Below are 143,899 nucleotides of genomic sequence, written 5' to 3'. Positions count from 1 at the left end.
ACGACGGACTGCATGCTGTGTGAGCTTTAGCCATGAAAAAATTAAATAAAATCAAGCCAAAACGATGCGCCGATTTGCAGCCTCACGGGCAAAAAAACGTGAGAAGAAGAAGACCAAAAATCTATTAACGAAGGGAATTCGACCCAACCATTGAACCAAAGTCTTTGTTCAGTTTCAACACAAATCGAATTGCGGAAGAATTGAGATAAGTACAATCATTTGCTTTATTTACATACATCAAATAATATCAATTTTACTTATTTACATTGTTTGCATGAGCACTATGGTAAATTTTCCTATTTCACCTTCAATTCAAGAGCAACTCCAGTCTCTACAACAACAAATTGTAGAAGAGAGAGAGATTCGAATTGAATTGGAGCGACAGCTCACGAGTCGAAGGCGTAAGCGTGACTCTTTGCCATCTTATAATGACGAAGACGACATCATCCAAAGAGCTGTCAATACTACACTTCAAGTACAAAATTCACGGAAAGATTCTAAAATCAGTCGTAAATCTTTTTCATTTCAGAATTATGATGGCAAGAAAGATGCTCGAGTCCTTTTGGCATGGCTTAGTCAATTGGATGACTACTTTTCGTCGGAGAAGAAATCTTCCGAGAAGGACAAGATCAAATGTGCGGCTAATCACATGGTGGATAGCGCAGCTTTATGGTGGAGCGTCATCAAGCAAGGACGTGACAAACTGGATGCATGGAAAAGGTTTCAAAGGAGGCCAGTGAAAAAGTATCTTACCTTCACAATTTAAATCTAAAGCTAGGCATCAATGGGATACATTGCATCAACTTGAAAAAGAAAGCATGTCTCGGTATGTGGAGAAGTTTTGGAATACATTACTACAGGTACAGGTTGTGGACAAAGTCAATGAGAAGGACCAAAAGAGGAAATTCATTTCGGGCCTTAAGTCTACAATTAGGGCCGATGTCAATATGTTTAGACCTCATTCACTTTCTACAGCTATATCTTTGGCAACAAATTCCGAACACAAAAATGGTTTTCCGAGAGAGGCCAAGTCATTTGAGAGTAACCACTCTAAACCTTTTTCTAAACCTTTTCATGCTTCAAGAAATTTTCATAAGCCAGGGTTTGACAAAGGCAAGGATATGGTCAAAGGCGAATCAAATTCAAAGAAAGTCACCGGCCAAAGGTCCTCCAATCAAATGTTTTCGATGTCATAAAGAAGGACATATAGCACCAAATTGTCCAGATCGTGCAAAGAATTCGACACTTGCGGCACGAGTCAATATGCTTGAAGGGGACGACAATGAAGATGAATCGCTCAAGCAAGAGGGTAACTCTGACCCCGTCTATTCAGAAGCAGAAGGTAAGCCTCAAGCTCATTCGCTACTCAAAATAAAAGGAAAAATTAATGAGCATGAAGTTATTGTTTTGCATGATGATGGTAGCACTCATGACTTTATTTCTGAAAAGGCAATTAGAGCTTTAAACCTTCAACCTCCACCTACACATTATAGAGTTAAAGCTGCATTTACTGGAACCAAGTATAATTGCATGCAAGAGGTGAAAGGTTTAACTTTAAGCATCAATTCCTTAACAGAAAAAAGGGATTTCTTAATTGCACCTTAATATTGCGTATGCCTTGGAGACATATGTACAACCCTATTATAGACTATGATACACATAGCATTTGTGTAAGGAAGGACAATGAAAATATTTTCCTCCAATGTCTAGTCAAAGGAGAGACGAGCCCTTTATTGAGTCATACTCAAGCAAAGCGAGCTCTTAGGAAAAGGGAGAAGACTTATATGCTTTGGGTTAACCAGCTTAGCACTGAGTTTAACACATCCAAAAGTCCAAAACTTGATCCTTATATCTCCAAATTCAGGGATTGTTTTATGGAAGATTTACCTCCAGGATTACCTAAGTCTAGGCCTGAAGACCATAGTATTGACTTATTGCTAGGCAACTCTCCACCTTGTAAAGCTCCTTATAGAGTCAACAATTTAGAGCAAAAAGAAATCCAAAAACAAATCGAGGATTTGTTAGAAAGAGGCCTTATTAGACCTAGTAGTTCACCCTTTGGAGCTCCAGTCCTTCTTGTTAAGAAGAAGAATGGAACTTTTCGAATGTGTGTTGACTACCGAGCATGACTACCGAGCATTGAACAAAATCATTGTCAAGAACAGATACCCTATCCCTAGGGTAGATGACTTACTTGATAAGCTTAGAGGTTCAAAGGTCTATAGCAAGATTGACTTAAAGTCTGGTTATCATCAAGTACGCATGACTGAGTCAGACATATTCAAGACTGCATTTAGAACCCAGACTGGCCATTATGAATTTTTGGTTATGCCATTTGGTTTGACCAATGCTCCAGCTACATTCAGTCGTATGATGAATCGCATTTTCCTAAAGTTTCAAAGCTTTGTTGTGGTGTTCTTTGATGATATTCTTGTTTTCAGCGAGAATCGTCAAGAGCATGAGTAACACTTGGAGCAAGTGTTTAACCTTTTGAGAGAAAATGAATTGTATGTCAATCCTGAAAAGAGTTCTTTCTTTCAAAAAGAGATTGAATACTTAGGACATATACTGTCAGCTGAAGGAATCCGTGTGGATCCTAAGAAGATTGAGTGTATAGCCTCTTGGCCTACACCTCGAGACATTCATGACCTTAGATCTTTTCTAGGTCTATGTAGTTACTATAGGAAGTTTGTCAAGAATTTCGCTTATATTCCACATCCTTTGACGGAACTTCTCAAGAAAACTACATTTTTCCATTGGACCGAAAGTCAAGATAAATCTTTTCTAGTACTCAAGGATGCATTATCTCATGCACCAGTTCTTACACTACCTGATTTTCAAAGACCATTCTTTGTGGTAGTAACTGATGCTAGTGGCAAAGGTTTGGTGCTGTGCTTATGCAAGACAACCATCCTATTGCCTATGAAAGTCGAAAGCTAAAACTTGCTGAAACAAATTATAGTACATATAACAAGGAATTAGCAGCAGTTGTGCATGCCTTGAAGATTTGGAAGCATTACCTAATGTGTTTAGAATTTCTTATCAAGACTGATCAACAAAGCATTAGGCATTTGCTTTCGCAACCCCTTATTTCAGATAGGCACATCAAATGCGCATCTTTCATACAAAGTTTTCAACCCATGATTCAATACGAACCTAGAAAAGAAAATGTTACTGCCGATGCTTTAAGTAGAAGACCACATATCAATAACATTTCCACTATTGAAAGTGAACCATTTGTACTTATGAAAGAAACTTAGGAAGTAGATCCAGATTTTTCTGAGATATGGATCAAATTACGTGAAAACAATTGGACATCTCAAGGAAATTATTCTCAAAATGATGGCTATCTTTTCTTTGAGAAAAGATTATGTGTTACTCAACCGTATAGACAACTTGTCTTGGAAGAGATGCACCAACCACCATTCATGGGACATAGAGGAGTTTCCGCAACATTTCAAGTAGTTTCTCGAGAATTCTTTTGGCCTCATTTGAAAAATGATGTAGCAAAATTTGTAGCTAAGTGTAACATTTGTCAAGCAATTAAAAGCTACAAAGGCAAAGCTTTGGGATTGCTTATGCCTTTACCCATTCCAGACCGACCATGGGAACAAGTGTCTATGGACTTCATTACAGGCTTTCCTACTACTTCCAGTCATCATGACATGATTTGGATAATAGTGGACAGGTTTAGTAAGCAAGCCTATTTCATTCCATGTAAAAAGACACTGACTTCTCAGCAAGCTGTGACCATATTTGTAAAGCAAATCTTTGTTCATCATGGTCTACCCAAAGTGATAGTTTCTGATAGAGATTCCAAATTTTGTAGTCACTTTTGGATTGCTCTTTTCTCAAACTTAGGCACTAAGTTAGATTTTTCTACGGCTTTTCATCCTGAATCAAATGGACAGACCGAAGTCACGAATAGCACTATCTTGGATATGCTTAGAGCCTATGTTTCCCAGCAACCTAGTTCATGGGATAAGTACATACATCTACTCCAATTTGCTTATAATAATACTCCTCATTCTGCTACTGATCGAGCACCATTTTTAAGATTATCTATGGTAGAGCTTTGCCTATTCCGGCTACTAGACTCTCCCATAAGATTGAAGCTGCTGACCAATATACTCGAGACTTTGATCGCATTTTATCTGAAGTGCGTGATTGTATTGCAAGAGCTCAAGAGAAGTATACATTTCAAGCAAATAGGAAGCGTAAAGATTTTTCATTCCAAGAAGGTGATTATGTACTTTTGAGAATTGAGAAGAGACGATTGAAGAGTGTGGAAAAATTCCCTGCAGTTAAACTTGCACCTAGATACTATGGACCATTTAAAATTATTGAAAAGATTAACGATGTGGCCTATAGACTAGAGTTGCCATCTAATTGGAATATCCACAACTCTTTCCATATTCATCTCTTGAAACCCTTTCGAGGAACACTTCCTTCTTACCCAATTTATGAAGAACCACCTCTTGTTGAAGGAGAGGAAGAAGTCTTAGTTCCTGATGCTATTATTGATCAAGAGAAGACGACAACAACAAGAACTGGGAACCAATACATCAAATATCTTTTGACATTCAAAAACCATCCTCAAGAAGATGCAAAATGGATGCCCGAGAAATTTTTCCGAGCTTATCCTGAGATCCTTCGTTCTTTTCAAACCCAACAAACCTGCAATTGAGGGCAATTGCAAACTCAAGCAAGAGGGATGTCATGAGAATATATTTTAAGTCCTCTTTAAGAATATCATTTTCCCCTCTTGAGTAATTTGGGGACGCCTAGGTTACTCTTGCGTCATGCCGGCTAAGTTAATATCGTGGGTGACACCACTATAAATATTAATACGTGCGGTATATGACGTATGCTTGGGGCCGCCTATGATTATTTCAGTTAGGTTTGTATGGCAGGGTGATTCCTGGGGTACTTACGCCTGGTAGTCATGAGTTTGGTTTGTGCCTGTTTAATATTTGTGGGATTACTTTAATTATTAATTGGGCTTATATTTTCAGGTGATGAAGATTACGAGGATTGATGAATAATGTCGAGGAGAATGTTTCTTATGCGCATCATATTTATTTAACCTTAGTAGTTGATTTGTCCATTTTGATACATTGAAAAAAATACATTTATAATGTTGAATTTATTAAAGCCTAAAGGCTTTACCCTAGCCCCAATTTTTGGGACACTCTATTTTTGTTGTGGAAGAGTGTCGTGCTCTCTAAAAGCACACTTTGTATATTTTTGGGGGCTATGGCCTATTTTTGGTTGAAAACTAATAAAAATACTATTGTGTGGGGAAGGCCACGCACAAGGGGGAGAAGATTGCACCCAGCATGTTTGTCTTGGAGCTAAGTATTATGTTTGCTATGCTTTTGTTCAATTTATTTGATTTTGTTGAAACCTGCAAAGCATGTGTTTTCATGGTTGAATTTATGTGTTGAATTTGTCAAGTGTTCCACAAGCTATCCTAGAGAACGATTCCGTTTTCACGGTCCATGAATCTTATCATGGTATTAGAGCTAGTCCATTGCTCTTCACTCAACTCCATACCTTTTCATTGTAATCTTAGCTTAACTCCCTCATCTCACATCTCACTAATCCTAGTTCATTAGCTCCTTATCACCTCATTATTAAACCTTATCCACACTACCCACTTCTGGCCCAAGTTTGTGGAGCTTGGCATTGTCAATCCACTCCATAAATTGCAAAGCCCTCCTAACCACATCCTCTCCTATTCTAGGCAAAGCCCTCCTAACCACATCCTCTCCTATTCTAGGCAAACCTCTAGTAGCAAGGGCACCACTAATTTCTCTCGAAATAGCATAGATTTCACCCTATAGTAGCCACCAACACTAGTAAATCAATGCATTCTCCATGTCCTTACAATAAGGAGAAGCCCTCTTAGGTGTGCTCTAGACATAGTCTAAGGTGTCCACAATTCAAATATGGAAGCATTTAGTTTATAACTTCCAGGAAGAGCAAAAAACCAGTCTTGTTTATCTGCAAAAATCAACGTTTTTCAATGGTATTGAGCTGGATTTTTGAGCTTGGGGAACTCAACCCTCAAGGGTAAGCTAGTCAATTAAAAACCCCCATCAAAATTCATTTTAGTAAGCTCAATTATGGCATCCACTTTTCTCTTTCACTAAGCTTTGATTTGGCCACTTTTCTCTTTCACTAAGCTCTACTTTGGCCTGCTAATCACTATCATTAAGGCTTAATTAATAAAAATTGAAGTAATTGAGATTCAAAATTGGAATCTTTGGGTAGTTTTTTGATTTGGGACATCCTCATTTTCACTTAACTCTCACTTAGTCTCTCTCATTGTGCACATTTTTGTTTTTTTAACATATCATTAGGCTTATGGGGTTAAGCTAACACAATGGCTTAATCACTACCTTTAATCTAGCTCTAATCTCTGGTTTTTATGAGTATTTTCAAGTTCTTTTGAAGCTCAAGTTCATCATTTACATTGCCTATCTAGTTTTCCTTTGCATTAGACTTAATTTTAATAAACACTTCCCGAGCACTAAAAATCAAGGCTCGAGGTTAGACCCCGTTCTCATCATGGAGCATATAGAAGTTATCCCAAGGTTCAATGGAAATGGGTTATTTACATGGAAAATGAAAACCATGTATATGCTTATGTACAGTGGCCTATGGAGTCTCATCGAGGATGAGGACAAAGAGAAAGAATCAATCTCCTCTCCGACAGACCTAAAGAGCCAAAACTAAAAAGCATTGGGATCATTGCTCAAAATCTTGGTGATGAGGTCATTCACCACCTTGCCACCACCTTGATGGTATCAAAGATGCCAAAGATGCCAAAGAGGCTTGGTAGGATCTCAATAGAGTTTTTGGCACTAAATCTAAAAGCTCCAATGCAGTCCTACAAACTGGATAACAAGCTTGTAGAACTGCATTTCTCCTAATGCCGTTCTATAAGCACCAAGATCAATATCCTAATGCCGTTCTATAAGCACCAAGATCAATATCCTAATGCAGTTCTACAAGCTCGACAGTGAGACCATGGCACATCACATCAACAAGTTCAAAGGTATAAAACAACAATTCATTGCAATTAATGAGACTATTGATGAAGATGAGACAATAGAGTGTTTCTAAAGAGTGTTGATAAAAGAACCTTATGAAGCCCTAGGTGCCACTCTTAAAAATGTGCCAAGCACTAAACTTCAAGAAGTGCAGTATCATTGCTTCTTGAACATGAATCAAGGGTAAAGGATAAATAATCATCTAAGGAAAGGTACACTCTACACAAAGGGCGGGAGATTTCAACGTAAAAAATCTTCACCTCCTAGAATTCCAAGATGCTATCACTATGTGAAACTTGGTCACACTCAAGAAGAATGCAATACAAAAATAAACCAAAGCTCACTTGCAACAATTGTGGTAAAATTGGACATCTAGAGGAGAAGTTTTATATCAAAAGAAATCAAGCTAACTTCATCGACACATTAAAGAGCCTCCTTCAGACAAACTCTTCTAAATGGATGCTTTACCTCTAATCTCTACAAAAAGTGCTAAATCAATTGTAAGTTAAAGTAATTTTGTAAACTAGCCTCTGAGACCAATGATGTACTCATGCTGCAAATAAATCTAGCCAAAGTAGCTATCCTTCATGCCAAAGTTGCACTCGTGCCAAAGATGCACATTTGTATTTCAAATCATAAGCACACAGGGAGAAATAGGAAGAGTAGAAGCATCTAAAACACAAAAACGAACCCTCCGAGGGGTGTTGAGAAAGAGTGTGATGCTAGAGCTTTGGGGTGAGCCACATCTATCAACCAAAATCATCCCATATGCTCAAAGTAAGCAATCTTGTACTCGCCTTATATAAAAGGAGGTATTTTTCAAATCAATCAATCAAATCAAGTTTTCTACTTATTGTGTTCAAGTGTACTATACTTGTACTCACACTTAGCTTACACTCTCTCTCTCTCTCTCTCTCTCTCTCTCTCTGAGGCTTCTACACCTTCACACCCACCACCATAGCTCACTCTCACTCCATAGTCATTAAGAGCTCGCTTTATGAATCTTATCAATAATCCCTAAGTAATCTATATAATCTATGTTCAAGAACATGATCGAAGAGTAAGAGTAGAACATAGTAATCTTATCAATAATCCCTAAGTAATCTATATAATCTATGTTCAAGAACATGATCGAAGAGTAAGAGTAGAACATAGTATTAGCTCGTGTATAGCTCTGAGCCAGAGGAGTACCATCATCATTGTAACGTTCTCCCATGATTTGGAAGTCAAGCTATAATAAGAGAGGACTCTCCCTTGCCCGAAGAACCATATAAAGAGCATCGGTCCTCCCGAGTTGGGAAGAACTGGTCAATACATAAGTGGATCATGAACGAGGGTCACAATTTAGTTCCCCAGAGGAGTAAATGCTGGAAGGATTCTGCAACACAATCTAGATCCTCTATGAAATGAGGTACCATGGATCTCTAAACAACAAACATATAAAGAGCATCGGTCCTCCCGAGTTGGGAAGAACTGGTCAATACATAAGTGGATCATGAACGAGGGTCACGATTCAGGTCCCCAAAGGAGTAAATGCTGGAAGGATTCTGCAACACAATCTAGATCCTCTATGAAATGAGGTACCGTGGATCTCTAAACAACAAACATCTGTTGAGCCATTTGAAAAAAGATGAAACCAATAAGTTTCCATTCCTTTTTCTAGTTTGGCCAGCTAAATCAATCATATTAATTTAACCTAGGATTTGATGCCAATTGTGAGACCCCTACTCCTCACAATAGACACTCAAAATACCTACAATGGAAGATTAACGTAAGGGTAGAGTGACTCACTCAGGGCCTCACTGACACTATCCTAATGTGATCTATTCGAGTACCTCCTCTCATAAAATTGTTCTAGAAAATAGACTTTTCACTAAGAAGTGCATACAATTCCTCCAACATGGATAGAAGTTATATTGATACCTTAGAGAGACTACCAACATCCTATCCCTCGATCTCATGAAGCAAACATTTCTACTCGAATTTTCGCTTCAAAATCCCAGTTTTGCCCAAATTTACTAAGTTTTCCAAATATTTTTTAAAGGGTTTTTTTTCGAAAAGCATCCATTTATTCGGGTCCACCTTGCCACACCTGCTTTCTTGTGGTGAATCTAATTTCTACTTTGACTAGATCCATAGGCATAGCCTAGACCCCATCCCATCCCCTAAGTCTCTAGTATGCCACCCTACCATTATACTTATGGAGCTAGCATGAACTCACATATCTATAATTGATATTCTTGATTCATTACTTATACACCTAATTGAAAACAGTTTACGCACATATTATTCTTTGATAGAAAGGCAAGCTCTCCTCCCTTTGAAGTCCAGTCAATATTATATAATAATTAAAAGAATCTATCTCCATTCGCTAGGTTTACAATGGGAACCATCTTATACCCCAATCACAAAATTATGGCTTGATCCTTTCATGGCCTTTGTGTACTGCTTGGTATACTCCTCAAGAGAGAGGGCCTCTCTATCTAAAGTAGGTAGTTTCCTTTTATATTGCAGTGGTGAAGTAATCCTGCATGCAAGCACCCAATGAAATTCTTGTGCTCACATATTATGAAAATCCAATCCAATACCTTTTCTTTCAACTTACTTTTCAAACAAGCTGAACTCAGTTCTAAGCCAATTGAAAATCACAAAAAAATAACTCCTAGGAAATGCAAAAGCATACCATTTAGAGGCTTTAGCTAGGTTTAAGCCAAGTTTTGTCTCAAGGTTGGTAGACAAGGATGAAGAGGATGGGGAGGTGTTAGAACAACATTAAGCACTCCTTAGAGAATTCCTCAAAAGCAAAGAAGATTCTTTTAAAAAGCCAAAAAAGTAAAAAAAGCCAATACATGTTAGAACAAGAGACCCCCTCTAGCTTCAAGGATGAAGAACACTATTCACATTGCATCAAGGCCTTGAGAGAGCTACAGAGGAGGTCTGATTGGAAGGATGTAATAAAGAAGTGAGACCTTAATGTCTTGAAAGTAGATCCTGAAATTTCTAAACCTTAACAAGAGATAATCCCATGGACTGTCTCAGTCGACATCTAAGTCTAAATGGAGAAGACAAAATAAGTTATACATGAGGGAAGAATCCCAAAGAGTTAGTTTCAAAGATGGTGACCAAGAAGAGGATTGGAGACAAGTCCCTCCACATTTCAGGAACTGCAAGATTAAAAATCGTAAGGTGTCTACACCAACACCAAAAAGAGAGAAACAAAAGAAGATAAGGGTGTCTTACGATGGACTGAAGATGCCAAACAAATTGACCTATCACAACCAAGGGAAGAAAAATTTGGATCTCTACTGACTTGACCTTGAGGAGGATATCGAATCAACCGAGTTACTCAAGGAATACCGAGACATGTTTGCTTGGAGTTACTCGGATCTCAAGGGAGTACCTCCTAAAGTCTGCCAATATACGATTCCACTCATAGACTGGTAAATTTCAAGAGTCCCTCCTGAAGCTTGCTAACATATGATTCCATTGGTGGGATGGTGCAAGGCCAATAAATAAAATCCTTACACCTACAATGAAACCTATTCCAAAACCATCAAGGAAGAAGTCGACAGACTTATTTTAGCAGGTTTCATATATGAAACTAAGCAAATTATATCGCCAGTGGTCATAGTACCAAAAATGAATAGCAAGATCTGTTTATGCATGAACTCAAAAAAGATAAATGTAGCCCTAGAAAGACGTTATCAATACCCATTGCCTTATACTAAACATGTGCTTGAAAGGGTAGCAGGAAAAAAAGATTACAACTTCTTAGATGGATTTTTAGGATACAACAAACCATCCATCAATCCATAAAACTGCATCCGTATGTATGTAGATCACTAGACCTCTATATGCCATGGTTGTATGTTTCATATGGATAGAGTAAAATGAAAGGAAGTGTTCCACAAGCTAAAGCAAGCTCTGATCTCATCTCCAATTTTGAGAGCACCAAGATGGGATATTGTCTTCCATATGCATATTGACGCATCAGTTTATGCCATTAGATTCCCTTTTGTTGTCATTCTATTTTTTATAGCACAATCCTTTTTTATATGCCTTGGTTTACCATACAATAATAACATTCTATGCTATTTTCACTATGATTTCTTTGTTCTTCACCTCAGCCTCTCTGGATCCCCCTCAACCTCTAGAGTGGCCTTGTGATTGAAGGTCTTGTTTTTATTATCCATGATTCTTTTTACACCTCACCCTCTAAATGAAGCTTTGCCTCTACCTTTTCATGTGTCTAAGTAGAAGCCCTGCTCCTGCATATTCATGGAAGATGATTTCCTCCCAACATTCATCTCCGCGCTAATCAAAAGGATTATAAGGTTATGAAAGTTAGGGAAACTTCTTCGAGTTTCAATAAAAGTTTGAAACTAAATCTTTTCCAAGCCCATTCAATATGATAGACACCAAGTCATCATCATCTTGGTGCTCCAATAGAGCCAAGGACATCAAGAAGCCCTTTAATTTTCAAGGAATAATCATTAATACATAGCTTTCTCTTTCTCACATATGTAGCTCCTACTTCAACTGCATCTTTATAGCCTTAGTACTTGTGCTATATAGCTTAAGCAAGGTACATGCATCTTTAGGTGTCACTATATCATGTATGTGATCGATCATTGAGTCTAAAACACTAATAGAGAGCCAGTACTATATCGACCTTGTTGGCCCTATCATGCTATTCTTTAAAAGCATATTCTTATTGTGGAGTTGGATTTTCTTTGAAAGCTTCTGCTACTTATCACCTGTAATGAACTCCCAACATCATTTTTTCAACCATGAGGAAATTTGTCATTCTAAACTTCCATGCTTGAAACACTCGAAATGGGGTTTGAAATGACATATTCAATTTCTTAGATATCAATAAATACTACGGGCTTGGCACACAATATACTCACTGCACTCTTTCTTCATCGAAGAGGGATCCCCAAGATATGACAATGTCCCTTCCTCTATGACTGTTGTTGTCCCCTTGACTAGCAGCTACTTATAGAGATTTTCTTGGAAGTCAAAGGGAAAGAGATGAGATTACCCTTACCCATACACTACCTTCTTTGCTTGCCTCTTGTTCTTTTTATGCAGCTGGCATTGTAATACCATGAGCTCCTTGCAAGCTTTCTTCTAAGTAGTGAATTCGGAGAAGCTGTGGCCAACATGGTCATCAAGAGCTTCAAGCGCATGCTCGTAATCCCTATGCTTGTAAGAAAAGAGTAGAGGGAAGAAGGCAGAGACCATTAGAACCTAGAAGGGGGCATTTCCTTCCTAAATCCTACGCAAAACGGCATGCCCACATACACTCATAAAGGTTACAAGAGGGCAGAGAGAGTGGAGAAGCACTCAGTAATTGTGCCTACTAAACTATTTCCTAGGAGTTTTCATTATCTTGTTCTACCCAAGTACGCACATCCAAAAAAGGACTGCGAATCAAAACCTCCCTGTTTTGGCCAATTAAGACTTTAAAAAACCATGACCACTTTACTCTTAGAAAGATGCAAATCCACTTATGTAGATAGGGCTCAGAATGATGGTGTTGGTAGCAGGGAAAAAGTATTTAAAATGAAGGTCAATATTTAACTGCCGAATAGTCACATAGGGAGAAAGTAGGGGTCGTGAAACTCAAACCCTTAAAAGGACTTGACAAATAATCAAGACTTATGGTAGTTCTTTCTCTAATTTTTTTTTCTTTCTTTAGGTCTTGTTTATGTAGGTTGTAGAGCTTTTCATAATTTTCTTTGTATGATTCAATGGCTCAAAATTGATATTTTTGACCAACGATCTCTTGCTCGAGTGGTTAACCCAACTCCCAAACTACCCTTCCCAAACGTAAGGAGACCTTGGCACCCGTGCGTGCACATGTGTGTGTGTGTGTGTGTGAGTGTGTAAGTGTGTGTGTGTGTGTGTGTGTACTCATGCTGCAAATAGCAGTGTTTCTAAAGAGTGTTGATAAAGAACCTTATCAAGCACTAGGTGCCACTCTTAAAAATGTGCCAAGCACTAAACTTCAAGGAGTGCAGTCATCATTGCTTGAACATGAATCAAGGGTAAAGGATAAATAATCATCTTCTTCTACACAGAGGGTGGGAGATTTCAAGGTAAAAAATCTTCATCTCCTAGAATTCTAAGATGCTATCACTATGTGAAACTTGGTCACACTCAAGAAGAATGCAATACAAAAATAAACCAAAGCTCACTTGCAACAATTGTGGTAAAATTGGAAATCTAGAGGAGAAGCTTTATATAAAAAGAAATCAAGCTAACTTCATTGACATTAAAGAGCCTCCTCCAGACAAACTCTTCTAAATGGATGCTTTACCTCTAATCTCTACAAAAAGTGCTAAATCACTTGTAAGCTAAAGTAACTTTGTAAACCAGCCTCTGAGACCGATGATGAGAAAGTAGGGGCCTTGAAACTCAAACCCTTAAAAGACTTAACAAATAATCAAGACTTATGGTAGTTCTTTCTCTAAATTTTCTTTTCTTTCTTTAGGCCTTGTTTATGTAGGTTGTAGAGCTTTTCATAATTTTCTTTGTGCGATTCAATGGCTCAAACTTGATATTTTTGACCAACGATCTCTTGCTCGAGTGGTTAGCCCAACTCCTCTTCCCAAACGTTAGGAAACCTTCGCACCCATGTGCGCATGTGTGTGTGTGTGTGTGTGTGTGGCTGGCTGTGGTGGAAGGACCCATACTTTTGGAAAAAAAAACTTGATATTTTCGTTGTATAATTAATAGTGTCTCAAACTTGATATTTATTTTGGTTGTATAATTAATAGGCCACTAGCTCAAACTTGATATTTTGGTCGTAAATTAATAGCTCACTATTGTGGCCTATTAATTAAGAAATATGGTTTAAGCTTTGTAAAAATTTAAGACTAAAGGTTAAAAGGCATCAACTGAAAATAAATAAATGAAACATTAAACTATAAAATAAATAAATGAAAAATAAAACTACAAAATGAAAATAAATAAAAGTAGATTGCATAAAGACACAAAGGTGCTATTTGATTACAACCAACTAAAGTAAAAGCTTTTTTCAGATTATTTTCACATGGGTGAAATAGAGAAAGCATCAAGTGATGTATGCATCCTCAACGACTCTTATAGGGTAGTATTCAACGTAGCACTCTAAACTTTATATAATTATCCATGTAAACATACAACCTCTCGAACATATTGATGGGGGTGAAACATGCCTTGTTTTTAAGATCAGCTTGATAGTGCATGGATTTGCATGCTTCTCTACAATCACATTGTGTGCATAGAAGTGGAAGTGAGGTTTGTGTAGATCTTTCATGCAGTAGCCTAGCATGCCCTCGAAAGTATGCATGTGAACCTCCTTAAAGACCTCATGTTGACTTCATAATCGGCAACATCCACAGAAGACCCGCTTCCGCAACACAAACACATGAACATATATATATATATATATATATATATATAGAGAGAGAGAGAGAGAGAGAGAGAGAGAGAGAGAGAGAGAGAGAGAGAGAGAGAGAGAGAGAGAGAGAGAGAGAGAGAGAGAGAGAGAGAGAGAGAGAGAGAGAGAGAGAGAGAGAGAGAGATAGTTTGATGTGCGAGCCCTCAAAGTAGTGTTCAAGAAACATTTTTGAGTGAACCTGATATGAATCCTTCTCATCATGGTTTGAAGAGGAAAAGACAATTTTGAACAAGCATTTTCTTCATAATTTCATCCATTTACTTCTATTTTTTGAAAAATCAAAGGTGACATGTTTCCTTCTCCTCCCAAAATGAGGTGGACTTTTCAAAAGTTGAGTAAGCTCTAAGATAAATTGAACCTGTTTTTTCCCAAACCTTGCCTCAAAGAGATCCGCCTTGCAAGAGGAGGACAAAGATTGCATGCAAAAGCATGATATTCAAAAATTTCCTAGTAAATAAAAAACTTGGTGTCAAACCTTCCATTTCCTACTTTTAGGGTCTACTATTCTTGAGTAATTGATTAATAGATAGCCAAAAGAGAATTTTAGCTACCTACTTTTGGTTGGCAGGTTTCAAATGGTGTTAGATAATATAATATATAGCAAAATCTTGGGTACATATTGGCCATGTGTACAAATCATTGCGATACATATTGGAAGCCATAGTAAAAAATAACCACCCTCTAGTTTCCAAGCCAATTTTCAAACATCAACCATATTTCTTGATACAGTTCAACCTTCTTTGAGGTGGTTGTTACAATGCCCAAAAAAGAATTGTGGATGAAACTGCCTAAGGTTTTTGACTCTACCCCTTTAAAGCCCACTGCTGCTCGAAAATATCACCTCTTTAAATATCCCGATTAAGTCTCTTTTTGTAGTCTCTCTTGAATGTTGTGGATTGGTAATGGTGTTAGAAATATATGCCCAACTTGTCCCTTAGCCATAAATCAAATGTGCATAGGATAAAATCCTAAGCTAGAGTCAAAGTGTGTAGCATCACTCCACATGTCCATTCACATGTCAAGGGGCATCCCTAGCCTCAAGGGGTCGTGGAGAAATCAATGGAGAAGAATATATGTGCATATCATTAGTGATGACATCAGTGCACCTCCTCAAAGGCTATATAAGCCTACGTAACTAGTTCATTTTAATGTAATGCAATCAAGTTGTTTTTCATATTATGAATGGCTCATTAACATTTCATGATTCTAACATGGTATCAAAGCTATTCGGTCCATTAGGCTTTAGTTAAGCTGTTAATCCCATTTTGGATTAACAAACATGATCCTAAATTGATGACATTAATAAGTGTCATGAAACGGCACTATAAAAGTTGTACATTATGAGATATTGGCCACCCAAGGCCTAGTAAGTGAGTTTTGGTGGGCGCCCAAGTGTGAGAAAGGGCCAAATAAATATAAGGCATTTTCTCATAATGAAAAGACACAATCCCCTTTGTGCTATAGAGAGCTCCTTGTGTCTTGAGAGCTATAGAGAGCTCTCCCTTGTGTCTTGAGAGAGATTGAAGGAGAGAGAGCATTCTAGCATTGTGCCTCTTTCATGCTTGTGTGAGAGAGAGAGAGTGATTGCCTTATGCGACGGTGTGAGTGACTCTATGGTGACAGCGTGGAGGTGGAACTTGGAGTTTAGAGCTTAACAAGTGAGCTTGGAGGCCTCAAGGGACTCAAGTTTGAAGCATTCGTAAGTACCCTATGATAATTGTGATCTATTGCTCATCCTTTAGGTGAATGTGTAGAGTTCCCTCTTGGAGGTGTGGTAGCCCCCATAACATTTTTGGTGCCACTACTAGTAGGGAAACACCTTTGTTTCTTCCATCCTCTTGGAGTTTTAGCTCCCATTGCATAGGATTCATTATTGCCTTTGCATTCTGGTAGTGCATCGTGTGGAAAACGAGTAGATAAGATGTGTAAGGTAGGAAGAAATTGTGAGAAATTGGTTGTGATGTTGTGTATGTTTGTGGTGGAGTGGTTTTAGGATAAAGCTTCACTGTTTGTTCTTGTTAATTTTGATATTCGCATCATTGAAAACACCAACGTGAATGAGCAGGTTAGTGTGTGGTTTTCTTTCTTTTTCAAAAAATTCATAAAAATCAAAAACATAAGGGACCATTGACTGTGTCAAGAACTTGCATTTCATTCCTTAGGAGTGGCACAATCGATTTGGTATCAATTGGATAAGTATTACACACCCAAAATCACAAACTTTTGATGCAGGAAGTTCCACGTGAAAGTGCAAAAAAGTCGTTCACGCCGTGAACCATTTCCTGCAGTTCACATCGCTCACAAAATCAGTGCTGCAATTAACGCTGAAAATCACGGGATTGCCTTGCCAAAAATAGAAAACCTTATCCTGACACCCCTAACATCGCGAAGTCTGCCGAAATTTTTGAGCACATGAAAGTTTAGTAAAGTGTTCATGATGTGAAACGTTCTGAAGCTGTTCACGACGTGAAACATTCTTTGCAGATTCATGGGTTGGCCAAATCCAACAATTAGACAGACCAAGGCCACAAGGGTCTATTAAGGAGGGCAACCTATCTCAAAAAGAAGGGATCTAACCCGAAAGGTAAAATTTTTTGAGCACGTGAAAGTGCAGGATAACGTTCACACCATGAACCATTTCTTGCAGTTTCACGCCATGAACCATTCTCTATAGTTTCACAGCTTCTGAACAGAGCAATAGAATCGAAAGAAAAATCAAATTGGGTTGAAAAAGTGCAGGATAACGTTCACGCCATGAACCATTCTCTGTAGTTTCACAACTTCTAAAACAGAGCGATAGAATCGAAAGAAAAATCAAATTGGGTTGAAAAATAGCTTAACAAATTGTACATACATGGACTTAAGATCTGGAAAACTCATCGGAGACGATCTTACGCCGTCTGACGATAGTGCGTTGAATCACCCAGGATCTTCCTATCAAACAAGTGTGGGATATCAGGACATTCCGCAAGCATACACCCAAGTGTTTTAAGAAACCTGACCATCGCTGAAACTAGTAGCGAAGAGTCCATGGAAGAAGGGTTGAGATACGCTGGGTTTGGGGAAGAGGAGAAACCACCCTCCCCAACCAGGTCCAATGGTATCATTGATATCGCCCGGGGATTTTTCGGTCTCCAAACCAATCATGAAGAAGCGCAATTTGCAGGCATGGGTCCTTCAACCAGCGCTGGACTCGGTCCACGACAAGAAGTGCCATTCCAAACGTCGAATTCTAGGTTGTCAAATACCGGCACACCCTGAGTAAGACGAGACATAGAAAGTATGGCTAGGATGGGTCAAATATTCTTCCCCACCACCGAGGAAGTAGAGTTAGACCTCAAACGGAGTGAGGTGGAACGACAACTACGAGAATTGAGCTTAAGGAAACAAGAGCTCGATACTCGAAGGACGAGAGCTGAGCAAAAGGAAACGGGAAGTTTTAACCCACTCCAATCACGAGGGAAGGAACCAAAAATAGTTATGGGTAGAAGTGAGGGAGAGATTCCAAACTTGGAACCCATAAACGAGGAATCCATAACGGAGGAAGAGTTTACAACCATAGAAGAAGAGGGTAACTTAGCAAGCATGGCAAGTGAAGTAGAGGAACGACTCTACACACCAAAAAGGATATTGAGCAGATGATCAATAACCCTACGTTCCTACAAGACATGGAACTCCTAATCTGCAAAGGCTTACGGAGGCGACTAATGGGGAGTCCCTCCAAGGTACAGCGAGCTGGACCATCCCATAGACCCGAATTACCGAGAAGAGCCAATACAGGAAGGGGACAAGGTCTAGGAAGGGGGGAGCAATTCCTCAAAGGCCTAGGATAAATCCAACCATGGACCTTAATGTAGCCACAAGGGCAGACCTGCTAAATATGATGGCAGAGATGGGGGCCGGGGGATGGTCAGAGAACTAGGCACTGCTCTAGAATCCCGACCTTCCCAGATGAAACCCCATATCATTTCAAAACTTGTCCAAAAGTTCTCTTGGGACGGAGATCCTATCCAACATGTAGAGAGTTTTGAATCCACATGTGAAACATGCGGGCCGGTCAGTGATGTGACAATGATACATGCCTTCTCATTGACCTTAGAAGGAAAAGCTCATCAGTGGTTCTGAACCCTTAAGCCTGAGGATAAGGTTAACTTCATAACTTCACAAGGGAAGAATGTTTTTGTGCCCAGTTTTGCCCGAAGTGGTGATAGATGGAGCCCTGTGGCATAATTACATAATATCAAACAAAAGGAAGATGAGTCGATGAGAGACTATGTTTCTCATTTGAAAATCTTAACTTTGAGGTGCAAACTTCGGAGGTTAACTGATGATCAATTGTTGCCTTGTTTTGGAGGGGGATTAGAGACCATAAAATGCATGATTACCTGTCGACCTGCTACTCTTGATGCATGCTGCAAAATGGCAATCGAATATGAAGATAATATGTTAGAATTGCCACAACCAGAAGATGTTAAAACATCTTCAGCAAAACGACTTCGCGTGTCTCGAGCCACTAAGAAATCGGAACTCGAAGCAAGCAGGTCGGAAACATGACGGTGGATGAGCTCAGTAATGCCATATTAGAGAAATTGAAAGTCAAGGAAGGAAGAGAAACATTTGGGCATGGGCATAATCACCTTTACCCTCGTTAGGGAATTGGTGTGGTGCTCTATGTGCAGATTAAATCACACCACCACCGAGTGTCCACAGTTAAGAGCAAGGCCATTACTCAATCGTGCTCACTGTGTAAAATTAGGAAATCATGACACTTCAATGTGTAGATATCCAAGGTTTCAAAATGTTGCATAGCTACCAGCACTTAGAGCCCCATTGGCTTTACCGGTGTGCCACCTATACAGATCACCGCTATTGCTGGACAACCCAACTCTTCCTACTTACCTAGGGGGATGTTCCGGGTACAAGACGCTTCACCTTTGGTGCCACTAGTTCTACCACCATAACCACCATAGGCTAAGATCAATCAAGTATTGATCGAAGAGCCGATAGAAGATAGATGTTGACATGGTGTGGGAAATAGAACTTAGCAGGGAGTACTACGAGGAAATGACTGAGGTTATGGCTGGAATACTATGTCATGCAGAATAACACGCTAGTACCTGTGTTTCAAACCACGGTACAATTGAAGGGCAAGGACATGAACTCAAATATGAGAAGAGGACCACTACAATGCTTTGGCTGCGGAGGGCTGCATCGAGTCCCCGAGTGCCCAAACAAGAATATGGGTCATACCCATCAACCATAACAAGTGGCGGCTTCGCCCAATGACATGCCAGTGCTCACTTGTACTAAATGTGGAATTGATCATTTGATCAAGGATTGTCCATACTGAGCAAGTGGCTCTACTTCTACTGCCAATCTCAGGCCACCATCCGGACCATTAGTGTACAATCTGGAAAGATCACACCGCTCAATGTCCTAACAAGAGCTCAAGCTCAACTCGGAGACAAGGGAAGAAATCGAGTGGATGTGACTATTTCAAAACTGGCCGCTGCTGTGCAGGAGAAGAGTGAAAAAAGTAGGTAAGGGTGACACAAGGGTCACAATCCAAGATGGATCCAAAGAAGATACAATTGATACTGGATCCACCCAATCGAAGGAAGAGGGGTGTCAAGGGATCAATCATAGAGGATTAGACCATGAAAAGCAAGGAGAGCAACCAACAACACCTAAGGGAGTCGGTGAATATCCTAATGCCGCGATGAGGAAATAAGAAAGCTTAAAGAGGCCAAGGCCTTAGTCGAAGAGTACCAACAACTTCATGAAGCCAAAGTTGAGAGCCAACCGGGTGTTGTCATATATATATAGGCAGTGATGTGTGTGAACACACTTAGGACCGCCGGGGCACTTTTTCCCTCTTTAGGAGGTTTTTTCCCCCGGCTTGTATATACACCCATCATTCTAGGGCTAACTTATCTTTTGTACATTGACACAATCTAATATACTTTGTGTTGTGTGCATTCTTGCTTCTTCTTCTCCAAGCTTTGTGTGCTTTCCTGCAACCCTAATTCCAACAATTGGTATTAGAGCAGGCATCGGCTCCCAGGGCTACATCGCTAGCACCCTCTGACTCACGTTCTTCGATTGAGGTGAGCTTTCATGAGCGCCTGCAGGTCCCTATACTCTGCAGATTCACCCGTAGGGCTTTGTGTTCTCAAAAATTGCATCTGAGGTCGTTTTGGGCTCCGTTTTTGCATTACAAGTTCTGCACAGGTGTTTTCGTCATTTTGTGCAGAAATTTTGACAGTGCAATTTTCTGCAAAACAGGCATACGTATTCTATTGTGGACCGTGATACATAGCACGAGTTGTTTTCTGTTCAGTCTTTGCTTCATTAGAGGTAGCTTTTGCATCAGTTTCAGTCAGTGGCCACCCATGGCTGATAAACAGCAATGATGTATTTTGCATGTTGTCTGCTGATGACAAACTGGATGGAGACAGCAACTACCCACTTTGGGCATACATGATGCAGCATGTTTTGGTTGCAAAAGGAGTGTGGAACATTGTGCAGGGTATGGATGTACGTCCAGGTTCTGTGGATGTAGGATCTGTTGAGGATGTTGCAGGTTCTAGCAACTCTACTGTTGCTGTTGTTTTACCCACTGCTGAACAAGCTCGTTGGGATGGTAAAGATGCGCAGGCTCATGCCCTGATTGCACTTTCCGTCAAACGTAACATCACTCCATATATTCGTTCAGCTAAAACAGCAAAACAGGCCTGGGATATTCTAGCTAGTTTGTATGCAGGTCGTAACGAGGCAAAAATCTCTTACCTATGTAAAGAGCTAGAATCGAAGATTATGCAGGAAGATGATGACATGAATGTTTTTCTTATTGAGATTAAAGATCTCAAGGAACAGTTGATTTCTGCAGGTGAGATTATTCCTGATCATTCTCTTGTGCAGACTGTTCTTGATGCTTTACCTGAGTCATATCAGACTTTTGCTTCCACGTGGAGACTTGTTACTGAGGACAGACCTGATGTTGTCAAGTATGATACTTTAGTCAACAAGCTCTTGCAAGAAGCGTAGTCCAGGAAAAACAGGGCTAGGCAGCGTGCAGTTGATCAGGCATTTGTTGCTGCCCAGCAAGAGAAGAAGTGGTAAGGCAGCCCTTCCACTGTTTCTTCTCCTATTAGTAGGTCTGCAACTTCTTCTCCTTCCACAAGTAGCAACAATAGGTCTGAGAAGGCTCTTGATAAAGACAAGAAAAAAATGAGATGCAACTATTGTAAGGCAACTGATCATGTCATTAAGAATTGCCCTAAGCTAAAGGCTAAAGAGGCAAAGAAGAAAGAGTCAAATGCAGCGACAATACCGGATGCTTCTACAAATGCAGATTTTGCAAATATGTTGTGCAGGATACTGAATGGGCGTTTAGCGTGTATTGCCAGTATGACCCATCTGTACATGATGCATGTTTGGCAGTTTCTGTTGACTCTGATGTATGGTATTTTGACAGTGGTGCTACAAAGCACATTACCTCGCATCGTGATATGTTCACTTGTCTTGAGGCTATCCCTAATGGGAATACTGTCACATGTGCCAATAATGCTTCTTACCCAGTGAAGGGCATTGGTAAAATTATGCTTACTGCTGAAAATGGCAGCGCTTTCACACTTTCAGATGTTTTGTATGTGCCAAGGATAAAGAAGAATCTATTGTCTGTCTGTGCGCTTGCTAGACTTGGACTTGTATCAAATTTGTGGATGACAAATGTACTGTTCATGATTTGACTTCTGGTGATACGATTATTGCATGTGGCACCTTGTTTCGTGGGCTATATAGGCTCAATTCTTATGACAAGTGTGTGGAAGATTCAGCAAATGCAGTTTTTGATGAAAAGGCAGTTTCAGATGCAAAACTATGGCATGCTCGTTTTGGTCATCTGAACTTTGCTAGTTTGCTGCGTTTGCAGAAATTTGTGCTTCATTGCCCCCTCTTGAGGCACCATTGAAACATTTTTGTGAAGGCTGTATTTTGGGCAAAATGCAGCGTTCTGCGTTTCCAAAGGATGGTTCTGTGCGGGCCACTCGCAAATTGCAACTTGTACATAGTGATGTATGTGGGCCTATGCAAACTCTGTCATTTAGTAAACACTTGTACTTTGTGACTTTCATTGATGATTACTCAAGGCATGCATGGGTATATCCACTGAAGGCAAAGTCCGAAGTGTTTTTGTGCTTCAAACAGTTTTTACTTATGGTTGAAAATGTATCCAATTGTACTGTGCAGGCACCCTTCGTTCTGATCGAGGGGGGGAGTACATGTCTAAAGAGTTTGATGCATTTCTGGCTAGTCGTGGGATAAAACACCAATAATGTACAGTGCCATATACCCCTCAGCAAAATGGTGTTGCTGAGAGGAAAAATAGGTCACTTATGGAGATGACACGATGTATGGTCAAGAGCCAAGCTTTGCCACATGCATTTTGGCTTGAGGCTGTCATGTGTGCTGTATATGTACTCAACAGGTGTCCCACTAAGGCCTTGCAGTCTATTACTCCATATGAAGCTTGGCATGGCAGGAAGCCTTCTATTGGTCACTTGCGTGTCTTTGGTTGCTTGGCCTATGCTTTAGTGCCTGTGCAACAACGTAGAAAATTGGATGATAAGGCTGTCAAATGCATTTTTGTTGGTTACAGTGCTGAGAGCAAGGGTTACAGATTGTATCATCCACAGTCAAAGCGTATCTTGATTAGTCGAGATGTTGTTTTTGTGGAAGATGCTATGCAGCCTTTGTTATCATGTACCAAAGAGACAGGTGTGAGCTCACGGGATGTATTTGATACGTTGTTGCCTCTATTTACATGTGGGAATTCAAATGTAAGTTCTAATGAGGCAAATATTCAGTCTATGCAAATTTCAAACGACATCATAGATCAGCCTATTTCTGATGCAGATTTACAGGATGTGATTTATGAGGATAGGGCTGAAAATGAGCACGCTAGAGGTATGCCTAAATGGCTGGTGCAAACCTTGCGTGATAGTAAAATTGATGCACCTATTTCTAGTCGTACTCATTTAGATTTTCAGCATGCCTCTTATGCATCAGATTGTTATGCTTTGGCTGTGTCTAGTATGTGTGAAGAGGAAGAACCTCTTTCATTTGATGAGGCACAGAAATCAAAAAATTGGTTGGCTGCAATGCAAAGTGAATATGATGCTATAATGAAGAATGGTACATGGTCTTTATGTGATTTTCCTATTGGTAAAAAGGTCATTGGATGTAAGTGGGTCTTTAAGTTGAAACGAAAGCCAGATGGCAGTGTTGATCGCTATAAGGCTAGACTTGTTGAAAAGGGTTATGCTCAAGAAAAAGGCATTGATTTTGATGAGACCTTTGCTCCCACTTGTCGTATGACTACCATTCGTAGCATTTGTGCATTGGCAGCTCATAATGGATGGAACGTACATCAGTTGGACATAAAGACTGCGTTCTTGAATGGAGATTTGCATGAGGAGGTGTATGTATCGTAGCCTCGTGGTTTTGTTCAAAGAGGGCAGGAAAACAAAGTGTGCAGGTTGAGAAAGGCTTTATATGGTTTAAAGCAAGCTCCACGAGCTTGGTATGAAAAGATACATACATATTTGACTGCACATGGTTTTCAGAATAGTCCAACAGAAAGCACTTTGTATGTTAAACATGTGGATGATGTACATCTAATCATTGCTCTCTATGTCGATGACATGCTGATCATAGGACCAAATGAGAGTCATATTGCTGATTTTAAGGCTGATTTGAATGCCTCTTTTGAGATGTCAGATTTGGGGCATTTGCATCATTATTTGGGGATACAATTTAAGCAATGTGATGGAGGTATTTGCTTTGTGTCGTCAGACAAAGTATATTGAGACATTGTTGCGGAGATTTGACCTTGAAGACTGCAAGCCTATTGCTAATCCAATGGAAACAGGTTTGAAGTTGAGTCTTCATGATGTTGGAGATCACTTTGATGTCACACTCTACCAGACAGCTGTTTGTTGCCTCATTTATGTATGCATTACGAGGCCAGACATTCAGTTTGCAGTCTCACAGATGAGCAGATTTATGCATAGCCCAGGGTCTCAGCATTATTGGAAGGCAGTTAAACGTATTTTTCGCTACTTGAGTGGTACCATACATCTTGGGTTGTTTTATCCCAAGGGGGGATCGTTTTGCCGCCAGATTTACATGCTTTTTCGGACTGAGATTGGGCTGGTTGCTATGACACAAGAGTGTCCACAAGTGGTTTTTGTTTCATGCTCGGTAGCTCATGCATATCTTGGTTGAGCAAGAAGCAACCTACTGTGGCCACTTCTAGTTGTGAAGATGAGTACAGGGCAGCTTTCACAGCTACGGTTGAGTGTGTGTGGCTCAGACTGCTTATGGGGCTGACTTGGGTGTTGAACAGGAGTCTGCCACCTCTATCTACACTGACAGTCAGAGCACATTGGCAGTTACGAGAAACCCAGTTTTTCATGCTCGCACAAAGCACATTGAGGTGCATTATCACTATGTCAGGGAGAGACTCTCAGCGGGAGAGATCAACTTGGCCTATGTGCCAACACAAGACAACCTCGCCGATCTTTTCACAAAGGCGCTTCCTCGTGAGAAGTTCGAAGCTTTCCGCAAAGCTTTGGGCTTGCTCCCCTTTGTGGATTGATCTACTTCAGGCATGTCACTTCCCTATACATGAGTGCCAGCTCTCGTTCACACCATCACTCCCAGGGGAGATTTGTTGTCATATATATAGGCAGTGATGTGTGTGAACACACTTAGGACCGTCGGGGCACTTTTTCCCTCTTTAGGAGGTTTTTTTCCCCGGCTTGTATATACGCTCATCATTCTAGGGCTAACTTATCTTTTGTACATTGACACAATCTAATACACTTTGTGTTGTGTGCATTCTTGCTTCTTCTTCTCCAAGCTTTGTGTGCTTTCCTGTAACCCTAATTCCAACACCGGGTAAGGGATAAAGTTTATCCACGAAACGAGCCAACCCGGGATAGGAAATTGGACGTGCCAACCCCAATTCCGGAAGGAACAGAAGAGGAGTCCCAAGCCAACACACTATCCAGAATGTTTGAGGAAAATGGGTTGGGAGAGTCCATCCATTCCTTCCCTATGGAAGAATACGAGACTACATGGGAAGAACCCTCTATCTCCAAAGAACCTAGAGACATAGGAAGTCTCGTAGCTGTGCTATCCATGCCTATCCAAATGCCATTAGGGAAACTGTTATGTAATTCACCAACCCTATGGACAGACGTAAAAGAATGGGTAGAGGGCAGACTAAAGCCAGTCGATACTACAGATGAGTCTCTGCCACCTCCAACAGAAAGAACCTTGAGGCATACAAGAAGAAACCGAGTCGTTGAGATACCAGTTAACCAACTGGGATGATACTACGAAAGTGACAACACAAACGCTGCCATACCGATTCATCATAATGGGTACCAGAGGCACTGGCTATCCTGGGTGGGACAGGGGTTAGCATCATTACAAAATGTTGCTAGAAAAACTGGGAGAAACCCGATCTAAAAAAAGCAGATCTGATCGTTAAAATGGCTAATGGAACATCTTTGAGGCCCATTGGGCTTTTGGAGAATGCTAAATTGAGGCTCTTTACGTTTCCCTATCATCATACATTCGTGGGGTCATGGACTTCCTACGCCAACTTGATACATATGACATAATATTGGGGAGACCCTTCATGAGGGAATCCAAATTGGTGCATGATTGGGCCTTGAATTATGTCTATGTACATAGGGATTCACAAATCTTAAAGATTGATCTGAGAACATGGAAAGCACACCCCTCCAGTTATTTGGTAATGATTCGGTCTCACAACGGAACGAACCACCTTTATTTGGTAATGATTTGTCCTCTAAGAGATGAAGGGGGTACCGCCTGAGGTGGTACAACATACGATCCCAATCATGGAAGGTTTGAGACCGACCAGGCAGAAAACATACCAGATGAATCCTAAGTATGCGGCAATTGTAAAGGAGGAAATTGACAAGCTCATTGTTGTGGACTTCATCTATGAAATCGAACATACGAATTGGTTTTCACCAATCGTGATAGTGCCAAAAAAGAATGGGAAGCTTAGGGTATGTGTTGATCTTAAAAAGGTTAATGCAGCCATTAGGAAAGACCATTATCTGTTGCCTTATACTACAGAACACGTTTTGGAAAGAGTGGCTAGGAGAGAAGTTTACAGCTTCTTGGATGGATTCTCTGGCTACAATCAGCTGTCCATAGCACCAGAGGACTAGCACAAGAGAGCTTTCAACACAATGTGGGGGAGATTTGCATATACAAGGTTATGCCGTTCGGCCTCACAAACACCCCAGCAACCTTTCAATGATTGATGTGCACAGCCTTCAAGGACTACTTACAAAAGTGGTTGGAGGTATTCATTAACGATCTATGTGCACACTCTCAATGGGTAGACCATCTCGCTTGCTTGAGGAAAGTGTTCGAGCGGTGTCGAAATATTGTATATCACTAAACCCTTTGAAGTGTTAGTTTTGGGTCAAGCATGGCATGATATTGGGACACATTGTCTCAAAGAATGGTATATCCACGGACGATAGCAAGGTCAAGCTGATATTGGAGCTACCACCACCTACCAACTACAAGGGGGTGCAAAGATTTATGGTTCATGTGTGGTATCATCGCCGCTTCATAATTTTTTATGCTAAAATAGCCAGACCCTTGTACAAGATCCTCATTGTCTGAGTGGACCGAAGAGTGTCATGAAGCATATGATCGACTGAAGCAAGCGTTGTTGGCAAGCGTGCCAATTCTACGACCCCCCAATTGGGATCTCATATTTCACGTGTACATTGATACGTCAAATTTTGCTATTGGTTGCGTACTAGCCCAGCTTGGTGAGTTCAAATTGCACTATCCAGTTTGCTTCGCTAGTTGTCACAGGTGAATGATGCAGAGGTGAATTATACGAGAATGATTGGCCATGGTTTACGCCATCAAGAAATATCGACATTACCTCTTGGCCAACAAATTCGTATTTTTCGTGGACCATCAAGCCTTACTATACCTAGTAAATAAACCTTGCACTACGGGGAGAATCACACGGTGGTTACTATTGTTGTTGGAATTCGACTTTACAGTCACGGTAAGGAAGGGAACACAACATGTGTTGGCCGACCACATGTCGAGAATTCCAAATGGGGAACTAGCAACTGGTGTTGATGATGATGATCTTCCTTATGCTTGTTTATCTAAGTTGGATATGGTACCCGATTGGAGTGAAGAAATATCAAAGTATCTAGCTGATGGTTTTCCGCTAGGAAATACCTTTACAAAGATAAAATGTGGCGGCTTATCAAGCTAGTTGCACCTTATCAACTGATTGTGGCGGGCAAACTATATAAGCTAGGAAAAGATAATGTGCTCAGAAGATGCATTAGAGAGGATAAGCTCGTCACCATATTGGAAGAAGCTCATTCAGCAGGGATAGCAGGCAAGCATTTTGCTGGAGAAATCACAGATCGAAAAGTGCTTCAAGCAGGACTATGGTGGCCTACGTTATTCGGAGACGCCATAGAATTTGTCAAAAGATGCAAAGAATGTCAACATTTTGCTATTCCACAGCAAAAGGACAAGATGCCACTCACCCCTACTATTGTAAGACAACCATTTGAGAAATGGGGGATAGATTTTGTGGGACCGATTAGTCCAGCGGCACCACACCCATCCCAAGCCCCGATACGTGATTGTGGCCATAGACTATTTCACGAAATGGGTAGAAGCCAGAGTCTCAAAGAGAGCTGATGCGCGAACAACTGTGCAAAATTTTTATATGAGCAAATCATCTCGAGGTTCGGCTTCCCATTAGAATTGGTGAGTGATCGCGGCTCACATTTTATCAATGAGGTGATTGATCATTTACTTGTGGGATTCTTAGTGATCCATCGAAATTCATCACCTTATTATCCATAGACCAATGGTCAAGCAGAGAGTACAAACAAGATTTTGTGTACTATCTTGACGAAAACCTTGGAAGCAAGCTGAACAGACTGGGAATATAAGCTAACAACAGTCCTATGGGTTTTGGAGTTTTATGCTGTGAAGCCAATCACGCAGCACCACGTGGCATTCTTCATTAAGATAGCCGCCTTGTCCGATGGTTGCGTTATAAAATCGATTTTCTTTCCTTTTTCGTCATTTCGCATCGTGTGCGTGGAGTGATCGTTTGCATTCACTTCCAAGTGTATCTTCTGATGAGCTCGCTGTCTCTCTTCAATGATTCTCGACTATTCCTTAAAGGTGGGAGCTTGATCCTCATTTTATATTTTCTTTTTTGGTTGTTTATTTTTGTTTTCGTTTTGTGTTCATCAAATCACAAATACACATTAAGTGGTAACACAAATGATCTGGCCTTTCACGATTGATCCAATAAAAAATTCTTTACAAAAGATTGGTGTCTCCTCATACACCAAACAAACGTAATCAAATGATTAAAAATATTGTCTGAACTTTCACGGCACACCACTTTCACTCACGGTCTGAGCCTTTCACGGCGGCCAGCGCCTTTCACGGCGGAAACTTTCCTTGCACTTTCATGCCTGAGCCTTTCATGAAAACTTTCCCTATACTTTCACACCCAAGCCTTTCATGGACAAAGCCTTCATAGACTAAGCCTTTCACGCCCAAAGCTGTTCACGGACTAACACTTTCACGCCAGAGCCTTTCATGGCCAAAGCCTTTCACGAAAAGTTTCCCTGCACTTTTATGCTTGAGCCTTTCACGGCCAGAGCCGTTCACAGACTAACACTTTCACACGGCTAGAGCTTTTCACGGAAACTTTCCCTACACTTTCACGCCTAAGCCTTTCACGGCCAGAGCCTTTCATAGAAACTTTCCCTGCACTTTCACGCCTAAGCCTTTCACGGCCTGAGCCTTTCACAGCTTAAGCCTTTCACATACTAATGCTTTCAAGGCCAAAGCCTTTCATGGCCTGAGACTTTCACGGACTAACACTTTCACGGTCTGCACTTTCACGGAAACTGTGCCTGCACTTTCACGGCCTCCCCTTTTCACGGTCTCCACATTCACGTATTCACTCCTATTTTTCCATGAACTGATTATTAACACACCAATGGATTGCTTATACACTAATGCACTTTTCAATAATACTGACTTATTCCCTAGAAAAAAAGAAGAGATCAACCCCACCAATCATTCGATTATCATATGTGCTTGATATAGATGTCAGTCGCCTTGGAGTCCCGAAGCCCACGAGAACCCATCTACAACTCAAGCAAGCAGTGCCACGGGATCCCCAGTTAGCCAGAGACGGGGGACACAAAAACCAAAGTTGAACTTCTTGGGTCCTTATGCCCAACCTTTCCATGGGACCATCATCCGGAAGGAAACCATTACAGCCCATGGAAAGGTAGCCCTCCAGTACCACTGCCCGGAGTGTCTATAGATACTGGAAGAGGCTGAAGTAAAGGCAAAATTAGACAAAGTCGATCTCGGAAGAATGGCATAGATACTCCCCCGGACTATCGACACAGAACTCTGTGCAGAGTACCTGAAAACCTATGACAAAGGGACCAAAAGAGGGAGAATCACCAAGGCAGACGGCACTACAGAAGAACTCCTCATCACAGAGGACCTAATAAGAGAAGCCCTGCAACTTGTAGCTGCAACTAGGGCCCACATACACAACATTGACAAGATGCCTTTGAAGGACATGCTGAAGAAGGCTTCATACAATTCGAATGGTGTGCAGAGTAGTACAAGAATATCCAAGATGAGGCTACAGAGAAGGCTTGCAGAGGACAATATCTTTAATGATGCAGATAAAGCCTATAGATAGATGCAACAGAGTGGGTCTCAACAGAATAGAAAAAGTACATGAAGAGAAAGAAGAAGATTGGGCATTCTATCTACATAAGGAGATGGAGAACTATTTGAAGGCCCACCAATCTAAAATATCTAACCTATACCTTCTCACACAGGTGCTCAATCATGTAGCCAAAAGACCTCTCAAGGAGCCTAAACCGGAAGAACATATGCAATTGGCATTGGTATGTTCTGGTAGCAATTGGCATTGCTACCAGAACAACCCACTTTAACAAAAATTGAAGATGTACACAATGGGCAAGCCATCTTGATGGAGACCAAGGATATAATAAAGCAAATGAAGAAAGATCGCAAGAAGAGACAGATAGAAGGATGAGGGGGTGCTCATCAATGTTGCTGCGGAGTCACAAAGACTAGAGGAAGAAGTGGCCACAGAAATCCGTACTTACCAAGAGGCTCTGAAGGAAAATATTCTCAGCTAGACCACACAAGAACCCCAGCACAACAGATTACTCCTCCAACAAGCCCTGCCCAACTTATACTTATTGACTTATCTCCTCTCAAGGACTCAAGTCTGGCCAGACACACCAATAGAGACAGCTCCAAAACCAGCAACACTCATACAAGCTGAGGAAAGACAAGGTGAAGAAGCAGCCGTTGCCCAAGTACAAGAACCAAAGGAACCCTTGGAAGCAAGTAAAAGACAAAGAACACCAGAGCCATCAAGTCTAAGCAAGAGGAGGAGATTGGAAGAAAGACTACCACAGCTGGCCTCCCTGCCTGCAAAACATTGATTATCAACAATTTGACGAGCTGCTCAACCCACCATCGACTGGGTTGGAGACAGAAGCAAGCACCACTGCAATGTGGGGGCAGGAATAAAAAGTTTGGTGATGCCATCTCCTAACAACACATATGCTCCACGACCGAAACACTGCACTCTGGAAGCAAGTCAAAGATAAATGAGCACAAGTTCAAAAGTTAAAGGCAAACTTGCAGCAGCTGAGACAACCCACAAAGAGGTCATTATGAAGAGTTTGAAAGCTACAAAAGAGTAGGAGAAAAGGTACACCTCACTGGAGAATACTAACCTTGTATTAAGCCAAACAATAGTACAAAAGATCAAAGAGAATGCTGATCTCAATGCCAAACTAGAACAAGCAAAAGAACAACTCCAGAAAGAAGTCAACTACAAAAAAGAACTCATGACACTCCATGTATAGCAAGTACAGGACTTCCAAGCCAATGCCAGTGCCAAAGAAGTAGCATTGCAAGACCAAATCATGCAACTAACAGCACATCTCAAAGCAGAGGAGGCAAGGACAATCCATCTACAACAAGAAAGGGAACAAACCAACAAAACTCATGCCCGAGAGCTCTCAATGAAACAATAAGTGCAAGCCAGGCTGAAGCACACAGAATTGAGTTGGCACACAAGGAAATAGTGACACAGCTTACGAAACAACTTCAAGACATTGAGAGGTTGGCAGCACAAAGATTACAACAGATCACCGACGCTCAGGCAAGGGAAGCAACCGCTCAGCATGCCCAAGAAAATGCCACCCAAAGATTTGAAGAACTGGATGTTGCAAGGATGGTCAAAGAAACATCAATATCAAATCTCATTAGCAACACAGAGTCCTGCATGCAAGAATTGGAGCGTCAGCTCGCAATCCAAGAAAGAAGTCAGTGGCCAAAACCCAATGATGATCTTTGTCTACTCCTTGAGTGGGCCTTCGAGTTGCCAGTAACTCCTCGGGCCCCTCCTCAAATTCTTTCTTTGTTTTTGTCTACATTAACCCTCTCTCTACTTCAATATGACATAAATCTATCTGAGGATATAGGCCTAGGAGAACTAACCTTAATCAAACAAAATACAGAAAGAGACGTTGATCCCACCATAATCATGGGAATTTTGCGGGGTGAGTCACGGCTGGTTAGAAGTATTACACTCACCAACATCTAAACCTCTTGGAGTCCACTCTCTATCACCCTTTTGGCATTCTAAAACTCTACACTAATATCTACAAGCATTTAGAAGCCATGCTGACAACTGTACAACATAATTTTGATGCTACCAATATAGAGTATCCCACTATAAACGAAGAAGAAATTCCAGACTTACGAGAATTTATTAAGTCTCATAAGCCTAGTCACCCACCACCTAACACAGGACAGGGTCAAGAAGAAACTTCTTCTTCATTTTCAAAATCCACTTACCTTGTCTACGCTAATGTCGCTAGTAGACTACTTAACCCATATCCTAACTCGCAACCTACTAACATCTCTCAGGCCTGAATGCATTTTCTTCTCTTTTTATCCTCCTAAGATAGATTTTCCTACTAACACTCTCACCCCCGAGGAGGTACTGGCACCTACCCCATCTCCAACAAGGCACTCTCAAGAGGTAAGACAAACCGTCCCGCAAGACAATCTTGAACCATTTACTGATGATACAATCTTGGATTCTTTGTCAGCCTGCAGAGTACGAGGGGCTCATACGAACAGGCAATCCTCTTTTGAAGCCCAAATCAATGTTCAAGGTACTCATGCAGATTATTCCCTTTGAGCCCACACGCTGGATCATGCCCAGAAGCATATTCAGAACTCACTCCAATGAAGTAGCATAATGTACCATACTCTCTTTGCGCCCCACGACCTGACTTAAAAGAACTTCTTCCATTGGCGGGAGAGGGCACCTTATGGGCAAATGTGGTCAAGCACACAAAGCTCGCCAATCCGCAATTAGTTGATTTGCTAGAGATAAGGATAGTAACACTTATGATTAGCTACTGTTTCCACAGGTGGCGAAAAGCAAACCCCGTGCACACAAGAGGTGACTACGCCACAATAGTCATTACCCTGGAAGATTTCGAATTTCAACCCGATTGGAGAAAAGAGTACTTGGCGATTCCAGAATACAGCCAAGTGTACAAGAGCGCGCCACCAACATTGCAGGTTGATCCATTGTACATGTTGTACATGCCAATTAAAAGAAGATAGACACCGTTGGAGTTTCAAGAAGCCAAAAGGAGTGACTCGCATGTGTGCTACAACTTCCCAATCTTTATCCTAGCAACATTTTTCCACATTCAGGAATAAAGACAGTAGATATTAACATGGATCAGGGCATGGAGCAGCATTCCCGACCCCGCTATGTAGCTAGTGTCAGATTTTTGAAGTTAGTGGTGGTGCTCATAGACCAACCAAAGGATCATTATGATGGCTATGAGGCAAAACACTTGAGGTTCGACATACCAAGGCCCATCAAATAGGGGGATCATGCTTTATTACTACTAGCTTCAATGTCTTCCAGGATACATGCACATCACTTTCGAAGACATGGTGAATACTGGATTTTGGAGATTCCATTCGGCTTTCCGACGTACACTTAAGAAGCTCCAATCCAGGAGAAACTTTTACCGACATGAGTTCGGTGACTAGGTCTTCCAATCTCAATAACAGGTTCTGCGGACAGAACCTACATCAAGAAAAGGGGGGTATGTTATTTCTATTTTGGATTAACAAACATGATCCTCAATTGAGGACATTAATAAGTGTCATGAAACGGCACTATAAAAGTTGTACATTATGAGATATTGGCCACCCAAGGCCTAGTAAGTGAGTTTTGGATGCCCAAGTGTGAATAAGGACCAAATGTATATAATACATTTTCTCATAATGAAAAGACACAATCCCCTTTGTGCTATAGAGAGCTCTCCCTTGTGTCTTGAGAGAGATTGAAGGAGTGAGAGCATTCTAGCATTGTGTCTCTTTCATGCTTGTGTGTGTGTGTGTGTGTGTGAGAGAGAGAGAGAGAGAGACAGAGAGAGTGAGAGTGATTGCCTTATGCGACGGTGTGAGTGACTTTACGGTGATAACGTGGAGGTGGAGCTTGGAGTTTGGAGCTTAACAAGTGAGCTTGGAGGCCTCAAGGGACTCAAGTTCGAAGCATTGGTAAGTACCCTACGACGGTTGTAATCTATTGCTCATCTTTTAGGTGAATGTGTAGAGTTTCCTATTGGAGGTGTGGTAGCCCATAACATAAGCATAATTAGTATCTAATGAATAGATTAAATTCATATCCTACATTCTAGGCTATATTCTAGGAAGAACACTCCTAACTTGGAGGGCTTCCACCACCTGTTGTAGGGCAAATTTCATCAAGCTTTCTCCACGAAAGTTGCAGAGCTACTCAAGGTGCTGAAGCCCACCACTTCAATTTCTCAGATTCACACACATACAGCTCGGCATTGTGTTTACCCCCAAAACAAGTGCGTTTTTCACAAGCAGGCGATGCAGAGGCGTGTTCTCCTTCTGTGCTTCACATTGATTCAATTTCTCTTAGCCAAAGTAGTGACCCTAGATGCTCTACAAACCCATGAAGCAGCTCCTTCAATGGTGGTTTACATGAGGAGAATGAGCTGATTTTCTCAGCACCTATCAAGCTACTAAAAACTATCAAGCACTTTAAAAGTACTTCGTATGGTAATTATCTTCTTAATCTTGGTACTTAGTCATATTCAAACAACATAGCCATAATATGTGAAGCTTATCTAATTACTAAAGATTAACTTCTATTTAATTAAGTCCTAATCCTTTCATAATTACCAAGCCATCTTCATCACTAGCTCCACTCTCTACACATAATTAATCACTTGGCTAATCTCTTGACAAAACCACTCAAAATTAAGTGATTGATTAGTGAGAAGGGAAGGAAAATATATGTAAACCTTTGTTCTTACCTGCCATACTCCTCACATAAGCTCAAATTGCAATATTTATGAAGGGTTTTTAGACATTTTCTTGAGAATATCTCTCAGTAATAAGACCACCCTAATCATGGCATCAAAATCTCCTGACAAATTTTACGGCACTGGATTCCATACATGCCAAACCAAGGTTAAAGGTTATCTAATGAAGAAGAATGTATAGAGTCTTGTTAGACCTAAGTAGAAGGGAAGGATGAAGCATCTACTATTACTACTAGAGCCACCACTGCTACATTGCAAGCCAAGGATGAGCACGCTTTAAGCATCATTATCACTGCATTAGAAGATAATTATATACACTATATAGATAATGCCGAAAATGCTGCTCAAGCTTGGGAAATACTTGAAAGGATCTTTGGTGCTAAGGCTTAACATTCAAAAACTAACCTTAAGATGCAACTCTATGAGCTAAAAATTGAAGATAGTGAAAATGTAGCCTCGTTCATTAATAGGCTAAAGAGTCTCATGAGTTAACTTGTGTATACCAAATCTATTGTTCTTGAAGAAGATGCTACTGCTATCTTGTTGAAGAGCATGCCTCCTGACTACAACCAAATTGTAACTGTACTTTAAGAGAAGGAGCCCATTCCTTCTTTGGAAAGTGTGAAACTTTTGCAAAAAGAAGAAACGAAGCTGGCCAAAGACTTCCAAGAACGTGCCTATGTTGTCTCCTCCAAGTTGTGGAAGGACCAATCACCAAACCAAAGATTACTACACCAACAACCCTTGTGTGCATTGTGGAAAGACCAACCATCCACCACACAAGTGCTGTCTCAGGGACAAGAAGAAAGTTAAAGAGAAGGCCAACCTTGTTGCAAAAGAAACTTTGTAGAAGTTTGTGGTTTTGTTGGTCCTGGAGATGAAAATGATTCCTATGCTTTATAAAGGACTTGTCATTGTTTACTCTGATATGCAGATAATTGGCCATAATGCTCAAAAGTGCAACAATCAATTTGGTGTTGGATGACCCTCATCTCTCACCAGAAGATAATTTATTCTGGCACCATTATGCTGCAAACTTAGCTTTAAAAAATGGACCAATGCTCACAAATGAAGTATACAAATAAGCCTTAAAATTCAAGGTACAATTTACCTTCAGTATTGAAATAAAACTTACACTAATTCAAAATAATATTATACAATTGTGAAATTCAAAATCAGTGCATTTCCAATTATGACAATATTAAAAGCTGTAGCCCCTGCAACAACAGCTAACATACAAGATTATCTCTGAAGCAAAACACAGTTTATACGGATTGGAGCCAGGACTTGATCTTCATGACAAGACCTAAGAGTATAAAGTGGGAAACTAGCTGATGTATTGATGAACTAGAACCCTCTCTCTTACATCCCTCAATGATCACAGTCATCTATGAAAACAACATCCTGTTATGTCACTGGTTTCTCTAGATGACCCTAGAAGTGCTACTCCCTGCCAACAACTAAAAATGCCTCTCATGAAAAAGATGACCATTATATGCCCATGGAATCCTATAAATATATACATTCTTCTAGCAAGAGTAGAGATTCTGAATATTGTAGCTGAAGTAAACAATTTCACAATTCTCTGTGGACTTAAGAACCATTACTTCCTGCACCTTAGAAACTCATCAAAGAGGCCAGAAGTCAGGAATACATGGCTTTCCCAAGACAGTTTTTTATGCTCGAGATAGCACCCCTTTCGAACTGCCAAAAATAAACAAATTTAGCACCACTCACAAACATGATCCTAAATGAGCCGTCCACATTATCAGAACCGTGGTGGCCAGATACCTTGGAATGCTTCCCATCCTTCGTTCATCATATTCCGTAGCTTTGCGTAGGGCTCTCGCAAACGCTTTGAAACAGGCCTCAATGATGTGATGTGAATTTTTCCCAGATAGCTGTAAAGAGAATACTTGATATATAGTGCATCCTTAAACAACATGTACATCATCTTATGTACAGTGAAGTGCAAAGGAAATTGAAGGCACCAAGTGCACAGGGTGATACCTTTTGTATATGGAGTGTCATGCCTGACGTGTTCACTAATGATTGGAAGAAATGCTCCACAAGCTATTTATATTTTTAAGAAAAACGAGTCAGTCGAAAAGCAACAAGACTCTAAGGGCCTCCAGAGACATAACACTTGCCCAACAAAAAGGAAGATCTCCCCTGCCAGTTGGGGGATCTTCCCCGTCCAATGTGGGCAAGGGAGATGTCTGTCAAGACCCAAAGTTGCCACTAAAATGTTGCTATGTATTTGCAAAAAGTAAGTTAATCATATCCTCCAGAGGCCGTTGTATTTCACCAGTACCTCTTCTGAATTCTGAAGAGCATACTGAATGGCCTTACTTGTGTGTCATATGTGCCGACTCGTTCTGTTGGAATATCCATATTATATGCAAGAAATGGGCGCCCAGACAAATCCTGAGGGGGTCACACAGCCAGTCCAAAATTCAGTAACATCAATACTATGGAGTATATACGTAATCTGAGTCACATACTCTACATGTAGCTTTTTGCATAAACGATTTCAATACATCAAACATGACAAAATGTCCTGCCCTTCCTCTTTTCCACTCGAAAGGGCTACTGTAACAAATACCATACCAAGGTAGTCTCCAAGGCAATACAAGTATTACCAGAACAACATGCACTAGAGCCTCATCAAGTGGTGCAGTGAAGTCCCCAAATCTTGAGATGCCTTTTCTGTCCCCGAGTGCTTGCAAGAGTGCCTGGGATTTCACTGCTATAGTTAGATTATGGCTTGAACTTGATTTATGTTAAAAAATAAAAGTTTCCAGAAATAATCACTAAAATGATGTGTGTTTCTATGCATGTACATCTGAGAAAACACATGTAAAGGATTAGAGCATACAGTTCCAAGAGCCAAAGCGATGTCTTCATTAGTGTGATGATCGTCAATATGCAGATCACCTTTTGCCATTACATTCACATCAAAAAGCCCATGTGATGCAAGTTGCTGTAAAACGTTTTACAAAAAGAGAAAAGTCAAACTGCCAAATCTCTCTCTCTCTCTCTCTCTCTCTCTCTCTCTCTCTCTACCCCCCCTATTACAGCAAAGGTGATGGTCTTCCACACTAGCCCTGGTTACTAGCACAGAGAATCCTTTATGATTGATGGAGAGCTGGTGGAGATTGTAAAAGCATACACATACTTGGGAGTTATGTACCTATTGGTCTTGTGAGAGTGATAACAGAGAGAGAATCAAACTGGAATACTTAGGTAAACACAAACACACAACTATCTACTCCAATCTAGTTAAATCCAGAGAACCCACTCCAATCTCAATTATACAAGGGACATACAATGATTGCCTCGGAAATACAAAAATGGTCAACAAGCGGAGAGATGCGCCCAAGTATTTCAATCACTGACAATCTTCTGCTTTCAGATGCACACTTGGCCTATGCTCTGGCTGCTCAACTACTGATAAAAAGACTGAATGCATCATGATTGACGACGGGAGGGGGTCTATTTATTGGGCCCCTTGGGGCCCTAGGCAGGGGTCGGCCTGCTTTGCTACCCAACTACTGCCCAACCTGCAGATGCTCTGCCTGGCCTTCCCTCTGCCCTGCCATATGGCTGCCTGGCTATCATGTGTGTCCGGCTGATGTGAACCAGTCAGCACCCAATTCGACCACACAGAGGTGGGTCGCATTCTTCCTCATCTTCCCCATTTACACTAGTTTAGAAGCAACTTCCACAATATGTTGAGCCACTCCTTTTGGATCCTCACATGAACCCATTTTCCTTCCTTAGAGTTGCTATCCCAACAATGCTTATCAAAGTCATGAACTTGCTCTGCCCAATCTTTCCATACCTTGGAAAATGAATTCTGTGACATGCCACAAAGGAGGATCACGTGTTTTGTTGGACCTCAGCAGGCCTGCTTTGACACGCGCATGGTGTTGATGTCGTCTACTGCCGTTCTCTGGCTTCTAGATTTAAACTAGGTATTATATACGTTTGCAATTTGTCCCAATCTCATCCTCCCCCAACTTGTTCACCCCGTAAGGTACAATACTCACACGTTGGAACGCTCGGGTTATCCAATAAAGAAAACATCTACAAAGTCTGTCCTGATGCTCTCTAAAGCCATGGGACCGCAAAAACACCCTTCAATATACTCGAGCGTTATCCATAACAAAAGACAAAGTATGACCCTTCCAATTGACATGGACACCATGGTTATAAAATCAACTGATGTCCTAAATCTGTCCACATTTCGCCCTAGGTTCACACGATACACATGATCACTAGATTGTGTCTCCACTCCCAGCGTCTATACAGGGAGTGATATGAGGGTCAAAAGGATGTGCACAATCTTCCCTGGTCGCCAGTATTGACATGCTTTAACAGAGTTTTTTTTTTTTTCGTACACACCCGGGGCCCACTCAAGTGGGTGGAGCCGATTTCCCCTTCCAACAATTAGCCAATTATCATGGTCGGGCAAGGGCCACGTACCATCGGGCAAGAGCCACGAATTAGGCATCCCCCATGACCACCGCGATGAGTCGAGCGCTGGAACAGAGTTATTACGTTAGCGCAACAGTTGGGGATATCTGAGGAGGATAAATTGAAACAGTTTATTATGGGGTTGGATACTAACATTAGGTTTACCGTGTGTAATTTTGAGCCACAATCATAACAAGGCTCTTACTCTTGCTCAAAATTAGGAAATGATGTTGAACGGAGGTAAGCCCATGCAGATCCAGGCTCGCTCCAAACCCCAACAACAATCATCCACCACCTAGCAGTCATCATCCCAATCGAGAAAGGGAGCTCACAATAGCAAGGATACAAAGAAAGATTCTCAAAGCACCTCAGAAGGCAAGAAAGATAGAGAATTCAAGCCCAAGAAAACACTTGAGGAAAAGGCCAAGGAGGACATTACTAGTGGAAATCTCCAACCAGAAGAGCAACACTGTACAAGGGGAAGAACCAATGTTTCCATTGGCATGTGAACATGGGCTAACCAAGGGCACTTTTTCCCTTTGGGTTTTCCCCCTTGGAGATTTGGTGTGAAAGGACACCATCTATTTAGTTGTATTATGATATTATGGAGTTGACCTACAAGCTCCACACATTCCAATGCAATCCTATTCTTTGCATCTCTCACCATCATCTTGAGTGTATTGTGTACTTGCTTCATTGTGTGTGTGAGTGTGCTAATGTGCCAACCCTAACTATGTTGCTTCAGCTCCCCTCCTAGGCCAACAATGGAATCAGAGCTTTGCCTCCGGCTTCCACTGACGCACGCAACGCCTCCGTCCATTCCGGCACCCTCTATGGCCTTTCGTTCGGCTCGTCCCTTCTTCCGGCCTTTCTTCCCGCCGTCCTGCCTAGTGATTTCTACCCACAGCTCGCCACTCACCGCCCATTTTAGCCCCCCCATCCAGGCGGTGCTAGTGCAGAGGGCCACCACCTCCACCCAACCCACGGGCGGCGCTCAAAGCACAGTGGGCGGAGCTCCGCCCACTCTATGCCTTACGTGGCACGAGCCAGTTTTTCTCAAGTTTTTGGGGCTCTTCGTCTGACAAATTTACCATCTGTTGTCTTCCGCCGTCGTCGCCGTTCCACCAATTTCACACTCATCATTCCGGTCGCCTACCTGCTTGCCTGTCACCAACGCTGTTTTGTTCCCCTGCCTGCTCGCCCGTCGTCGACACTGTTATATTCATCACCCATTGTCTGTCCGTATGCACACCACCGGCATTGCAATGTGCTCCAACGCTTGCGCTAACCTATCAGGTGCCCAGCTTCTCAACAATGCTTAGCTTTGATAGTTTGCCTCACGCCCCTCTCCACATCTCTACAAACACAGATCTAGTGCAAGTGGAGGGCTTGACTTAGAGATATTTGTTTTTGGCTTCTACTCTTGGGGCTTTCGTGAATTGCATACTTCATTGCAAAATTCCAAGTGCAGGCAACAATACAATGCAAGATTTGAGGTGCAAGGTTCAATGAAAATTGGGGATTTTTTTAAATTTATGCTTAATTGCATAATTCAAGGCAAACAAGACAATTTCATGCACACAATTGTAGAAATTAAAGCTACAGGCTTTGCAGGAATTTGGGGGTTTTCAGAAGTTAGTGCTTAATTGCACAATTGAAGTTGCAAGGAACACACATATTTGGGGCTTTCGCATTTGTGTGCAATTGGCACATCATACACAGTGGTGCACAAAAATTTGGGGCTTTCCATTCTACAGGCCTTCATTGGATGTTTATGCATTGATTGTGTAGAGATTTGGATTGCTTTGGTTGTCAGGACACTCCAAACATTTATTGCAACCTTGTATTAGAGGCAAAAAGTTTGCTCAGAGACCTGTGATTGTCTGGCATAGCACTCTGGTGCATTGGGTTTTTGCCTCCAGGTGCCTTTTACAATATATGTGGTTGCAAGTGTTTGCATATCTCTTGGCAAAGAGATTTCAGAATTATGGTTGGGAATACAATTGATATATTCAGGCTTTTGTCCCAAGAGGACAAACTGGATGGCAGTAACTACTCCCTATGGAGTTTCATGGTCTTTGGATTGCTTTGGTTGTCAGGACACTCCAAACATTTATTGCAACCTTGTATTAGAGGCAAAAAGTTTGCTCAAAGACCTGTGATTGTCTGGCATAACACTCTGGTGCATTGGGTTTTTGCCTCCAAGTGCCTTTCACAATATATGTGGTTGCAAGTGTTTGCATATCTCTTGGCAGAGAGATTTCAGAATTATGGTTGGGAATACAATCGATATATTCAGGCTTTTGTCCCAAGAGGACAAACTGGATGGCAATAACTACTCCCTATGGAGTTTCATGGTCTGAAACCTTCTTGTGACCAAAGGTTTATGGGTTATGTATCAGGTGAAGATGTATGCCCTACAGATATAGCACCTAACACACCTTGCTGTGGTGCTCAGCAAGTTGCAGTACCTACTCCTCCCTCACAGGAGAAGAAGAGATGGGATACTCGTGATGCCCAAGCGATGGCTTTGATTGCTTTGTCAGTAAAGCAATCAATCATACTGCATATCAGGTCTTGCAGGACCTCATGGCGAGCTTGGGATGTATTGGAGACCGTGTATCAGGCTAAGAATGAGGCCAGAGCACACTGGAGTACTCGTGCGCTCCCTGAGCCCCCCCCCACCCCCCCCCCACCCCCCCCCCCGCCCCGGAGAGATTATGGTGGCTATGGATATGGGAGTGCCGACCTCTCATGCGCCTCTAGTGGGATCCAGGAGAGTGCACTTGGCATGATCCAGAGAATCGGGAGGATATTCTAGATGCCCCCTTCTTTGCATATACTGCGCGGCTAGGCCACAAGATCCAGATGCCCGAGATAGATGGCACATCGGCAATAACAGCACATTGGTAATCTCAAGGCCTCTCATAGCGTTTACTTTCAGATTTTTGGAAGCGACTATGGGACAGCTTTTGGCCAAGAAAGATCACCCTCTTTCTTTGGTTGATGGCATATAGGAGTTCAGCAGTTGGTACTTGGCTTGCAGTTGGTGGTCAACGAGTGGCTTGCCCGTGGTGTGGCCACCCCCAAGAGACTCAGAGACATTGTCTTTGGGATTGCCCGAAGACTCAGCAGATTTGGTAGAGGATTCTCCGCATCTTTGCTATGGACAGGGCATCAACCCGGATCATCACATGGGGCACTGTCGCTTGGGCCACAAAGGTTGGAGTGGTCAGGGCTTATGAAGACAATGTGGGAGGGCTAGGCCTTCAAATCTCTCACCATCGTATTGTAGTAGTACCAATCACAGCTCCACCTACAGGCGACTGGAAGCCTGGCACATTTGGCGTGCTAGATGCAGCGAGGCCATCGAGAGTACCCACACTCGGCCAGCGAAGACCATCGGGAGCATATGGCTAGATATCATTCACCCCCTCCGCAGTGAGTGGGGGAAGTTACAGGGAGGTTCAAAATGCATGCGGAAGCGGTGGAAAGCTTTCTTGCGACTTTGGAGGCCTCGCCCTTTCCTCACTAATAGAGGAGGTGACCCCATTTGGCATTACAGACCACATGTGTGGTTGTTCCCCCCCCCCTCCCCCCCCCCCTCCTCCCCCTGTATGAGACAGCCTTCTTCTCACAGAGCAGCTAGCCGGAGGAGAAGCGTCTCTTCCCCTCATGATCATTTGATTCCCGGCCTTAAATGAGGCGAGTTTGTATGTAGCCCTTTGTGGTTGTTTTTACTTTAACTAATTGAAGGATCTTTTTCCCCGGAAAAAAAAATATGGGGACGAAATTGGATTTTTCTTCCTCGTATCATACACAGATGGATGGCCAAAGTAAGATAGCAAATTCAGCCGTATTGGATTTGTTAAAGTGCTATGTGGTAGAACAGAAAACAGAGTGGGAGAAGTATCTTCCACTAGTAGAGTTTGCCTTCAACAATACAGTCCATAGTTAAAGTTGATTAAGTTTAATTTTATTAATTAAGTTTTAACCTTTTGATTAATCCCTTAATTGAAGATCAGATCCACAAGAAAGGCACCGTTTGAGGTTGTTTATGGCAAAGTTGTACTACCACCACTTCTAAGGACTAAGAATGAGATCTTCAACATATGAGTATTGCATAGATTTGGATACGACTTTTACACAAGTGCGGACAACCATAGAGAGGTCAAGGGCTAAGCAGAACAAGGCTGGAGATAAGCATAGAAGGGAGGAAAGTGATTCGGTATTGTTGAAGTTTGAGAAAGCAAGACTTCGCAAGAAGAAGGGCAAAGAGAAGGTTTATCCTAAGTTGTCCAACAGGTACTATGGACCTTTCCAAATATTGGAAAACATCAACGATGTGGCTTTCAGACAAGCATTGCCTGATCATTGGAGGATTCACAATGCTTTTCATGTGAGTCTTCTAAGAACTTATAAGGGTCTAGAACCTTTGGAACTAGTGAATGAGGATCCACTAGAAGCTGAAGAGCTAGAGGAATGTCTTTCATAAGGAAAGAAGGGAATCACATGGCAAGGTTACTAGAAAGTACCTTGTCAAGTTTAAGAATTATTCGGCTATGGGTAGGTGGATAAGAACTTTTTGCGGAGTATCCAGAGGTTTTACAGGCATATCAGGAAGCTTTTCAATTGATCGACAACTAATTAGTTGTAGAGGGGATGTCACCGGCCTTTGTATTTTGACATCCAAGGAACTAGGAACAAAGGAGAATGCTCAAGGTTTATATATATATACTGTCATAAGGCCACGTGAATTTGAACTTACAAATAATTTTAAAAGAAAGAAGAGAATCACCAAAAACAAATAAAATTTTAAATTTTTTTTTAAAAAAAAAAGCTTAATAGAGACACCTGAGAAAAAATAAAAATAATAATAGTAATAATAACTTGCAAAAATAGACAAATACATAACTAAATCGCACACGCCCACATACACACAAACAAATTCTTTATTGAACCACAACAAAAGAATTTCTAACAATTTAATAACTAACTAGCAAAAACAAACTTTAAATGACTAATTCACTAAAACAAAACAAGTAAAGACAAGAATACAAAAAGTGCGAACTTTACCTCAAAGATTGTCTTGTCCAATCATTGAAGGAGTTCAGCTATTAGGGTTAGGGTTTGGAAGGTACTTTAGCAAGAGGCGTGAGAGACAGAGAGAGGAACACGACTTCTCATGTATTGAGTAATGATAAAAGTGAAGTACAATAGCCACATAAAGATGTGACCTAAAAGGTGTGTTCACATGGTCCGGCCATAAAGTGTGCCAGGTGGACCAAATCACTTATAAACTATTATAAGTGAAACTAAGCTAAAACTGGGGGAAAAAACCTCCACTAACTGAAGTAAAAAGTGCCCCAGTAACCTACTGATGATCACTAGCATTCCCCTGGGTGCATACACAGCATAAAACCCAACAAACCCCCCTGGAGTGATATGTGATCACTGTACATCATCCACCAAAAGGAAACAAATTCAAAGCAGTGCGGAATGCTTCGAATTTCGGACGTGGTAATGCCTTGGTGAAGATGTCTACCACATTCTGATCTGTAGGGTAGTAGATCAGATTGATATCACCTGCCTGGAGTCTCTCCCGAACAAAATGATAGTCAATCTCAATGTGTTTCATGCGAGCATGAAACACAGGATTCCTGGCCACGGCAATGGCACTCTGACTATTAGTATAGATAGGTGTAGGCTCCTCCACTGAAATATCCATATCAGTCATTAGACGACGCAACCAGACACACTCAATGGTAGTAGTGTAGGCTGCTCTGTACTTTGCCTCACAAGACGAAGTGGCCACTGTGGTCTGTTTCTTGCTTAGCTAAGAAATACATGAAGAGCCAAGAAAGAAACAATTTCCACTAGTGGAATGTCTGGTATCAAAATCACCAGCCCAATCTGAATCACTGTAAGCATATAACTGCATGTCACCCCCCTTAGGATAAAGCAATCCAAGAGACAAGGTACCCTGCGAATACCGGAATACACGCTTCACAGCTTGCCAATGTGACAATCGCGGGCTGTGCATGAATCTGCTCAACTGAGATACGGCATACTGAATATCTGGCCGTGTAGTACACAAGTAAATAAGGCACCCAACAGCCTGAGCATATGTAGTGGCATCAAATAAAATATTGTCATCTTGTAGTGACAGTTTCATCCCAGGCTCCATAGGAGTGCTGATAGGCTTGCAATCCTGAAATTTAAACTTCTCTAGAAGTTTAGCAACATACCGAGATTGCAACAACCCAATGCCTCTGTTATCCTGCACAAACTATATGCCCAAATAGTAGTGTACGAGCCCCAAATCAGACATGTCAAATGTCTTTTGCAATATCTCTTTAAAAGCTGCAATTTTGTCATCATTTGATCCCATGAGCAAAAGATCATCTACATAAAGACTGATGACCAGCAGATCTTTCTCTTCTTTCTTTACATACAAAGTGACTTCTGATGGACTGTTCACAAAGCCTTGAGTTAGTAGGAAAGCATCTATCTTTGCATACCAAGCTCGTGGAGCTTGTTTCAAACCATACAAGGCCTTTTTCAGCCTGCATACTTTTCCTTCATGACCATGTTCTGCAAAACCTATGGGCTGATATACATAAACTCCCTCCTCGAGGTCCCCATGTAGGAAAGCAGTCTTAATGTCCAACTGGTGAACAACCCAACCACGATGTGCAGCCAATGCAATGACACACCTAAGTGTCGACATACGGGATGTAGGATCAAATGTCTCCTCATAATCAATGCCCTTCTTCTGTGCATAGCCCTTTGCAACTAGACGGGCTTTGTACCTGTCAATGGATCCATCTGCATGTCTTTTCAACTTATAGACCCACTTAGTACCAATGGCTTTCTTGCCTTTGGGCAGATCAACCAAATCCCATGTTTGATTCTTTTTAATAGAATCAAGCTCATCCTGCATGGCTTTGTTCCAATGCACATTGTCTCGTGCATCCACAAATGAATCAGGCTCATCATCATCCTGTAAACTGGCTGCCATAACCATATTCGAATCCATGATGTGTGCATGCTCATTTGTCCGTGTCTCCTTACGAGTACGGTCAGCAAGAGGACCCTCTAGATGGCTGTCCTGTAATGTCCTCAAATACCATCTAGGTATGTGTCTGACCTGTGGAGCCTGCTGCCCCATATTTGGCTCAACTTCTGGCTCAATTGCCTGCTGAATTTCTGCACCATCTTCATGATTAGCTGGCTGTCCTGCACCCTCATGGGTTGGATCACCAACTGTGGAATGAAACTCCATAGGTAGTAGACCTTCAAACACATCATTTTCAGCCTGATTTGCATCATAACCAGCCATGGATATTTCTGATTTTTCATGAATTCGTCTGCATGGGACCACAAAGATCACTGTGTATAAGCTGCAACTTTGCAGTTGCTCATAGAGCCTGATCACGTGGGAAGGAAAACTGATGCATTTTTCCCAAAATACATCAATATGTGATCTGGAGGCTTCTCCATAAGAGGTAGGTATGTCAACATGTTATGTCGCTGCATAAGCATAAGACTACCAAAATTTACATGCCCCATGCGAGCATGCCTTAACTCCACATCAACCATAGCTGGAGTAAGAGTGAATGCATTATAAGCAGACTCATCCACTGGCTGAAATGCATCCAACTGATAGAGTCCATGACATAATGTACCAGTAAGCATCAAAGTCAAAGCATTAGCTTTGTCTCTGACCATGCATTTGTCATCATCAAAGTGGACTTGCATACCACACTGTGCTAAAGAAGAAATGGACAACAAATTCTTCTTTATCCCTGGTACATATAAGGCATCTGTAAGGCGAAGAATAAAGCCATCAATGGCTGTGAGCTGAATCTCCCCAATGCCACGAACTGGATATGAAGCATTATTGGCACACTGAACAGTTTTGCCAACAGGGGCAGGGCCTACATGACAAAACAAATCCCTGCGAGATGTGATATGCTTTGAAGCACCACTATCAATCGGTCACACTGAGTGCCTGTGAAGACCAAGAGGCATCATAACTGCATGTGTAAAAACAGTAATCCCTGTCTTCAACAAAAGAAGCAGTCTCCGGAGGAGCTTTAGAGGCATCATTTACAGATGTGATATGCAGCGGAAGTCTTTGTATTGGTTGATCCTGTCACACAATATGCTCACACCGTCTTCTGTATCCTGAGTTTCGTGAGTTTAGCAATCCATTTCATTTACTTCAAACTTTAAAGAGATGAGAGAGAGAGATATGAGAACTGTACACCAGATTGGGTCCCGAATTACCCACTGAAGGGCCCCCTATCCCGATAACGAGATAGTATTTGCTTTATTACTTTAGAGAGAATGACTTTGGACTGTAGATAAGCCAAACGCAAGATCTCGGAGGATCGGAGAGCGGCTGATCTGTACACTGCTGTAGAAACACCTCAATGACTTGATCTCGAGCCTATGCACTCCTCCCAAGGGCATGAGGAAGGGCTGCACACCTGAGGCTCAAAGAAGAAGAAGGTGGACTGTTCTACACACTGCTAGAATGCTGAAAACACATATGAATGCTGAGTTACCTTCACCAGATGACTGCTGAATGTGTTGATGATGCATAGAAGGCTGGACACTGATGCAAACAACAGTTTCAGGGCTGGAAACTGCTGTAGACTGCTGATTCAGGGCTGGATACTGCTGTGGACAGAAACGCAGGCCTGTAGGAGTGTTGATGGACTGAAGCGCAGCAGTTTTGGGGCTGCTGGACAGAAGCTGCAGGGTACTAAGGCTGCTGGACAGAAAACGCAGAGGTCTTCTGCTGCTGGACAGAAAAACGCAGGTGTCTGGGGGCTGCAAACTGGCGTTGAACTGAAGATGAACTGTGGACTGAATCAGGGCCTGAACTGAGTGCTGAATTCAGGGTTGAATGAGACTGAAGGCAAGCACCTAGGGCTGGGCTGAAGCTATGGATCTCAAGGGCTGGAGAAGAAAGCTTATGGGCACTAGGGCTGGATTAGTCTTGGGCTGAAAGCAAGAAAGAGGAGAGCTCTTAGCACAATGAAGACTGAATGAGCAAAAGAGGCTCTAGGCAAGCCTATTTATACTAACTGGAGGTTGGTCATTTAATAAAGTTAATATTTATAAATGCCCAATAATGCAAATAATGATAAATAAATACTAATAAATATGGGAAAAATACCAGATAAATCCCAGTAAATTCCCTAAGGCTTTGGGGATGTTCTAAATGATGCACAGGCATATGTATGCATATTATGCAAGATGCAGAGTGCTTTCTGATGCAAACCCCAAGGCTTCTACTGACTCTACATGCATGAATGATTCTCTCCAAGTGGGTTAAGGGACTTGACTGACTGACTGACCCACTAAGGCTGAGGAATGACCTACGTAGCTCGTGCTTGACTTATCCTGGACTCAGGATGTACAATGGGGTCACGGCGTACGACAAATATCATCCTATTGGGTTCTAAAACTGTACAACTGCTGCACTTCTGATGATGAGCCATCTTGTCACCATGCACTGAGTGCAGAGTGCATGTGACATTCCCTCCTGATTAGCTTGGCGGCAGGTTCATGGCTTCCAAGTAGTCCGCCAATAACTGGGGGTACTCCTGGAAGAACTCCTCGTCGAGCCATACGGCTTCGTGGGTGCCTCGATCTCGGAACTTCGTATAGAACTGACGAATCCGTCGACCGGAACCATGCTTCCATCGATGAAGAAGGATCTGCTCAGGCTCAATAACTTCTGCCTCGTCTACCACGTCTGGCTGCTGTTCATCTGAAACATCAAACACTTCTGGACCAACATATGGTTTTAGCCAAGAAACATGGAAAACATCATGCATTGTCCAACTGGCAGGCAACTTTAACTTCATGGAGATGTCACTTAACTTTTTGACTATTGGAAAAGGGCCAAAACTACGGAATGAAAGCTTGGGACAATGTTTGCCCACTTGTTTCAATCTTTGTTTCATGATGCACTGAGAGACCCAATCCCCTTCCTTGAAGTGGATATCTCGTCTAAACTTACATGCCTGTCTGTGAACTGAATGATGGCCAGGCTCAAAATTGAGGGCCAAACTGGGTTGAGTACCAAACTCTACGGAATCGACATACTGATCTTCTAAGTCTTTTCCAGAGATGTTGAGAATGGTAGACTCCTGACTGGTCGGGATGCTGGTCTTTCTACTAAGAACATCTGCTACTGGGTTATGTTGACCAGGGATGTACTTAATCATTCCTCCAACTTGTTGGAAGAGCTGACCCTGTCTAGTGTGCTGAGCACTCCACTGGGCACTTGGCATCGTCGGGAGCCACTTAAGTGCTTGGTGGTCTGTGGTGGTGACTGTGAAAATGTGTCCATAAGGAACATGTTTCAAATGTTTGAGAACTGACTGCTGTTCTAGCTTGCCCTTGAAAGTCTTGGAAAGACAAGAGGGAAACTTGCTAGGAGGTTCTGCTAACTGTGGGATGCTGGGTAGGAGATCATCCTTCAAAATGTCTGAATGAGAAAGGAGATCTGCTAACTGAGGGATCGAAGATGATGAGACAGCGGTTATTGATGAGATAGAAGCTGTTTGAGCATAAATTAATGCTCCTTCTGCTCCCTTGCACATAGCTCGTCGGGCCTGGAGATGAGAAATCATCGGAACGCCAAGAATGCTCCTATCTCCCCGAATCATGACAGGCTCAGGAAAACCTTTACAATAGTAAAAGTGTCCTGCCCCCAATTGGGAATAGGCTCATACTGACGGAACCACTGAATTCCTAAGATCATGTCACACCCTAACAGAGGGGAGACGATGAAATCTCGTTGAAATGAGGCCTTCTGAACTTCAAAGGCAAACTGCTGTGCCTTCTGGGAAATGTGGGTGCGAAGACCAGGTGTAAACCCGTCCACATCCAGATGATATGGGACTAAAGTGCAGTTCAATTTATTAGCCAACTGGGGAGAGATGGCGTCTTCAGAACTGCCCATATCGAAAAGGACTACAAACTGTCGGCCCTGGGCAGAGCCATAAGCTCGGATAAGGCTCTTCTGAGCAGCATCGCTCTCACCCTCCTGCTTAGCATCAAATACCACGGATGGTATAGGATGCATGGAAGGTAAAAGTTGAACTGCATTTGAGGTAGTAGGCGGGGCTGGAGGAGCTGGGGAGGCTGTGGCAACTGTGGCAGAAGGAGCTTTGGCAGCTTGTGCCGCTTGCCATTTGTGGCAATCCTTCTTACCATGCCCTATAATATGACAGAAAAAACATCTATTTTCTGACTGGTACTTCTTTTGCTCCTCTGGAGGAAGATAACCTCCAGTAATGCCTGCTTTAGCCTTTTCATCAGGGGTTTTCTTAGGTTCTTTATCCTTCTTACCCCCTGAACTGGAGCTATTACTGCTGTCCTTCTTAGCATCTTTAGAAGATGCGTTACCTTTCCCTGTCTGTGCAGCTGATTGCTGCTGCTGGGGTTTGGTACTGGACTGAGATGTCTGCTTGGGCTTGCCCCCGTTGAGCTTCATTTCTTCATTCTGAGCGAGAGTCAAAGCCCGGTCATATGTACTTGGTTCAAAGTTACGAACTGTGAACCGAATGTTGGAGTCCAATCCACGAATGAATTGCTCCATCTTGGCCTGCTCAGATAACCCTAACTGCTGTGCTAAAGTAATAACCTTACCGGAAAACTGAAGCACTGGGGAACCGTTCTGCCTGAGTCCATAGAACTCGTCTTTCAGATCGGTCATGTACTGGGGCGGGAGAAATCTGGTCTTCAGGTCATGGACAAAGATGTCCCAGTCAAAGGCTGTGACACCTGTGGCCTGGTCAGTATGAATACTAGACCAATGCTGCCACCAAGTGACTGCCTCACCAGTGAGATGGGGAGCCGCTAAGTGGACTTTGTCTTGAGGGTCTGTGATCCTAGCTAATGGAAAATGAGCATTAAACTGATGAATAAATTGATTAACTGAAGAATGATCACACTTACCATCATACTTGCTGAAATTCGGTTGACTGCGAATGATGGTGGTTGAAGCTGCTGCGGGATGCTGGCTGGTGACACCTATGACTGGGGAGACTGAGGAGAGCTGCTGATACCTCAAGTGTATGGCCTCCTTTTCCCGTTGGTGTTCGAGTAACATACGTTCTCGATCAAGCTCACGTTGGTGTTCCCGAGCGGCGAGTTCAGCCTGACGCCGGTCTTCGTCAATCCTGCGTTGGGCTTCCTCATAGTCCCGTCTTTCTTCTTTTTCTCTTCTCCTTCGGGCCTCGTTCTCTCTCCTTTGTTGTTCCATCTGAAAGAAGAGGGAGATGTAGTCGGGTGCTGCTGGAGGTGTAGGAGGACGTGCTGCTGCAGCCTCCAAGAGTTGGAGACGCTCCATGAGTAGCTGGTTCTGAGCTCTAAGAAGAGCTATGGTGTCTGCTGTAGGCGGAAGAACAAGGTCTCCTTCGGGGGAGACGTCTTCCGGCTGATGAGTACTCTCTCCTGTAGACATGATGCTGAAGTCGGTGGTCGTGCCGGAACGCAATCTAACCATCCGAGGATGCCCCCACGCTAGGATACGGTGTGTGTGGACTATCTGAATCTGATACCAATGTGATATGCAGCGGATGTCTTTGTATTGGTTGATCCTGTCACACAATATGCTCACACCGTCTTCTGTATCCTGAGTTTCGTGAGTTTAGCAATCCATTTCATTTACTTCAAACTTTAAAGAGATGAGAGAGAGAGATATGAGAACTGTACACCAGATTGGGTCCCGAATTACCCACTGAAGGGCCCCCTATCCCGATAACGAGATAGTATTTGCTTTATTACTTTAGAGAGAATGACTTTGGACTGTAGATAAGCCAAACGCAAGATCTCGGAGGATCGGAGAGCGGCTGATCTGTACACTGCTGTAGAAACACCTCAATGACTTGATCTCGAGCCTATGCACTCCTCCCAAGGGCATGAGGAAGGGCTGCACACCTGAGGCTCAAAGAAGAAGAAGGTGGACTGTTCTACACACTGTTAGAATGCTGAAAACACATATGAATGCTGAGTTACCTTCACCAGATGACTGCTGAATGTGTTGATGATGCATAGAAGGCTGGACACTGATGCAAACAACAGTTTCAGGGCTGGAAATTGCTGTAGACTGCTGATTCAGGGCTGGATACTGCTGTGGACAGAAACGCAGGCCTGTAGGAGTGTTGATGGACTGAAACGCAGCAGTTTTGGGGCTGCTGGACAGAAAACGCAGAGGTCTTCTGCTGCTGGACAGAAAAACGCAGGTGTCTGGGGGCTGCAAACTGGCGTTGAACTGAAGATGAACTGTGGACTGAATCAGGGCCTGAACTGAGTGCTGAATTCAGGGCTGAATGAGACTGACGGCAAGCACCTAGGGCTGGGCTGAAGCTATGGATCTCAAGGGTTGGAGAAGAAAGCTTATGGGCACTAGGGCTGGATTAGTCTTGGGCTGAAAGCAAGAAAGAGGAGAGCTCTTAGCACAATGAAGACTGAATGAGCAAAAGAGGCTCTAGGCAAGCCTATTTATACTAACTGGAGGTTGGTCATTTAATAAAGTTAATATTTATAAATGCCCAATAATGCAAATAATGATAAATAAATACTAATAAATCTGGGAAAAATACCAGATAAATCCCAGTAAATTCCCTAAGGCTTTGGGGATGTTCTAAATGATGCACAGGCATATGTATGCATATTATGCAAGATGCAGAGTGCTTTCTGATGCAAACCCTAAGGCTTCTACTAACTCTACATGCATGAATGATTCTCTCCAAGTGGGTTAAGGGACTTGACTGACTGACTGACCCACTAAGGCTGAGGAATGACCTACGTAGCTCGTGCCTGACTTATCCTGGACTCAAGATGTACAATGGGGTCACGGCGTACGACAAATATCATCCTATTGGGTTCTAAAACTGTACAACTGCTGCACTTCTGATGATGAGCCATCTTGTCACCATGCACTGAGTGCAGAGTGCATGTGACAACAGACATCCCAAATTCCTTTGCCTTCTCTTTGGCAATCCTCTTCCTACACTCTGTGATGTAGTGACCTGGCTTCTTACAGTAATGGCATTTGTCCTTCTTCTTGGGCTGTCCATCACCTTTCTTGGTATCCTGAGATGAACCACCATCACCTGAATTCTGATTTGAACTCTTTGGCTGAGATTTGCCTTTCCCTTTTTGACCTGTCGTAAATGCTTATTCAGCACTTGTGTTCATATTCATGTTCTTCCTGATTTGCTCTTCTTGTAGCAAGAGAGCAACAAGTTCCCGATACTTAAGGGGCTCAACAGCATTCCTCATGCTGAGGTTCAAAGAGGTATGAAAAGCCAAGTAGGATCTTGGCAAAGAGTTTAAGATGGTGGATACAAGCTGTGTCTCAAGAATAATCTCATCCACATTGATGAGTTGCTCTCTCAAATCCTGCAGCTTGTTCAAGTGGCTAGACATATCATCTCCTTCATGCATTTTCTGATTTTCCAGCTCTCTTTTCAAAAATGAGATCCGTGCCTCATTACGAGCAGCATACATCTGCTCCAAAGTCACCCATGCATTCCGTGAAGAGCCAGCCGAACGAATATGAGGTATTATAGACCTCTGTAGTACTGACAATGCAATAAGTGATAAGGCTTGTGCATCTCTGGCATCCCATGTCTTCTGAGCATTTGTTCTTTGACCAAGCAGAGACTGACCTGGTGCCTGTGCCTGTTGTCCTTTTCCACGAGCACCCCCTTGGGGAGGAGTCTCTGGAGCCAATGGACCTGGACGTGGTTCATCACCACTAACAGAATCCCAAAGACCTTTTGCCATGAGCACATTTCTCAGCATAAAACTCCACAAGGAGTAATTCATGCCATCCAACTTGTCTTCCTTAGACAAGTACGTGAACACATCATTCTGCTGTTGATTTGCCATTATGCTAATGCACAATGTTGTACCCCTGTATCAAAAAACCCAAAAGCAATAACCCTGAAAGCAACTGTACTCCACTGAATATGCCTGCACTCTCAATCCTCTGAATGTGCAACGAAATGCACCACTGACTGAGTAGAGCAATGAAAATGGCTCACACAGTGCCAAAATGCCCAAAATTTTTTGCACCCAAAGCCTTGCAAAAAGCCTATAGAGATTTCTTTGCAAGGAAACCTCCCTGTATCTGCCAAAAAACTCACATAGAAAATGCCAAAATTTCAAAACTTGTAAAGCTTACCACAAATGTGATTTTGCAGGTACAGGCGGTTGTAGGCTGTACAGAGTAAGTGTACGGTACAGTGCAGGTATAGGTCGACTGCAGGCTGTACGGAACAACTGTACGAAAACAGGCCAACTGTACGGCGACTGTACGGAGCAGGTACACGCATCAGATACTGTACGGAAACAGCAGTCAACAGGTCAACTGTAGGTATGCGCAGCAGGTACTGGACTACTATACGGAGCAGGTACGGTCGACTGTACGGCTGCAGTACAGAGTAGAGTACTGTACGGAATTGGGCAAACCTGCTCTGCTGCTGCTGGCGTCTGACTGTACGAGCTGCTGCAGAGTTCTGAACAGAACTAGTCGCCTGCAGGTGCTGTACGGAGCTAGGTGTGCAGCTGACGGCGAATGGTACCGATAGCTAACAGCTGGGTGCGATGAACTGTACGGACAGTTGCAGGTGCTGCTAGTCGCCTGCAGGTACTGTACGGAACTGCAGGTTCTAGGCGACTGTGTACTGATAGCTACAGGGTACGGATGGCTGGGTGAACCTGCTCTGATACCAAATGAAGGAGTTCAGCTATTAGGGTTAGGGTTTGGAAGGTACTTCAGCAAGAGGCGTGAGAGACAGAGAGAGGAACACGACTTCTCATGTATTGAGTAGTGATAAAAGTGAAGTACAATAGCCACATAAAGATGTGACCTAAAAGGTGTGTTCACATGGTCCAGCCATAAAGTGTGCCAGGTGGACCAAATCACTTATAAACTATTATAAGTGAAACTAAGCTAAAACTGGGGGAAAAAACCTCCACTAACTGAAGTAAAAAGTGCCCCAGTAACCTACTGATGATCACTAGCACTCCCCTGGGTGCATACACAGCATAAAACCCAACAATCATGAAGTATAAGATCATCAACTTCATCATGCATAGCATGGACTAGGTGCTACGACATCCCTACTCATGTCATCAGCGCCCCAGAGTAGGTGCAAGTTTACATATATAAAAATTTGTCCCAACCAAGAGGACATAATTTTTATACAGAGACCAACGAGCTAAGTTTCTATCACTTCTCTAGAGGTGAAGGGCATACTCAGCCATGATGAAGGCTAGCCCTTACAACTCAACTAGCAAAAACAAATCACTTTCCTATTAAAGCAATGATTAAGTAAGACTACAAGCAATGATAAATAACAAATAAGAGCTAAAATGATCTATTCCAAAAGCAAAAATCTCAAAGATATATCTACTTCGATTAAAAAAGCAACAAACTTTGCTTAAAACCTTTTTAAAGCAATAATCCTTTTGCACAAGCAAATTAATGAGTTGGCAAACTTGAGTAATAAAAGAAAACTTGTTTGAACAAATACGAGAGAATCTGAATAACTGAGAAGAGACAATACCATATTTAGTTATTTTGGAAATATTAGAAGTGAAGTGAGGCATTCTTATGATATTTAAGTTGGAATACTCAGGTTGTAAACGTTTATCATATATATCTACATCTAAACCAACACAAGATTGAGAAATCTTAAGATCCAAAAAAGAGCAATGGTCATTATTTGCGGTGCAGTTAAGTTCACAAAACTCTTTGGGATAAATTTCTCCACGTAGAGAGGGAGGGTTTAAATCCATAAAGTCTTGGAAATCAAGAATATTGGAAACAAAAAGATCATCAACAAAACATCTCACTTGACAAAGATTGTGGAGAAAGACATGACACGTATCAACGGAAACTAGGCGTTCCATAAATTCAAATTCATATGTAAAAAGATAAAAGTTGACAAGAAAAACGGCACAATTAGTACTCATAGGAATACCAATGGTTTGTTTAAATAAGGAATTGCCTAAGGTTATATAGAGATTATCTAGGAGAAAATCTAACCAAGACATAATATCATCTTGGTCTACAATCTTAGTGTATCTATTTTTATTCTTGACTATGTCTTGGTTTTTGTTTTTCAACCAACAAAAATCAAAATGAAGAGCTAATTTTTCTATCAACAAAGCTTTGTATCTCTTGTAACTCTAGTTTGTAATGAAAGACTTGACAAATCACAGATTTAATTCTACTACACAAGTCGTTTAAGTCCAATTTAGTATAAAGAGGAGTGAAATCAAAAGTTTGAAGGCACAAAGGAGAAGACTTCTCAATGAGACTACGAGAAGAGTAAGGATTTAACAACGGAAATCACTCCCACTGAATCTTTTAAGATCCAACTACAATCTATAGGTATATCCTTCTTTCTAATCAAATTTCTCCAAAGCTCATGGACACTCGACAAAATGGCTTTAAAGCAATTACTCAACCATTTTGAGACCGAAGTTAAAGAGGTATTACTAGAGGCAGCTATAAATTTAGGCTTCTTGGAATGATTATGAAAGGTTTATATTCCACTACAGAAAATTGAGTATTCTAGAACTCGAGAGTTGTTGTCTAAGTTGTATCCAAAAGGAGCAACTTTGAGATTGAACAACACTAAATCTTTTTGTACAAGAGTCATGAGACTAGCTATCTCATGGAGGCACTGTTTATCAGTGAAGAAAATCAAAACTGAGTACATGGATAGGAATATTGTTAGTCTACCATAGTCAGACACTAACATGAGTAGTTGGACTATAGTAGGAATTGGTGTAAAAAACCAAGAAATTGGTGTCAAAACCAAAAACTGTTTTTGTTTATTTGATTTATGCTTGTGAGCATATTTGTGTATGTGTGCCAAGGGTCAAGGACACCTGATTAAACCCAAGAACGAGCATGTGTGCACGTGTTTGTGTCTTCTGACATATAACGGGTGAATGTTGATCTTGACACGAAAAGAATCATGCTCTCGAAAACTCTTGCCTGAGGGTGACTCTAGAGATGCAAGGGGTGGGAGTATTTGCCAGAGAGGTCAAACCCAAGGTCACTCTATGTGAAGGGTGAAAACCGTGAGGCAAGATGCTCCCCAAAGCCAAACACAAGAGAAGAGGGGGGAAAAAAGTGGCGTGGCGCTGATGACGTGGTGATGGTGATGTGGCACTGACACGTGGTAGGAAAGTAGCGCAAGGTCACCTTATAGGCTTGGAATGATGCAACTAGCTTTTGGAAAGCAAAAGATTAAAAGCTTTGTAAAAACTAAAAAGAGAAGAGCTTTTATTATTAAAAAGATGCTTTTTCGACTTTAAGTGAGCTTTAAAGCGCTTTTCTCAAGTGCTTTTGGACAAGAACTATAAATTCAGCTATTCTCTCATTGTTGAGACATGTAAAAAAGACAAGAGAGCTCTCTAGCTCTAAGAACTTGTACTCAAGACTCCTCCAAGGAGTTTTATCTAATATAGCTCTTGCGAGGAGGGAAGGGGGGGAGAGGGGGGGTTCAGCCCAAGCTATTTCGACCCCTAGTGTGGTGTCTTCTCTCTCTCCTCTCTCTCTCTCTCTCTCTCTCTCTCTCTCTCTCTCTCTCTCTCTCGTTTATTTTCAGATTTTCTCAAGGTTTTAGGCATGAAATTGTTATTTTCTTGAAGATAAGCTAAGTACCCGTGCCACAACCCTTAAGGCGGCCTGTTTCATTTACAATGATTCAGACTGGGCTAGTGACTGTGATACACGGCAATCCAACAGTAGGAATTGTTTCTTTTTGGGGCATTCATGCATATCATGGTTGAGCAACAAGTAACCCACTATTGGCACATCTATCTATGAGGCTGAGTACAGTGCAGTCTTTACAGCCACAGTAGATTGTGTATGGCTGAGGAGATTGATGGCTGATCTTCATGAGTGTCAACAGACACCCACTGCCATACTCACTGACAATCAGAGTGCTATAGCTGTGGCACGAAACCCAGTGTTTCATGCACACACTAAGCACATTGAGCTTCATTATCACTATGTCAAAGAGACAATACATGTAGGGGAGATCACATTATCTTACTGCTCTACACAAGACAATGTTGCAAATCTGTTCATGAAGGCGTTGCCTTGAAAGAAGTTTGAAGCTTTCCGCAAAGCTTTGGGCTTACTCTCCTAGAGAGAGTGATTTGCTACCCACCTTGTACAGGTTCACATTACCACTACAGGGGAGATTTATTGGCATATACGGTATGAGTAGTGCCAGATGTGAACATGCGCTAACCAAGGGCACTTTTTCCCTTTGGGTTTTTCCCGTTGGAGATGTGATGTGAAAGGACACCATCTACTTCAATTGTATTATGATATTATGGAGTTGACTTACAAGCTCCACACATTCCAATGCAATCCTATTATTTGCATCTCTCATCATCATCTTGAGTGTATTGTGTACTCGCTTCACTGTGTCTGTGAGTGTGCTGTTGTGCCAACGGTAACTGTGTTGCCTCGGCTCTCCTCCTGGGCCAACAATTTCTTTTGCCACACCGTGGGGCATGGCAAGAAGGAATGTACCAAGTGGCAGGCTGCACAAGCCTCCAAGACCTTTGCCTTCACAGTCGCCACCACTACAACTGCATCTACACCTCCAACATCGGCCACTAACGCCGTCCAACTCTTACCCACCTTAAACTCAGTACCCACATTAGTATTTGACAATAAGCAGAAGGATGAGATTGAGGGGCAAAAGAAAGCCCTCATTCGTGCTTATGGCACCGCCAAGAGACAACAATTCATTGTCCTCTTCAATATGGGCATCTCTAAGGTAGCCATTTCTCCTCACTTGGCTAAAAACATGAGTTGTACACTTGTACCCCATCATCCGGACGTAAATGGGTTCATACCCGGTCTACGCACTCACATTTCCCATAAGGCTCAACAGTTTGAATTCAAGGTTCAAAAGGCCACATTTCAGCGAGACTTCATTGTCTCACCTCTTTTGGGGTGTGATATGATTCTCGGCATTTAGTGGTTTAGGGATTATGCATCCATTCCTAATTGGAGACAGGACACTTTCACAGTTCTTGTTGGTGTTCCTAAGCTTGTCTTGATTCATGGGGATAGGAGCATTCCCGGCATTCCACTCATCTCACATATCTAGGCCCAAAGAGCCATCAGAAAAGAAGCCGAATTTTCTTTGATTTATGTCTGTAGCCAACAGTCTGTCGTTCAACTAGCAACCCCTTTGATGCAAAAGCCGGATCGTCTCCTTGCACAGTTTCAAGATATCATGCTAAAGAATGATCCCCCGCCTCAACTCCCACCAAGTCGCCTTGAGGATCGTTCCATTGAGTTGGTCCTCTAGGACAAACCTGCCTAGTAAGTTTCCGTATCGCCTTTTAAGGCATTGGAGGGCGAACTGTTCCAGAGTTACTCCAAGATGGATTTATATGGCCCTCATCCTCGCCCTTTGCTACACCTATTTTATTTGTGCAAAAGAAAGACAAGTCCGCACGTTTGTGCGTGGACTACAGGGCACTCAATAAGCTCACAGTGAAAAACAAGTTCCCAATGCCCATGATTGAGTATATTCTTGAGCAATTCAATGGTGCGGAGTTCTTTTCAAATATAGGTCCCAAGAGTGGCTATCATCAGGTTCGGATCTTTTAGGCTATTACTTCAAAAATAGCCTTTAGGACTGAACGTATCCACTACGAGTTTGTTCAAACCCACCAATGCACAAGATGATGCCTTGGGCTTTTGTGGAGCTCATAGAAAAGTGTGTTCAGCTTTTAAGATGATATACTCATCTTTTCAACTATTATTGCAGAGCAACATGAGCGGGATGTTGAAAAGGTCTTGCAACTATTGCAAGACAATGAGCTCTATATCAATGCAAAAAAGAGCGAATTTGGAGTAAAAGAAATCCACTATCTAGGATATGTCATCAGTGCAGACGGGATTAGCCTCGACCCTGAAAAGACAAGGGCGATTCTCGAACGGGATGTTCCCAAAAATGCTCAGGAGATCCGCTCTTTTGTAGGTCTTTGTCAAGCATACATTTCCCACATGGACAAATTTTTCGCCCTTGTAGCACCTCTTACAGATTTGCTCAAGGGCGTGAAGACATGTCGGCAGGAAGTGTCCATTGCGGCCAAAGCACCCGAGGCATTCCATGCAATGAAGAAAGTTGCCTTCGAGTCTCCGATTCTTAAGTTGGCTTCATGGGATGATCCTTTTGAGGTGATTATCGATGCTAGCAATTTAGCCATAGGAGCTGTCCTCTAGCAGGAAGGGCGCCCAATGGCTTATTATGGACGGAAATTAAATGACGCAAAGAAGAATTATTCAGTGCATTGGAGTGACAGACATGTTAGCACATTCATCCCCAAATTCTGCTCTTTTATGGTGCCCATTTGGTCCCCTTTTGCATGGCCCTTGCTTGTGGGCTGGCCACCCCTTTTTTACTATTTTTCTAGGATTTTTCCCAGCCTTTCTAGCATTTTCCAGTCGGCCATGTCCAGTAGCTCTAGTCGGCCTATTTATCAGCTCTAGTCGGCCAGCATTCCCTCACTATAAATAGTGGGTGCTGGCCTCTCTTGATTCATTCAGTCTTGTACATATTTTGCTCCCTCACTTATGAGACTATCTGTGTCTCTTGCTTGGGACTGTTTTGCTTCAGTATATTCAGCATAGTTTGCTCCATATCTATCTCTCTCTTGCACTCTCTGTTCAGCACATTCTAGTGCCATTCTGCTTCCGCTCTGTGCACTCTTTCATGGTATCATCGCTCCCGGTCTAGCAACCTCTTTGCTGCCTGTCATGTGCATCAGCAATGCCATGGACTTTCCCAAGACTAAATCCAGAAGGGGCAAGCAGATAAAGACTATGAACCAGTAGAAGATGGACATGGAGCAGGACTTGGAGCAAAGCATGGGTCAGAGGGGCTGTCGGCTGCAGGACAGAGGGTGCTGGCTGCCAGAAGAGAGCTGTCGGCTGACGTCAGCAAGGTGTAGGCAGCATGCGCATCAAGATCAAGGAGGAACCCCCAGTCGGCTGAATTAATAGAGCATTTAATGCATTAATACTGGCCGACCAGCAGTCGGCCAGCTCCCACCTTGTCCAAGACCCTATAAAAGCCACCAAGTGCTCAATGTCTTATTCATTCCACCCACTAGGGGTGTGAGTCACTAGGGGTCCCATAGGGGGCAGATTTTAGGGTTTATTACCTTTTTATGAAGGCAGCCCATGGCTGTACAGATTTGTACCTTTTTGTACCATAGTATATACTGAAATTCCAGCACTTCTCACTCTCTCTCTCTACTCTCTCTCTACCTGCGTTTTTGCATCAGATGGTGCGTTTTTGCATCAGATGGTTTCCAAGAGTGTTTAGGGCTGAAAGAAGACTACGCAGAGCTTCCGCGTGTTACATTGGTATCAGAGCATCAGGCTCAGCAAAGCTAAACACAGATTCAGTCCCATATGATGGTGTACAGGTCCAAGGTACAGGAAAGTACACGGATTCGAAGCCCAAGGCGGGAACACAAATCGGGAAGAACTCCCAGGAGGTTTGTTGGTGGTGTTCCACAGTGCCAGATGGGGATGGCAGTTCCGTGAGCCAGATGGGTTCTAAGGGAACGGTCCCAAGGGAGGTTGATCCTCCAAGGGTGATGTGAGAGTGCCAGACTCAGTTCCAGGAACGAAGACCAAGACGGTGTTCAGAGTCAGGGCAGGAATGGATTGTGGACTAGAGGAAGACCAGATGCATAGATCTTCATCAGAGACAGAGTGGTTTGGAGAACAGAACGGATTTTCAGAGAAAAAAAGGTTTGCCAGGGATGGATGATGACAGAGGGACTTCGGAACAGGATTGGGATGATGACAGTCATCCAAGAGCAGGTTGGATTCCCGTCATCAAGTTTAGCAGAGAGGGATGTCATGTGCATCAGCAATGCCATGGACTTTCCCAAGACTAAATCCAGAAGGGGCAAGCAGATAAAGACTATGAACCAGTAGAAGATGGACATGGAGCAGGACTTGGAGCAAAGCATGGGTCAGAGGGGCTGTCGGCTGCAGGACAGAGGGTGCTGGCTGCCAGAAGAGAGCTGTCGGCTGACGTCAGCAAGGTGTAGGCAGCATGCGCATCAAGATCAAGGAGGAACCCCCAGTCGGCTGAATTAATAGAGCATTTAATGCATTAATACTGGCCGACCAGCAGTCGGCCAGCTCCCACCTTGTCCAAGACCCTATAAAAGCCACCAAGTGCTCAATGTCTTATTCATTCCACCCACTAGGGGTGTGAGTCACTAGGGGTCCCATAGGGGGCAGATTTTAGGGTTTATTACCTTTTTATGAAGGCAGCCCATGGCTGTACAGATTTGTACCTTTTTGTACCATAGTATATACTGAAATTCCAGCACTTCTCACTCTCTCTCTCTACTCTCTCTCTACCTGCGTTTTTGCATCAGATGGTGCGTTTTTGCATCAGATGGTTTCCAAGAGTGTTTAGGGCTGAAAGAAGACTACGCAGAGCTTCCGCGTGTTACATTGGTATCAGAGCATCAGGCTCAGCAAAGCTAAACACAGATTCAGTCCCATATGATGGTGTACAGGTCCAAGGTACAGGAAAGTACACGGATTCGAAGCCCAAGGCGGGAACACAAATCGGGAAGAACTCCCAGGAGGTTTGTTGGTGGTGTTCCACAGTGCCAGATGGGGATGGCAGTTCCGTGAGCCAGATGGGTTCTAAGGGAACGGTCCCAAGGGAGGTTGATCCTCCAAGGGTGATGTGAGAGTGCCAGACTCAGTTCCAGGAACGAAGACCAAGACGGTGTTCAGAGTCAGGGCAGGAATGGATTGTGGACTAGAGGAAGACCAGATGCATAGATCTTCATCAGAGACAGAGTGGTTTGGAGAACAGAACGGATTTTCAGAGAAAAAAAGGTTTGCCAGGGATGGATGATGACAGAGGGACTTCGGAACAGGATTGGGATGATGACAGTCATCCAAGAGCAGGTTGGATTCCCGTCATCAAGTTTAGCAGAGAGGGATGTCATGTGCATCAGCAATGCCATGGACTTTCCCAAGACTAAATCCAGAAGGGGCAAGCAGATAAAGACTATGAACCAGTAGAAGATGGACATGGAGCAGGACTTGGAGCAAAGCATGGGTCAGAGGGGCTGTCGGCTGCAGGACAGAGGGTGCTGGCTGCCAGAAGAGAGCTGTCGGCTGACGTCAGCAAGGTGTAGGCAGCATGCGCATCAAGATCAAGGAGGAACCCCCAGTCGGCTGAATTAATAGAGCATTTAATGCATTAATACTGGCCGACCAGCAGTCGGCCAGCTCCCACCTTGTCCAAGACCCTATAAAAGCCACCAAGTGCTCAATGTCTTATTCATTCCACCCACTAGGGGTGTGAGTCACTAGGGGTCCCATAGGGGGCAGATTTTAGGGTTTATTACCTTTTTATGAAGGCAGCCCATGGCTGTACAGATTTGTACCTTTTTGTACCATAGTATATACTGAAATTCCAGCACTTCTCACTCTCTCTCTCTACTCTCTCTCTACCTGCGTTTTTGCATCAGATGGTGCGTTTTTGCATCAGAAGGTTTCCAAGAGTGTTTAGGGCTGAAAGAAGACTACCCAGAGCTTCCCAGATTCAGCCCTGTTTTCAGCACCTTCTCCTCTGCGTTTTTCTTCCAGATCCATAGCCTTTGCTGCTGCGTTTTCTGGACAGCACCCTGCTGGTCGCTTTCCCTTCAGATGGCTTCATCAACTCAGCCATCAGGTACTTCTTGACGAGCGTTTTCTTTCCCACTTAGAGATTGGACAATAGGCGGCCTGTTTTCTACAGGACATCAGCCTTTCTTTGCTGCGTTTTCCTCTCCAGTGGCCCTTTCCCTTTGCAGAGGGGGCTTGTGGTGTTGCAGGCTTTGGTGGCACTCTTGGTACCTATGGAGGAGTGGTCTCTACAAGTTGACCACTCTGCTTCTTCTGGTGCTTCTTCTGCTCTTTGGCATGCTGGTTTGGCCATTTGAGCTATCAGCTTCTGCAGCGAGCCTCGAAGGATGGGCTGGTTGAGGGATTACCGACCATCAAGGCTCCATCGTCTGCTTGTTCCTCTTGTTTACATGGGAAGCAACACCGAGCCGCCTTTCCGAAAGGAGGCGACACACAGATCTTCGACATCACTTGCTCTCATTCATGCAGACTTATGTGGTCCTCTGAGTACCGCGTCTTTGAGTAAGGCGTTGTACATGCTCGTGAGGATGGTGGATGATTTTACCAGATATACTTGGGTTTTCTTTCTGAAGACCAAGGATGAGACTTTTCATCACTTCTGTGATTGGAAAGCTGAGGTGGAAAAAGAGACCGGTCACTCGGTCAAGGCTCTCAGGACCGATGGAGGGGGTGAGTTCACATCCCAGGAGTTTCAGTATTGCAAGACACATGGCATTCGGAGACAGCTTACTACATCATGTACTCCATTACAGAATGGAGTTGCCGAGAGAAAGAATAGGACCATTATGGAAATGGCCCGTGCTATGCTTGAGCATTCTTCATTACCTCGACGTTTCTGGGCTGAGGCGGCTTCCACTTCTGCTGTCTACATTCAGAATAGGTCACCTACTGCTGCTCTTCCCGACAAAACTCCATATGAGGCTTTCCATGGTGAGAAGCCCTCCGTTGTTCATTTCCGGATATTTGGGTGTACGGCGTATGTTCATGTGCCTAAGGAGCACCGCTCCAAGTTGGACTCGAAGTCTCAGCGCATGACTTTTCTCGGATACAGTCCTACATCTTCAGAGGGGGGCGGTGAGCTTCTTCTTCCTGCACCTCCTCCTCCTCCTCCTGCTCCCGCTGTTTCTGTTACACCTCCAACTCAGGATTCTTAGTCAGATGATGATGACCCTGCTCCTCCTCCGATGAGTTCGAGCAGATCTGTACCTGGTTGGTATTATCAGACAGTTCGTGACTCTGGGTTACGTGAGCTTCCTTCTGCTCCTCCGCCTGGTTATCTTCGGCGTTCTTCCAGAGTTACAGGGAAACAAATTCATGAGGGCAACATGTTTGTTAATTATGCTCTTATGTCTACAATTATTAATGGTCCTTCTGATCCCACTTCTGTAGACGAGGCTCTTTCACATGAGCCTTGGCGTCATGCCATGCAGGCAGAGCTGGATGCTATCGAACGGAATGGCACTTGGATTTTGGTGCCTCGGCCTCTGCAGCGTAAGGTGATTGGTGTGCGTTGGATTTTCAAATCAAAGTTCCAAGCTGATGGCAGCTTGGACAAGCACAAGGCGAGGTTGGTTGCCAAGGTTATGCTCAACGCCCTGGTGTCGACTTCGATGAGACCTTCGCTCCGACGGCCCGGATGACTACCATTCACATCGTTCTTGCACTTGCAGGACATCATAGATGGCCCGTTTTCCAGATGGATGTCAAGTCAGCTTTCCTGAATGGAGAGCTTACACAGGAGGTTTATATTGATCAGCCGCCAGGATTTGTTGTTCTGGGCAAACAGGATCATGTGTACCGGCTAAAGAAGGCTTTATATGGTCTAAAGCAGGCTCCGCGGGCTTGGTACCAGCGGATTGATGAGTTCTTTTAGAAGCTGGGCCTGCGCCGTTCTCATGCAGATTCGAACCTTTGTATCCTCCTTGAGAGGGGGTTGATTGTTATCATTGTGGTCTATGTTGATGACCTTATCATTACAGGTTCTTATTTTGTGCGGATCCGTTCTGTTATGGATGCTTTGGAGACAGAGTTTGAGATGACGGATCTTGGCCTCTTGCATTATTTTCTTGGCTTTGAGATTTGGCAGACCTCGAAGGGCATTTTCTTCTCTCAGCAGAAGTACACTCGGGAGATTCTCGACAAATTTCAGATGACTGGGTGCAAACCAGTATCTTCTCCTATGGATATTGGTGAGAAGCTTTCTTCACTTGATGCTTCTCCAGGGACTGATCAGGGACAATATCGGGTTCTCGTCGGTTGTTTGGTATGGTTGACCTACTCCCAATTGGACATATGCTTCGCAGTCAGTTTATTGAGTTCCTTCTCATCCAAACCCCGTCAGCAGCATTGGTGGTGTGCTCTCAGAGTTCTTCGGTACTTGCGTGGCACTCTGGATTTTGGCATCTTTTATGGCCAAGGATGCACTCTTGTTGGATGGTCTGACTCAGACTGGGCTGGAGATCCAGATACACGGTGTTCGACCACTGGTTGTGTTTTTTCACTTGGGTCTGGAGCCATTTCTTGGAGCAGTAAAAAGCAGCCTACTGTGGCGCTTTCCTCTACCAAGGCGGAGTACCGTGCAGTTTGTTATGCTGCATGTGAGGCAATATGGTTGCGGAGATTATTGAAGGAGCTCAGCTGTCCTCCTACCGGATCTACTCTTCTTTGGTGTGACAATCAAAGTTGCATCGCCATCGCCAAGAACCCTGTGTTTCATGCTCGTACGAAACACATTAAGATTCAGTATCACTATGTTCGTGAACGGGTTCTTGCTGGAGATTTGCGTTTGGAGTATTGTCCTTCCGCGGAGAATGCTGCAGATTTGTTCACCAAGCCGGTTTCTCAGGCTTCCTTGGCTCCTCATCTTCGGATTCTCGGAGTTTGTTCAGCATCTGGTGCTGAGAGGGGGTGTTAGCACATTCATCCCCAGATTTTGCTCTTTTATGGTGCCCATTTGGTCCCCTTTTGCATGGCCCTTGCTTGTGGGCTGGCCACCCCTTTTTTACTATTTTTCTAGGATTTTTCCCAGCCTTTCTAGCATTTTCCAGTCGGCCGTGTCCAGTAGCTCCAGTCGGCCTGTTTATCAGCTCCAGTCGGCCAGCATTCCCTCACTATAAATAGTGGGTGCTGGCCTCTCTTGATTCATTCAATCTTGTACATATTTTGCTCCCTCACTCTTGCTTGGGACTGTTTTGCTTCAGTATATTCAGCATAGTTTGCTCCATATCTCTCTCTCTCTTGTACTCTCTGTTCAGCACATTCTAGTGCCACTCTGCTTCCGCTTTGTGCACTCTTTCAAGACAAACTAGATGGAGTCAGATCTTCCAGCAGTTTGGAGATATGATTGAAGGCACAGTATGAGGATTCTTTGGACATGCACATTGCGCCTCTCTTTTGACATTTGGGATTTGCTTATGCGCATTGCATCTATCTTTGTAGCTCCTGCACATTGTCTCTCTTTGTATTGTTTGAAGTTTCACAAGTTGATTGCGGAATTTGGATTCTGAATCTATTTCTATTTTTCTTGAGTACTCAAGTCTCATGATAAATGGCTATGTATAATGTGTCATGTTTGTCATGTTTTAAATGAAAGATTAATAGCTTTTAATGTGTGTGTGTGTGTGTGTGTCTAGTATGGGTGGAGGTGCCAGACATCTCACTTTCCTGTGAACCAGCTCTGCCTTATGTTGCCCAGAACTTGGGGAAGGTGGTTTGTCCATCAAGAGCTTCCGAAATGCACATTGTTTCTACGTTCTATGGAACACTAATGTGCCAACGGCACCAAGTGTCACCATCGATGGTGACATGAATGGCATGGTTCCACAACATGTTCATTTTACCCTCAAATGGGGGAGGTTTGCTGGTTCTTGTTTCTCTTGTGGGAAATTCGGTCATATGCAATCTCAATGTCCTACAATATCGTTTCCAGCACTGGCCAATGTTGTCTCTCCTTCGGAAAAACCTGTTGTTGCTATCGTCAACAATGTTCAACCACCAAAAGTGGTGAAGCCCTCTAAAGTGCAACCTATCAATGGTCAGGACAAGGGTAAAGCCAAGGTGAATAATGCACCATCAGTGTCTAAGGATGAAGATAAGGAAGCTCAAGAGTTGAATGCCTGGCAAAAACCTAAAATGGTCATTAAACCTCGACCAATAGTCCAAAGGAATTGGACTGAAAATGTTTCTAAAAATGGGTCAGACACTCCTCCCTCTTTCCCGGATGTGGTTAGAGGAGTTGCTGGTGTAGGCAAAATGTGGACAGCTGTATTGCATGGGCAATCAATTCACATGTATGATGGTATTGATGTTGATGCTCCTGCCAATCAGTTTTCTCTAAATGAGATGCAAAATGATGCCCCTTGCAGAATCGTCCCACCCTCGTGAAGAGGGATTGGTAGATGTTCAGATGGTCACCTGATTTTCACGCTTGTTTTCATCAACATCTCTATTGTAAATATGTATATACCGATCAAGTGTGTTTCCTATAATGTGCCTGGCCTCTGTGACACCAATAAATGGAGGCTTCTTTCGGATTATGTGAATAAAGCCAAACCGCATATCGTTTGTCTTCAAGAGCACAACCAGAATACTTTTGTTGGTAGACAAGGTTTCTTTGCAGGCTACCATATATTCTATGCTGGACAAGGTTCGTTTTCAGGTGTTGTTATGCTATTGAGACAAGAGCTTCAGCCAATTATGGCCTTCAATGATCTCACTAGTAGATGGTTCGTCATACAATGTATGCTAAATGATGAGATTTACAAATTTGCATCCTTATATGCCTCGCAAAACTCTATGGAACGGGCAATCGTGTGGAAGTCACTGGCCGCTTATCCGTGGATTGCAAATGCCTGTTTGAGTGGGAACTATTGGGTTTTATGCTGTGTATGCACCCAAAGGAGTGCTAGTGATCATCAGTAGATCACTGGGGCACTTTTTACTTCAGTTAGTGGAGGTTTTTTCCCCCAGTTTAGCTTAGTTTCACTTATATTCAGTATATAGGTGTTTTGGTCCACCCGGCACATTTTATGGCCGGACATGTGAACACATCTCTTTAGGTCACTATTATGCGGCTATTGTACTTCACTTTTTTCATCAAGCATAATACACTGAAGTCGTGCTCTCTCTCTCTTGGCCTCCACGCCTGTTTGCAGCTTCTCCAAACCCTAACCCTAACACCCCTTGTGCCTTTATTTGGTATCAGAGCATTGAAGGCTTGCCATTGCTGTACACAGTCGCTTTCATAAACTGCCCGTACACAGTTCGCCGCCGTCAGCAGAAACGTACATTCCGTACAGCCCGTACAGTCAGCGCCGACTGCATCTTGTCAGCGCCGACTACATCTTGTCCAAGTCGATTGCGCCTGTCAGCGCCCGTACCTGCTACGTACGTCTGTACCTGCAGCGCACGTGTACCAGCTTCGAACTGCAGTGGTCGACTGCGCCTGTCAGCGCCCGTACCTGCTACGTACGTCTGTACCTGCAACGCACGTGTACCAGCTTCGAACTGCAGTGGTCGACTGTATTAAGTCGACTGATACTGTACCCGTGGTACCTGCCTGCAGTGTACCTGCAGAGCAGTGAACCGGACTGTACCTGCCTGCAATGTACCTTCACAGTACCTGCAAAGTATATGCCAGCAGTCGCCTTCAGCCCTCTAAAGTACAACTCGACTGTACCTGCACAGTACAGTCAACTGTACTTGCTCTTTTGGTGGACTGTACCTGCATAAGTACCACATTCTGCTCAATCAATATGTGGTAAGCATTAAATATTCTGTTTTTGGGCAATACTATTTTCTCTATGAAATTCTACAGGCACAACAGGCAGATTTTCTAGCAAAGAACTATACAGGTTTTTTGCACAGTTTGGGTGTAGTAAATTTGGTTTGGCATTGTGTACGCCATTCGCTGCTCTACTCAGTCATTGGTGCATTGAGCTGCACATTCAATTGAGAGTGCAGGCATACTTGGGTGAACTGTATCCAGTGGAGTACAGTTGTTTTCAGGGTTCTTGGTATTGGGTTTTTTGATACACAGGTACAACATTGTGCATAGGCATAATAGCAAATCAACAGCAGAGTGATGTATTCACGTATTTGTCTAAGGAAGACAAATTGGACGGCACGAACTACTCCTTGTGGAGTTTTATGCTGAAAAATGTGCTTGTGGCAAAAGGTCTTTGGGATTTTGTTAGTGGTGATGAACCACGTCGAGGTCCATTGGCTCCAGAGACTCCTCCCCAAGGGGGTGCTCGTGGACGAGGACAACAGGTACAGGCTCCAAGGCAACCATTGCCTGTTCAAAGAACAAATGCTCAAAAGACATGGGATGTCAGGGATGCACAAGCTTTGTCACTCATTGCATTGTCAGTACAGAGGTCTATTATACCTCATATTCGTTTAGCTGGCTCTTCACAGAATGCATGGGTGACTTTGGAGCAGATGTATGCTGCTCGTAATGAGGCTAGGATCTCATTTTTGAAAAGAGAGTTGGAAAATCAAAAAATGAATGAAGGAGATGATATGTCTAGCCACTTAAACAAGCTGCAGGATTTGAGAGAGCAACTCATCAATGTGGATGAGATTATTCCTGAGACACAGCTTGTGTCCACCATCTTGCACTCTTTGCCAAGATCTTACTTGGCTTTTCATACCTCTTTGAACCTCAGCATGAGGAATGCTGTTGAACCCCTAAAGTATCAGGAACTTGTTGCTCTCTTGCTACAAGAAGAGCAAATGAGGAAGAATATGAATATGAACACAAATGTTGAACAAGCATTTACTACAGGTCAAAAGGGGAAAGGAAAAACTCAGCCAAAGAGTTCAAATCAAAATTCAGGTGATGGTGGTTCTTCACAGGATACCAAGAAAGGTGATGGACAGCCCAAGAAGAAGGGCAAATGTGATTACTGTAAGAAGCCAGGTCACTACATCACTGAATGTAGGAAGAGGATTGCCAAAGAGAAGGCAAAGGAAGCTGGGAAGTCTGTTAATGATGCTTCTAAAGCTCCTCCAGAGACTGCTTCTTTTGTTGAGGACAGGGATTACTATTTTTATACATGCAGCTATGATGCCTCTTGGTCTTCACAGGCACTCAGTATGACAGAGCATGCATGTACTTGGTATTTTGATAGTGGTGCCTCAAAGCATATCACATCTCGCAGGGATTTGTTTAGTCATGTTGGCCCTGCCCCTGTTGGCAAAACTGTTCAGTGTGCCAACAATGCTTCATATCCAGTTCGTGGCATTGGGGAGATTCAGCTCACAGCCATTGATGGCTCCATTCTCCGCCTTACAGATGCCTTATATGTACCAGGGATAAAGAAGAATTTGTTGTCCATTTCTTCTTTAGCACAGTGTGGTATGCAAGTCCACTTTGATGATGATAAATGCATGGTCAGAGACAAAGCTAATGCCTTGACCTTGATGCTTACTGGTACATTATGTCATGGACTTTATCAGTTGGATGCATTTCAGCCAGTGGATCAGTCTGCTTATAATGCATTCACTCTTACTCCAGCTATGGTTGATGCGGAGTTATGGCATGCTCGTATGGGGCATGTAAATTTTGGTAGTCTTATGCTTATGCAGCGACATAACATGTTTTCAGATCTACCTCTCATGGAGAAGCCTCCAGATCACATTTGTGAAGGATGTATTTTGGGAAAAATGCATAGGTTTTCCTTCCCATGTGATCAGGCTCTACGAGCAACTGCAAAGTTGCAGCTTATACACACTGATCTTTGTGGTCCCATGCAGACGAAGTCATTAGGTGGTTGCTTCTATTTTGCAACATTTATTGATGACTTCTCTCGTATATGCTGGGTCTATCCTTTGACACAGAAATCACAGGTATATGATGCATTTTTGGCCTTTGTAGCACTTGCTGAGACAGAGTCAGGATGCAAGGTCAAGACTCTCCGTTCTGACCGAGGGGGGGAATATATGTCACACATGCTGAATTCCTTTCTTGGGAGTAGAGGTATAAAACATCAGTATACTACTCCTTACACTCCACAGCAGAATGGGGTTGCAGAAAGGAAGAATCGGTCACTCATGGAGATGGCCAGATGTATGCTAAAGGCAAAGAGGCTACCACATATCTTTTGGGTGGAAGCTGTCATGTGTGCTTGTCATATTTTAAATCGATGTCCCACAAAGGCATTGGTTTCCATTACTCCTTTTGAGGCTTGGCATGGCCACAAGCCTTCTGTATCACATTTTCGTATCTTTGGGTGTCTTGCATATGCACACATACCCAAAGAGTTGAGGAGGAAGTTGGATGATAAAGCCACAAAATGCATTTCTGTTGGGTATAGCCGTGAGAGCAAGGGCTACCGGTTATATGACCCACTATCCAGGAAGATATTCACTAGTCGGGATGGTTTTTGATGAAAAATCAGAAATATCCATGGCTGGTTATGATGCAAATCAGGCTAAAAATGATGTGTTTGAAGGTCTACTACCTATGGAGTTTCATTCCAGAGTTGGTGAACCAACTCATGAGGGTACAGGACAGCCAGCAAATGATGAAGGTGGTGCAGAAATTCAGCAGCAAATTGAGCCAGAAGCTGAACCAAATATGGGGCAGCAGGCACCACAGGTTAGACACATACCTAGATGGTATTTGAGGACATTACAGGACAGCCATCTAGAGGGTCCTCTTGCTGGTCGTACTTGTAGGGAGACACGGACCAATGAGCATGCACACATCATGGATTTGAATCTGGTTATGGCAGCCAGTTTACAGGATGATGATGAGCCTGATTCATTTCTGGATGCACGAGATAATGTGCATTGGAACAAAGCCATGCAGGATGAGCTTGATTCTATTAAAAGGAATCAAACATGGGATTTGGTTGATCTGCCCAAAGGCAAGAAAGCAATTGGTACTAAGTGGGTCTATAAGTTGAAAAGACATGCAGATGGATCCATTGACAGGTACAAAGCCCGTCTAGTTGCAAAGGGCTATGCACAGAAGAAGGGCATTGATTATGAGGAGACATTTGCTCCTACATCCCGTATGTCGACACTTAGGTGTGTCATTGCATTGGCTGCACATCGTGGTTGGGTTGTTCACCAGTTGGATATAAAGACTGCATTCCTACATGGGGACCTCGAGGAGGAAGTTAATGTATATTAGCCCATGGGTTTTGCAGAACATGGTCATGAGGGGAAAGTATGCAGGCTGAAAAAGGCCTTGTATGGTTTGAAACAAGCTCCACGAGCTTGGTATGCAAAAATAGATGCTTTCCTACTCACTCAGGGATTTGTGAACAGTCCATCAGAAGCCACTCTGTACGTAAAGAAAGAAGAGACAGATCTGCTGGTCATCAGTCTTTATGTGGATGATCTCTTGCTCATGGGATCAAATGATGACAAAATTGCAGCTTTTAAAGAGATACTGCAACAGACATTTGACATGTCTGACTTGGGGCTTGTACACTACTATTTGGGCATACAGTTTGTGCAAGATAACAGAGGCATTGGGTTGTTGCAATCACGGTATGTTGCTAAACTTCTGGAGAAGTTTAAATTTCAGGATTGCAAGCCTATTAGTACTCCTATGGAGCCTGGGATGAAACTGTCACTACAAGATGACAGTATTTCCTTTGATGCCACTACATATGCTCAGGCTATTGGGTGCCTTATTTACTTGTGTAATACAAGGCCAAATATTCAGTATGCAGTCTCTCAGTTGAGCAGATTCATGCACAGCCCGCGGTTGTCACATTGGCAAGCTGTGAAGCGTGTATTCCGTTATTTGCAGGGTACCTTGTCTCTTGGATTGCTTTATCCTAAGGGGGGTGACATGCAGTTATACGCTTACAGTGATTCAGATTGGGCTGGTGATTTTGATACCAGACATTCCACTAGTGGAAATTGTTTCTTTCTTGGCTCTTCATGCATTTCTTGGCTAAGCAAGAAACAGACCACAGTGGCCACTTCGTCTTGTGAGGCAGAGTACAGAGCAGCCTACACTACTACTGTTGAGTGTGTTTGGCTGCGTCGTCTCATGACTGATATGGATATTTCAGTGGAGGAGCCTACACCTATCTATACTGATAGTCAGAGTGCCATTGCTGTGGCCAGGAATCCTGTGTTTCATGCCCACACGAAACACATTGAGATTCACTATCATTTTGTTCGGGAGAGACTCCAGGCAGGAGATATCAGTCTGATCTACTGTCCTACAGATCAGAATGTGGCAGACATCTTCACCAAGGCATTACCACGTCCGAAATTTGAAGCATTCCGTAGTGCTTTGAATTTGTTTCCTTTTGGTGGATGATGTACAGTGATCACATATCACTCCAGGGGGGTTTGTTGGGTTTTATGCTGTGTATGCACCCAGAGGAGTGCTAGTGATCATCAGTAGATTACTGGGGCACTTTTTACTTCAGTTAGTGGAGGTTTTTTCCCCCAGTTTAGCTTAGTTTCACTTATATTCAGTTTATAGGTGTTTTGGTCCACCCGGCACATTTTATGGCCGGACATGTGAACACATCTCTTTAGGTCACTATTATGTGGCTATTGTACTTCACTTTTTTCATCAAGCATTATACACTGAAGTCGTGCTCTCTCTCTCTTCGCCTCCACGCCTATTTGCAGCTTCTCCAAACCCTAACCCTAACACCCCTTGTGCCTTCAGGAACTTCAATAATTCTCCGACCTCTTTTCACCATATGCACATGAATGCTATTGAAAGATGTGATTGGGCAAATGCAATGGCCTTCATGAATGCCAGTGACTTGTGGAAGTACCTAATGCCTCGGGCTCTTCGCTTTACATATAAGCATAATGCATTGGATTACTAGGCTAGACTAGACCGATGGTATATGCTTAATGCCACTCAATTTGATGCTTTCACTTGTAACATGTCCATTGATTTCTCTCTCCGTCTATTAGATCACTATCCATTGTGTATGAATATGTATTTTGGAATGAATGTTAATGCTCGGCCACTACCATGTAAAAGACTCTTGCTGGTGAATAATGCTTATCTTTCACATGATGATTTCAGTTGTATGGTTGTTGCGGCGATTGAGCCTTTACAAATGCATGCTATGGTAGACACTGATATGGCATGGCGACGTTTTGTCACCCGCATGCAGTTATCATGCGAGATTATGGACGTCACTTTATGAGTGTACAAAGACAATTCGTGATTGATGCAAAGCACACTTTGCAAGTTTTATCAGTAGTGAGTCATACTTGAGGGCTTGCTCCTTGTGAGATTGATGCCTTGACAACAACTCAACTTTTTATTCAGAGGAATGATCAAAGGAAATTGCTTAAATAGCAAGTTAGAGCTAGACAAAAGTCTCTGATGGATAAAGGTTGCTCTTCCAAGGCCTTTTTCAAAAGCCTTCACACTTCACGAAGAATGCATTCTCTCCATAGGCTAAAGAAATCTGATGATCAGTGGACTCAAGATTCTCTTGAGCTACAAAATGAAGTCCATAGTCACTTTTAGAGCCTCTTTGCTACGCCTGGTTCACCAAATCAGCAAGTCATGGATGCTCGGAATGCCATGCTTGATCTTGTTAATCCGATTATGACACCTTGCCAAGCACAACAAATGCAGTCTTCTTTTACCATGGAGGAATTGGATTTTGCACTGCGTTCTCTCGATAAATGGAAATCCCCAAGTTGGGATGGTCTCAATGTGCAATTCTTTGTGGCTTATTGGAATCTCTTAAAAAATCAACTGTTATTTATGATCGATTGGTCTTGGGTTACTCGCCGTCTCCCTTCATGCGAGAAGGAAGGCCTGCTACGTCTGTTGCCTAAATGTGACCGCTTATCAGACTGGCGCCCAATCACACTCATGCCTGTGATCTACAAATTGGTAGCCAAAATGATTGTCAACCACATCAAAGACGTTCTTTTTGATAGTTTGCACCCAAGGCAATATGGCTTTGTGCCATGCCAACAATCATGGACAATATTGCAAATGCTTATGTGGGTATTGAGTATGCTAAATATACAAACCAAGATGTGCTTATCATGCAAATCGATATTGAAAAGGCTTTTGATACAATCCATTGGGATTTTGTGGCCTTGGTCATGGAAAGGATGGGAATTGGAAATAAAATGAAGAATATCATCTATTGGCTTTATGAGGATGGCCAAGCATAGTGCATCATCAAGAATGGTCTATGTATGCCCTAGAAGATGGGTCGTTCTGTTAAACAGGGCTGTCCACTTAGTGCTCTTCTTTATGCTATTGCAACGCACCCAGTGCTATTATACATAGATAAGCTGGTAGAGAATGGCAGCTTACATGGCATCACCATACCTGGAGGAAGAGACTTTGTCAGTCAAGTGTATGCAGATGACTCCTCCTCCTTCCCCAAAAACACGCCAACAGATCTTCGAAATATCATGGATGCCTTGCACCTATATGGATTGGATCATTGGCTATTGGCTTTTTTGTGAATTTTCAGAAATCCAAGCTCTTGCCCCTGAACCACTGTGACTCGCATAGTGTTAACAGATTTTCCCACCTACAGAAATTGTAAGACACTAGGGATATCCTATTGGTTGGCATGTTTCCCTTCACCAAGAAAGGCAATGGGTGCTCCAGAAACTCAAATAGAAACTCGACTCTGGAAGCTATCTACGTGGCCCTTGCATGTGCATCTAAGAATTGTACAATCCATTCTCATTGTGTATGTTCAGTTTCACTTGCCATTATTGCCTTGGACAAAATCAAATTTGGATGTGTTTATGTCAAAGGCCTTAGATTGTCTTTGGCGCACAAGTACAGATCAAAAACCTCTGTATTCTCAAAAAGGAATTGGTTTGCACTCCAAAGATGCATGGTGGACTTAACATACTTGATATTCATCTGCACCCTTATATTGGAATTTCTACGTCAACGACAACCTTGGGCCATCATGCTTTCTCACTTGGTGACATTCATGCCAACCAAAGCTGTGTTTCTTACAAAGAGATAGTTTTTGGAAAGTTTAGAGGACGTTGCCCATGTGTCACCGGGTTGATTCAAGATTGGCAAGTTATTCTGGAATACCTACATTGGAATGGGCGGCAGCAGTCAATCGGTAATTCCTTGCGCCTTGAAAACATTCATTGGAGTAGGGTGTTTCCAGAACCTCTAGCCGCTTTAGAGCCTCACAGATCTGGGTTGCTTTTTACTCAACCAAGATATGCATGAACTGCCAAGAAAAAACAATTCCCATTGGTGGATTGCCTGGTATCATAATCACCAGCCCAATCTGAATCGCTGTATGCATAAAGCTGTAAGCTGCCCCCCCTGGGATAGAACAAACCAAGATCCAGGGTACCCTTAAGATAACGAAAAATGCGTTTGACTGCTTGCCAATGCTTTGTGCCTGGGCTGTGCATGAATTTGCTCAACAAAGACACCCCAAAAGATATGTCTGGCCTCGTGTTACACAAGTAAATGAGGCATCCCACTGCTTGGCTGTAAATGCCGGCCTCAAAAGGCTCTCCAATATCATGCATAGTAAGCCGTACACCTGGTTCTACCGGAGTAGAAATGGGCTTACATTCATCCATGTGAAACCTTTTTAGCAAACTTTTTATATACTTAGTTTGCTCCATAACAATGCCATCATCTGTATGCATAAACTGTATGCCGAGATAGTAGTGTAAAGGCCCCAAATCTGACATATCAAATTCAGCATGGCAGCCCACTTAGCGGCAGTGTTTCAAATCAGCTTTGAAATGTGCTTTGCTAGTACCTGTAATGAGCATGTCATCTACATACAAGATGACTATGAGAATATCGGCATCGGTTTTCTTCACATACAATGTGCTTTCAGCTGGACTATTCTCATAACCTTGGCATGTATCTTATCATACCAAGCTCTTGGAGCTTGCTTTAACCCATACAATGCTTTGCGTAACCTGCATACTTTATGTTCCTCACCAGGAACTACAAATCCAATGGGCTGATTTACATATACTTCTCCTATAAATCCCCATTTAAGAATGCAGTTTTGATGTCCAATTGATGCACTTTCCATCCTTTATGTGCAGCCAATGCAATCACTGATCTTAGTGTGGTCATTCTCGAAGTAGGAGCAAAAGTCTCTTCATAATCTATTCCTTTTTCTGGGAGTAGCCTTTAGCCACAAGCCTTGCTTTGTACTTGTCAATAGTACCATCAGACTTTCTTTTGACTTTGTATACCCACTTTGTTCCAATGACATGCTTGCCTTTAGGCAATTCCACAAGATCCCATGTATTGTTCTTCATGATAGAAGAAATTTCAGCTTGCATAGCTTGCAACCAATGCTCATTCTCATGTGCTTCTTCATAAGAAGAAGGCTCTTCTGAATCAAAGAGACCACCCATTGCTAATGTAGACTCTCCACGATGTATATTCAAAGCATGGCTGGAACTAGCCCTTGTTCTACCTGTGAGTGGAGCTGCAAGTTTGCTTTCTTGCAAAGTTTTCAGCAACCATCTTGGCACTGACTTGGCTGTGTCTATGGTTGTTTGCTCTTCCCTGACAAGATCTTCCACTTCTTCCATAGAAGGGGGCTGAATGGCTGGCTGTTCCACATGTTCTACATGAGGATTTCCTTGTGTTGGGGCTGGCTGATCTGAATCCCCCGTAATTGCAATGGGTAAAAGTCCATCAAACATGTCCTGTATGCCTGTATCATTGCTTTTATACAAGCTGTAAATGGGCTGTTCTGAATTTTCAACAAACACCACATGTCTACTCACAAAAATCCTTCGTGTAGTTGGATTATAAAGACGGTATCCTTTGCTCTCATTGCTGTAGCCCACAAAAATGCATTTAATTGCTTTGTCATCTAGCTTTGTTCGGAGTTGTTCTGGCACATATGCATATACCAAACACCCAAATGTACGCATATAATCCACTGTTGGCTTTCGGCTATACCAAGCCTCAAATGGTGTTATGGTTTTCAAAGCTTTTGTTGGTCACCTGTTCAACACATGAGTTGCACACATTATAGCTTCCATCCAAAATTTGTGAGGCAACTTTTGTGCTTTCGCCATGCATCTTGTCATCTCCATGAGAGATCTATTTTTCCTTTCAGCTACACCATTCTGCTGCGGTGATAAGGCACAGTACATTGGTGTTTGATGCCCTTTTGAAGCATATAATCCATGAATGCATTTGACATGTATTCTCCACCTCTATCAGAGCGGAGTGTTTGGACTTTACATCCACATATATTTTCAGCCATTGCTACAAAGTGTCGAAAGCATGTAAACACATCTGCTTTCGCTTTCAAGGGGTAAGCCCAAGCAAACCTGGAGTAGTCATCAATGAATGTGACGAAGTAAAGATGCCCCCCTATGGATGGTGTCCGCATTGGACCACATACATCACTATGTATGAGCTGTTATTTACTTTCAGCTCTAACAGCTCCATCTTTGGGGAATGGTTTTTGTTGCATCTTTCCCAAAATACACCCCTCACATACATGTCTTGGTGGAGACTCAAGAGGCGGCATATTATCAACCATATGATGCTTCTACAAAAGCATCAAACTCTGAAAATTTACATGCCCAAAACGAGCATGCCATAGCTCTGCATCATGCATAGCAAGAGTGTGGGCAGCCACTGTATTTGCATCATAAGTGCGCTTGTCATAGCTGTCCAGCTTATACAAGCCTTTGTATCGTGTTCCAGAAGTGACTATTTCATAACCCTTTGATGGGTCTTTTACCAAACACTTCCCATCTTCAAATTCAACCTTTAAACCTTGGTCGTTTATGGCTGAGACGGAGAGCAGATTTTTCTTTATCCCTGGAACATACAATACATTTTTCATACATATATTGGCACCATTGGCTGCAATAAGTATGACATTACCAATTCCCTTTACTGGATATGTGGTATGATCTGCACATGATACAGTGCGGCCATTTGAAGCATAAACCAAGTGCTGAAATACATCTTTGCATGAAGTGATGTGGCTCGAAGCACCACTATCAAAATACCATGATGCATTCTGTCTGTCAGATGCAATGCAAGACATATCAGTGTCTGAAGCACTTGGTGTGTCACTAGTGCATGTGACCAAAAAAGTGTACTCTTCTTGGATTACATTAGCTGATTGCTGTGCTTTGTCATCAGAAGAGTCTGCTACTGCATTGCCTGCTTCTTTCCTTTTCTCTTTTGCAATCCGCTTCCTACATTCACTAATGTAGTGTCCAGGCTTATGGCAGTAGTGACATTTGCCCTTCTTTTTGGGCTTGTTTGCATCCCCTTTGTCAGACTTTTCACCACCAGAAGAGGGCTGTCCATGACCAGCCTTGCTAGACTGTTGTCCCCCATGCCTACAGCTCTTTGCTTTACCTTTATCCTTGGCTGTAAATGCCTTGTCTCCACCACGGTTGCTCGATAAGTTTGCTCTTGTTTGCTCTTCCTGCAAGAGTAAACCCACGAGCTCTTCAAAAGTGACGGGATCAGCACCTCCTCTCATTGAGAGGTTGAGAGAGGTGTGAAAGCCCAAGTAGGAAGGCGGTAAATAGTGAAGAGTGTTGGTGACCATCTGTCTGTCTGGGATAACCTCATCAATGTTGAGCAATTGTTCCTGCAAATCTTTCACTTTGGTGAGATGATCTGCCATGGAGTCACCCTCATCCATAGAAAGAAGATCCAATTGCCTCTTCAAGTAGGCAACTCTTGCCTCGTTGCGTACCTGATACATTGCTTCCAATGTGTCCCATGCAAGCTTCGATGTCTTGCAAGAATGAATGTGCGGAATAATAGTCCTTTTCACTCAAAGGGCTATCAATGACATGGCCTGTGCATCTCTCGAGTCCCATCTCTTCTGCTCTTGTGTGGGAGCAGGTTCTACATCAGAAGCTCTTTAAGCACCTCCCCTTTGAGGCGTGGCTGGCTGTATGGTAAGTGGGCGTGTGTCATCACCACACACGATGCCCCAAAGCCCTTTGGCTACCAGCAAATTACGGATCATGAAACTCCAGAGGGAGTAGTTAGATCCATCCAGCTTGTCCTCCTGGGTGAGCACACCAAATACATCTGTAGCATTTTGTGCCATGTCAACAAAATATATCTGCAAGCAAACCAAGCACCAATGTGCACTACCAGGCAACCAAATGTCATGTGCAAATGTATGCCTGCAAACCGTAAACCTGCACCAAATTGTCAAATTACACACAATGTGTATACATACGCGACAAATCGCAGCTGTAATGCCCAATTACATGCTCCAATCTGAAAATCCCCAATTTTTATGCACTCCAATCGCTTCAATGTACATCTAATTGGCCAATTTTCAGAAAAGCCCCAAATTTCTGCAAATGAAAGAGGTTCAATTTGCTGATTTTGACCTCAATTTTGAAAACCCCCAAATTGCAATTTTCAATTTTGCCTCAAATTGAGAAATCCCCCAAATTGCACCTGTAATTTTCCTTTGAATCTGACTTCCACAGAAGTGTCTGCAAAATCTGCATATGACCTGCACTGAAATGGCTGCAAAATCTGTATTTGTATTTGGAAGAAAATGTGCAGGAAGAATACCTTTGGCAGCAAGTGTGAGGAAGCAGGTGCTAGGTGGGGAGCACACAGTCGAGAGGCCTGCAGCTGTTGTCGAGGAGCACAGAGCACACAGCTACATACGGGGCTCAGGCACCACTTGGAGCTGCAGGGGGTGCATGCACGTGGCAGCCAGGCGGAGGTGTGCAGAGGTTGCTGGAGCTACAGGTGTCCAGGAGAGCGCACGCAGCTGACGAGGCAGGCGGATGCCGGCTCTGGGCGGCGGCGAAGCAGCAGAGGCGCCGGCTTGGAGGGGCAGCGGTGGCGACGGGAGCAGTAGCGCTGCCGAGTCAGGGGCGGAGGTGGTCGCCTGTGCACTACTGCCGCCAGCTGGGCGGGGCGCTGGTGGCAACTCCCTGCGCAGTAGAAGCGCTGGCACGGCTGGGCGGCAGCGGCGGAGCTGGGCGGCGGCGGCGGCAGGGCGGCGAAAACAAGTGAACACCCCAGAGCTCAGAAATGGACGGAATTTCGCCGGGTTTTCTTCCAACAGCAGAATTTCAGGGCTAGCTCCCAGCTCCCAGCTCTGATACCAATTGTTGGGTGTTGGACTCACACACTCACAAACACAAACCTGCATATTAGGGTTAGGTGCAGGGTAGAGAAGCTCACACACAGAAATGAGAGAGAGAGCCAAAAGTGTGGTATCCACAAAATGCAAGTCAACCCTTGCATGTGTGCCACATCCATATAATGTAGAAGTACAAAATATTATATGTTTGTCCTTTCACACTTGATGTCCAAGGGGAAAAACCACATGGGAAAAAGTGCCCTTGGTTAAGCCTTGTTCACACATAGCACTACCATAAGTGAGTATATGCCTACATTCCTTACAATCAGTTAGAGGTGTTTTATCATTGTTTTTGAGTAGTGTGTGTCTTGCAGTGAGACACATTCCTTTGTACATTTAATTAATAAACAGAACAATGCTTTCACAAAAAAAAAAAAAAAGTGTGTGTGTGTTGACGTGGCGTTTCCATTCTCGTTCCCTAATCCCTATATGCCGTTTGCATTCCCGACGGCATGGGCCGTTCCCGTTGCGTTGTGACAATGATTTGATGTTCTCAAGTTGTATTACCATGACAAGTAGTCGGAGTGGGAGCATTATCTTCATTTGGTTCAGGCGAAGCCCAAACGACAGTCACTCATCTAGCATTGGTCGAACTCCGTATGAGGCAACATTTGGCTGCCGTTTCTCACCACTTCTTACGAGAATGGTGTCACCGTACTTAGAGACCAACAAGACCACAGAAACATTTTCAGAGATCATTGAGTCCGTCAAGGAGTGCCTTGCCAAAGCGCAAGAAAATGTTGACTTAATCAGGGAGTAATGTTGTTCATGCCGAAGATTAGCCATGGCACAAGCATGCACGTGACATTCCCTTCTGCTAAACTTGATGTTGGGGGGTGGACACTCTGTCATCCTTCCTCCCTGGACCGCTACTGACTTTGACCTTCTACTTTAACACTAGTTTGGGGATGAGGTGGAGACGGTGCCATCAACCATGGTTCCTGTCTTGATGTTCCTAATGCAAGGATTAACCTCTTAGTCTAGGTAAGTTCGCAAGTGGTTTATGTGAAGTGTGTTGTGGCCGGGTGGGGATACATGCCCCTGCCCCGTGCCAGCCCGCTCCACATGGCCATCGTGGGCCTGCCTGGCCACAGAGACCGGTTACGTGGGTAAAAGAGCAGGCAGGCAGACCACCCAAAAGGACGCACCCAAGACCAACAGGTCTGGTTATGTGGGTAACAGAGCAGGCAGGCAGACCACCCAAAAGGACGCACCCAGGACCAACAGGTCTGAATGGCCAAGGATAGGAAGTTGTGCGGGTAGCAAGCCAAATAGCTGAACTGACAGTAGCACGAACAGTTGGGCAGACAGTGTGGATAGTCTTGGGTGGACATATATCGACACCTGGCAGTCTGGAAGGCCCCCAACAGTTGAACAACCACAGCAACTGAATAGCTCAGATTTGAAGAGTCCCACAGCAATTGGAGAGTCCCTCAACAACTGAATGGCCGAAACTGAAAAGTATAAACATGCCCCTTAACCCCCCCTAATTCACATACCAGTCAATCAATCGAGTGGGGCTTCATCTTCATCAATCGTGTCATGTGCACAATGTGTATCTACCGTGTGCTACACGCACGCAAGACTAGCTTCGAGGTTTGGGGAAGCTTGGAGCTAGGCAGGCTGATTGGCGAGCTGAGTTAGGGATAGACTAACGGGCGGGCAGCCAAGTATGGACGAGCAGGCGCCCAAGTGTGGACGCCCGATGACCGGCCAAGAGCCTATAAAAGGGTGGCCAAAGTTAGTTATTGAGATATAGAGAGTCTCGCGAGTTTGTGAGAGCTCTATGGTCTTGGAGCCTGGATCTAGTGCAGACGTGCACCTGCTTTATGCAGCCGAGGCCGGCAGCAATCTCGAGGCCCACGAGGGTAGCTTCGTGGCGGTATGGGACGTCGCGAAGAGGAGATTCGTCGGTACGTCAACCTAGTTAGCTCAGCTCGTGGCTCGGTGGGGACAGCCAAGACTATGGGCTCGCCCACGGCTGTCTTAGTTGGGAGGTGAGTCAGGCCTGCACCCCCTTGTTGTTTGTTTGTTTGTTTGCAGGATTTGAGTCGCGTACCAGGAACGATCACGAGGAGATCTTTGGGGATTTGACAGTGGTATAAAGCATGCCTCGTGAACAAGCAAGTCGGTAGGTAGAGAAGATGACGTCGAAGAAAGGTATGTGTTCAAAAAAGCTTGCTGTTTTTTCTGTGCATACTGCTGTTTTCAGATTCAGTATGTGTTTTTTTTCATCAAAGAAACCCATGATGATGGAGATGGTGGTCTAAGATGGGTCGATTTGCTTTGCAAGAAGTAGGTAAAGATTTGTTTGTGCAGTCGCATGAAACGTTGAGAGAAAACAGAAAAAAAGCAGGTTTGCTTTTCGTTTAACGTGAGAAAGAGAGCACGCGTGTGAGAGGTGGGCATGCTGGCAGGTGTTGGCGTTTGGCTATTGGAGGCTGGCAGGCGCAAGCGTTGGGCTACCGGCAGTTACAGGCGGCCAGGCACCTAGGGCTATCTAGCCAGGCGGCCAGGCCTGTGAAGCCAGGCGGCAGGCGCCTTGGCCTACGCAGCCAGGCGACTAGACTGGCGAGCGCCTGGGTCAGGCCTGTGCAGGCGGTTGAACCTAGGTGTAGGCTAGCGCAAACAGCCCTGGTCGCCTGAGAAAAGGTGGCGCCGGCAGGAAGGATGGCGAAAGCAGCTGCACGTGTGACGCCTGCGGCAACCGGCGACGTTAATCCAGGAGGGAAGAGGAAAAAAAAAACCAAGGAAAGGACTTGCCAATTTGGGCCTGCTTTCGTTTTTTTAAGTTTAAAATTTTTTAAAAAGTTTAAAAGTCCCCTCCAAGGTTAAAGGTGTTTGTTTTTTTTAAGGAAGCAGAATATATATATATATATATATATATATATATATATAACATAAAAGCAAAAGCTCAAGTAGCTTTTGGGGCAGGCTATATAAACCCCTTAAGTGGGCTTCTTGCCACACATCTCTCAAGTTTTCAAGCTCTCAAGCTCTCAAGTTCACTCGCACTTTTATTGTGCAAAGATCGAATTTTCTCTCCACTTACCCTCTTCACGATGTCGACCCAAGAATCGGAGTTGGAGCCCCTTGTCGAACGCGAAGGCTTGCCGGCTACGGAAGATACCGATGCCGATCTTTTTGACGATTATGTGTCAAAATCTGATTTCCAAGAGTTCAAAGTAGCTCTCGAAGCTTCTTCAACGGAACGTCAGGCACAAATCGCAGCCTAGATGCAAGCTTTGCAAAACTCCATCGCTCTTTTGACCACTACCCTCTCTACTCTATCGGGTATGGATACCTTGGCCTCTGCTTTGGGCCCCAACATTACTCCGGAACCGTTCGTGGGCGAGCAAAAGCAGCACACCAAGGAGATCGTGGACACTTGGCTACATAAGTGGCAAGTTCACTTTCAGTTTCATCCATATGATGATGGAAAAAAGATTCAGTTAGCAGCAAGCTTTGCTTTGGTGGAAGGAACTCAACCCTAAGCCAACAACTTGGGCACAATTCGAAGACGTCTTCAAGAAAGAGGATGATTATGATGTTGTTGCCCGGTTTTCAGCTTTGACCATGATCTCGTAGCACCTCACTTATGAGGTCTACCTCCAGAAGTTTAGGGACTTGCAGATGAAAGCTACAAAGATGGATCCCACTACTCTTTTGGGCATAGTTGTCACGGTACGAAAATACGATACGGTACGGTACGATACCGTACGGGAATATTCGGTACGATATGAAATTTTGGGATACGGTACGATAAAATACGGTTTTTATTTTTTACACTTACAAGCTATGGAGCTTCAAGCTTGAATGTGAGGGAAGGTTGGGAGGGCAGGAGTCTACAGTGCTTGAGAAACCAGTACATGGATATGTGTCTCTCTCGGTTGGATCTCCCGATTGTCTCCAAAAAAGAACCTGGATGGGTAATGCAATACCAAAGGTCTCCCAGTGTAGCGTTTATGACTAAGGGACCGTCCTTGCACAAATACGAGGAGTGCATCTAGGGTGATAAGTTTAGGGACTCCTCTCTAGATCAAAATGGCCATGTCCAAATGTTCTCCCTTGTGCATAACTTGAGAATCTAATTGTCTAGCCTACCTATACCAGGGATCCCCAAGTGATGTAGCAAGATTCTCTCATCCTACCAATCAAGTGTACACTACCAGTCTACCTCGCCAGATTTTTTAGGTCTCTCCACAACCCCATATGGAATACTGAGTGGACACGAAAGTTGCGAAGTATTGCGAGCATTTGGGATCTTCGTAAAGCAAGGTTTCTATTTTTTTTAAGCATTTGGAAAAAAAATTTCAAGAAAAAAAAATTTTTGGGGTTTAAAAAAAAAAAAAAAACCTAACTCGTACCGTACGATATCGTACGAATTCGTACGGTATCGTACCGTACGACTCGTACGTACGAATAGGTTCGTACGCGTACGAGAAACAACTATGCTTTTGGGGTTCTTCGTAGCTGGTTTACCAGACTCATATCGATTACAAGTTAAAAATAACAAATGCAAAACATTGGACGAGGCCATTCATTCAGCTCGTATCTATGATGATACGATGGTCTCTTCCAAGTCGAAACCCGTTACCAAGCAAGGGAACAAGCATAAACGAAAGTTCTCCGCACCTATGGCTAACACGACTGAAGGAAAGTCTTCGGACCAACCTTCGAAGAATTCAAGTTCGACACCAGCGAAGAAGAAACGACTCCTTAGGGCTTTAAAGCTCAAGAAGGAAGGACGTTGTTTTATCTGTGAAGAAAAAGGACACATGCGTAACGAGTGCCTAAAGCAAAAGGGTGCAAAGACCAACGCAGGACCCAAGCCAAAGGCAGCTAACCAATTGTCTTTCACAGGTACGTCAATTACTGTACTTTCTCGCCCTAGTACATGTTCTGATTGTCTGTTCAACTCTAAAGTATTTGGCTTGCATGATCTTCTCCGCGTTTATGGAGAAGTGAATGGCCATAAGATTCACATTCTTCTAGACCCTGGCAGCTCACACAACTTTGTTAACTACAAACTTGTGCAGAAATTGAGTCTTGATACGACACCCAGCAATCATACCTATGAGGTACGCCTACCTACGGGAAGGCAAGTATGGGATCAAAAGGTGGAGATGCTTCCAATCCAGATTCAGGACTACAAAGATACTCTGGAATGCTATGTTATGCACCTAGAAAATGTAGACTTGTTATTAGGGATTGAGTCGTTTAAGACTCTTCAAGTCCAGATAGATTGGTCTAGTCATAATTTTTCTTTTCAGCATAGGGACACCCAGTATAGTATTTTAGGTGATTGTATTCATCCCTCTTAGGAACCTCTTGTAAATACAATTGATTTTGGAAATATAATGGATTCTTCTTTGTATACTGCTTTCCATTGTGTATTGATTCCACTTTCTTCATTTCTCATACCTTCCATGGATGTCAATGAATTAAGTGTGTTTGAAAGCAAAGAATTACAGAAGATACTTGATTCGTTTCAAGACGTATTTCCTAAGGAACTGCCATCAGGTTTACCACCTGAACGGGCAGTAGATCATCGTATTGACTTGATCCCTGGTGCTCATCCTGTCAGTATTCCACCTTACAGGATGAGCCAAGCTGAGGAAGATGAGTTGGCTAAACAACTCGAAGACTATTTGAGGTGGGCCAGATCCGTCCAAGTAAATCACCTTGGGGTGCACCTGTGTTGCTTAGGAGAAAGAAGGACAATACTTGGAGAATGTTGTTGGGGTAAAGGCGTTATGCCCACCCTTATAGTGTGTACAAGCCCATAAGTTATAGTACATAGTACACTTAGTACTTTTAATGTACTAAGTGCACTATGTGTACTAGTGCAATATACATGTGTGATAGGGGAGTCACACTCTCATGCTTTTCATGAGTTGACTTATCCCCACAACTCTCACTCTCTCTCTCTCCCTTGCTTCTCTGTGTATATCTCCCATGAATGAACTCTAAACCCTAATTGCAGTTTCTCCCCATCAACTGGTATCAGAGCCAGAGTGAGGTTTGCCTGGTTCATTCGGAGCCTGTAGGTGTTGAGAAGGGCGACCTTGCAGCTTCTGTTTTAGGGCAGGTGCCCTTCGAATCTTTGACACAGGCAGGCAGCAACTTTCCCATTCAGCAGCCTGTGTGTGAAGAGGCGCAGCCACCCAGTTAGCGCAGCAGAAGCCAGCGCATCAACAACAGCAGCCAGCGCATCAACTGCACCTACAGGTAGTCGGCGGGCGTCCATCAAGTGGGTGAAGCGAAGGCTTTTACTACTTGACACGAGCCGGCAGAAACGGTGCGGTGAGCGTGTAGCCTTGGTGGCCACAAGGCGTTAGACGTGCGACGGGCGCCGTGCTGCTGCAGGTTCACGCAAAGCTGGCGGATAGGCGAAGGCAAACGCCCACCACCGTGACATCGTGATCAACGCCCGACCATTAGCGAAGGGGGCGCCCGTCAGCAAGCTTCCATCTGGCAGCAACCTGGTATTGTTCTGTGCGCTGCTGGGAGTACAGGCAACAACCTGGTATTGTTCGCATCACTCGCCCTGACAAAGCTCGCCAAAGGGCAGCGCTTGCAGCAGTCTTCTACACCACGCTTGAAGATACTCACATGTGAGGATTTTTCATCAGCACAATCTTTCTGCAGCAGCACCAAATTCATCAACCCGCCTGCAAATCAGAGAAATTCAGAATTTCATAGGTATTTGCCTTCAATTTTTTGCGAATTTCTTATCAATTAAATCAATTGAGCAAATACAGGTGCCCAATTGCTCAATTTTTGAGCAAAATTGGCAAAATTGGGTGACATTGGTCACAATCAGGATAAATTTGCAGGAAATTGGTCAAATCAGGATCAATTTGCAGGAAATTGGATGTCAAAATTTGGGGCTTTTGATGTAATTGTGCAATTAAGCACTCATACATGCTGTATGATGTGAAAAATCGCACATTTGGGCAAAATTGCAGCAAATTACAGTGCAAATCAAGGGGCTTTTGTGCCGATTGGGTTGATTTGCATGCACGCAATCGCATTTGATGCTGTGGTTAATGTGCTGATGCCTTACAAGCACTCAATGTGCCTGTAAATCAAGGGGCTTTCATGTATTTGATGTATATGTGGCCAGGGGGAAGCATCGTGAACACTCTGGATGCCTTTACGTGCGTCAATGTACCATGTATGATCAGAAATTGATCTTAAATCAAGGGGCTTTTCAAGTTTGTATGCTTGTTGAGCTTGGCAAAGCAGCAGGCAAGACATTTATGCCTTGAATCTTCAGAAATCAGCTTGCAGTCAAGGGGCTTTTGCCCAATTTCTGTTCGGGACTGTTGTATGCAGTGTACGGGACTGTAAAAGTCTGATTTTCACTCATTTGGACAGCCAGGAGAGCATTTTTTGCTATTGTACCTGCTGGTACAGATTTCGCACATCTTTGTGCATGTTTTGGCATGGCTGTACACTGTTTTGAGTGACCAAAAGGTTCAATTTCAGCTGCTGAAATTGCCGGTACAGGTTTGGTACATCATTTGTAAGCACTTGGTACTGCTGTACAGTACTTTGAAGGGCAAAAGAGCACATTTAAGGTGCTGTCCAAAATCTGCAGCAACCAGATTTTGGTGTTTTCATCACAAAAAGTGGGAGAAAAGTTGCATTCTTGCTTCCGCAGTGGGAGATAAAGCTTGGGAGAACATTTGTGAGCACTTTGTGTGCTTTGGGTGCAGTGTTTGCACATCTTGGGTGCAGTGTTTGCACATTTGCAGGGAGTCAGGCATTAAAGGTTGCATATTGCTATGGCAACCACAGGTGAGAGCTCTTCATTGCTTCACATCAAGAAGCTTGAAGGCTCGCATAACTATGATATTTGGCAAACCCAGTGCTACAATGTGTTGCTCCAGAAAAAGCAGCACAAGCCTATCAAAGAAAGGGGTGTGATGCCCGCTTCTCTTACAGCTGAAGAGTGGGAAGATATGGATGAGCTGGCAAGATCTACTATCATGTTGTCTGTGTCAGACTCATTACTTTTCAGCATTCGTGAAGAGAAGACAGCTTGGGGAATGTGGCAGAGATTGCAGGACTTGTATGCCCAACAAAGTGCCTCAAGCAAAGTGTATTGGTTGAAGAAACTCATAGGTCTTCAGATGAAGGAAGGGGCTTCTATGACAGCCCATCTAAATGAGTTTAATGGTATTGTCAGCCAGGTCATCAATCAAAAGTTGGCAATGGACGATGAGTTCAAAGCCACTTTTCTTTTATGCACTTTGCCAGAGAGTTGGGACACATTCAGGACAGCCACTAGTAATTCGCATGCTATGCTGTCATATGCAGATGTTGAGGGTGCTCTTCTTCAAGAAGAGATGAACAGGAAGAACAACTCTGTTGGAAAGTCCAATGCAATGAATGCACGTGGGAGATCCCAGCAAAGGGGGAAAAGCCAAGAAAGGGGAAGGAGCAAGTCTCGCTCCAAAAAGGATTTGGAATGCCATTATTGTGGCAAGAAGGGACACATTAAAAAGCAATGCTACAAATGGAAAAATGATCAGAAAGAAAAGGGAAAAGGCAAAGACAAAGAGAAGGATGAAGCCAAAGATGTAAAGCCAAAGGGCAAAAGTGGAGTCAAGATCGAAGAAATCAATGTGTCACATGCAGGTGGCAGTGAGGATGAGGTCCTCTTTACGTCTTCACTTGATGCCCATTCACTTCTTACAGGTGGTCATGGTATGCACTCATGGATCATTGATTCAGGTGCCTCCTTTCATGTCACAGGTTGCAGAGACTTGTTTGTCAGGTACACTGCTGGCAATGAAGGAGTGGTTTATTTGGGTGATAACCATGCATGTAAAATTCTTGGCAGAGGTGATGTGAGGCTTGTATTTTCAGATGGCTCACAGCTTATGCTCCATGATGTCAGGCATGTGCCTGAGATCAAGAAGAATCTGCTTTCTACTGGACAGCTTGATGATGCTGATTATGTTACCACATTTGGTAGTGGAAAGTGGAAGATTAGTAAGGGCTCACTGGTTGTTGCCAGAGGCTCTAAGGTGGACACTCTTTATTTCATGCATGCAGGTGTTTGTCACCATGCTAATGTAAATACAACCGAGCTGCCGGAAATTTCTATGTGGCATAGCCGGTTGGGACACATGAGTGTCAAGGGAATGGAGCAATTGTCTCGTTTGGGTTACTTGCCTTCTCTAAAGTTTTCAAATTTTCAGTTTTGTGAGCATTGTATATATGGTAGGCAACTACAGTGCCCCCACAAGAAAGCTCTTGGACAGAAAGATGCTCAGTTAGAGCTTGTGCATACAGATGTATGTGAGATGCCTCAGCTTTCTTTGGGAGGGGCAAAATACTTTGTGTCTTTTATAGATGATGCCACACGCAAGGTGTGGGTTTATCCTCTTCGTTTGAAGAGTGATACATTCTCAGTGTTTGAGAAGTTTGTTGCTCTTGTTGAGAATCAAACTGGCAAAACACTGAAGGCTTTGCGTTCCGACAATGGTGGAGAGTATACGTCCAAACAGTTTCAGGACTTTTGTGATGCTAAAGGCATCAAGAGGGAGCTCTCTACTCCTTATGATCCTCCACAAAACGGGACAGCAGAGAGGATGAACAGGACCATACAGGAGAAGGTCCGTTCTATGTTGTCACATGCTGCATTACCTCATGGTTTTTGGGCTGAAGCTGTTATGACAGCTGTTCACCTTATAAACAGGTCACCTAACACGAGGCTTGGTGGGAAAGTGCCAGAAGAAATATGGACAGGGAAGCCTCCGTCATACAAGCACTTGAGAGTGTTTGGTTGCGTTGCGTACGTGCACATACGCAGGGAAATGCGCACCAAACTTGATCCTAAGTCTCATAAATGCATATTCCTAGGATATGGTGACAGAGGTGAAATGGGGTATAGACTTTGGGATCCCATGAATAGAAAGATCATACGCAGCAATGATGTCATTTTTGATGAAACATGCATGTATAAGGAGCCTGCAAGGCAACAGGAGCCTGGCAGAGTCATCTTTGATGATGATGGACATCATGGACAACAACAAAGGGCTGTAAATCAGCCATTACAGCAGGAAAACCAGCCCTTAAATGGTGCTGAAAATGGTCCAAATGGACAGCCAGAGATGGCAGAAGATATCCCTATGGATATACCACAGTTGGAGGATATACCGGGCATGATTTTTCAGCCTTATGGCATGGAACAGGAGCCACCAATGGGTGATATGCAGGCTGGACAGCAACCTGCAAATGATGGTCATTGGGTACGGAGGTCCACTAGACCCTCCAGAGCCCCTGACAGGTTTGTTCCAGGGGTTGACTATTTGATGCTTACTGACTGTGGAGAGCCCTCATGTTATACAGAGGCTTTACAGAGGGCAGACAAGGCTCTATGGGAGCGTGCCATGAAGTCAGAGATGGATTCTCTGCATAAAAATGGAACATGGAAATTGGTGCCTTTGCCTGCAGGCAAGAAGGTTTTGCCATGCAAGTGGGTATACAGGCTCAAAGTTGCACCAGATGCAAAGCCAAGATACAAAGCCAGGTTAGTGGCTAAGGGCTTCAAGCAGGAATATGGTGTGGACTTTGATGAGATCTTCTCTCCAGTGGTCAAAATGACCACACTTAGAGCTGTATTGGCTTTGGTTGCGCATGATGATCTGGACTTGATTCAGATGGATGTGAAGACTGCTTTTCTTCACGGTGATCTCCATGAGGAGATATATATGCAGCAGCCAGAGGGTTATGCAGTGAGTGGAAAGGAGAAGCTTGTATGCAAGCTGAAAAAGAGTCTTTATGGGCTCAAACAGGCACCAAGAGAATGGTATCATAAATTTGATACATTCATGAAAACTCAGAAATTCAGGAGAAGTGACATAGATCACTGCTTGTACACCAAGAAAGCTTTGGATGGCAGTCTATTGATTCTCATTTTGTATGTTGATGATATGTTGATTGCCGGGAAATCTCGTAAAGAGATTGATGCCTTGAAGAAGAGGCTGCATGAGACCTTTGATATGAAGGATCTGGGTGATGCAAATCACATCTTGGGTATGCGGATACTTCGGGACAGAAATCAGCATGTGTTGTATTTGTCTCAGAAGGAATATATTGGCAAAGTCTTGCAGAGGTTCAATATGGACGGGGGGAAGAAAGCTAGTACTCCTTTGCCTCCATATGTGAAACTCAGTGCTATGGACAGCCCACAGTCGGATAGTGACAGGGCTGATATGGCCAAGATTCCGTATGCTTCAGCTTGTGGCAGTCTCATGTATGCCATGGTTGCTACTAGGCCGGACATTGCATTTGCAGTGGGAGTGGTTTCTAGATACATGGCCAACCCTGGCAAGAAGCATTGGGAAGCAGTGAAAGGTGTCATGAGATACCTAAAGGGCACACAGGATTTGTGCATTTGCTTTGGCAAACAGAATGCATTAGTGCATGGTTACACGGATTCGGATTATGCCGGTCATCCAGATAACCGGAAGTCTACTACCGGTTATGTATTTACATTCACAGGAGGTGCTGTGTCATGGATATCCAGGATGCAGAAGTGCACTGCCTTATCTACTACAGAGGCCGAGTATATTGCAGCCACAGAGGCTTGCAAGGAGGCATTATGGCTATCTCGGTTAGTGGTTGATTTGGGTTATACAGGGGATATTCCATTGTTGCATTGTGACAGTCAGAGTGCCATCCAGTTGGCAAAGAACCCTGTCTTTCATGCAAAGACGAAGCATGTGGATGTGAAGTATCACTTCATCAGAGGTGTGATAGAGAACAAGCAAATTCAGCTTGTTAAGATTCATACGGATGACAACCCGGCTGATCTGTTGACAAAGAGTTTGCCTCCGGAGCGGTTTGCTCATTGCAGACACTTGATGGGCATTGGATGAGGCCAGTTTCAGCCTTGATATGGCCTTGTATATTATCATGTACATGCTGATTTTTTCTTTTCCTTTACTTAAGGGCATTTTGCCTTTAAGTGGGAGGTTGTTGGGGTAAAGGCGTTATGCCCACCCTTATAGTGTGTACAAGCCCATAAGTTATAGTACATAGTACACTTAGTACTTTTAATGTACTAAGTGCACTATGTGTACTAGTGCAATATACATGTGTGATAGGGGAGTCACACTCTCATGCTTTTCATGAGTTGACTTATCCCCACAACTCTCACTCTCTCTCTCTCCCTTGCTTCTCTGTGTATATCTCCCATGAATGAACTCTAAACCCTAATTGCAGTTTCTCCCCATCAAATGTGTATAGATTACAAGAGATTGAACAAGCTGACCATTAAGAACCGTTATTCTCTCCCTAGATCAGATGATCTGATTGACCGGTTAGCAGGAGCGAAATATTTCACGAAGATAGATTTACGTACTGGCTATCACCAGATACGTATTCATGAAAGGCATGTCGAAAGAACCGCCTTTTGGACTAGGTATGGCCATTACGAGTTTCTCGTATTACCTTTTGGATTAACCAATGCTCCAGCCACTTTCCAGCAAATGATGAACGATCTTTTTCGTGAACATTTGGGAAAATTTGTGGTGGTGTTCCTAGATGATATTTTGATATATAGTCGTACTCTTGAGGATCATGTTAGACACCTCACGATTGTCTTATCTATTTTAAGACAGAATCGACTATATGCTAAGTTAAGTAAAAGTGAGTTCTTTATGACCGACATCATTTACTTGGGACCCAAGATCACTCGAGATGAATTGAGCATTGACTATGACCGAGTTTAGAAGGTTCTGAATTGGCCTATACCGTGAACAGTGAAACAACTTCGTTCTTTTCTCGGTTTTGTAGTTTTTCTTCGGAAATTTGTGCGGGAGTACTCTCAGCTCACACTACTGATGACCGACTTATTGAAAGGTCGTGGACGTAAGTCAAATCAGCCTATCACTTGGAATAACGATTTGGATATGGCCTTCAGACTTTTGAAAGATAAAGTCAAGGAAGCACCTATCTTAGCATTACCCGATCCTAGTCGGCCTTATGTTCTTGAAACTGATGCCAGTGACTATGCCATCGGGACTGCTCTATTTCAAGATGGTAGACCGGTTGCTTTTGAAAGTAAAAAGCTAGACGACACTCAATCTCGTTGGCCAACCCTTGAGAAGGAGCTTTATGCTGTGATTCATGCTCTCAAGGTTTGGAGACATTATTTATATGGCTCCAAGTTTGTGATATTGACTGATCATCAGTCAATCAAGTATGTGTGATGCAGATGATTTGAGAGGAAGGAAAGCTCGTTGGGCTGTTGAGTTAATGCAAGATTTTGATTTTGAGATCCACTATCGGAAAGGATCCATGAATAGTGTTGCAGATGCGCTTAGTCGATTTAGAGAGGTGAATTCTTTGTCATTCACCAAGATTTCTATTGACTTATTTCAGTCATTGAGAGGGCTTTGCAAGACTGATAGTTATTTTGGTCCATTTTGGCAGAAGATCCAGGACGGGAGCTCATTGATTGACCAAGACTCGATGACTAAGCAGTCTACCATTCAGGCTGCAAGAGGCCAGTGGATGATTCGGAATGGTTTACTATTCCGTAATGACAAAATTTGTGTACCACAGATCCCGGACATTAGGTCCAAGATTCTTAAGGAGTGTCACGACGCCCCTTCTGCTTCTGTTGGACACCCTGGGGTACACAGGACACTATCGTTAGTGAAACACACTTTTTATTGGCCAAAGATGAAAGGGTATGTAAAAGATTATGTTCTCAAGTGTCAAATTTGTCAGGCAAATAAAGCTCAACGCTTTAGACACGCTGGTTTGTTGCATCCTTTGCAAATCGCAGGTAATAAATGGGAAAGTATTTCCATGGATTTTATTACCGGATTGCCAAGAACACATCAAGGCTACGATTCTATTTAGGTTGTGGTAGATCGCTTGATAAAAATGGCTAGATTTTTACCGACCCGGAAGACTATTACAGCTACGCAATTAGCACGGCAGTTTATCGAGCAATTGTTTAGACTCTATGGGTTGCCGCAGGACATAGTCAGTGATAGGGACTCTAAGTTTACGAGTGATTTTTGAAAACTTGTTTTTCAGAAGTTGGAAACAACTTTGAATTTGAGTTCTTCATCCTCAATCTGATGGCCAGACTGAAAGAGTGAATCAGATTTTGGAGAATATGCTTCGAGCATATGTATCCAAAAGACAGAGTTCATGGGAGGATTATCTTCCTATGTTAGAATTTGCATGTAACAGTACTAAGCATACGAGTACAGGTTTTAGTCCTTTCATGCTTGTGTATGGTTTTCAACCTAGATCACCTGTTACAGTAGGATTCTCAAGACTTCAACATGATACAGCACGTAATTTTTTACAAGATATGCAGGAAATGTTACAAGTTGCGAAGGAATCTATTAGAAGTCCTCAAGACCGAGACAGATTTTATTCTAATAGACATCGTTCACCCAGAGAGTTCTCTAAAGGAACGATGGTGTATTTGCGAGTTCCGAAAGATTCCGAGACTTTACGGATAGGTCGATCTCCGAAATTATCCCCTAGATACTGTGGACCATTTCGTATTACACGAAGGATTGGTTCAGTTGCATATGAATTGGATTTGCCTTCTCATGTGAAAGTTCATCCTGTATTTCATGTCAGTAGACTTAAGGAAGTACTGGGTGGAACAAATTAGTTGGTTACTCCTCAAGAAATTATAGATGTCGAGGACATGACATTTGTTCTGCACGAACCTAAAAAGATTCTTGGATTTCGTGAAAGAAGATTGCGTAATACGCTTATCACGGAGTACAAGATCAAGTGGAAGGATCGTGTTGAGGACGCTACATGTGATACATTGACTACTCTTCAGAGAGATTACCCTGGCTTTTTAGTGAGCTCAAGAGTGAGCTCTTAGAGGAAGGGGAGTATGTCATGTGCACAGTGTGTATCTACCGTGTGCTACACGCACGCAAGACTAGCTTCGAGGTTTGGGGAAGCTTGGAGCTAGGCAGGCTGATTGGCGAGCTGAGTTAGGGATAGACTAACGGGCGGGCACCCAAGTATGGACGGGCGGGCGTCCAAGTGTTGTTTGCAGGATTTGAGTCGTGTACCAGGAACGATCACGAGGAGATCTTTGGGGATTTGACAAATCGAGCCACTAGAGAGTGCACTATTGGAAGTAGAAGACTCCAAGAGTATGCCAACGTTTAAGGGATGTAGGGTCTCATTGAGTCGAGTTTACTTTTGGGATTAATCAACTTCTGGGAAAAAGCTTACATTGATTGTATTGATAATTTTTGTAATTTATTTATTCTTTAATGCACATTAGAGTTAGACTACTTGTGTATGAACATGCTTCTGCAAGTCTTCTACAGTTTATCTCTCTGTTAGCAGTTTCATAGCATCACTACGCCTACATTTGGTATCAGAGCCTAGGATTGGCACAAATTTTCTTTCCCAGCATTCTATCTGTGTTAGTTGCTTGATCAGGGAAGCAGCCCGTAGAGTCAGGAGAGCAAACCCAAGTTGGTCAAAAGTGAGATAGTTAGTACAACTTCGGATATCTACAAAATTATTTTTTCTAGCATCCCTCATGTGTTCCTTAGACACAATAAGAACAGTGATACCCATCATTCAAATAGCGATGCACAAAGACTGAACTCAGAAGGAACGTGACAAAAAAAGAACCCATAAATGCATACCACTTACATCAAGCATGTGATCAAGAAAGGGAATTCCAGTATCACTTTGACATATTCCAGTCCCATCAAGGTTGATGCTAACTTTCACATCTGTCTCTTTGGTTGTTCTAGTCACCTCCCCAATGCGAGCTGTCAACAAAATGATGACCTGTACTCAGCACACTATTTTTGAAAATTAAAAATAATGTCACTTCCACGGCATTTCATCAGCTTTTAGTTTCAGCATCCAAACATCACCCTTTCATAGTACACTACACGAATATAATTCCATACCCACCCAAAAAAAAGGGTGCACCATTCAAACATGCATGGAAATTCTTCGACCAGTTTCTAATTTGGTAATTGTGAGAGCACAAGTGAGCCTTTTGTATTAATCTACATTAGTAAAGTGAATACTCAGCAAGCGGGGGCCGGGGATACACATTGTAGTGTCTTGTGTACATGTCAATGGCTTTGTATTTCACTCCATTGTTTGATAGATTCATTGTCTTATTTGTTAACCACTTCCACAAGGCTTTTTTGAAACTTGACCTCATTATAAAAAGGACCCATCTTGGGAGAGTGTAGTGGGCATAGTCACATGGCTTCCTTAATAGGCAAGATGTCTAGATACCAATTAGAGCTTCACCATGTCCCTCTGAAAAGGACCTACAAAGCATCATTTTTAATTGCAAATTAAACCTCGGGCTGTTTTTGGCCTGCTCTTTGAAAAAGGCAAGACTAACAGATACTGTAATATGTGTTTAGAGAGTAGCTCAAAAAAAAATCAGAAAAAGGGAGAAAATGCATGGTGTTCTTCTAGTAAACTGGATGTCAAGACAACATGAAGAATGAAAAAAGTAATTGACTAGCTGCCCAAAGGAAAGACAGCCCTGGATTGCATGTGACAACCTTTGGCCTCATAGAGCCTTCAAGTCTTTTTTGGATGTTAACACAATCTCGCTCTCTCTCTCTCTCTCTCTCTCCGCCATCGAGCTACCGTTCCACGTGACATAGCTGAGCGAGACCTCTCAGCCATACTCAGCTTGACATTTTGGAGAGTGGTATACCATCTACTCAGAGCTGATGTTGCTCCCATGTTTTTATGTTCTTAGTATTCCATGACGAGTTTCCATGGACAGTTTTGTATCACCCCAGTGAGAGAGCTATATTTATGTTTTCATTCTGTTTTATTAAATTATTTTCCATTCCATGATGAGATATGCCATGGACATTATTGTACCACTTTGGTCTCACAAACCCATTGGGTCTTTAGTAGACGCTTAATATATCTTTCTCTCTCTCTCTCTCTCTCTTTCTCGCTTCAGAGCAGACCCAGGCATGTTCTTCAGGGAGCTGTGGACACCCCCTTCATTGATGTATACCATTTTATACCCCCAGTATGGTACAGGATGGAGCTAGCTAGGTTGCATATCATGATTGGATACTCCATGCATATAGCTTTGCATTCTCCTAGTAGTAGAGCTCCATCCCCTCCCCCACTCATTGTACTTATTGCACACCCAGATTCAGCTTTTTAGTTCAGTACTTTTTCATTTTGTTGGGATGACAAAGGATACCCCACACAGGTACACTGATTTGTCTCATAGGCCGAGTTCGGTCTTTTGGAAGACGTTAATAAAATCTCTCTCTCTCTCTCTCTCTCTCTCTCCTATCACCTGCCCGGACACATGGCACTCCTATGCACACTCCCTCTATCATATCCCCCATCAGCCACCCCTACCCGCACCACCAGATCCCCATCCCACCACCTCCACCTTCTTCACAATGGGCATGGTCCTCAAGGCCATTCGTAGACTACACAATGGGCGAGCCCAGGATTACGAGGGACTCACTGCCGATTACATCTTGCATGTCGATGATACCCTGGCACCCCTACTAGCCTACATGTTCAATAGAGCCCTTCGTGAAGGATTTCCACCCGCTTGGTCCACCAACACCATCACCCCCATCCTCAAAGCTGGAGATCCACTTGATCCTAATAATTACAGAAACGATCATGACTGGCCACACATTGGCCAAACTCTATGGATCAGTGCTAGAGGCGGAGCTCAGTTCATATGTAGAGAGCCAGGGATGCAGAGCCTCAAGAAAGGCTGGCTTTCGGAGGAGCTTTTCTACCCTTGACCACATCTTCACCCTCTGTGCTTGGATGCCTTACATGACTTTAGCACTCAGCAGGACCTCTCTATTAACCTTGGTAAAAACCAAGGTAATGGTCTTCAATACCTCTCGCCCCTTCACATCCAGATTGAGCTTCACATATAGAGGGGATCCTGTGGAGATTGTCTCATCCTATGTCTACCTTGGTGTCACTTTCAGTGGCCCACGCTTTACCATGGTTCCCGCAGCACATGCCAAAGTGACAGGGATATGCAACCTTGAGCTTACTTGAGCGGCAGTGCTTCCAGGCACATTTCTAGGAGCCCAGGACGAAGGTTGGCTTTTTGACACCCTCGTCACACCAGCCTTGATGTATGGAGCAGCCTTCTGGGGGCAAATTTGTCCGATGAGGATTGGCAACGAGTTGAGAGGCCCCAGGTCATGATGTTCTCCCATATGATCCACAGCAAACCATCAGTCCCACACTAGATTATCCACGCAGAGTTTGTTGCAGCCCCGATGGTAGTGGATGCACTCTTCCGGACAGTCACATACCTCCATCGCATCAGTCACATGGATCCCCACAGGTACCCGAGGCTTGTCCTGGAGTCCTCCAGATAGCTAGCACTTGAGGGCCACTCTGGAGTATGGTATGCACTAGTTTCCACTTGGTTCTCAGTATATGGCCTTCGCATGGACCGCCTACCCCCCCTTCAGTAGACTCCCCTTATCTCCGGCTCTCTCACCACGATACCAACCAGGTTATCCGGTTAGATCTTCTCAGCCTCTACACCCATTGCACATGGATCACACATCCAGAGCTCCCCACGAAGATGCACTTCTACAGAGATCACTTCCTCACACTCGCTAAGGATGGATTCATCCAGCAACCGGGCTACTTGAGTGTTCACATGTCCCATGCCATGCGGATTGTGATTGGCCAGATACGGGTTTCATCCCATCGCCTCAGAGTGGAGACAGGTAGAGCTGAGCGCATCTTCAGAGCTAGGAAGCTCATACGGAGACCCAGAGATGAGAGGATCTGCCGATTATGCCACATAGAGGTTGAGACCAAGGAGCATTACATATGCCGCTGCCCAGTATACTATGAGATCTGCCGGAGGTTTCACCGTCTATTTCGTGAGGGATTTGGTTCACTCTCCAGGATCATTGACTTCCAGGACCAACGTTGCCTAGGCCTCTTCCTGCTTGAGCTCCGCAGACACAGGGACACCTTCTTGAGAGAGCTTTGGCCCCAGCCACCCCGCCCCCTCCCTCGCCAGCCAACCATCACCACAACTATGTGCCCCTGCCCTGCTCACGCTGCCTAAGCCAGTGCGCTGCACCCTGCATGCCCGTGCCCCTGTGCGCTGCGCCCTGCCTCTCTTATCCCAACCAACCTTGCTCAGGCCCCCAACTTCCCAAGGCAGTAACATAATTTTTCTCTTTCTCTTTTTCTCTTTCCCTCTCTCTCTCACCCCAGCCTGCCCCAAGGCAGCCCCTATTGGCCCCAAGGGGATTCTCTTCGAGCTGCAGAATGTAAAAGGCCACCCCCTCTCGACTTCGTGCATTGCACAAACGAAGTACACACGAGATCATGACTCGGTCCAACAAATGGGACAGATTACAGGGAGATTTAAAGAAAGCGATGGACAAGCTGGACGCCCAAGCAAACACAAGTTCAGAACCCAACAGCCGGGGAACTCTTAAGAAGATGTGCTAAAGGCCATCAAGGACAGATTACAGGGAGATTTAAAGAAAGCGATGGACAAGCTGGACGCCCAAGCAAACGCGAGTTCAGAACCCAACAGCCGGGGAACTCTTAAGAAGATGTGCTAAAGGCCATCATGGACATCTTGGTGTTCCAAAACGACCAACGGGAAAAAGAGACAGCTGAGCTCCAAAAGGAGATGGCAAAGATGAGGGAACAACATGGCAAGCAGGTGAAAACCCTTGAGCAAGAGATTTCAGCTCTCAAACAAGCCTCCCAAGAGCATAAAGAAGAGGCCCAGAAATTCATGGAAGCAATTCAGGATCTTAAAAAGGAAGAGGGGGAAATCAGCCCATCTCTCCACGAAGGCCTTGTGAACACAAGGAAGGAACACGAGAAGGGATAGGCAGATGTCGTCAAACAGGAGGTGGGGAAGGAATGGAGTCTGGATAGAAGTTGTCAAGAAGCAAAAAACAGCCCTAACCCCCAGCATCAACACTATCATGACAGCCACACTTGAGGAGTACAAGCACCGCAAGCACCCTCAATGTGAGGATCACAAGGCTGAAGGTAGAAGGCTCACCGATGGAGGATGGTGAAGCCTTATGCAAACAAATGGGAATACTCAGTGCCCCCAATTTTATGGTTGCCTCGTGTTGGGCTGTGTTATGGCATTTGTATATGGATAGTCCGGCATCTCCCGTGCGGCTTGTACATGATATTATTCTCCTTGGGTAATAAAATACTCCAAGGGGGGGCTCGGCCCATTCCAGCCTCTATGCGGTGTCACATGTGCAAGCTCCACTTTCAGCATTTGTGGATGTTTTGTCCAGCTTTTATGTTTTATGCAAATGGATATGTGTTAAGGCTGTGGCCGATTCCAGTGTTTAATTGCATTAATGGTCAAGTGCTTTGCGAAACCCAGGGGCACCCTGGAAGTTACATTGGCTCTTTCACACTCGTGTGAAGACGATTCTGTTGGGGTATATGAAACCGACCTGGCGGGCAGTGAAACAAACACTCGCACATAAAACACTTCAACGCCATTGAGGACCTAGAAAAGAAAACAAACAGGGGGAGCTAGAGTGCTCCTGCAAACAGTACACGGACACCGATTGGCCCCAAAACGCAGTGGCGCCCCTTGCGGTATTTCTTTAATTGATTAAAAGAGCTTTGATTACAATAAGGCTGGAAACTCAACCGTCACAGTAGAACTCCTGAAGCCTGCAAAGAACTTGCATCATGGCTTCTTGTCCACTCGGCATCCACAAACAAGTCCAACCATTGTTCACATCGAAAGACTCTCTCACATTGAGTCTGCATACAGAAACTTTCTCCCATGATCAGGGCTGCCACAACCATCCATAGCCTCTCACACTATGAACAGCATCACACCCTGACACATCCAGTGCTTCTGCATCACAACACAGACTCCCAAACTGTCTCTCAAAAGAGAACTCGTATCACAGCACAGCATACCATACAGTCGACACACCTGTACCAATCCCTCTCTACCTTCCAAGGGTATATCCATCTCTGTCATGGATTCCTTGTCCCCTGTCCAGTCAGTAGCAAGGCTGTACCAAACATGTGTCCATTCCTGTACCCTCTGCCTGCATGTGACCTATCTCCTGGAGAAACCCAAATACATGTTTCCTCGAGAAACCTACGACCTGTTTCCACATGAAACCCTTAGGCCTGTTTCCCTTTGAAACTTCTGTCCTGTTTCCATACAGAACCATTCATGGCACCATTCAACAACAATGCTAGCAACGGCATACATCAAGTTACCTGTTCCCTCATGAAACATCTGGCAACATAGTGATGCCCATAACTGTAGGTCCCTCTGTTCCTTTCTAGCAGGAAGAAAACAATCTGCTACATAGTTACCAGTGGATTATAAGTCATGAGTGGCTTGAAGTATATAATAATCACCAGCATCTAAACTTATGTGAGTCAACTTTATATCATCCTTTTGGCATTCTAAAGCTATACTCTAATATCTTTGGACCAAGACACCACCTCTACTCTGATTTCCCTGGATTCACCTCAATTAAATTGCACCTCAAGTTCTGCAACCTTTGAACAGTGGAAGCTCACCCATCTGCAGCAATTCCTATCACTGTAGACCTCTTTCTCTCTTTGCTTACACCCTGCTTCTATCTTTTCTCCTTTTTGTCTCAGCCCCCTGCCACTATCTAACTCTCTCTCTCTCTCTCTCTCTCTCTCTCTCTCTCTCTCTCTCTCTCTTATCTTCAAATCCCCCTTTTCCCGTCACCGCCTCGCCGCACGCTATTACTGCCACCTTGGACTCATTACACATCATCATATATTATGTATTTGTTTTTACATCCCATGTTTATTTTAGGCCTTGGGCACCTCTCACATATTGTCCCAACCCTACTGTGAAACACTTTTAAGTGTTTCACCTTTGTTCTCTTCCTTCACATTACCCTGATGTGATATGGCCTTAGTCTCATGCCATTTATGCTGTTTACATGTAAATCTTGCAAACTGATAGGACCCATTAGAAAAAACCTCATGAATGATAAATGGCCCCTCTCACCTTACCCTAAATTTTGTCTAAAAGTAGTATCCAAAGCATTATTATATCTGAGGACCAACATCCCTTCCTTTAGATCTTTTTTTCCCAGCTTTTTATTGAAATTTTCAATTCTCTTCTAACTATTCTTCTCATACCACTTAACTGCTTCTTCTCTGTCTAGCAATAAAGAATACAGATTAGTCAACCTTCTCTTCTCCTGGTCTTCTTGGGTCATGCCATGTTGTAGCAAAAAGTCAAGTGATGGTAACATCACATTTACAAAAGCAGCACACAATCCTCCCCATACACTAAGTGATAAGGGGTCCAGTAGAAGTTTACTCAGTCACGCTAAAAGCGAGCTTGCTTCACTCCCATGCCAAGAAACATAACCAAATGACCTGTACTTGCAGCCGGAAACCCAAGTACATAGCTGAATTTGCAGCCAAGCAAAAACAGCCCATAAACAGTCTCAAAACATTCCTGAACCCAAAGCAAAGAGAAGCTGAAAGTTCCATCAGTTGAACGCCATCGACATGATGTCTATGTTCATGAATAACCAGCCCTTGTCCACCTTTATGTCCAGAGAAACAAGCCCCCCTGTATTCTGCAGAAACACGCCCCCTCCAAAAAGCACCAGTGCTATTGGGCGTTTCATAGCAAGCAAGGGAGGGAAAGAGAAAGTTAAGGCGCGCGCATGTGCAGTCCCACTGTTTTCACCCAAAAAGCAAGCACAAGAAAAACACTCAGCTGCGCCTGTATTCCCTGTAGCGCAGCCCGCCAGCAGTACCTTCCTTCTGTCCGTACAGGCCTGCAGCTACCGCCTGTACCAACCGCCAGCCAACCTGCACAGTAGGCGTCTAAACCTGCAGCACCCGTACCCTGGTCGCCAGCTCCGCCTGTACTTCCAGCCGCCAGTAAAACATGCAGCCGCCTATTCTGTACAGTACTTAACCTGCTGTTCTGTACGACCAGCAGTTCCATATGGGCACTCTCTACGCAGGTATATTTCCCTTCTCATCCACCCAGCCAACATGCACGCCTCCTCCCCCAAAAGCAAGAGAGAGAGTCAAGAGAGAGACGTGGGCCTCCAAAAGTGGAATAGTCTCTAAAAATTGCCCTAGGAGCCTCCCAAGGTTTTGAAACCTTTAAAAACATTAATTTTTGGCCACCAAAGGTTATAAAACCTTTTTAATTAATGTCTCTTTGCCCCCTTTCACACCTGGGGTTGTCCACACATGGGCTTACTTTTTGACTCCAACCTGATGCCATTCACACTGTCCACCATGTCCCCCTGCACACCTGCATATTGTCCAGAGAAAAACACAGGGTCGTGACAGTATAAACACGGGCTACTAGTGTAGTTAAAATACACCCGGCCTATCCACTTATGGGAGCAATCATGCATCAAGGCATGTGCAAAAGACAATCTAATTTATGGATTTTCCGAATCCATTTTGGAATCGTGGAATTGCCTTATTGCCTATATTCTCTTCTATATGGAATTGGCCATTTATGCCTGATTTATGGATCTTTTTATCAAGCTAGAAGGCAACCGATATGGGAAAATATCTTTTGGTTGGCATTGTGGGTTCATAACCCTCATGTCACAGGAACAAATCAAGAAAATAAAAGCTAAGTATACTTTGAGTTTACAAAGTTGGTGCTTTTGCTACTTATTATGAAGTACTTTTGATGTTCACTAACCCTTGTATGCATGTACAAGGAGAATAGTGTGTTGTTGTTTGCCTTGAGATGGTTTTAGGGAAACATTGTTTATGACTCCCTTTATTGGGATGGATTATGTGTTTGGCTTCCTTTATTTGGGATGCATTGGACTTATGGAACTCATGGTTATCTTATGGATCGAGGATTTCTATTGGCGGGCCGAAATGCCTGTAAAACTATTGGTGGCCGAAATGCCTATGGAGCACCAGGATATCTATGCATGTGACCGATTCTTATCTTATGTTACACACTTTGAGCCCACCTCTCCTCCAAGGTGTGTGGTCAGAGCACCAACACGGAGTGCAAGTCCTAGAGTGGACATGATGCCTGGTTGGCAGGGGACTTATATCTACACCAAGGGTCATGTGGACTGACACCTTGTTGGCATGGAACCCAGCGGCGAGTAGCATGCGTTTGACGTCACCGGGGATTGGGGAATAAGCAACTACTCCTTGGAGTTGGGTTTGATTTGGAGTAAGGACAGACAGAGAAACATGATTATGATCTGGAATTATGGGACTATTTTGTCTCACCCATTTATTTTGGGACATGATTTTGATATTGATATTACGGAGACTTATTTAGTCTCGCCCATTTATTTGGGACATGGATTCCTTCAGTTATATTGGATTTTTGAGACTGTCTCATCTTGCCCACCTAATGGGGCATGCTTATATCTTGGATATATGGCTTGAAGCTTAAAGTTGCGGACAACTTTCAAGAAGTTGGGGAGGATGTCTACATGGGTTTAGATAAAACCCAAGATATTGTGTCTTTTTTAAAATTTTCAGCTTCCTCCAGTAGTCTAGAAAGTAGCTTAAGTTTTTGGTTTAAGATAACCAACTAGCGTGACCAATCCATAATGAATAATGTTTTTGGCTATTTTCCTTGTTGCGTGTCTATGCAGGATTAATGTTGTCACAAGGACTGCTATAGAATTATTCAAGATGTTAATACATCCTTTATTTTCTTGGAAGAATGTTCTATCCAAATGTACCTTTTATCACAAGGATTCTCTTTATGGCCAAGTGGAGCTATTTTATGCAGTGGATTTGTTTTGAATGAGTTTCTTGGCTATATCTATAGTATTTGTTTATACTATTTCCCTTGCGAAGTGCTCGTTACCAAAGTCTTGTTTCTTCTCGAAAAACCAATGTCCTGTTTCCATGAGAAAAATCCACATATGCACCATCCAATCACGGTGCCAAAAACCTAGAGAGAGAAAGATAGAGGATGTGTCAAGCAATCCCTGAATACACATAAGTCCAAGATGAAGAGCAACAACACATCTCTTCCAAAAACATCATCCTGTGCATATGTAGCTTGATCCTCTGCATCCTAATCTCGTAAACAAAACCTACTTGCGAAGAGAGAGAGAGAGAAACCCCTTGGCTGTTAGCCTCTCAGTGCCTCCTTCAGCTCACCTCCTTCCAAGAGAGAGATAGAGTCAAGCGTGCTGTTTAGCCCTTGCGCCTCTGTGGCCGCCTGCACTCCTCCTAGCTGCCCGATTGGCTGTAGAGAGTCTCCCGCCTTGCGTCCGTTGCTGGCTAAAGCCCATACGTGTCCATACGTGCAACTACCTGGCGTAGAGATCCTCCCACCTGATACCCGCCTGGCTGCCCTGACTGGCTGCAGTCCACTTGGCGCCCGTAGCTGACTGTAGCCCGCCAGGCTGTAGCCCATGTGCGCAGCAGCACCCTGTAGGCTGTAGCCCATGTGCGCAGCAGCCGCCCTATAGCCCTTGTGCGCAGCAGCTTGTAGCCCATGCAAGCAACAGCCGCCTGTTGTGGCCCATGTGCACAGCAGCCACCTGTAGCCCTTGTGCGCAACAGCCGCCTGTTGTGGCCCATGTGCGTAGCAGGCCGCCCTGTAGCCCATGTGCACAGTAGCATGTAGCCCATGCGCGCAGCAGCCGCCCTATTTTTCCACATGTGCAGCCTCCACACAGTGACCTGCTCAAGGGGATGCGCCATGCTCCATGCACCACCCTCCACCTTTATAAAGAGGCGATCGCTTTTCAAAAACGCCAAAAGCAATTAGCAAAAACGCATGCCTTCAAAAATAATAATACTTTTAAATCATCAAAGGTTTTAAAACCTTATAAACTTTAAAGTCCCTTTTGTCCCCTTTCACACTTGGGCTGGCCACACACACATGGGTTTTCCTTTTCATATCCAACTGATGCTTGTTCACACTTGTCCATCCCGTGCCCGTGCCCACCTGCTTGTTGTCCAAAGGGAAAAACACAGGGTCGTAACATACCCCCCTCTGGAAAAATAGCAAGCGTCCTCGATTGCACTCAATAACACAATAAGCATCCAATGAAGAAAGATTCCCCATATGACTAAAGCAATGCCCCTCCAGTGCATCTGGAGTGATGAAACAATCATCCTGAACAATAAGGCCATATTGTCACATCGAAGTGACAAGCAACTCTTGCTTGTTCCTTCGGAACCTGCAGCAAAAGTCTAAAACCAAATGGAAACACGTAACCTGTGTTAGCCAAAAACAAAACCATGCATCATTCTACATATGACAAACATATGCATGACATATATGCATTCGCAAACAATATGCTCCTCAAGATGCTCTACCTACTCCAAAATAACAGTCTCAGGGCGCTCGCAAGCCTTACACCCATGGGCATCCACAACTGGAGGTACAATATGAGCATGTGAAAGCGCTCAATGCATCTAAACTATACATCCACGAAGTACTTCCCACATATGTCTTATGGCCATCCCGCAGGAGTCACACTTAGTGATGCATCCATGAACATAATAAAGTACTTGATGTAGCATACCAATATAAATGCCTCACATGACACAATCCAGAGTATTACCCAATGTATTCTCAAGAGTACCAAGATCCAATGGCACCAGAATACAATAATACCTCAGAAAGTGTATGCATACATGCATAAATAGAGTTCGATCCATATATCCATGAACCAAACCAACTCTAGGACTGCTCGCAAGACTTATGCCTTTCATAGAGTCTCGAAGTGTTAGCTCAGGTTGCTGCAAACTTTGAGCTCAACCAAACCATGCCATTCCAAAGGAAACCAACTCCACAAATAGCATCATCTTAATATCCAATTCACCAACACCCTGGTCAAGAACAGCTAGAACCATATGACAAGGATCAACATCCCAATCTTCCTCAGTCATACCTTAGTTCCAAAGGCAAAAAACCATCTCTATTAACCATAAGTGTAGACAGAGTTATCCATAGTTGCAGTTATAGTTCATGGTGCGGCCGACTGTCAACCATACCCAACTTTACCATCTCATGTGACTAGTACACAATATCATAAAAGTCCCATAAGCAGATGTACTGTCAGCCTCAGTACCTTCGGGTGAATACAAAGATGTCACCAAGCGACTTCTAGATGAAAACTGAGCCTGTCTATAACAAGGAAGCGGAGGTGCTACCCCCCCCCCCTTGAGCATCAGGCAATGCTCCAGACCCATGCTCTGCTGAACCTCAATGAGCCGTCGCAAGAGCAAGGCATCAAGATAAAGCTGCAATACCTGAGGTGAATCTGCTAAGTCACCCTCCTCCATCCACTTCGCATCCATCAGTGAATAGTTCGTGAACTTCACATGATAGCGACTGGAAACTTTACCTTGTACCTTTCTTTCCTCATGTGCCAGTATCTGTGTCACGTGCATCCCGCACTTGGATGCCACGTAGACATTTCTGTACAGAAGGTGCAGGACCTGGGATGGTGAACTGGTCCCATGTGAGCCCAGTCCGGGACGAGTCAGCCAGGGATCCATCTCAGTCGTCCGAGGTCAGGTGTGCATTGTCCTACACATGAGTCCAAGGTCAGGTGTGCACTGTCCTGCACATGAAACAGTGCCAGTCCGCGCTGTGAGTCTCCCTCTAGAATGATGTCAGTGGTTCTGTGTATCTGATATGGTACCGGATGCCAGATCACTGAGTAGATTATGTTTAGGACAAGGGGCCAGCCCATAGGGCTACCCCGGATCTGAGTGTGGGCATGGGAATGGTGTAGAACCACCCCCATGAGGGCCAGGAAGGCCCAGGCTGAACCCACCAGCCATGGAGGGGCTGAAGGACAGCCCTAGGGCACAGATACGGCAATCTCCAGGAGATTACAGCCTTTGTATGGTTGTAGGGCATGTATGGGGCAGCCCATACAGGCTGCCCAGCCTTGGGATAGTGGACAAAAGTGGTGTCCAGCCAATCAGAAGCAGGCGCATCACTTTCAGCCTGTTAGGGAAAAAAGGCAGTATTTTTTGGGATTTTATTCAGCATTTATTGCTGAATTTCACCAGTCGTGGGACAATAAGCTGTTTTACAGCTGGCTGACTGCTCTTGAGGAGAAGTATAAATAGGGTAGGCCTAAATCCCATCATTCATCTCATAATTCACCAAGTGCTCAAGCAAACAAGGGCCAGGACAGCCAAGAAGTTGCTAACGCAAAGGGGTGAAGGACTGAAGGTCAAGGGCAGGACCCAAGAAAAGGTCAAGTTTTCTGTATTTGTTTTCAGATTTACATCATTCTAATAAAGCAAATACACCATCCGTGGTGGGGGCCCTACAGAGGGTATTTGGGACCCAATACTGTGTCCTCTCCATCTCCCCCTTCTCTCTCTATTTTCTGCACATCTCCTTTCAGTTTGTGCGTTAATTCCGTCGCGAAAAGAGTGCTAATTTTTGAGTTTTGAAGTACCGATCCTTCTCCGAAGCTTCCGCATATTACAGTGGTATCAGAGCCTACTTCAAGGACAAAGATTCAGCAAAGAAAACCAGAAAATTTTTTCGCTCGTGTGGTTGGTTTTTAGACGCCGGTGGACTACCCCTTTCGGAGTGACTCCTGTCCCTCGAAGGACGGTTGGTTTTTAGCCTCCGGAAGCCTCCGGAAGTCTCCCACACAGATAGTGGATGGTCAGATTGCGTTCCGGAAAGGAATTGCATTTTCCCGCTATGGCGAGTTTCGGCGACGAGAGAGAACCAGAACAATGGGACCAGAGTGCACCAGGCAGCCCAGCTAGGGCACCCGGCTTGAGTGTCACAGACATGTTCCAGCAGAAGATGCGAGCAATCGCAGACCAGACAACCAAGTTGGATGAGCAGGTGGCTTTGTCAGAAGCGCCTTGTTTAGCCCTTGCCTCGTGGGACGAACCATTTCAAGTGATCACCGATGCGAATAACATCGCAATTGGAGATGTATTGCAACAAAATGGTCATCCGGTAGCTTACATGTCTCGTAAGTTACTGCCCGCCGAAAAGAACTACTCGGTCTATGATCGTGAACTCCTAGCAGTTATACAGGCCTTGAAACATTGGAAACATTTCCTGTATGGCCGTGACTTCGAGGTTCGCACTGACCATCAGGCATTGCGCTGGATTCAGACGATGCCAAGTAAACAGTGGAGTGATCGACAACACCGCTGGAGTCAGATATTCCAACAGTTCGGTGGTATGATTGAGTACCTTCCAGGAAAGGCCAATCCAGTGGCCAATGCTTTGAGCAGGAAGGGACAAGTATCTGCGATTCAGACCACTAGACTTGACCTTGTTGGTACAGGACTAGAAGACATGAAGCACACATACGCGGATTCCGAGGAATTCGGTACTCAGTGGGAACAGGCATTGGATGCCACAGGACCATGCCATTTTCTGATACGTGATGGTTGGCTTTTCTACAAAGGCCGACTGTGTGTCATGAAATCATTCCGGGCAGCTCTTCTCCATGATGCCCATGACGCCATTACAGGTGGTCATAGGGGCATGAATTCGACTCTGGAGAAATTAGAACGGCAATACTATTGGCCAAAGATGAGGCGTGATGTGTTTACATATGTACAACGCTATGACATTTGTCAAAAGGTGAAAGCTCCTCGTGGAAAGAAGATAGGGTTGTTACAGCCTTTGCCAATTCCTGAGGGTCCTTTCCAGGACATTTCGATGGACTTTGTCACAAATCTGCCTCCCAGTCCGAGTAAGCGTAATACGCAGTGTTTAACTATTGTTGATAGGTTCAGCAAATTTGTTATGGTTATTCCTTGCAGGGCCAATGTGACCGCCGAGGATGTTGCCCAGTTATTCATTCGGCATTGGTACCCGATTGGCGGGATTCCTAGAACCATAGTGTCAAACCGAGATGCCAAGTTTACCAATCATTTTTGGAGGGCATTGTTTGATAATTTTGGTACTAAGTTGAATTTTTCCAGTGCATTCCACCCACAAACAGATGGCCAGACAGAGATATACAACTAGTTGGCCTTTGATGTGCTGAAGTGTTATGTCCACGATCAGCAAGGTAAGTGGGAACCGTTTTTGCCTTTAGTTCAAGCTTTTTTGAATGACTCTTTTTCTTCAGCTATTGGCAGGACTCCATATGAGGCAGCGTTTGGAAGGCCTTTCCAGTCGTTGTTAACCAGGACTTCGTCTTCAGTACCGGAGGCGAACAGAGTGACGGAGTCTTACCAGGAGATCCTAGAGTCCGTTAAAGACAGATTGGCTAAAGCGCAAGAGGCCTACACTTGACACGCCAATAAAGACCGAAGGGACATGAAGTTTTCGGAAGGGGATTGGGTGTATCTTCGGATTATGAAGCAAAGATTGAAGCAGGTGGGCAAGCGATGCCCAAAGTTGTCTTTCAGGAGCTTCGGACCATTTCCCATCCGGAAAAAGATTAATGAGGTGTCTATGCAGTTAAAGCTACCTCCGAGTTGGACTATGCATGATGTATTTCATGTCAGTTGGTTAAAGCCATATGCAGGTACACCCCCTTCAGAGGTCAAAGACGAAGCGGAACCAGACATTGTTGATGAAGCAGAAGTAATGGTTCCAGAACAGATCCTTCTGCACCGTTTCAAGCATGGCTCAGGCCGAAGACTACGACAGTTCCTCACAAAGTTTCAGGACCGAGGAACTCATGAAGCGGTATGGCTCGACAAAGAATTTTTCGAAGACTATCCGGCATTATTGACGGATTATTTGGAGGCTATGCAGCTTCCGTCAAGTTAAGCAGAAGGGGATGTCACGTGCATCCCGCACTTGGATGCCACGTAGACATTTCTGTACAGAAGGTGCAGGACCTAGGATGGTGAACTGGTCCCATGTGAGCCCAGTCCGGGACGAGTCAGCCAGGGATCCATCTCAGTCGTCCGAGGTCGGGTGTGCATTGTCCTGCACATGAGTCCAAGGTCAGGTGTGCACTGTCCTGCACATGAAACAGTGCCAGTCCGCGCTGTGAGTCTCCCTCTAGAATGATGTCAGTGGTTCTGTGTATCTGGTATGGTACCGGATGCCAGATCACTGAGTAGATTATGTTTAGGACAAGGGGCCAGCCCATAGGGCTACCCCGGATCTGAGTGTGGGCATGGGAATGGTGTAGAACCACCCCCATGAGGGCCAGGAAGGCCCAGGCTGAACCCACCAGCCATGGAGGGGCTGTACGACAGCCCTAGGGCACAGATAAGGCAATCTCCACGAGATCACAGCCTTTGTATGGCTGTAGGGCATGTATGGGGCAGCCCATACAGGCTGCCCAGCCTTGGGATTGTGGACAAAAGTGGTGTCCAGCCAATCAGAAGCAGACGCATCACTTTCAGCCTGTTAGGGAAAAAAGGCAGTATTTTTTGGGATTTTATTCAGCATTTATTGCTGAATTTCACCAGTCGTGGGACAATAAGCTGTTTTACAGCTGGCCGACTGCTCCTGAGGAGAAGTATAAATAGGGTAGGCCTAAATCCCATCATTCATCTCATAATTCACCAAGTGCTCAAGCAAACAAGGGCCAGGACAGCCAAGAAGTTGCTAACGCAAAGGGGTGAAGGACTGAAGGTCAAGGGCAGGATTTTCCAGCCAAGAAAAGGTCAAGTTTTCTGTATTTGTTTTCGGATTTACATCATTCTAATAAAGCAAATACACCATCCATGGTGGGGGCCCTACAGAGGGTATTTGGGACCCAATACTGTCCTCTCCATCTCCCCCTTCTCTCTCTATTTTCTGCACATCTCCTTTCAGTTTGTGCGTTAATTCCGTTGCGAAAAGAGTGCTGATTTTTGAGTTTTGAAGTACCGACCCTTCTCCGAAGCTTCCGCATATTACAATCTGCTCGGGAATAAGAACTTCTTTAAGTTCCTCCGTTTCCATCTGAGCCTCATCTGATACATCCACAGGCACCCAAAACCTGCTTGCACTCCACCCAAGTGGTAAGCACAAGTCCCAATGAAGCATAGTAGATCACCAGTGCTAAACATAGAAAGAAGCTGCCTTCCGAATCCATGAAGCTTCCGTGAAGATACCACCGGTGTCAAACTGTCGAAAGCCATAGCCTTCAACACATCTTTTGCACCATAACACTTCAACTGCTTCTTGTTCCTGGCTGACTACTTCCTGTCCTTGGTGTCTTTTCCCCTGAGTTTCATCTTCAGCTTTTGCTCTTCACCTCATATAGGCAAAGACACACAATCCTGCACTCTCCTGCACTTCCTTTTCACTTTCCACATGTTGAAGCTTTTGATGTGACAACCACGGGCTCACCTCGTTGAGAAAGTCGACGATATCCCAACGATGGGACCATGAAACCGCCCTTCAGAAACTTGACAGGCGGTGAAACAAACACTCGCACACAAAACACTTCATCACCCATGGGAACCTGGAAAAGGGAAACAAATAGGGGGAGCTAGAGTGCTCCTGCAAATAGTACAAGGACACCGATTGGCCCCAAAACGCAGTGGCACCCCTTGCGGTATTTCTTTACTTGAACAAAAATTTGAGTACATAGTACAACTTGTAGAATCCTCTACCAATAGGATCCCTTTTAGCTTTTTACCCAAGACTTCCAAATAAGAACTCTCGTTTTATCACAGCAAAGCATACCATAGAGAAGGCACACCTGTACAACACCTCCCTACTTGAAAAGGTCTTCTCCATCTCTACCATGGATCCCACAAACCCTTTCCCAAATAGCAGTAGGGCTGTACCAAACCACATGTCCTTCCTATAGTCACAGCCTGCATGTAACCTCGAGAAAACTAGAACCTATCCACATGAATCCAAAGACATGCTCTCCATATGAAACCAAAGACCTGTATCCGATAGACCTGTATCCATAAACCATAGGCATGTTTCCTCGTTACCAAAGTCCTGTTTCTTCTCAAAAAACCAATGTCCTATTTCCATGGGAAAAATCCACATATGCACCATCCAATCACGGTGCCAAAAACCTAGAGAGAGAAAGATAGAGGACGTGTCAAGCAATCCCTGAATACACATAAGTCCAAGATGAAGAGCAACAACACATCTCTTCCAAGAACATCATCCTGTGCATATGTAGCTTGATCCTCTGCAGCCTAATCTCGTAAACAAAACCTGCTTGCGAAGAGAGAGAGAGAGAGAAACCCCTTGGCTGCTAGCCCCTCGGTGCCTCCTTCAGCTCGCCTCCTTCCAAGAGAGAGATAAGAGTCAAGCGTGTTGTTCAGCCCTTGCACCTCTGTGGCCACCTTTAGTCCTCCTGGCTGCCCGACTAGTTGTAGAGAGTCTCCCGCCTTGCGCCCGTTTTGCTGGCTGAAGCCCATACGTGTCCATACGTGCAACTACCTGGCATAGAGAGCCTCCCACCTGATACCCGCCTGGCTGCCCTGACTGGCTGCAGTCCACCTGGCGCCCGTAGCTGACTGCGCAGCAGCCGCCCTGTAGCCCTTGTGCGCAGCAGCCTGTAGCCCATGCACGCTGGGACATCCCTCCTGCAGAGGAACGTATCCCCGTGTGAAAGGGAGGCCGGGACGACGTTCCCCTGTCCCAAAGGCCTGGGACGGGCATACCCTGTGACTATGCCCTAATTTCAACAAATCGGTATCAGAGCTAGTTAGGGTTAAGGTTTATGCCCCCTGTCAGTGTTGTTACTGTCGACGCCAGCACCCGACTCTACAAGAGTCTTCTTCCAACTCAATGTTACTGGTGCTATTGACGCCTTCAAAGACCATTGCAAGTTGCTGCTGCATGTCGCCTACTGTTACCTATGCTACGGACGCGAGTAAACTGCAACTCTGACTCACCCACTGCCTCCGCCAACGACTTGCTGATGACAACTTGATGCCGCCTTCGAACACGGGGCTGATCTCTTGCAGTTTATTGCACTCTGCCCGTCATCTTCTTCTACAACAAGTCTATGCCACTTTTTCCACCTCACCGCCAACAACCTCACCCATTTGGCCACTCTCTATTATTGCTCGCCATCAACATCACCTGTATTCACCTTGCACATTGCTACCAGCAACAGCAACATCAGCTCACGACGTCCTCCAACCTATAGATTCAACATCAAAACTAGTGCTTTTCAAAATTGATGGTAAAATCGTCTAACTAATGCTTAGAATTTTGGGGTTTTTCAAAAATTAGGCAAAAATTGCTTAACTAAAGCTCCTGCATTCTCCAAAATTTGGGGGTTTTGAAAAATTGAGGCCACTTCAGTATGATAAATATGGGGCTTTTCCATAAATGTTGATTAAATCATCAAATCGGAAGCATTGCCTCAACAAACATTTGGGGTTCTTCCCAAATATGGAGAAAATCAACAAATTAGAGTTGCAAGAGATACAAGAAATTGGGTCTTTTCCAAAATCGGGCGTCCTGCATCAAATTGAAGCCTATGCATCAACAAAAACCTTGGTTTCTTCATCTGCAGCTTCAAATTTGTGCACATTAGAGTTCTTTGCCTTGGCCCGTGAGCCTAAAAAGATGGCCCAAGTCTCAATCGCTTGTTGGCAATGCCAACACAAAAAAACCCACATTGGCTGGAAGTCATTACACTTCCAAAAAAATTTACCTCTTCCTATTTATGTGTGAATCAATTGTCAGAATACGCAGCGGAGATGATGACCAGATCTGGGAACACGAGAGCAAAAACGCATGCAGAAAAAACAGCACAAGAGAGAGAGAGAGATGTAAGCGTGTAACTCTGCTCTAATATACACAAGAAGATCCCGGTATGATACACAAATGGTATGGGGGCTGGGGGCCTATTTATATGCCCCCAGATGAGCAGTCGGCCTGCTGAAAAAAGCTCCACGACTGCAGCATCAGTCGGCCAGCACTAAATGAAGCCCACAACTGCATACATCCAGTCGGCCAGCAGTACAGAGGTCCACGACTGCTGTTGGGCAGTCGGCCAGTCACCTGTCTGCTGATGGGTCAGTCAGCCAGCCACTCAATGCTCCTGCCAGCTTGGAACTGCCTCCCAAGCCACAGAAAAAATGGAAAAAATAAGGGAAAAATGCGGAGAGTGGGGAAAAGTGATAAAACACCTCATAAGTGCGGGCACACCCACAACAAAGGCCCTAGTGTATAAAACTGGACAGGATATGACTTCTAACACCCCCTCTCAGCTCCTGGCTGTGAAACCAACCACTGGGAGCTGGGGTGCCGCCTGAGCAAATCCTGAGAGCGCGACTTCATGAAGAGGTCCACCGTACTGTCCTCTGTCGAACAGAACTCTAGCAAGATGTCATCAGCAACGATCTTGAAGACTCCGGCTTTTGTGCACCTGGAGGTGGTGGACACCGATGTTTCATTTTCTTCAAGCAGGGAGGAGATTGGAGGACTCTCCGCAACGGATACTCGGGAGTGGATTCTCGATAGTGGTGCTTCCAGGCACATGACTCCTTCCCGTTCCGGTTTACAGGATCTCTGCAGGCTTTCTGGTCATATTCTTACTGGGGATACATCCACTATCCCAGTTCACAGTGAGGGCAGGATGGAGATAGTTCCCGATGGCAGAGGGGGGAAGCATTCCTCCCTGGTGTTGTATGTTCCGGCACTTGGTTTTCATCTGTTGTCAGTGCATCAGGTTTGCAAGACTGGCGTACGGGTGGAGTTTAATGAGCATTTTTTTCAGAAGCCGACTGCACATGTGGGGGCAGATAAATAGGCCCCCACCTCCATACCACTCATTGTATCATATCGGGATCTTCTTGTGTATATCAGAGCAAAGTTACACGCCTACATCTCTCTCTCTCTTGTGCTGTTTTTCTGCATGCATTTTTGCTCTTGTGTTCCCAGATCTGGTCATCATCTCCGCTGCCTTCAGTTTCTCGCGGTCAGCGTCGGACTTCTTCTCAGAAGACTTCTCCGATGAAGCCTTCCCTTTGCCCGAGTTACGGCCTTTCGACCGTTGGCCAGTTAAGGCCTCCGAACCTCCACCCTAAGGAGGGTTCGTGAATCGTTCCTCCTGGTCCAGGACCATGGGCACAAGCTCCTCCCACGTGATGGTGCTGAGCCTGCCACTGGTAATCAAAGACGAGTAAAATGCTGAGTACGAAGAGGGCAAATGTGACAGCAACGTGATGGCCATGTCCTCTGACGATATCTCCTTCCCAGCCTGAAGAACTTCCTGCTGAAGAGCCTACAGCTTGTTAATATGCTCCCGCATCGTCGACGACTTTGCAGGGCTCATAACCCGCATCTGTACTTCCAAGGAAATCCTCTTCATGGGCGATACCCTGTTGTAAAGAGAAGCCAAATGCTGCCATATACCTCTGGCCAGCGTCATATGCTTTACATGATTGATTACCTGCGGTGTGCAGTTGAGAAAGATAAACAAACGGACCCTGGCGTTGACACGATCCCACATCTGTGTCTGAGCCTCCTGGTCCTTTCGGGTTGACGGTAACTCCCCTTCCTCTACTTCCGGCCGTGGAACACTAACAACGACGAAATCTTCGAGGTCGTAAGACTCCAGAACAGATTCCATCATAACCTTCCATATGCCGTAGTTGCTCCCGTCCAACTGACAGTCAACCAGGAACGTGGGGAGTGTAGGGATCTTCACGTGTCTCTCGGCCATCTCAAACAGATCTGCCATTGCAGGGATGTACTCTGAAAAGGGTGGGTGGGTGGGAACAAAGAAGAACTAATACCTGCAAATGGCTGTCCAGCAAATCAGCCCGCCGTCCTCTTGCTTCTCCTCTTCCCGAACAGTCCAAAACAGTCCACCAATCAGCCACACAACAGTCCCCCTCTTGCTCACACAGATCCCAAGAACTATCTAGAGCCTAGGCTCTAATACCATGTCAGAATACGCAATGGAGATGATGACCAGATCTGGGAACACAAGAGCAAAAACGCATGCAGAAAAACAGCACGAGAGAGAGAGAGATGTAGGCGTGTAACTCTGCTCTGATATACACAAGAAGATCCCGATATGATACAATTAGTGGTATGGGGGTGGGGGCCTATTTATATGCCCCCACGTGCAATCGGCCTGCTGAAAAAAGGCTCCACGACTGCATCTACAGTCGGCTAGCACCATGCAGCCAGTCGGCCAGCTCTGAGGGTCCACGACTGCATCAAGTACAGTCGGCCAGCTCCAGTACACACATCTGATGTAGTCAGCCAGCAAATGGATCCTCCTGCCAACTCAGGGCTGCCTCCCAAGCCACAGAAAAATGGGAAAAATAGGAGAAAAATGTGGGGAGTGAGGAAAAATGATAAAACACCTGATAAGGGCGGGCACAACCACAACAAAGGCCCTGGTGTATAAATCTAGACAAGAGATGACTTCTAACATCAATAAGGGTTCTTTGCCCAGGTTGTCCCCCAAAAGTTGATTGTACACATTTGTGTCTGTTCATCATGTATGTCAGTTTTTTATGTGTTTGTACCACCTTATGTTATAAAAGGCTCCACTATTCCAATCTACCCTTGTTTAGATCAAGGGGGAGTTGTTTTTGAGTAGACTAATGTAAGAGAAAGTCATGAGTGGTCAAGCTCTTTTGGCACTTGTTCCCTAGACCTCTAAGTCTCCACGCATCCATGCTTGTTAAGCCTCTGAGCCATGCTTGTTGAGCCTCTAAGCCGTTTGTGCCAAGCTCACTGGCCTCTGCACCACACTTACTAGCCTCTGAGACTGTAGCAGAGAACATGTCTTAGATGGGGCATTACAGTGCAGTGTGAGCCCAAATCAAAGTGGCTATTGAAGGTCTATCTTGGGACACCTCCACCTTCGCTCCGAAGGCGGGTTTGTTGGGTATTTCAGAGTCTATATGTGTGTCCATCATGTATGTGTACCCTTGTTTGTGTACCCGCTTGTGTCTATGTGTGAACAGCCCTTGTGTCTGTGTGTGAACAGCCCTTGTATGTGTGTGTAAGTCCCTTACCAAAGCACAAATGGTACTTGGAGGTAGCTGAATGGTTTCATGCATATGGATTGCAAATGGATTATCTCCCCCAATTTCAATACCACCTCAACTCCCCACACATAGACTTCTCACACGACAGGAGATCATCTAGATCATTCAATTGGATCTACTCGGCCTACACATACACCTGACTTCGGTGTCAGTATCAGAGATAGGAACGAAATGTGAATTCTACGGAGAGCCTTTTTTTAGACTCGTTGGGGATGGATTCTTTGAGATCTCGAGGTACATGCAGATCCACATGTCACATGCTATGCGCTAGAGACAGGGAGACCAAGAACATTCCACGAGAGAAGCGGATATGCAGAGTATGCACCATAAGGGTGGTAGAGGATGAGGCCCACTACATGTTCAGATGTCCAGCGTATTATGAGATACTGGGAAGATTTCACTGCCTCTTCCGGGAGGGGTTCGGGCCACTGGCATGGTGATGCAGTGTGAGGACCAAAGATGTCTCGGGATGTAGGGATGTACCTAATAGAGCTTAGACGACATAGAGACGGAGTATTGAGAGGACATGCTCAGAGACAAGGCCAGCCCATACAAGACATTGCCCAGAGATCCATCACTCATTTCTTCACGGCACGAGCATCCACATCAACCACCCACGCCGACACCGCCACATCAACATCAGCTCATACCAGCCATACACAAGGGCCATATTCATGTCCTAGAGGAGTCCTAAGTGAGCAGGCCTACTCCATCCTACGTGCCAGGCACCCCCACCCAGTGCACAAAGGATCTCCACCACACAGAGAAATCCATGAGATTCTCTGACGACATGACCACCATAGCCACCTCTGCCATCAAGAGGCTTATAGAGTAATGTTTCAGTTTTCAGTTTTCAAGTTCTTTTTTAGTTTTTCCGTGGCACTATATACCCATGGTATCATTGTTCTATTCATGGTCTCGTAGGTCCTTTGGGTCTTTTGTAGACGTTTCTCTTTCTCTCTCTCTTACACACACACACGCACGCACAAAGGATAGGCAAGCCTTTTTAAGTAGAATCCTTCTCTTGCTCATATATAGCTTCTTTATGATCTGCAAAATCTGTATATGAAAATTGAGCTTGCAAGCTTTATGACGTACCTCTTTCGTTCATCAAAAGGGGAGCACCATTGGACGTGTTGCAGGATACAGGGAGAATGGCGGGGTTTCGCAGAGAGTACACTGGTCTGCGATGAAAAGAAGGCGATCGAACCAAGCCATGACTGTCGTGGCCGCCACCACGGCGACAAAATCCAGCGCTGGAGCGGAAAGAGAATCGGGGGCAATAAGGCCCAACGATGCAGCCATCGAAGGCCGTGCTTGATACAGCAGCGTTCTCTGTGGGTGATGGCTTGCTCGCAAACACCGATGATGCCTGTCGTGAGAACCGTACAGAGGAGATGATCTTGAGTGCGAGGCAGCCATGAAGCAGCTGCGTGGAAGAGAACTTTCTGCTAGCGGATAGAGATTGATGGGGGGAATTGGGAGCAACGGCCAGTTGGGCAGCCATGGAGAATTCGCTCAGTCGTGCTGTTTCGGTGGCCTGTTAACTCAAATTGATAGGTATATTATATTCACACTACACTCATTAATTAAGAAAGAGCTTGTTTAATTAATTAATACCTCTATCGAGCTTAATAATTATTTAATACCTTAGTGTAGTCTAAGATTAATTAATACCCAGGCTGCATCGCATCAACACCCTCTCTGTCTCTCTTCGTGTCGACTCACCGGATCGACTCTCTCTCTCTCTCATTAGTCATGGCTTTGTCTCATGCCTCTTGACGCCTTTACCACTCTCCGCCTCTTGTTGTGCCCACTCTCCACCCTCGTCTTGCCCAGTCTCTCTTGGATCTCTCTCCGTGATCATGGGCCGTCGAGTAGCTTTTAAAGACCCCCGTGAAGGTTTCAGAGGGCGCCAGATTTTTCCAAGCAAGCACATTTCAATGCGAAGGTCCTCCACCAAACTAATGTGATTTGAAAATTTTGGTGCCATGTTCAAACAAATATATTACATCCCCCTCCTCCACCCTCCCCTATAAGTCACACTGGGGATGGGAGGCATGGGATCAAGGGTCCCTATGAAAAGGCGGCCCCGTCGGCTAATCGGGATCGTTGATCCAAAAAATTAATCTCGGGATAAAAAATTAATCTCGGATCCTCATTCTCATGTGTTGTGAATACAAGAGTGCTCTTGCCTTATCTCTTTGGTTTTCTTCTCCTGCGTGTGTGTGTGTGTGTGTGTGTGTGAGAGAGAGAGAGAGAGAGAGAGAGAGAGAGAGAGTAATCGAGCACTTTGTGGCGGCACGGCGGCGGAGAGGCGGTAGAGCGGCGACGGCGGCTTCTTCTTCACTGCGACGCGGGAATCCTTCAAGGCGGCGGTTGAGCGGTGAGTGACACACCCTTTGGCATTCTGTTTGAGCTTGCTTTCCTTGTTGTATGCCCGAGATTAATTTTTTATCCCGAGATTAATTTTTCGGATCAACGATCCCGATTAGCCGACGGGGCCGGATCCCGAGATTAATTTTTTATCCCGAGATTAATTTTTCGGATCAACGATCCCGATTAGCCGACGGGGCCGGATCCCGAGATTAATTTTTTATCCCGAGATTAATTTTTCGGATCAACGATCCCGATTAGCCGACGGGGCCGCCTTTTCATAGGGACCCTTGATCCCATGCCTCCCATCCAGTGTGACTTATAGGGGAGGGTGGTCCGAGATTAATTTTTTATCCCGAGATTAATCTTTGACGACGTGGAATAGCAGGGAGAGAATGTGGTTGTCATCATTAAAAGTTCAGATTATTTGTAAGATATTATTCTCTTAAAAGAATATTCACATTAAATTAAGTACCTTCATTGAGTAAATGATGCCAACTACCAAATTAATCTCGGGTTACAGTCAAAAAACGAAATCTTTTTTGATGACTTCCTTCTCCATTCCTTTGCTTTCATGTTTCATCAATCTCCATGGGGTTAATGTGAATCACAACAATGGAGCCTTTTATCTCCATTTGCTCTTAAGGTACTTCACTTCATGTTCTATCTTTTTGTATTAGGTTCATAGAGGACATGGATGATCTATTTTGTGAGGAAGCTAGTGATATGTCCCTTCCCTATTCTACTGATGACTCAAGCGATGATTTAAGTGGTGATGAGTTACATAAACCCCCCACTCATAGCTTTGATGGTAGTTCAAATGGTCATAGAGTTATTGTTGATGCATTTGCTTATGTATCAAGTGTTTATTTCTACTTCAATAGAGATACATACAACTTAATGATAAGAGTATTGCAAGAAGATTTATCAATATCATTGGATCATCTCAAAAAGTGTAGCCCATCCCTTGATTTAAAAAAGTGGCGGAGATTGAAAGATGAGATGCTTCTTGGAACAAAAGAAGATAATAGTCCTTGTCTTTGTCTCAAGGATGCACCCAATCTAAGGATTGCTCCTATCGAGGATTGGGAGAGCATTGTCTATGGAGCTAATCTTAAGGAGGGCATAAGTGCTCACCGTAATGTTAATGATACAATAGAGACAATCAAGTCAACATGGTATATTGGTACTCAAAAGCATGGTATCCCCCTATCCTACATTAAAGAGTCCATCAATGTATGTGGATGTAAACGCCCAAGAAATCATACACTTCCACACTCATGGCACCATAACATGGATCTCAACAAGGATCCTCCAAATGTAGTAGCTACGACCAAGGCTAATGTAGAGGAGCAACTCAAGAACATAATGATTGAGTACAAGGTTAGATTGATACAGGCACGTTCATCAAAGACTTATGGTCCTCAAAAGACCATAGTTGAGGAGGCAATCCCCAACGACATGAAAGGAAGAAGAGGTTGCGGACATCCAAGAAGTGTGATTGCACATTCAAAGTGCAAGTGGAGTACATAGAGGGTGTAGACAAAGTACATTTATTTGTGCATCCTTTTCATAAGGGTCATACACCGGGGACAAGAAGTGACCTATATAACCTTCCTGTTCATCCATCAGTGATTGAGTGTTGTGTAGAAGATTTATTTGATGTTGGAAGCTCTAGACATGTTGCACAAATGTCCATGTCTAAAGAGAGACTTCATATGTCGAAAGCTTCTCCTCTGGATTGCATTATCTATAGGTTCTTCATGATTCCCCAAGAAATTTCTTTTTTATCATATCAAGTACGGCTTCAAGGTACTATTCTCTTCCTTTTGCTTTTACATATAAGAAGATGCAATAATTATCTAGTTTTTAAATAGCCATACAATGCAGCTAATGTGTCCAATGACGATTGGATGTCAATGTACATGGAGGCTTTGGCTTTGAAACACCAAAATAAGGTACCAATAATGATTGTTTTGAGACCTACATGATTAAGCATTGTTATATACTAAAGATGATATCAACTCAATGTTTGAAATGTGTAGGTTGCTTATTGTCAACCTTACAATCCAAAGGCGGAGAATGACAAAGACAAGTCATTCATCATCATCATTCAAGATGATTGGATGTTGCAAATGGCAATACGCTTTTCTCATAATAATGCATGGGCAATTGATAGCACTTTCAAGACAAACATCTATGGACTACCCTTATTTGCTGCGGTGCTACCTAATCAACTTGGAGTTGGCATGCCAATATGGTTCATGATGTGTACATGTGATCCAGGATCTCGTCATGAGGTCATTGCTTTAGAGATGACACTCAAAATAATTTTCTCTCGAATGGGTAGTGTTCGACCTACTGCTTTGGTTATTGATAAATGCCAACAAGAACTTGAGGCTTGTTTAGTAGCTGTGAATGAGGATCCTCATTCTTGGATTCTTGATGACAATGGAAATCAACAGCAAATCTCTTGTCATGTGTTGCTATGTTGGTTTCATGCTAAGAAGGCTTGGGTAGAAAACCTTCTTCCACAAGTACGCTCAAAAGCGCTACACTTGCTTTAGTTTATAGCCTTTCTTACACAAGGTGTTTATCTAATGTTATGTTATTTGTCTATAGGTCCCAAAGGAGATGAGAAATGACATCTATACATCAATGTCAAATCTAATGCACAGTGCTACAGAGGAAGATTTTGAGGGACGCTACCAAGACCTCTTGCGAAGGTACTCAACTCTACCTAATATTTGTCGATATGTCACAAATGGTTGGTGTGGTGGTGTGGACGTAGCTGCATGTGGAGGAAAAGATGGCCTAAATTTGGAAGATTATTTAGCTATGGCAATGTTGACACGACAAATTTGGTTGAGAGACTATGGCAATATATCGAATATACTCTTTTAGATGCTCGTATAAATCGATCTGTTGTTGAGTTATTGCATGCGCTAGTTGGAGATGCTAGAACTGGGAATCGCATGGGTGGAACTTTGACAAGGTTCTTCAAACAAAAGCAAGAAATAGGTATAATTCTATATTACCAAAATTCAAGTTGATAAATTTAGGGTCTATGTTTGCGCAATAAATGTGATGTTTTACAATGCAGCTGATTCAGGTCGGTTTTCTATTCGTGGCTCATCAAAGAGTCATACCTCAAGATTACAGACAGGAGAGGATATTTTGCAAAAATTCAAGCATGATCAATCATGTTTAGAAGTCATAAATGCCATGTCATTATTATTCAAGATACAAAGTAGCTCAGATCCAAGCATGTGGTACCATGTCAACTTGCAAAGCAATTATTGTGATTGTGCAGATTGGAGCTCCCAGTGCAAGCATATATATGGTGTTCGATTGATAGTAACAGAATTTTTTTTGGATTTGAAGCCACTACTTCCCGTTGTGGATAATCCAAATGAAACTTCTTTTGAAGCAACTATTGATTTAAGTGGTACAGCTACTGATAAAGCACAAGAGAACGTGACAGTAGGACACGTGTCTGATTGTATTGGGAAACTTAAAGACATCCTCTCCATGATTGAGCAAGGCTTACTTAAGAAAGATCCAAAGGAGGTAAAAACCATTTTTGAACAACTCACGGCTTCGAAGAATGTACTTTCATCACTGGTGTCTCCAAAGAAAATAGACATGCCTACCCAAGGGAGTGTGCGACAAATTCAAGCAAATGTAACACAAACACGTCTTGGACATGGAAGACCACATGCCAAAGCAAGTGATGTGGAGAGCTTGGAAATGGTTTTAGCCTCTTCATCTCAACCTACAAAGCCAAAACACCAAAATGGTTCTCTTCGAAAAAAGCATCAACGAGGTCGAAGTCGTGTTCATTTTGATAAGTTTCCTCGCATTTGGTGTCCACATTGTTGCACCAAAACATTGATGGTGGATCCTAAAACTGTCTTCTCATGTCACACCTGTCATGCCTTATTACCCTTGTCTAAAAGATATGCTTGCGAAGGGGTTGACAGGAGTCTAATCGAAAGAGCTGTTCAAGTTTGTGATGATAGCAATAGCTTTGTAAGTATCATTTCTTCATGTGTCTATGGCTCTACAGACGATGAAGAGAGATTCTTCACATTACGCTTTTCAAATAGATGAGCTACAACATATATGTGCCTCTCAATTTAGGATCATACTTATGTATACTGAACAAGGACCATCCGTTTTGAAATTTATTTGAATACTTTACATACATTAGAAGTTGACATGTTTCAATCCATATTTTGTTCTATGCACATGCTAGAAGTCTCATTCTATGGCCATATTAAAAGTACATGCTTTAATTTTTGAGTACGAGTCATACTTTCTGGAAAAATTAATGTCAGGATCCTGAGATTAGTTTTTGTAGATATTGGTGCTTAGAATGTATCATACTTTCTGGAAACATTAATCTCGGGATCCCGAGATTAAGTTTTCCAGAAAGTGGTGCTTAGGATGTATCATACTTTCTGGAAAAATTAATCTCGGAAACATTAATCTCGGGATCCCGAGATTAAGTTTTCCAGAAAGTGGTGCTTAGGATGTATCATACTTTCTGGAAAAATTAATCTCGGGATCCCGAGATTAATGTTTCCAGAAAGTGGTGCTTCAAATATATCATACTTTCTGGAAAAATTAATCTCGGGATCCCGATATTAATTTTTCCTGAAAGCGGTGCTTAGAATGTATCATATTTTCTGGAAAAATTAATCTCGGGATCCCGAGATTAATTTTTCCAGAAAGTGTGGTATATTTGAAGCATCCATTTTTGGAAAATTTGAAGCATACCATATTCATAACCATTGATTATAACCATAATCATAACCATATAACCATTTATGGAAGAAATACCATAAGTAGCAGCCATATAACCATAGAGACCATAGAGACCATTGACAATACCATAACCATAACCATTGACCATAACCATAGAACCCTTGACCGTAACCATTGACCATAGAGACCACATACAAGCCATATTGGTACTTAGAATGTATCATATCATATTGGTCCTTAGAATGTATCATACCATAACCATAGAACCATAGAGACCATAACCATAACCATTGACAATACCATAACCATAACCATTGACCATAACCATATAACCATTGGCCATAACCATAACCATTGGCCATTGACAATACCATAACCATAACCATTGACCATAACCATAACCATTGGCCATAACCATAACCATAAGCATAGAACCATTGGCCATAGAGACCATAATCATAACATAACCATAGCCATTGACAATGCAAATGACAATACCATAACCATAAACATAACAAGTGACAATACCATAACCATAACCATAGCCATTGACAATACCAATGACAATGTCATAACCATAACCATAAGACTTTGCACGTTGAGACCATATAAGCAAAATGAAATAAAAACCATAATCATTGAGATAACTCTAACCATAACCATATGCAAAATATAACCATAACCATTGACTTTGCACGTTGAGACCATATAAACAAAATGAAATCAAAACCATAATCATTGAGATAACTCTAACCATAACCATATACAAAATGTAGCCATAACCATAAGACTTTGCACGTTGAGACCATATAAGCAAAATGAAATAAAAACCATAATCATTGAGATAACTTTAACCATAACCATATGCAAAATATAACCATAACCATTGACTTTACACGTTGAGACCATATAAGCAAAATGGAATCAAAACCAAATCATTGAGATAACTCTAACCATAACCATATGCAAAATGTAACCATAACCATTGACTTTGCACGTTGAGACCATATAAGCAAAATGTAATCAAAACCACAATCATTGAGATAACTCTAGTCATAACCATATGCAAAATGTAACCATAACCATTGACTTTGCACATTGAGACCATATAAGCAAAATGAAATCAAAACCATAATCATTGACATAACTCTAACCATAACCATATGCAAAATGTAACCATAACCATTGACTTTGCACGTTGAGACCATATAAGCAAAATGTAATCAAAACCACAATCATTGGAATAACTCTAGTCATAACCATATGCAAAATGTAACCATAACCATTGACTTTGCACATTGAGACCATATAAGCAAAATGAAATCAAAACCATAATCATTGACATAACTCTAACCATAATCATATCCATAACCAAAAAAATGTCACCATATCCAAAATGTGAAGAGCAATAGAACTTGTCAAGTCCAAACTCATGGAGATGACATCGACAATGTTCCTATCGCATTCGTCATCCACTCATAAAGATTCTTCTTCAAAAGAACCACGTCGTCATTTTGAAACCATTGAGATGAAAGCTGCAAAAACAAACACATTAGACCTATGGACGTCTTGTCATTGTAATACAAAAAAACACCTTACATGGTGCAACTAAGGTCATGCAACTTACCCAAGTTTTAGGTGGACTTCCTCTCGATGAGAAACCACATACATGCCATAGCATAATACCCGCAATCATAATGAGTTTGTTGTTGTGGAATCTATATCACAACCAACCATAGAACCCTAAACATAGATCTTTATGTTCAACAATTATAATCCTTATGAAGTGATACTTTACCTCGATGGACTCACATCCTATATCGTTTGCCGGATTCAATAGCTCTGTCTTGACTATTGGATCACTGCAATGACTCGCAAAATAGCCAAGTGTCCTAGAAGAAAATGAATCTTCATAAATCCATAAATACACATGCAATCTTTAGTTCTATGTGAATCCTTACAATTATGATAACATACCTGTATAAATCATCATGATACTTATGCGATGAACGCATACCAAGGGAGTCAAAAAACAAAATACATGAGCGCTTTCGTGGTAGACTCGGAAGTCACATACGGTGAGGATTATAGAGAACAATAAGAGTCCAATGCGACCTAAAAACATCAATTTGTTAGAAAAATAATTCTAGTTCTAACCTACTTGAGGGTATATAACACATTACCTATCCACGAGACGGGAAAGAAGGTAAAGATGTTACGCCCAAGATCGGGCGTGCCAAAAAAATTCGTCATGGTACTATCATTTGCTTTTTTTCGACGAAGAAATGCTAGCCATAGACTATCCACAAACCATATACGATCAAGCACATTGGTAGGTAATGTATGCTCCATCCATCTATGCCATAATATTAATACTTACATTAGATACTTACAACGCAAATGCATTCATAATATAAGCACATTAGATACTTACAATGCAAATACATTCATAGTATTTGTCGATGCCTCTACATTAATTGTATCACTATTAATTGAGGCATGTAGATCCACAATCAACTTGAAGCGAGTAGACTTCATGTGAAATACTACTCCCCCACTGAAAGAACCATTGTAATATAATGAGACCTCGCATCTAAACCATAACTTGAATATTAGAAGATATTTAACAATATAGATAGCAAACCTCTTCACCATAGCTGTTGGACTTGGAGGTACAGGACTTTTACAGTCAAAGGTGCCAGAGTGGACTTCTATGTCCACATGAATATCACGCTTTTGAGAATTATCATTATTAAAAACAAGCTGGTAACAATCATATACAACATAAATCATATGTAACTTCTAACTAATATGTGTACATTAAAAACATAGTTATAGGTACCTGGCGACAATCATGTATAATATCCTTTTTTGATCGATGAGGATGAGATGGGAAAGGTGCCTCTGGAGCACGCTTTCTTTTAATCCTTAGCTTTTGAGGAGCCAATGGTGGATGCATAACTTCGCTTGTACCCGCAAGCTATAATTTTAGGACAACAAAGTTAACATATATACCGATTGCATAAAGAGAGACAAGAGAGCAATGGTGACATCCATTGACTTACAGGCGTGTCTTGCTCTTCTTTGGACTGTCGAGGTATTGACCCCTCTTTATTCTCAGCCGCATCTTCATTCGTAGTGCATTTACATCTCTATCATATACAATACGTGTGTTAAAATTTACACAAGTAGTTTATTTTAAACACAAACTAATGTGTGTGATAAACCTACCGATTTTTCGTACCCATCTGCAATCCGATCAAGTATTAACTTCTTGCGCGATGAACTCCTTGATTCCCATTGCGTCATCTTCTCTTTAACAAAATTTTGTATCCAAAGCTCTTTTGATTCCTTCTTCTTCTCTTTGGGCAAACGACGCTCCCACCTCCGTTCATCAGCGTCCGCTTTTTTGGCTCTTTCATGTGCCTTTCTAGCATTTTTATATTTTAAGTTGACATCAAGAAAGCGTGTCTTGCTTTGGAGACAAGATCTATGAGAAACCGGTTTAGGAGGTCTCTTGATGGCTTTGGGTCGGCCCATTGGAAGAGACGGAACTACTACATTTGCGCATTTATGTTTTATTTCGAGATGGCGTTTCATGTCCGCTCTTTTCTCAAAGCATTGGCTTTTATCTATGCATTCTTGGGAGGCAAGGCAATATCGCCACCATTTACCATTATCGTCTTGATCAAATTTGCATAGTTCCTATAATATAACATGCAAATTAATCTTACTATAAAGACAAATTATTGAAAGTAAATGTCTTAACTATTTCAAACAAGAAAATCTAACCTCCATCTCAATACCCAAGTGATTGTGCTTTGAGGCTACCAAGTGATTGTATTTTGAGCTCGCGTGTCAAGCTTGTCAGCTTCATAGAGCGTATGCAAAAGCATTAATGAGCATAGGTATATTGCATAGAGACATGCAAAGATAATTATAGAATGCACTACAAATGGTTCAATTGTCAAAAACCATGATGAGGGATGTGGGACATTAGGTAAGCCCACCTACAAATATATATTGCCATTGTTGCTAGAGACCCACCTACGTATTGCCATTATTACTTCGATGACAACATATATGTTGACAAGACACGATGACAACATCCTTCATATATATGTGGACAAGACATGAGGACAACATCCTTCACATAGGGTAATCGCATTACATATTTAATCACACATTGAGTACTAGAAACAAGAATATCATGCATTGGAAGGACAGATTTTAGATGATCATGTAAGAGCACTTACATATTCAATCACAAATTAATCCGTCCGTGCGCAAATTAATCTTTCTTCCTTGCTTCGGCCTTGCTTCCACGGCCCTATATGCATGCATCATGAGAAGATAAGAGAGAAACTCTTGATACACATGCTCATTTGCTTAGCCCTTTCAAGAAGTTATATACAAGAAATTTATCAACAAGTATAGATACTTGCTCACGGATAATTAAAACTTGGCAATTTCATAAAGAGTGTTTATTGAGAGAGCAACCCTAATGAGTTACATTTAGTGATTAATCTCTCTAGTGTTGAAAATACAAGTGAATAGGGTGTGTGTGGGAACAAGCTCTTGGATAGAGGCTGTAAAAGAGGAGATGTAATTGTGAAAGAACCTGTGAAAAGGTTAGAAGAATCTACTAGGAGAGAATAATGGGTAGCATGAGGAAATTTAGGAGTGTGGAGATATTCTGGGAGATATTCAGGGAAAAGAGAAGAGGTGGAGAGAATCAGGCAAAAGGTGGAGATATTCTGGGAGTGAATCATGGAGAAATCAATGGGATTTGATGCTTGATGTAAACTCTATAAATTGAGGCATAGCCCTAATGAAAATTTGCTGGTTTTTGAGTATCCATGCCTACATTAATCTATTTGCTAATTATTCACTAATTACGTCTTAATCATTTGCTAATCACTTTGTTAATGATGTTGATTCTAGTGTTTGATCCACCATAGCTCATCATTATGCTCAAATTTCAACATGGTATCAGAGCCATGCCTAGAATCAATCAGATTTATGAGCCCATTAGTTAATTAATTAGGATTAGTAGATGATTAGCAAAAAATCAAATTTTTTGGTGATTTTTCACTTCTCCCCTTCACCCCCAGCCAGTGGAGAACATCTAGCACCTTGCACACATAGAGTTAGGGCATAAGCTTTTAACACTAGATAGCTAACATCTATGGCTTCTCCCCTTCACCCCCAGCCAGTGGAGAACATCTAGCACCTTGCACACATAGAGTTAGGGCATAAGCTTTTAACACTAGATAGCTAACATCTATGGCTTCAAGCCTATGCAAAAAACGCAGCAAACCGCCGTCAATATCCGCCGATTTGCTGGGCGCCGTTTTTCTGAGGGATTTTTGCCATTACTGCTTCATCAAGTCAAATCCTTCTAATTCCTTCTAGCCCAAGGGGTAATCAAGCATGCTCTACAAGCTGGTGAAGACAGAATTGAGTTTCATCAAGTCTACATTGAGATCAAAGCTCTTCATCAAATCTGCAGGTGACTTTGGTAAAACAGAGTTTAAGCTTTCATTATTTGATCAAATCTTGTGTTTCTTGGCTTAATCCTCTACTAGACTCATTGCTATTGATGCCTTTGAAAGCATTTGAGCTCATTTGAAGTGGAAGGCACCAGATCTGGACTCCCCGCATACTCTGTTTTTTGCACACAAACCAGAGCATTAATTTGCTAATCAGTGATTAATCAGTGCTAATCACTATATTTTGGTACAATTGAGGATTCAAATTAACCATTAGGTATCTGATACAGATCCCTATAACTTCAGATTGCAAATCGGAGTTGGTTTGATACTCCAACCATCCCGTACAAATTGGTTACCCTTAATTTAATGTAATTTCTGGTAAAATTGTGCTGATAAAATTGTGAAAATTATCATTTTGCATTTAACCCTTGGTTAATGCCTGTAAATCTCACTCAAATTCAAGATTATTCACAGCCAGAGTTACATTTGGGAATGTGCATGAGAATGAATGCTATACGCATTATGTATTGGGCACATTGCATCAGTGTAAAAATGGGAACAGACACTGCCCTTGTCCAGATTAAGGCAAGAGGTAAGACCTCCCGCATAAATTTGGGTTTGCATTGCATAATGATACAAAATAAACATAAAAAGCCCAAAGGAACTGTCAGCAAAACATTGAAACATGTTGCTCACATGGAGCAAAAAGACCTGACGGACGAGCTCATGGCCCCAGCCATGAAAGAAGAAGAATATCTCTTTCCAAGAAGAGGATCCACACCAAGAAGATCTGAAGGAAGACATGGACACGAGAAGAGAAGCTGCCACAAGAAGAGAAGCTGCCCTGAGAAGACTGAAAGAAGAGACGGACGCGTGGAGAGATGCTGCCACGACAAGAAGACTGAAGAAAAGAGAAGATGTGAGGCTCCAAAGAGTGCGGAGCCATGTGAAAATCTCTGAGAGAGAAAGAGAGAGAGACCCCACAACCCAATGTAACCTACCCCAATAAAGTAAAACCACCTCTGAGCCACCGATGATGTAGGCCACGTGGTAGATGTATGTGTGAGCACTTTAGTCAAGGTCGCGGGCACTTATAGTAGCCTTGGACACATAGAGAGAGAGGGTGTCAAGGACTATGGAGTTTAGGGACTTGAGGCACTGGTCACGGACTGTCAAGTAAGAAAGAAACTTGATACAGGGTCCAGGTGTGCTGAGATAACTTGAGGGGAGGAATAGACACTAGTCGCGGACTATCAAGTAAAGGGAGGCAAACTTGGTATAGGGTCTAGGTGTGCTAGGATTATTCACTTGAGGGGAGGTGTTGAAAATACAAGTGAATAGGGTGTGTGTGGGAACAAGCTCTTGGATAGAGGCTGTAAAAGATGAGATGTAATTGTGAAAGAACCTGTGAAAAGGTTAGAAGAATCTATTGGGAGAGAATAATGGGTAGCATGAGGGAATTTAGGAGTGTGGAGATATTCTGGGAGATATTCAGGAAAAAGAGAAGAGGTGGAGAGAATCAGGCAAAAGGTGGAGATATTCTGGGAGTGAATCATGGAGAAATCAATGGGATTTGATGCTTGATGTAAACTCTATAAATTGAGGCATAGCCCTAATGAAAATTTGCTAGTTTTTGAGTATCCATGCCTACATTAATCTATTTGCTAATTATTCACTAATTACGTCTTAATGATTTGCTAATCACTTTGTTAATGATGTTGATTCTAGTGTTTGATCCACCATAGCTCATCATTATGCTCAAATTTCAACATCTAGTTGTATAAGAGAGAAAAAAAAAAGAGATAAGAGAGACTATAGTTTCCAAGCTCCAAACAAGAATGGACTGCCCACAGACATAAACATTTTTAAGAAAACTAGACAAAGAGAGAGAGAGAGAGAGAGAGAGAGAGAGCAAGCTCCAGTAGAAGGAAGTTCCCGCTGCCCAAGTGCTCTATTCTCGTGCACACAACGCGAACTAAGCTTGTTTTCTTCTTGTTCTCTTTTCCGAATTGTTTTCCAGAGGCTGCAACTCCCTCTCTCTCGCTCTCTCCCTGTGAATGGAAGCCAGAGCGCACACTCCTATTCTCTCTCTGTCTCTCTCTCTCTCTCTCTCTCTCTCTCTCTCTCTCTCTGTGTCGAATTGGGTAGCATGAAGAGCTCTCTCTCTCTCTCTCTTTCTCTCTCTCTCTCTCTCTCTCTCTCTCTCTCTCTCTCTCTCTCTCTGTGTCTCACTTTGACTCCTTCTCTGTCCACCTAGCCTATGGAGCTGCCAATAAATAAAAGGGGGATCTCTCATGACAATAGAGTGAGGCAAGGATTGCGGCAGAACAACCTTATGCGAGCAATGCTTTGGTGGGCACGTATGGATCCTGTGAATGCCTCGTGACTAAGAGACTAAGCGTCACAAGGGCTACGCGTTTGCGGAGTTCACCACAGAGAAGAGTGCATTATATGCCATGCAAATGGGCCTGGTGGAACCTATCATCTTCTGCTCTACCCCATCTCCTCTGTACTATCGTTAGCACTATGGTTATAAACCCACATGTGAGCAACGCAAGTATTGTGTGCGCTGCCTAGCATCCACAAAAACTAAATTTCTACGAGAGTACAGAGTACAATTACCTGCTTTGCAACAATCTCAAAATGGAAGAAGGCCTAAAAAAAAAAGAAAGAGAGAGAGGGAGGGAGAGAGGGAGAGAGAGAGACCACAAGCAAAACCTGGATTAAGGCGGCTGTTTGAACCTCCTGTGCGAGTGTTCTTCACGGCCCTACACTGCGCGAGTGTTCTTCATGGCCCTACACTGCGCTCGACTGTTACCAGCCCGGCCAGCCGCTTCACGGCCCTACAGTGCACCTCTGTTCATCATCTCGTCTCCCCTCCCCCGTAGCCTCTGTTCGTCATCTTCAAATCTCTCCTTTTCCCACTCAGGCGGGCGCCCACCCAGCCAGTGTCCGACCTCCCGAGATTAAAAGCTAATCATCGGCTCACATTAAAAGGCGCCCCCCCTTTCTCTATATGCCGTTGATCCCATCCCTCCCATCCCTCCCCTTTTCCCACTCAGGCGGGCGCCCCGACCTCCCGAGATTAAAAGCTAATCATCGGCTCACATTAAAAGGCGCCCCCCCTTTCTCTATATGCCGTTGATCCCATCCCTCCCATCCCGTGGGACTTATAGGGGAGGCTCCTCCACCTCCGCCATCACCCTCCTCCTACTAGCCCCCACCCTCCTCCTACTACTACTACTAGCCCCTCTTAACTTCACTGTCCTCCTCGCATAGGGCAGCTGCTCCCATTCCCCTACCAAGGCTCTTCATCCCCTACCAAGGCTCTTCCTTGTATGCTTACTATTTGGAGCTCATTTTAAATAGTAAGCATATAAGGGCTTACACCCTATTGTATCACCATGGGAGCTCCTATTTTGTTTCAAAAGAAGAAAGATGGTTTCGTTAGGTTTTGTGTGGATTAAAGGGGCCTTAATTAGAGTACCATCAAGAATAAATACCCCATACCTCACATCAATAAACTTCATAGTGCTCCCTACTTCATAAAGATAGACTTAAAGTCAACTAGGATCAAGGAAGATGATATACCTAAGACTTCTTTTAACTTTAGATATGGGAATTATAAGTTTCTTGACATGCCATTTGGTTTAACAATGCTCCAACAACTTTTAATAGATTAATGGTAGACATATACTAAGAACAATTGGATGATTTCATTGTGTTTTCTTTGATGATATATGGGTTTACATGAAGACTCCAAGAGAGAAGTTAAACATGTGAACCAAGTCTAGAAAGCCTTCGATGATTCTCTTTTTATGGTAGGATTTTTATCAAATTTTGGTGAATAGAACCTATTCCTGCATGCTTCTTCCCATGTGCTTGTTTATGATTGTATGTATATTTAAGTGCTCTATGAAGCAGAGATACATGAAGTACATTGAGTCAAAATTGACTCTTATGGAGATGCTACTTGTTAAGGTAGCCACTTGTAGGCGAGGCATGAAAGAATTACATATGGAGTTAGAGTATGACTCAATTTTAAGAAACTACAGATGGGATCTTGTGGATCACATCCTGCAAAGTGGAAGCTTATTGGCACTAAGTGGGTTTATGTTTCATAATGTCTATCCTTTAGCTGATTGGGGACGCCCGGATGCTAGAATGCCATCCTAGTGAATTGGTGTCATGGGTGACCCCGTATTAAATACTAGTTACCTAGTGTTATTGGTATAGCTTGAGACCATATTTGTGAGGGTGTATGTTATTGAGGTGTAACAAGTAGTGCCATGTTTAACGACTGTGTATGGTCAAAGTGAAAGAAGTGGACTATGCTAGACAACTACACATGGTCAAAGCATAACAAGTGGTTTATGCAAATGATGTGCCATGATAATTGAAGTGTAACAAGTGGTAATACATGCCATGCTAAATGATGTGTATAATGATACTCTCATCGTAGTGTAACAAGTAGCGAGTGTATGTTGTGTTTGTGCCTATCAATGTTTCAGATTGGGATTAATTGTTATGGAGATAGGAATTAATTGGAACAACTAATGTGTTTACATTTGTGAGATAGGTGATAAGAAATGTGTGTGTCGCACATGGAGGATCTTGTCTATATCAACTCGAATTATTATTTTTTTGTTGGTCATGTGCCAAATGATTGTACATATTATTTATGCACACTTGTGTGTGTGGCGTTGCTATATTACTAGCACATATGTTAAAAGAGTTTTGGTTATTTACACTTAGTGTGTGAATAAGCTCTAGTGCTTGAGTTATTTTTGTAAAAGTGGAAAAGCAAGTCCAATTTTGTACACACAACTATTATTAGATCCTTGGGCTATATATTGAATGCAATTCTCAAAATACTCATGTCATGAAAAGAGGAGCTGCACACATGGGGGGAGGTGACCTTACCATATGTTGAATGTCAAATAGAGAAATTTTACGAACTCCATATAAATAGTTTCTTAAGACTAGTAATAGAGGCCCATTTTTAAGTTTATTTGCCCTTGTGTGACACCTAGTAATTTGTATAAAAGTTATTTTTTTGACAATAAGTAATAGACAATCACTCCCTTGCAAAAGTTTAATTGTGAGCTCTCCTCTTCCCTCTTCTTGCTTGCATGCTATTGGATTCTTACATGTTGCTAGATGGATGTTGTTTTGAATAGATTTTACTATTGTAGGTTTTTTTCTTTCATTACCTTATTCTTTCCATACCTTTTGTGAGAGAACCATCGCAAAGAACCATGTCTTGTTGCCTCCATCTAGGCATAGATAGATCATCCTTCATCCCTTTGGCAAAGGAGAATTTTGGTGTGATAACAAAGACGACATGAGACACGCTTGCACACCCACATCAGAGAAAGTTACAGTTTGCAGCTCTAAGGCAAGACCCAATGACACATGCTTTAGAAATTCTGAGGTAAGCTCTTGACTTGAACATATTTGGCACCACTATCGTCGGCAAAGTAGTTGACTTAGTTAGATAATTCTTTGTGTTAGAGAAGTGCACACACACGAGCACACCTAAGGTAAGCTCTTAACTTGAACTTGGGACCATTTCCAAATAAAGAAGTCTTTGTGTTGGAGAAGTGCACACATGCTGGCACACCTTCTTTCCATTGCCTATATATATCACTTGCATTTTTTTCATAATGTTTTCACTTCTCACATTGTGGGCATCATAATGTTTTCACTTTTGACATCTCACAACACACACACACACACACACACACACACACACACACACACACACACACACACACACACATGTACCTACACGTAACCTCATCAATGCCAACCCTCTAGGTATTTCTCTAGATGGGGGGACTATGGCGCGGCGAGTACAAGCCTGGTTTGTATGACCCATTTTCTAAAGCATCCTCGACCTTGCAGGTACCTCTCTAAAGAGCTTCAATGTATGTCTCCTATGCTTTGACTCCAATTCATCAACAACACAACCTCACACTGGCCCACGTTTTCATCACAAAAAACTCCTCATCTATGAGCATCACATGCATGAGGTTGGGACATAGTCTAATGTTGTGCTACAAAGATTTGACTACCCATGCAAGTCATTCCATGGTGGTCATGGCACTCATTCTGCTAATCACACGATGTTACATATAACTTCTACAAACTACCTCATGATGAAGGGTCCATGCCACTTCCATAAGCAATGAAGGCCGGCCACCTAACATGAAGAATATCTTCATCACCTGTCACTTTCATGAATGGTCCATGCCACTTCCATAACGAGCAAAGGCCACCTAACATGAAGAATTTCTTCATCACCTATCACTTTCCATGCCATCTTGATATGATGCCTTTCATTATCGCTACCCTTAGGGCTACCCAAAGCTTTCCAACACTTTAGTTTGCATTTGGTTGTGGATCAGTCCCAAACCTTACCACTTAACCTTGATTGCCAACTTCATAGTATATCTTGCACCATCCACACCTTTCCACCAAGGGAGCTATTTCACCCATCAACTTGGGTGATGCGAGAATGCAGTCACCATTAGAAGGACGGTATATAGCCACATTGCTTAGGTTAATATGGTTTCACTCGCCTGACCTATCGTAAGGTGCTTTGTCATCTTGCTCGTTTGAACAGGCACTCATCTTTTGTAAGATAGCGCAGTTGAAACATATGAAGTAGCCTTACTATATGCTTAGTGTCAAATAGGAAAAGTCTATGGACTCTGTGTATATAGTTGTTTAAGATTAGTAATAGAGGCTAAACCATTCTTAAGTTTGACCAGCCTAGGGTGAAATCTAGCCATTTGTATATAAGTTAATCCTTTTTTACAATAAGAAATAGACAATCATTCCCTTGTAAAATAGGAAAAGTCTATGAACTTTGTGTACACAGTTATTTAAGATTAGTAAGAGAATGGGCCATTTTTAAGTTTGGCCAACCTAGGGTGAAACCTAGTCATATATATATATATATATATATATATCATTTTTAACAATAAGCAATAGATAATCATTTTTATAATAAGAAATAGATAATCATTTTATATATATCATTTTTAACTATAAGCAATAGATAGTCATTTTATATGTATCATTTTTAACAATAATCAATAGACAATTATTCCCTTGTAATAGTTTATTTGTGAGCTCTCATCTTCCCTCTTCTTGCTTGCTTGGATGCTATTGGATTCTTATATGCTAGATGGATACTCGTTTAGAATACATTTGAATATAGGTTTTCCTCTTTTATTACCTTCTTCTTACCCCACCTTTTGTGGGACAAAACCATCTTTTGTTTCCTTCATCTAGGCTATAGAGCTCTCCCTTCACCCCTTTGGGAAAGGAGCATTTTGGTGTGACAAGGAAGTGTGGAGGTGAACGGACAAGCTAGCACACCCACATAGGGAAGTTAGCACACCCACATAGGGAAGTGTGGAGGTGAATGGACAAGCTAGCATACCCACATAGGGAAGTTATAGTTTGTGGCTCTAAAGCAAGACCTAATAACACATGCTTCGATAAGGCTAAGGTAAGCTCTTGACTTGAACATATTTGGCACTACCAGTCAACTTGGAGAAGTGCGTGTTGGAGAAGTGCATATACATGGGCACACTTTTCACCCACTGCCCATGTATATCACCTGCATATTTTTCACTATGGGCACCACAATATTTTCAAGTCTCACATCTCACATCTCACGGCACACGCATACACACATGTACATGTACCTGCACCTAACCTTGTTGATTTTAACCCTCCAAGTACATCTCTAGATCGGTTAAGCATGGCTACTGGTGCAAGCTTATCCCATGGTACGCCCCATTGCCTAGAGCACCTTCGAACTTGCCTCCAAAGAGCTTTAATGCATGTATCATATGCTTCAACTCTAATTTATCCCCAACAGAACCTCATCATGACCAACATTTTTACCACAAAGAAACCTCATCTCTCAACATCACACATGATGAGATCAAGATGTACTCTCATGTTATCATCAATCATGAAGATTCAGACCACCGTGTACTCTCATGTTGTGTCATCATGAAGATTAGATGACCATCTACCCATGTAAATCATTCCATAGTGGTCCTAGTGCTCATTCCCACCAAGGTGTGGACCCTTCATTATGAGGCATGATTAATTTCTACATTGCCTATCACTTTCCATGTTGCCTAGACATGCTAGCTACCATCAAGGCTGCCTTAAGCATCTGACCACTTTACCCTATATCCAGTTATGGCTCGGTCCTAAACCATACCACTTAACCTCGATCGCCAACTTTATGGCATATCCTAGACCATGCATACCTTTCCACCATGGCAATAAATTCACCATTGACTTGGGTGATGTGAGAACGCAGTCATCCACCATTAGAAAGCGGGACAGTAACCACTCCATAGGTTAACATGGTTTCACCTGCCTGACCTATCGCGTAAGGTGCTTTGCCATCTCATTGACTTAAAAATGGGTCCTCAACTTATGTCAGATGGTGCTGGAACACATAAAGCTACCTTACCATGTTCTTAATGTCAAATAGGGAACTCTATGGACTCTGTGTACATAGTTGCTTAAGACTAGTACATAGGGAACTTTATGGACTCTATGTACATAGTTGCTTAAGACATAGTTACCATAGGGAAATCTATGGACTCCATGTACATAGTTGCTTTAAGACATAGTTGCCATGTACATAGTTGCTTTAAGACATAGTTGCCATCATGTACATAGTTGCTTAAGACATAGTTGCCATGTGCCATGTACATAGTTGCTTTAAGACACAGTTGCCATGTACATAGTTGCTTAAGACATAGTGGCCATGTGCTTAATGTCAAATAGGAAACTCTATGTACTCCATGTACATAGTCACTTAAGACTAGTAATAGATGTCAGACTGTTTTTAAGTTTGACTGACCTAGGGTGAAAACTAATAATTTATATTTAAGTCATTTTTTATAATAAGCAATAGAGAACTATTAAAACCATGTTAACCACTCTATAGGTTAACATGGTTTCACCTATCGTAAGGCACTTTGCCATTTTACCTATGCAAAGGAGCTTTTATCTTTTGTAAGATAGCGTTAGAATATATAAAGCGACCTTATCACCCTGTGTTGAATGTCAAATAGAGAAAGTATAGAGACTTGGTATACATAGTTTGCTGAAGACTAGTAATAGAGCCTAGCTATTTTTAAGTTTGGTCGGACCATTTTTAAAGTTTGGACAATCTAGTGTGAAAACTAGTTATTTGATATAAGTTATTTTGATAATATGCAAGACACAATCGTTTACTTGTAATAGTTTACTTGTTGTGAGATCTCCTCTTCTCTCTTCTTGATTTCTTATATGACATTGAATCTTGCTTACTTGATGGATGCATGCTAGTAGATTTGATTATAGGTTTTCTTGTTGCATTAGCTTCTTCTTCTTCTCGTACCTTTTGTGAGAGAACCACCACAAAGATGGATCTCTAATTGCCTTCATCAAGGTATAGAGAGCTCTCCCTTCACCCCCTTTGGCAAACGAGCATTCGGGTGAAAGCATGAAAGGGTATATATATTATTAGCAAAAGCGAGCACTATATTATTAATGTGTTCTAGGGTGAAAATAAAACAAATTTTCATGTAAGGTGGAAGCATGCAAATGTCTTTTCAAAAGTCCACGTTCTATCAACCCCCGGTAGTTAAGGTTTTCTCATATTTTTCCCATATCCCTCTAGCTTTCTGAATTTTTCCCATATCCCTCTAGCTTTCTGAATTTTGAACTTTATGCAAATATCCCTCTAGCTTAGCATTTTTGGAGTCTAGAGAATTTTCATCCTGCAGGTAGACTGTTCTTTGCATACTTTGTGCTCTCTATCTAGAGGGAGTTGCCCAGCTACGTACTATAGCTCCAACTCTGCTTTGCTCCAAATATGTTGGTTCTCTTTCTCTCTCTCTCTCTCTCTCTCTCTCTCTCTCTCTCTCTCTCTCTCTCTCTCTCATGCATTTTATCATTTGAATGCATGGACAAATAGGTGTTATAGTATGTTGACCCCCAAGAAATCTAGTTGGTAGAAAAAGTCTGCGTCACAGGGCTTGAAGAGAAAAGCTTATGTTCATTCCAACATGACAATTCCCACAGGCAATAAACTCAATTGGACCTTTTTCCTTTGAGCTAAAGTTGATATATATCCATAAATGAAGCAATATATGAGCAACACATGTACTGGCACAAGCTTTTTGCCTAGGTGGTGCAGGTAAATCTAAGTGTTGTCGTGTAGACGGCAAATGAGGCACTTGAGGTACTTACATCTCTTGCGTAAGTAGATGTGGGTACCTACACTACACATACTCGTAACATGGTTCCCAAGTTGCATATAATGCACACAATACATTAATGAGCAAGGCCTCAACTGAGGACAATGCTCATATAATTGTGCTGACATATTGAGCGCCACACCAACTCTTGTCGAAGGTAGCTTTATCTTATCTAGGAGTGAAGTGCTTAGCTCATCTAGAGTCATATCTATCTCTCTGAGGTTGTGGTGTTTATATTGGCCTGATGCATGCGACGAAGCTACCGTAGTAATAGATTTGGTATCAATAGGTTATGGTAACTCGAGCATGTTATCCTCAAAGTCGATGGCTAACTTACAACAATCATCAAGCAATGTTGGTTTGGCTAACATCAAGTAGTCATGCATTTTAGTATCCCTTACTCCCCTATGGAATTATGGTAGCCATTACTCCTCTATCCTCTCTCTAGGTTTACACCTAGAGCACATGACAACAACTAAGGGAGGAACCATTACAAGGGGATGCTCAACCCTCAACTTGTGGTACAATATACTCCACAAATACGAAGGGACCCTATGAGTGCCCAAAGAACAGGGCA

General features: G+C 43.3%; 4 protein-coding genes across 4 annotated transcripts; 2 read left to right on the top strand and 2 right to left on the bottom strand.

Annotated features, from left to right (window-relative positions):
- Positions 1–36,419: 36,419 nt before the first annotated feature.
- Positions 36,420–121,932, bottom strand: LOC147642061 (uncharacterized). The gene is made up of 8 exons (XM_086802408.1): positions 121,491–121,932; positions 98,142–98,263; positions 37,981–38,085; positions 37,745–37,837; positions 37,455–37,529; positions 37,113–37,175; positions 36,894–37,003; positions 36,420–36,806 (listed from the first exon to the last, which is right to left on the bottom strand). Exons 1-8 carry the CDS (start codon positions 121,897–121,899, stop codon positions 36,779–36,781), a joined length of 1,005 nt encoding a protein of 334 aa, XP_086658534.1. The 5' UTR covers positions 121,900–121,932; the 3' UTR covers positions 36,420–36,778.
- A 2,129-nt stretch (positions 121,933–124,061) lies between these two features.
- Positions 124,062–125,672, top strand: LOC147642060 (uncharacterized). Its single transcript, XM_086801554.1, has 4 exons — positions 124,062–124,245; positions 124,659–124,726; positions 124,814–125,305; positions 125,391–125,672. The coding sequence occupies exons 1-4, from the start codon at positions 124,062–124,064 to the stop codon at positions 125,670–125,672; spliced, it is 1,026 nt and encodes a 341-aa protein (XP_086657680.1).
- A 71-nt stretch (positions 125,673–125,743) lies between these two features.
- Positions 125,744–126,881, top strand: LOC147642059 (uncharacterized). Its single transcript, XM_086801433.1, has 3 exons — positions 125,744–125,789; positions 125,872–126,634; positions 126,752–126,881. The coding sequence occupies exons 1-3, from the start codon at positions 125,744–125,746 to the stop codon at positions 126,879–126,881; spliced, it is 939 nt and encodes a 312-aa protein (XP_086657559.1).
- Positions 126,882–130,308: 3,427 nt separating this feature from the next.
- Positions 130,309–130,886, bottom strand: LOC147642058 (uncharacterized). Its single transcript, XM_086825112.1, has 3 exons — positions 130,770–130,886; positions 130,604–130,690; positions 130,309–130,518 (listed from the first exon to the last, which is right to left on the bottom strand). The coding sequence occupies exons 1-3, from the start codon at positions 130,845–130,847 to the stop codon at positions 130,345–130,347; spliced, it is 339 nt and encodes a 112-aa protein (XP_086681238.1). The 5' UTR covers positions 130,848–130,886; the 3' UTR covers positions 130,309–130,344.
- Positions 130,887–143,899: the final 13,013 nt, after the last annotated feature.

Source organism: Cibotium barometz, chromosome 1, assembly GCF_041138505.1.
Source record: "Cibotium barometz isolate CiBa-2024 chromosome 1, ASM4113850v1, whole genome shotgun sequence".
Lineage (NCBI taxonomy): Eukaryota > Viridiplantae > Streptophyta > Polypodiopsida > Cyatheales > Cibotiaceae > Cibotium > Cibotium barometz.
This window is presented reverse-complemented; position numbering and strand designations above follow the sequence as displayed.

What these genes read in the sequence shown, in the direction of transcription:
- LOC147642060 (XM_086801554.1), top strand. Translation starts at nt 124,062, where the DNA reads ATGGATCTCAACAAGGATCCTCCAAATGTAGTAGCTACGACCAAGGCT. An exon ending in CGACATGAAAGGAAGAAGAG is followed by an intron (nt 124,246 to 124,658) that starts GTTGCGGACATC and finishes CATACAATGCAG; the next exon opens with CTAATGTGTCCAATGACGAT. An exon ending in CTTTGAAACACCAAAATAAG is followed by an intron (nt 124,727 to 124,813) that starts GTACCAATAATG and finishes TGAAATGTGTAG; the next exon opens with GTTGCTTATTGTCAACCTTA.
- LOC147642061 (XM_086802408.1), bottom strand. Translation starts at nt 121,899, where the DNA reads ATGGCTGCCCAACTGGCCGTTGCTCCCAATTCCCCCCATCAATCTCTA. An exon ending in TCGCTTTGGCTCTTGGAACT is followed by an intron (nt 37,838 to 37,980) that starts GTATGCTCTAAT and finishes GTGAAATCCCAG; the next exon opens with GCACTCTTGCAAGCACTCGG. An exon ending in CTCTAGTGCATGTTGTTCTG is followed by an intron (nt 37,530 to 37,744) that starts GTAATACTTGTA and finishes TGACCCCCTCAG; the next exon opens with GATTTGTCTGGGCGCCCATT.
- LOC147642058 (XM_086825112.1), bottom strand. Translation starts at nt 130,847, where the DNA reads ATGACGCAATGGGAATCAAGGAGTTCATCGCGCAAGAAGTTAATACTT. An exon ending in CAGATGGGTACGAAAAATCG is followed by an intron (nt 130,691 to 130,769) that starts GTAGGTTTATCA and finishes TGTATATGATAG; the next exon opens with AGATGTAAATGCACTACGAA. An exon ending in AAGAAGAGCAAGACACGCCT is followed by an intron (nt 130,519 to 130,603) that starts GTAAGTCAATGG and finishes CTAAAATTATAG; the next exon opens with CTTGCGGGTACAAGCGAAGT.
- LOC147642059 (XM_086801433.1), top strand. Translation starts at nt 125,744, where the DNA reads ATGGGTGGAACTTTGACAAGGTTCTTCAAACAAAAGCAAGAAATAG. An exon ending in CAAACAAAAGCAAGAAATAG is followed by an intron (nt 125,790 to 125,871) that starts GTATAATTCTAT and finishes TTTACAATGCAG; the next exon opens with CTGATTCAGGTCGGTTTTCT. An exon ending in GATAAGTTTCCTCGCATTTG is followed by an intron (nt 126,635 to 126,751) that starts GTGTCCACATTG and finishes AGGGGTTGACAG; the next exon opens with GAGTCTAATCGAAAGAGCTG.